The sequence below is a fragment of the Labrus bergylta genome, chromosome 5 (genome assembly GCF_963930695.1).
Source record: "Labrus bergylta chromosome 5, fLabBer1.1, whole genome shotgun sequence".
Classification (NCBI taxonomy): domain Eukaryota; kingdom Metazoa; phylum Chordata; class Actinopteri; order Labriformes; family Labridae; genus Labrus; species Labrus bergylta.
This window is the reverse complement of record NC_089199.1, coordinates 7,600,640-7,744,818: the sequence shown is the minus strand read 5'-3', so window position 1 is coordinate 7,744,818 and position 144,179 is coordinate 7,600,640. Positions and strand designations below refer to the sequence as shown.

General features: G+C 40.1%; 4 protein-coding genes across 6 annotated transcripts in view; 2 read left to right on the top strand and 2 right to left on the bottom strand.

Annotated features, from left to right (window-relative positions):
* Positions 1-5,559, top strand: part of tox2 (TOX high mobility group box family member 2) — a gene marked incomplete in the record, with an annotated part of 105,409 nt that extends 99,850 nt beyond the window's left edge. The window contains 3 exon segments of the mRNA XM_065954662.1: positions 1,692-2,102; positions 2,191-2,339; positions 3,376-5,559. Of these exon segments, the coding sequence (XP_065810734.1) occupies positions 1,692-2,102; positions 2,191-2,339; positions 3,376-3,418 (603 nt within the window).
* An 18,441-nt stretch (positions 5,560-24,000) lies between these two features.
* snta1 (syntrophin, alpha 1) lies at positions 24,001-57,671 on the bottom strand. Its single transcript, XM_020651643.3, has 8 exons — positions 57,254-57,671; positions 50,537-50,722; positions 31,080-31,275; positions 30,613-30,802; positions 29,452-29,582; positions 28,708-28,904; positions 26,505-26,692; positions 24,001-25,478 (listed from the first exon to the last, which is right to left on the bottom strand). The coding sequence occupies exons 1-8, from the start codon at positions 57,534-57,536 to the stop codon at positions 25,386-25,388; spliced, it is 1,464 nt and encodes a 487-aa protein (XP_020507299.1). The 5' UTR covers positions 57,537-57,671; the 3' UTR covers positions 24,001-25,385.
* An 8,913-nt stretch (positions 57,672-66,584) lies between these two features.
* Positions 66,585-107,154, top strand: cbfa2t2 (CBFA2/RUNX1 partner transcriptional co-repressor 2). Of its 2 annotated transcripts, XM_020651646.3 has the most exons (12): positions 66,585-66,620; positions 68,620-68,722; positions 96,387-96,545; positions 97,237-97,478; positions 97,587-97,676; positions 99,705-99,889; positions 99,984-100,237; positions 101,899-101,984; positions 102,267-102,459; positions 103,892-103,960; positions 104,238-104,428; positions 105,287-107,154. In XM_020651646.3, exons 1-12 carry the CDS (start codon positions 66,600-66,602, stop codon positions 105,638-105,640), a joined length of 1,947 nt encoding a protein of 648 aa, XP_020507302.3. In that variant the 5' UTR covers positions 66,585-66,599; the 3' UTR covers positions 105,641-107,154. The 2 variants fall into 2 exon arrangements, with proteins under 2 accessions (XP_020507302.3, XP_065810733.1); XM_065954661.1 differs by lacking the exons at positions 66,585-66,620; positions 68,620-68,722 and adding an exon at positions 84,735-85,169.
* Positions 107,155-118,892: 11,738 nt separating this feature from the next.
* Positions 118,893-144,179, bottom strand: part of necab3 (N-terminal EF-hand calcium binding protein 3) — a 44,488-nt gene continuing 19,201 nt past the window's right edge. Inside the window, exons 3-13 of one of the 2 annotated variants that reach the window (XM_020651650.3) lie at positions 142,973-143,081; positions 141,434-141,459; positions 139,486-139,583; positions 138,100-138,236; positions 135,258-135,379; positions 132,275-132,354; positions 129,068-129,121; positions 126,071-126,183; positions 125,514-125,591; positions 124,240-124,331; positions 118,893-120,006 (exon numbers count right to left, since the gene is read on the bottom strand). In XM_020651650.3, the coding sequence (XP_020507306.1) occupies positions 119,978-120,006; positions 124,240-124,331; positions 125,514-125,591; positions 126,071-126,183; positions 129,068-129,121; positions 132,275-132,354; positions 135,258-135,379; positions 138,100-138,236; positions 139,486-139,583; positions 141,434-141,459; positions 142,973-143,081 (938 nt within the window). In that variant the 3' untranslated portion in view covers positions 118,893-119,977. The remainder of the gene's footprint in view (positions 120,007-124,239; positions 124,332-125,513; positions 125,592-126,070; positions 126,184-129,067; positions 129,122-132,274; positions 132,355-135,257; positions 135,380-138,099; positions 138,237-139,485; positions 139,584-141,433; positions 141,460-142,972; positions 143,082-144,179) is intronic. The other variant, XM_020651651.2, reaches the window with a different exon arrangement.

Sequence of the window (144,179 nt, the reverse complement as noted above, 5' to 3'; positions counted from 1 at the left end):
TACCTGTCCCTCTCTTTTATCCATCCCTCTTTCCCATCCCATTGATTATTTCAGGGGTTCAGATGGATGGATGTGAGCTATTACTAAATAGCAGACCACCACACATCACTCCCACCGCTCTGACAGCTAATGAGAAGCACTGGGTGTATTTCATAAAAACACCATCCCATGAAAAGAGAGAGGGGGAAGAAATATCTGCAGAATAAATGTGTGTGTGTATGTGTGTTTGAGTGTGCATGTGTGTAATTGTGTTTGTGCGGGCTACATAAAGAAGAAAAAGAGTAACACAGGGGTGACCTTTATCAACATTAGCCACAATTGCTAAATGTTCTATTGGTACTTAAGGTAATGAATAGTATAGAATTGGTACTAGGCTAAAATTTCCAAGCACATTTTCCCTTCAGTCTGGTTCAGACTACTTTATTGATCCCATTAAGGGCAATTCATTTGCAGCTTATTCAGCTTACAATATCAAAGTTTCATGGCGGGGTGCTATGTCACTCCTCATTTATTTATTAAAGTTATTTATATAAGGATCTGCCTTGGAATTATTTGCAGATGACAGCTGCTCTTTTTCTTTTGCTTCATCTACGTTTTTTTTTGTTATACTTCCCCAGAGAGGGTTGTCTAGTTGTTGGTTTGAGGTGGTGCAAAGAATTATGGGGATGGTTTTGTATTTTAGATACCCTGAGCTCCATCAGCTGTTATCGGCATGATCTTATCCATTGAAAAACAATATTTGTGTCATTAAAGGTGCACCATGGAGTTTTGGTATAGAAATGTGAAAGTTGGAGAAATGTACAGGTTCTGTGGTTTGTGTTCATAACACTAAACACAAACTGTCCTCAGAGGAAAATTTGGTCCCTGGAACACCGTTTGAAGATAAAATGCTACGCGAGAAGTTATGGTGGTGGGCCCGCAACAGTGAAACTGTAACTCTCCTGGTAGCTTTTTAGCTCCAAACAGTGTTCCAGGGAGCCATTTTTCCTTTGAGTAAAGTTTGTGTATTTAGTTCAGAAAATATATCATAGAATTGTTTCACTTCTCCAACTTTCAAATGTCACTACCAAATCGACAGAGTGCACCTTTAAATTGAACAAATTATCAGTTTCATACATCATTAGTAGATTAAAAAAAATAATAATAACAGATGCTGACATAATATGCGTTATAAGCGATTAAGGTGGAGTCATAATATTGTTGAGATATTTTCTTGCTGCTATGAGAGAGCAGCGCAAAACTACAAGAGCTTAATTACCCCAATGCCCCTAAGAGAGGAGCAAGTCATTTGTACTTATTAGATAAATCACTGCTCTTCAAACAGAATTTGTAAACCAAGATACAGTACAGTATGATACGATATGATACAATACCATCTGATACAATACGATATGACACCATTCCATACCATAGGCTGATACAATATTGTCGGCTACACTTTGTTATATCCTTGGGAAAATTAGTCTTGGGCTCAAGTCCTCCACAGTCAAGACAGGAATAAATATGGTTGTAGACAAGCAAACAGGTCAGCCAGATAATCTAAAACGTTTTTATTTTGAGGTAAAACTGAAGCTGAGACACAGAAATCTTTCATTTCAAAAACAAAAGCCACAATGTTTTCACAAAGTTGAATCCTACTTTTAGGCTGTAGAGTTTGTTATACTGAGTGATTCTCCTCTCTCTCCTTTTAGACATATAATGACCCCGTGGAGACAAAAAATGTCCAGACAAGCCAGGCCTCTCCCCACATGATGTCAGCCAACCCGCCCCTGTACAGCGTGCCACCTCCCCCCCAGCCATCGTCGCCCTACCTGGGGCCCGGGGCCTTCCCACTCACTGACCTGCAGAGCTACGCGGGACACGCCCCTCGCCACACACTGTCACAGACGCTCAGCCAATCACAGATGCTGCCCAGCATTAGTGCCTCTCCCCCATCCTCCTTCCAGATTAGCCCCCCTCTGCACCCCCACCAGCAGCTCTCCCTGCATCAGAGCTCGCTCCTCAACCAGCCTATCCGCATGCAGCAAGTCCAGTCCCAGCCAATCATCTCTCACCAGATGGGGCTTCAGGCCTCTCTTCACTCCCCCCCTCATGGGCAGCAGGTAAAGCAACAAACTGAGACACATCTGTTGCTGTTGAATGGTTCGTACAATAAGGTATAAGCTTAATTTTCTTTCTTTTTTTCTACAGGGATTTTCCCACCTTCAGTCAGAGTATCAGAAGAGCATTGGGGGTTCCCAGTCTCCAGGAGCCTCTGGCCCGGGTCCAGGCCCCGGAGTGGCTCAAAGCCATGACTGGGATGGTGAATACTGCAATCGGGAGTGTGGCAACCACTGCAGGTCAGTAAGGACGGAGGGCACTGTTTTATTTGCTTCCCACAGTCTGTTGTCTGAAACGCCCTTTGTTACTGTAACTCATCAAATCAGATAGTCATTGTCGGAAAAAACAAGTTCAACCATTTCAGCAGCAAATTTTGAAGTGAACAAAAACTGCGTTTCCTTGAGTGTCCTGGCTAAGACAGGCAACAGCACAGATGATAAACAATGAGTAACCATACATAAATACATGATACAATAGACATGACTTTAATACATGAAAAAACACAAGAAGTAATAAATGAAACCAACAAATACTTGTCAGAATTGACTGCAATCATAAATATATCAGGCAGGACATCTTCAGTTAGAAATGCCTGCCTCCATATTATTTAAAATCATCCAATAAGACCATAGAATTGACTCAGAGTAAAATAAAAATATTTTGTTCGAAAGTTAAGAAAAAAAATACCAAGACTGTGTGACTCCATGTCGACCTTTAATTTAAGTGTTTGAGGTTGAAATTGTCTGATAAATACAGTCCAATCTTAAAGCAGAACTCCCTCCCAAATAAGCATATATAGTCGTGTCAGACGTGTCTCTGGCTGCTTTCACAATATAAGTGTTGAAAATTGTCAGCTCTGTTCTGGTGAGACAGGGGAGACAGCTGGAGAGGTAATGGTGAGATAATAGAGCTTGTCATGTGTTTGTCAGACAGCAGTAAAAAAAAAAAAAAACAGATGTTCCTAACACACAAGTTTTTTTACTGATGTTGTTGGAAGTCCTGCAGCACTGGAGGGGAGACTACGCGTACACTGTTTTGATGCCGAAGTGTTGTGAAGTATTATCTTTATATTTGGTGTTTGATTAGAGCAAAGGAGACATTAAGAAAATGGGTGTTTCAGCTCTAATTGCGGCCATCAGGAAATACAAAATATCTGCAATCAGAGGGAAATGTACAAATTTCTTTCCTGTATTTTTGTGTGTGCATGCTTCTTTTGTTTACCTTATCTTTGTCTAAAATCCAACCTGTGCTTCTGTTTCTGTTTCTCTTCTCCAGTGGCAGCATGATTGGCAGGGACAAGCCCCTCTACCTCACCTGAAAACTGAAGATCATGCTCTGTCGACAAATACGACACAGAGGAGTCTACTCTCACCCCCCCCCCCCAACCTGCCCCCGATTCCCCCTCACCCATTTCCCCCTCAACCTTCTTCTGATGCACACAATTACATACAGTTCACACCTAACACATACACTGACAAACACATGCAAACACACACACACACACACACACACAAACACACATATTCTGCATCCCAAACACCACCACCACCACCACCTTTCTTTGTCTGTGTACTTCTGGTTTCTCTCAGTTTCTAGAAGAACTTGTGAGCAGAGTTTTTTTTTTTTGACTAGATGACTGCTGTCTGTACCACTTAATGTATTAGCAGTCCTCTTGCTGTTTAAAAATTTGCCAAGCACTTATGAACCCTCGGCCCCTTCCCTCTCCCCCCCAGCCTCTCCTTCCTCCTCTCTTTAGTTGTGTTTTTCTGCCCTCTTTTAATACAGGCAGGACCGAAGAGCTGTCCTCTTTTGTGTCACCATCAAAGTCCCCTCAGGGGCCCCATCCAGCTTTAATTAGAATGAGAAGAAACAAAATGCTCTTCCTCTTCTTTAATCATTTCCATTTCCTTTTTTTGTTGTTGTTGTTGTTGTTGTATTTATTTCTGGCTTGCTAAATTGTTCCATTTCTTTTTTTTTTTTGGCCCTGTACTGTCGAAAAAAAATATGAACTACGAGTAGGTTCCGCGCAGGCTTAGATGTTATGGTAGCTTTGCTTAAGGGCCTGCAAATGAATACAAAAGGCTTGGGTTTGGGATGAGAAAAAAAGAAAAGAAAACAAAAAGAATCTTTTTTTTAAATATTTTAGACCTGTCGGGGTCTGCTGAGCTGTCACAGTGTGATTGTAAATATCACTTTTATGGGATCAAATTGGGAATTGGAAGTCCAGATAGATTTGTTTCTTGTTTAATATTACATGTAAGTCATTCTGGGTGTGTGTGTGTGTGTGTGTGTGTGTGTGTGTGTGTGTGTGTGTGTGTGTGTGTGTGTGTGTGTGTGTGTGAGAGTGCGTGTGTGGGTGTCTGGACGTTCGAATGTACCCCATTCATTGACGTGTGCAGCTGAGTGTGTATGTGTGTACGTGCACGGACACACACGGGCGTGCAGGAGTGTCTCAGCGTTCGAGTCTTTCTCGTGAATTTTAACAGCCCTGTGCAGCTGGATTTCAGAGGAGTATTTCACACTCTCGTTCTTGCATTAAATCTGTGCTCACTGGTGTGTTTTTTTTTCCAATAAAGTTCAATCTAAAACTGAATACACAATATGTGTCCTGCAGATCATTAAATGGAAAGAGCCAGGTGAAAGATGAGGGGGAAAAAAATATAGAACGAGAGAAAGAAACGTGGTGATATAAAATGAGAGATAATGCTGCAGGTTGAAAAAAAAGAAAAAGATATTGCCTCAAAATGCCCCACTCCCTCAACCTCTCCCCACCCTACCCCTCACCCACCTCATCCCCCTTTTTTTTCTTATTTTGTCTGACCATAACGTCAATTTCTGTCTCCTGGACATGCAGAAGTGAAGTAATTAAATATGTGAATGGAGCCATCACATCCACATTATAGTGATTTTTATAAGTTTCTAGTTGGTGTTTGGTTGTGTTGCTCTCATCTTTTTAACTTTTTTGTGTGATTAACAGAAATGCATTTTGCTGACAAAGACATCTGTATTTATCTCTTTACTGTAGCAGCATTTCAGTTTTAGTTGTTACAGAACTATAACATTTAAAGTTGTGTAAAAAAAAAAAAAAAAAAAACCTGCCAATTGTAGTTATTTTATTTGTAAAGCCAGTAATGGTAAATATTTTAAATGGTTATCAACATATTGTTTTTTTTTCTTTGCTAGTTGCCCATCAGCCATTTGACAGGTTTTCTTATTTATGAGAGAAATTGGATCACATTTTGCTTCTTACAATGGAGGTGTATTTTTATTTTTTGTTTTATTGTTTCTTTCCTCTCTGGTTTGATAAAAAATGATGATGACCACAACTTTTCTTTCCTTTGTTTTTTTTTTTTTTACATTTTGGATGCTGCTCCTTTTTCCCCTTGCCAGCAGCATCTGTTTGTGTCACAATGCTTCTTTTATTTCAAACCTGCATAATAAAAAAAAGTTTAAAAGTGAGCATGTGTTCATGTCCTTTTTTTTGGTAAAGACACGATCAGTTCTGCTGACACCCCCATCGTACTGAACCTAACAGTATTTTTACAATCAGAAGGGTCACATTTGTAGCCCATATTTATATTTAGCCCAGGGCTCCGTTGGAGTTAGCTAATTAGCCTTGGATACAGTGTAGAACATTGCCAGCAAACTATATTAACAAAGAGGAGAGCAGATGCGAGAAGACGTTTGCTTTTGCTTGTGAAAGTGGTGCATCGTAGGCGTCTAGTGTGAGATAAAGAGAACAGAGAAATGCAATGTGCACACAAACTCAGGCAACCGTCCAAGTACTGATTTTACCCCAATTGCACACAAGTCTTCTCCGAGACTTTCAGAGAGAGAGAGGGAGAGAGAGAGAGAAGGAGAGATTGAAATGGAACTGTCACGATCCCGCCATTCAATGTTTTATTCATTTTACGTCTGCCTGCCGTCTCTTCCTCAATACTATTGAATTGGCAAATAGATCATTATTGGACAATTGGAAAACCTGCCACTTTGTGATATGACACATTATATGAAAATCACAGTCATACATTCTTAATGCAATGTCAGATAAAAGAGGTTTTTGGGTGCAGCCGCACAGCTTTGTGCCTCTGTGCCTTTTGTGTACATACAGTCATAAAAATCGGCTTTTTTTGTCTGCTTTTTTTTGTGTTCGGGTGTCGCCTCTTCTCTCTTGTAATATTTCTGCAAACATGCCAACAATATGCTCTTTTATTCCTTCTTATTTTAGACTTTTTTTTTTATTCCTGACATCCACAAACATGCAGACAGTTATTGTGTGCAGTAATACTGTAGTAAATACTGCAAGAAGACAGTATCAATTTGACACTCCTGTCAGCATCCTTAATCCCGTCCCTTGTCTCAAAGTCAAAGTCATGAGGCCAACAGAGAATGAAAAGCTGCAATTTATGGTGGAGGGGGCCGATGAGGAGAGGTGAACACAGCGCTCCTGTTGGTTTCCATAGATGTGAAAAGAGCACTGCAGCAACAAAATGGATGACAACAGGAACAGCAGGCGGGTTGACAAAGACGAGGTCAGTGTGGGATCTATCTAGAAGAGTGGAAAATGAATGTGATGCAGCACCGCTATAAAATTACTCAATCCAAAAAGTAACCAATTTATTGATATGCATTTGGCACGAGATCCCAATCTATTTCATGTATGTTTTCACATTCATTCAGTTCAATTCATTTACCCAGCCTCCATACAAACCAATGTCTTATCTAAATGTTTCACATCTGCATTGTTTTGAGTTTCTTACTGGACAAACATGTTTGATGAGGTCTGAGGTTTACACATGATAAGTGAAAGAATGAGTTTTGTCCGTCCATAACAATCTATCATTGAGTTTCTGGGTCAGTAAACTACTTATTTTCTTTATTTAGGGTTCAGTAATGATGCAATAAATGTCAAGCATCCTTCAAAACCTGTTCATGCACAATGTTCAGCTGATTATCAAAACTAGAACCCTGCATGTTTGACGGTCTGAGCATGTTGAGTTGATGATGAATATGAGGTCAACCTCATCGTGTGCAACCTTTGCTAGTCACGAAGCCAACCGTGGAAACTTCCCACCATCAACCAGCTTGACAAAAAAAATCCAGCCTGTCAGAAAGAAATGAACAAGGAAAACTGCTCTTCATTTGCTTGTTTTTGTAATGCACAATCGCTGGTTTTTATAATGAGTGTGAACATTAATCTGACAACGTGAGGCTATCAGCTAGCTTAAAACACTTCTCTATCCTTTGAGTGGTGCAGGTAGAAAGGTCAACGCTTCCATAGGTAAACTAAAGGTCTGCACACACCAAGCTTTTCACAGACAAAGCGCATGTAGCAAACTGGCAAAATGTTTCAGTTGCAACTCTGGTGCTGCGGTGGAGCAACAAGCATCAGGAAATGTGGGTGGTTTTAACAAGAACTGGGTTTCGCTTTGTGTTCAGAATCAGTTAGGGTTTCTTTTTTTATGCTGACAGTTGTGCAAAAAAAGGAATCGGTAGAAAAAACAAATATAGCCCGACGATCATGTGAACAACAAGTCAATAAATTATTTGAATTGTACAGAATTGATGCTGCAAAAAGTCAGCTTTAGCAGATCTCTTAATTTAACATGTCGCATATTATTAACTTTTCATCACAACAACACTGTGTGTAGGGATTTTCTTACTTTGGGAACAAAATGTGTTTTAAAGAAATGATGGTTGCAGCCCATAACTACACACTTAACCTCTAAAGCAGACCAATTACAACACATTGGACTTCCCATGTGAGACACAAAGCACGCTGGTGGTTTCACATCTGTTGATTTTTTGACGTAATCCTGCATATATACTCTGTCAGCTTGAAAACCAGGTACCGCATGTGGTTGATAAATTTGGTCTATTTCCTGTTTGCTTTTCGTTGTATTCTTTTCTGCTACAAATATTAAATGTAAAGTGGCTGCAATTCTTATCAACCTCGAAAAATATTTTTTTCACATGTGAAATTCCCCTCAGACTCATCACGAAACATCAGGTGATGGAGAATTTCTCTGTATGACTCCATTAAACACAATGTGAATGTCTCAATACCAATTTAACTCTGTCTCACACATGGCCGGATCCTTAGAAAACGGTTTCATCTGTGATGCATTGCGCCCAAAATAGTATGAATACTTTTTTTGAGTTGTTAATGTGCAAAAAATAAACAAACAATGAAACAAAAGATTAGTTTGACTTTTGGTTGGAGTGCCGCTGCAGTTGAGGAGAACAACCTTTACCAATCAGCCAAGTAATACTAGATGCCATATCTTAAGCCATTATCCTTATGTAACAGTTCATCAAAGAGAGGATGCTGTGAGGGTTTTTTTGTTTTTTGTAATGTTGCGTGAGATGTATAGCATCAATTGGCTCTCTGTTTTGGTTTTCCAGTCCATATTTTTCTGAGTCACTCTCATAACTCTCATGTCGTTGTCTTCCCTGGTTTAGCTGTTCACAGCAAAAAGTATTTAAAACCTGCTATCACCAAACACACTGACACTGATTAAAAAAAAGTAAGTGACTAGTTTGTGAACATTAAGTAGAATTTAGCAGCTAAAGAGACAATATTTCCTATAGGAGTAGTGGAGACCAGGGTTGAAAGTAAGCCAGTACGGTCCTGTATTGGGTACCACTAACAGATTCAGTGGCCGTATGCAGTAAAGTGGGTAGAGCAGCTCCCCAACAGTACTCAGATTCAAAACCCGTCCTGGTCGCACTCTCAGCAAGATAACACATCTGTCTCCTTATTAATCGCTCCTAAGTCATTCTGAATTGCATCTGAACCCTCTGTGTTGTGTTTTGATCTGTGCTGGACTCCAGCTGCCTTTTATTACTGCTAGTTAACGTGAGCACGAGCTTCCGCCAGCACGCTGCACTGTTCAGGTGTTAAATTAGGCTGTTATAAATAAATAAATAAAACCAAACAAGTTGTGAAGATTTTGAACGTTTTGTCAATTTTCACATATGCCTGTTAAAGTTAACACCTTAACCATTCAAACAAATAGTTAGCGATACATAAAGGTGTTTCTAATCTGTTTCGACTCACTCCACACAGCTTTTAAGATTGAAAGTTTTTTTTTCAAGGATGCATGAAGGTGAACAATATGAAGCCATGAAGGTTGTGGTACAGTAGTAGTACCCACAATAATTTTTAAAATGACTTTCACCCCTGGTGGAGACCAAAACAAGAGTTCAAAGGAAAGTTAATATTTCACTCTCCTTCCATTTGTAAGATTCATAACTTCATATGATGAGAATGTGTCTCTGTGCCTGCTGGATGTTTAAATAAACAAGCTCACCATAACAGCTGATAAAATGTTATCATTCTGTTTAGTGCTTACAACTGTCCATAGCAACAAAATGTAGTAAAATTCAAAAGGATAAGGTTTTATGAATATGATAAATAATACAGTTTTCGAGCACAATAATAAACAAAGGCTACACTGTTTAATAGAATTCAAAGCAAAAGTAGTCATTGAATCATTTAAATACATTTTGCCAAAACAAAAATCCACCAACGAGGTGTTGCCTTACAAAAGTTGATAAAGCAGACTCTTTATTTACAGCTATTCCTTTTCATGTTTAAATTCCGTTCATCAATTATACATTTAAAAGCAACATATTTCCTTTTCATCTTCTTTTTAGAGGATTTGATGACAGGGATAAATTATGATACTCAAACTGTGGGTTTTCTGTTTCTGAGGCCTCTGAATGGGATAATCATCTGTGATAACATCTGGGATTTCATGTGCAGTTATGTCTACAGAAGATTCTTCAGCCATACAAGGAAGACAAAGTGCCATGTGAGCAGGCTGATAATGCACTTTTGATCTTTATAGACACATAAAAAGTTGTGGTTTGGAGAGAGCATTAAGCAAATGGTGGCCGGAAGACAGACTAGTTTGATAAAAAGTTAAGTAAAGGCTCTCTCTCTCTCTCTCTCTCTCTCTCTCTCTCTCTCTCTCTCTCTCTCTCTCTCTCTCTCTCTCTCTCCCTCTCTCTCCCTCTCTCATGGGCAGTACAGGGCATGGGCCCACATCCCTGAAGAGAAACCACAGCGTTCACTGACTAAGAGGCAAAATAATGGTGCCTCACATACATTTCTCCATTTCAGCACTTCTTAAGTCTTGACTTGAAGTGTGGATGAGTCAGATTGAGAACCACACACACATAACTATTTTCTCATCACCCCTGCAGTCGTCTGGTTTTCTTATTGCCCTCTATCACCTCAAACTGGAGCCACAAAAATGGGACGAGTCGTACGCACTCATTTCAGATGTTTGTTAAACGGCCCAGCTGCTCTATTTGAGCAATAACGCCCACACATGCTGCACCTTAGATCTTCCAATAACATGCATGTTGGAGAGAGTGTTAGGGAGAAATGGTTGTGTTAGTGTAACAAGGTTCTGGGCCAGATGTTTGGGATTAAAGTCTTGTTATGAAAATACAATAACATTAGTCAGGAAGTGAGGTATTGAGCCTTGTCATGCACATGGCATGTAACACTGCTTAAAAAGGCCTGAAGATGAGACTGGGAAAGGATTCAATGGAACATAGCGCAACATGTTGGCATGTTGTGTAAGAGACAGTCCGAGCATTTGGTTGGTGAAAGAGGTCCATGTTCTTAAAACCAGCGCCATAGCAACCAAGCTGCGCACATGCTTTGCCAGTATACAGTAAATATAACTTTGCAATACATTTGAGAAATTCTTTACTTAACACAGCCATTAACATTATTACAACTAATGATTTTCATGTCGGTTAACTAAGATTAAATTTTTGAGATGTTGAACGTTTACTCTGCAACTATCTGTTGGTTCGAAGAATAAATTACAAAGGAGGGAGGGGGGTTACACTGACTTCTGTATCTTTTGAACAAAGATCTAGTTTGTGTAAAGGTAATCTACAGACACTACATTAAAAAGTAAAATCTGTAATTGAGTGTTCTGGTTTCCATTAGTAGTCTGAATAGTACTGACCAAAAACGTATCAGCAAGCTTTGGTGTATGCAGTTTAACAGTCCATATGGAGGGCAAAAACAGGTGGAACACAATCCACTGCAAGGACACCCCGGCTTTATCTATCACTAATCAGCAGCAAACGATTTGCTTAGGTCTAAAACTTTAATTTGAGCAACAAATGTGTCCTTGTTCCATTGGCTCTGACCTTTGCTGTAGGAACTGTCATCCCCCACTCTCTCAGTGGGGGATGACAGTTCCTGTCTCTCTTCAGCTGTCCTGTAGAGGCAAAAAGGTAAAAGAAAATGTTAAAAGTTGTTTTGTTTTCCTCATGAGGATTGACCTGATAAGGTTTTGAATTTTACTATTTATCAATCCTGCATATAATGGCATTATTTTTGGAAAACTGTTTTGTAAATCACAAGAAGATCTGTTTCTTTTATGTGTTCATATCGCTTCAGTAAGTCAGTGTGAGGCCTCTGTGTATCTTACTATTTACAGTTAAACTGAGACTCACCGGAAACAGATGAACAGGCGCTCCTCCTGGGGATGTAATGAACCAAGAAATGATAGTGTACTGTGGTATCATTGGAATTACCAAGATGTTTTCCATTGTTCCTAGAGCCTTTCACTATCAGAGGATAGCAAAAAGATTCCAAGATTGGTTAAAACAAACTCTATAAGTTAGAGGGAGGAAAATATGCTGTCCTGTTTATCAGTCGTGAGCTCCATTTTGTTTGACACATAGTATTCTATGCTAAAGTATTCTTCCTCTTTTATCAATAACTGTGTTCAGGTATCTGCAGAATCCTGAATACTTTGTGCTTGTTTGTAATTTCACATTTCAAATCAAATGTATCTTTCCATCTTAAAACCGTATCACTCTCTATTTATGTCTGTGAGACAAAACGTTTCTTTCTTCCCAAGGGACATTTATTTTTGTCAGGTGCATCTGCATTCATTAGAATCAAAACAGCAGAATCTTTTCGATCGTTTTCTTGCTTTTTCTGCCTTTCTGTCTCTCCTCTGTGTAATGATACTTTCTGTCACTCCAAAGTGTTTTCAATCAATCTGCCTGGTTTAAAAGAAATTGACTTAAAAGGCTTGGAGCAGGTGAAAAAAAGAGAGAGTAGATTGAATTCTAACTTTGGATTCAATTCAAAGGATCAACTCGGGCTAAATCGTTCACACAGAGTTCCAGCTGCTGCCACACAAACCCTGATGAAGGCCACATGGTGTCAACGTGTGGTTTACAAGTAAATATTTGTTCTCTGTTAAAAGCATTTTACTCAATGTTACCCATCCTTTTGGGTTTCTTTAGTGGGTGAAGTTGCACCAGAATAACTCTTTCAATGATGAGCTGACTTGCCATGAAGTTGAAGCTGCAGCTCTACCTGAGTATGAGACAGGTCAGGAGTTCATGTGCAGTGTGGCTCAGGGAAGTTTTTCAGAGACTTCAGACTCTTTTGAAGAATGCAAGAGACACTGGAACTAAAATCAGACTGAAATGCAACAAGAATTTAATCATTTCTGTGGGAATGTCTCGATGCTAACCTTGCTACTTTAAGATACTTATTTGCAACTTTGAATGCAAAATGAGAGAAATTTATCATCAAGAAAAAAAAATATTTTTTAACAATATTCTTTATCCTGAAATGATGACAAGTAAACTGAATGATTACATTTTTTGATTTATTTTATATATCTGCTTTTGCACTGGCGGACTCAGGAAATTTGAGGGGCAGGGGCTAAAATAATAAAAAGGACACACTAAGACACATGCCCTCTAGAGGGCACTTTGCCATGATTTATCCACCAGTGTGCTCTTGAAATACACGTATGATAAGGCAGCTTTTAGTTTTAGGCCCTCTAAGTATTTAGTAACACTCATCGACTGTATAAAACATGGATGTCATCTCTGTGACAAAAATGCTGACCAACAGCTATAACCCGTCAATCAAAACAGTCATCCCCCTAATTATGCAAATATATCCATAAATTATAGCCTGAATATAAACAGAACTAATGTTGCTGTTTTTTAGAGAACCCCTATACAGTATTTTTGAATAAAGAAATTAGCTAGAGACCAAACTTGTTTATTTGAGACAGGCTGTAAACATGATTATTTCTGCTGTAAAAATTGGACTTTTTAATTTGAGAACTAATGGGGATAATGGTCTTTTGCAGCTAGCCTCAAGTGGACACTCAAGGAACTGCAGTTTATTTTTACTGATGGCAATTGTAAACACTGGCTTGCTGCTTGGTAAAGATTAGGGATACTGTTTTAATGTGATATGTTTGTAAGTAAACAGTCCAGAACCTTTAGTCTTTTATTTTCAATATATGTACGCCGCAGTTCAATCATTTATTCCTAACTTTAATTGTATTTGTCATCCGTGAGCCCGTAATGACTTAAATCCTGTTTTCTTCTCACACCCACATACATGCAGCTCGCGGCCTCTTCTTTCTCTGCTTGTCAGCCTCAGATAATGAACACAGGATGAACATTCTGGGGAAAAAAGGCTCTTTCCAATACATTTCTTTATGAAAAAAGATGATCAAATTAATGAAAACTGCTCAATAAGTGCTGCAGTGAGGAATGCTTCCCACCTAATTGAATTAGGGTTTTCATTTCTGTGATTTCTCTGTTTGTTTTTGGCAGCTGCCATCTGTTTGCCTGGGACCAGCTCTATTAATAAGCTATTCAGATTGAGATGGGGCTTTATTCCAGCAACTGTTTCTCACCTCCTCTCTCCCTCTCTCTCTCCCTCTCTCTCTCTCCCCTTTTCTTGCTCGCTCAAATGATTGTCATGGAAATCATTTGAGGTGCCAAACCACAAACAAAAGAAAAAGCTTGAACATACACCTGAGCCAAAAAGAACAGAACTGTAGTCTAATTACGATGGGAACAATTAAGACTGCGCATATTTATTGACAGGGGACTTCACACAAGAGCATATGCTCATGAATACCAAAAATTGAAGGCAGAATAAAGTGTGTGTGTGGAGGGTTGGAAGTGGTGAATCTAAGTGTCTGTTTAATGGTATTGCTATAAAAAAGGATTTCCCACCGTAAAAAAAACATGTTTGGGAATTAAAATATGCAGCTTCGTTTCACACATGACATATTTTATTGTGATTTCATTATTAGCTGTAGATTTGTGGACTCAATTTGTTAAAAGTTTTGATGTAATGCCTTTCTTGAAGAAACATTTCTATTCACCACTCTCCCGTGGCGGCCATTTTCCTCTGACCACTCGGGATGGTTATAATGTTGTACTGCTGTACTCTCTAGGTTTCAACATGAACGTGTGAAATACAAAGCATAGTAACATTTGTGTTATATTTAAAGGTAGATTAACACATTGAGTGTTACATAACCACAGCATTGTCACAACAACTAAACTAAGCACAATGTCTAGTTAGCTTTACTGCTAGCACAAAACTTACCAGAGATAGGGACTTGAGCGCCACTTAAAGGAGATCTATTATGCAGATGCATATTACACACATGTTGCAATGTTGTATGTCCATACTAAACCATGGAAAAGTTTTTTTAAAACACAAGATACACAGTTGTTGGTATAATTCCCTGACGTAGTTTGCTGCTGCTCTGAACGAGACTTTGCGAGACCCAGACCTCTATTAGACGTAAGCATTGATCAAATTTGTAGGACATGCCCACACCACCAGCTCTTTTAAGGACACGCCCACCCCGAAGCTCAATCAAATTTCCCTGTGACTTCCAACAGAGTTGGCCAATCGGAGGTAAAGTGGGCACATGGGGAGGGGGGCCTTAAAGAGACAGCAGCAGAAATGAACTGTAATTAGGGATTTTACTGTTGCTGTAAGATTGATAAGGAGGTTTATAAGCACCACTTCTTAACGCTACTCAATAGGTGTCCCAGACTGACGTCATTAATGGTGAAAGTGAATGTAGATCTCCTTTAAGTCATACACAAACATGATTTCGGACTTGACTTTAAAGTGCCCAAAAACACTTCAGACTCCACTCTGACTCGAGGTTTGAGACTCATGCTCATTTCTTTTATTATGTATTTTTGGTGCATTATGTTTACGAGGTGATTGTCTTTTCCGACCATCATGTACTCTAACCCTCTGCATTTGGTGAGCAAAATGCCACACTCCACAAATGACACCATGGCGCACACATCACCTGCAGTTAGGCCCGTTCTGTTGAGATGCGCTGCCTTGTGTAGAAATGCCACCATAGTGCAGATGGATAGCAGAGGCTGTCCGTATCCTCTATCAAATAATACTACCAGAAAAAAAAAAACTTCACATTAATTCACTTCTCACATCGTATGAATTGTCAGAGTATGGAAAGCAAGTGTTGGTACTCTATAAGTTTAGATTTCAGTATCTCGATAGACAATAGAAAGCACCTAGACCCAATAGATCCTATCAATTAATGCTCTCAAAAAAGATTTATTTTTGGGCTTTTTTGCCTTTAATGTAGAGATAGGACAGCGGCTAGAGCTGGAAATCAGGGAGAGAGAGTAGGGAATGACATGCAGGAAAGGATCCACAGGCTGGATTCACACCAGGGCCGCCCGCTTTGAGGACTATAGCCTCCATACATGGGGCGCACGCACTAACCACTGCGCCACCAGCGCCCCAAACACTGAATGTTTTGAAGAAGACTTGTATTTGATGTAAGAGACTTGTCTTAGACTTGTGTCTGCCCTCAAAGACTTGACACTAAATTGGACCGCCAATCGGTGACTTGTGCCCAACTCAAACCTTACCTTTATTGACAACTTCAGCTGGGAATGTATGCCTTTCCAGCATGGAATGCATATTAAGAAAGATGGAACAATGTCGGCTTGGAATGACGCCAACACATTCAGAGCTCCCCATGATGACTAGTTGACCGTGCCTTCTCCATGTTAGACCTGACTGGGTCAAAATATAAAGTTAGACTACATGGCAAATACATTTGTCTCAAACCCAAATTTTGTTGTGATAGTAAGTTATTTTCATGCTTTTTTATGTCCAAGTGTTCATTTTTCTGAGTTTAGTTTTCATTCGATATTTGATGCAAATAAGAGCGGATGTAACGTCATGATCGACAGCTCTGTTGATGTATGTGGCTCCTTGCAGCGTTCTCAACCAGATTAGCAGTGTAGAGGACAGAAAGCCAGAGAGAAGCTGTAACAAAAACTGAAAATACAGTCATTGAATTTGCCATTAAATTCAAGAGTGTCTGCCCTAAACTGACATGAGAACCTGTTATGGGGATCTTTGACGTTTTATCGGCTAACAGCTATGTTGCAACAGCTAACATAAGCATTAGAGCAGTTCCAGGCTAAAATGGCTGTTAGCATCAAATACTGTTAACCAGCTAACATTACCGTCAGCTAGAAATGTACACTTTCAAATATTAAATGTAATTCTACTAAACAGTGTTGTAAGTCAGGGAGCGAAGCATGCTAACATTAGGTGTCGTCTTACTGTAGCTAATGGGTTTCCTAATATGTTTTTCTTTATTGATTGTGGCGGGTTTTTTCCCCATTCAATGTCCCTTACTTGTAAACCTTGAACATAGCATTAGAACATTAGAACATAATTTACCCTCCTCCCTCAACATAAAAAATGACAAGAATAGCTTCTGTGTATGTATATGTTAAATTGCCTCAAATAAAAACTGAAAAATATGTGTGCTTGTTGTCACCAGCAGCCAATAATAACCCCTTTCTTTCTATTTTTTTTTTTTTTACCTCTCTGTTGACAGCAACAGTCTCCCTTTCAATGCTCCAAGAACAAGGAATTCCAATCTGGGCTCTGCTCAGTATTCTGATCACACACCTCTCTCCTCCAGTAATACAAGTCTACTTTAAAATTCATAACTACATTTGGAAAGAATAAAAGGCTGCCCTGATGGAATATTTCCAAGGAGCTTACTTGAGCGAAAATACAATTCGCTTTGGCATATTTAATAACCCTAACCTGCTCTTTAAGACATACAGTAGTAATAACAATATTAAAAAAATACTGGTGACTAGAGAAAAAAAAAGAAATCTAAGCTGTGCCTCAGCATGAAATGAGCACCTATAATTCCTGTCTCTAGGATGAGGATGAGAGAGAGAAGGGAAAGGAAGAAAGGGTAAAATGAAGGAGACAAAAGATGAAGAGAAGCCTTGTCAAAGTTAGAAACAGTCAGCTCAGCTCTACTCTCATTTTCTGCCTCCTTCCGTCTCTTCTTCTTCTTCTTCTTCTTCTTCTTCTGCCTTGGAGGCAGTTTGAATTGAATCAAACAACCCAGATTGATTAAGCTTGGATGAATGACTTTCCAATGACACAGGATTCAGCGTCAGCCTCACTCCCACCCCATCCCTCTGTACATATTTGACATGGTTATTGAGGAGTTGATTTGAAAGTGATTGCACAGTTGTTTCATTTGGATTCTGTACAAAGTTTGAACCTAGACTAAATGTTGTCATTGCCATTGCTCCGTTCCTTGAAAGTGCCTGTTTGATTCCTGTTGAATCCTGCTTTGATTCAAATGCCTCTCAGGAAGAAAAAGCACAATGACTGCACAAGTGTGAGAAAATAGATAACATGCTCTTCCAATTGGAATATGAATTGCTCTGCTCGAGCCTGAGTATTAATCTCTTGCCCTCTTTCCTCTCTCCACTCCTTTTGTGTTAAGAGAGAGGGGAAAAAAAGAGTGAGCGAGGAAGGGAGAGAGAGAAAACAAGAAATAGAGTATTGAATATTGTGGGATGTCCTGCTCTAAATTAGGTCAGGACCAATCAAAGCTTAAATGCTCTCTCTCTTTCTCTCTCTCTCTCTCTCTCTCTCTCTCTCTCTCTCTCTCTCTCTCTCTCTCTCTCTCTCTCTCTAACTAACTCCCCCCTCTCTCTTTCTCTCTCTCCCTCTCTCTCCCTCTCTCTCTCTCTCTGTCTCTTCTGTATGGAGACACAGAGACCCCTACTGTTTCTAACGCACATTAGAACCTGACAGACCTGAAATGTTCTGTCTTTCCTCAATACTCTACTGCCATCTGTCTGTTGTGATACATACTACAAGTTGGGCATTACTGTATTTTGATTCTTTCTTGAGATTGGTAATTTTTTTAGGACAGTTAATTATAGCCTTAACACAGAAATGTACTCATTACAATAAAATAAAAAACAAGTCTTAAGTTTGACAAAATAATATTCATCTTAACTGGAAAAATGTGGTCAAGGAATTCGTACAGATCTCAAATGCTATTTTTTGTTGATATCATCAATAAGTTGCTTTAAAGGCTGATATATATGCTAACATTTTCAGAGGACTGAAATGAAACAATATTCACTCTTAAGTGTTGGGGCAGAGCAAGTGTTCAATAGGGTTCATTTATTTGAGAGAACGTTTGACATTTATATATAACAGATCCATTGTGATCGCTTTCCATTAAGATAGAAAAAAAAACATTTCTTATTGTTTCATTATGTTAGAGTTGAGGAAATAATTTACAGGATTAAACCGTACAAGATGTCAAATAAAATTAACTCTGAAATGAAATCAACACACTACAAAACTAAAACTATAGCTCATAAATACAGATGTTACCAATGTTGTTCTTGGCACAAAGACATACACCAGAAATGATTCAATGGCAGACTCCAAGGGGCTGGGCACAAAAAGGCAGGTTTATTAAACAGTCTGGGTTTAGTTCACAAAAATCCAAAAAGCTCAAGCAAACAAGTCCAAGGGAAAACGCGAAGGCATATTAAAAAATCAGGCAAAGTCAAACACTGGAGGATCATCCAGAAAAAACGCTAAGACAATGCGACACAAGAAAATATACTAAGAGCAATAAAGACACACAAAGACTAAAAGGACAGAAAATCAGGGGATAACGAGGAGCAGGTGAGTACAATCAAGTCGAGGCTGACACACCGGGCGGGAAACATGAGGAGCAGGATCTGGAACAGAGACAAGGGTACCAAAATAAAGTACAATAGAGTTGACAATAATGAAATAATGAAATATTAAAAATAAAATAAATAGAAAATCACTTAACATCTGGATGGAGTGTCACTTCTGTTAAAGCAAAAAAAGGCCTTCTGTGTGTTTTTTTTACAACAATAGAACTGATTTTAACAGCAGAGATATGGTTTAATTTGTTGTTACTTCAGGTAGCGCTGCCCTGCTTGTGACCCGGAGTCGTGTGCTGCTGCTGCTGTTCCCTTGTTTGGTTATGTTTTTTTTGGAGATCTTGTGCAATGCAGGTAAAGTCCAACATATGTTTGTGGCATTCACTGGTATGTACTTTTCTTATTACATGTGCATTGTAGTTTTGAATATCATATACATCGTATCGTATCGTACAATAACAACATAAAGTTAGAATACTTAAAACAAGTGGACATCCTGTTACTCCATACTGATATGATACAACTGACAACAACGTTATCCATTTATCAGACTATAACTATTCTGAATAGCATAACTTGCACAATATTTAAATCCTTACACACAGTGCGCTGGTTTGGTATAGTTGCTGGATCAATGACATGAAGAATGAGATAGGCTCTATTATTGCTCATGTTCAACTGGCACCCAAAAGCCAACACACACTGACTGACAAACACACGGCACTCTTGTTGTAGTTTGTTATTATTTTGGTTATATTTTGTAATACCGTTTTGCACTGTTTAGTTTAACCATGTATTTCCTTACAAGCGAGGTCAGTACACCTAAAACACAAAGGCTAAAGCAGCACAAAATGCCAGCAGAGTAAAAAAAAGAGATTTGATGAGATGAGATGACATACATTGTATTGTCTGTCCCAACTGTGACTGAAATACTCCTTTGGCAAGGCTCAGACATGGAACACAACTTACATTAAACTTACATTAAAAACACAACACAAAGACATTAAAAGAGGACTGTTACAAACGCGTCTATTTGATTTTGTTCAGAGTGCTTATTGAAGAGGGAATGACGGAGCTTTTGTAGATGTTTTTCCAGGCCAGAAGAGGGACTTTGTAGCGTCTACCTGATGGCAGTAACTGGAAGGAGGGCTGGAGGGGGTGAGGGGGGGGGGGTCCTCTGTGATCCCAGAGCGGATATACAGTTCAGAGAGGGTAGGTTGGGATGAACTGATTATTTTAGAAGTATAGTGTGCTCCATCTTAAGTCTATCCTTTTTGTTTATTGAAAGTCTTCATTCACAATGGTCCTTGTGAGTGTGGAAATATAATCAAAGATAATAACGTCCTTTAGAAAAATGTAACAGAGCCTTTCTTATCTTACCTGGGGACAATATTCCCTCTCTTTGAATGCAATAATATTTTCTCTCCAGTCTTTGACTCAAAAGAAGGGCTTGTAGAGTGTCTATCTAATGCAACATTTTCACTTTTCCCCTTCACTTACTAACATCATATTTTCCGACAATCCCCCCCCCCCCCCCCCTCCACCCATCTCCCTCCCCCTCCTAAGTGCCCTTCCAGTTTTGTTAATCAAAATATATTCACACAATCTCCTCCTCCTCTCAAGCCGATCTGAGAGGCCGATTGGCAATTTCAGAGGAAGGGAGAGATGGACGCAGCCAATGTGAACGCTCCCTGCCGTTACCACGGTAACATTTCAACAAGGGGAGGGAGGGCTGAAAGGAGGAGGGAGAGGAGAGGAGAGAGGACACAGAAGATATGATCAAATGAGAACACTCTATTCTGTTTTGCTCATATATACAACTCACAGTTTGTTATTAGCAGACTCTACAGCTTCCATTTGTGTTCAGGCACACACACACACACATACATAATATACCTGTACATATGCACGTACACACACAGACTTACACTTCACACAGTAACAAGCAGCATCTGTGCCTCGCTGATAACACAGTCTCATGGCAGTAAAAGCATATAAGAGGGAGCTGTTGGCTTTTTTATTTATTTATTTTTTTACAATGCAGCTAGCAGCAGGCCTAACTGTCTCCATCACACACCCCGCTGACTTAAACAGCTCATCATCCACATCTCCTCTCTGCCCATTCTACAGATCTGTTTGGACTTAATAAAACTGTCAGACCACCAGCTGGGCCTGTTAAATAAGGACTGTGTAAGGGCGATGTCTGCTTTCTGAAGTTACTCAGTGCAGCCGATCGTTAAGAAAAAGAGAGAGATGATTAAAACTTACAGCTGAATATGGAAAGTACAGAAGACTCACCAATAATGCCTTTACATGAATGATTGTGATAGATAGATAGATAGATGTGCATAGATGAGAAGAATAGGGAGAAATAGATTGTTGTTCAATTCATTTAAATTATATAAAATTGAACTGAATTGAGTTTAGAGTGTTATGTTTCTCTATATTTCTCAGCAAACACACACAAACTCATCACTTCAACTGAACACTGAGAAGTCAGTCAGAGCAAACGTTCACGATACAAAAAGGAGAAGAAAACTCTGAAAAGTGCTTTACTTCAGTACAATTTTATTTTATTGTGCTAACTTAATATTACAGCTTTGCAGTTACTTTTGCTTTTATAACTTTTAAGTTTGCTTTTATAAGTAGGTAAGTCAGAAAGCTTTATTTTTAAAGCACTTTTCACAGACACAGTTCACAGAGTGCTTTACATCAACACAGAACATAAAGAAAGGAAAACTGAACAAAGGGTATAGCTCTCACATTGACATAATAACATCTTGCTATCACTATAATTGGCACAGTAAAGCAAAGATCAATCGCAGAAGGTAGACTGGGTGGACATGTTTACCCGTAGGCCTGTCTAAACATTTATCTGATTTTTGAATGGGCAGAGTTCCAAAAGCCATTAATAAAAATATGATGCTTTGCGTTTTAAGTAAACCAACTGGACACATCTTCAGATTTTGCTTCACCTGTATTATAACATCTAAAGTTCATTTTTCATCCTCAACAAATGTGTTTGAAAATCCAATCAACAGGTGTCCAATCATTCTGCTCTTCTCTCATGTATGACAACTTCAAGACTTTTTGTACATTCTGCTGATATTACCTGAGTCTCTGCTGTAACCATGGTTACACATAAACACTGTGTGTAAGATGTTACAGTGAGATCTCTCTGCAGTCTGGATAAAAACAAAGGTTCAAATAAATTGTAAGGAGCTCCAGTCTGTGACATTCAGGGAAAGCAGAGCCCCTTGTGGCTTATCAAGGGAATGCAGTTTGCAGGCATCAAAACAGACACCAGGGGGGCCTCCAAACCAACAAATACTCATGACGTCACTGTCATTTTAAGACATCACTGTATACATTGCTTTAAAGGTACTTGTGTTAATATCAGCATTAGATCTAGCTGTGTATGTTGTTTTATTCTTAACAAAACACAAATCTTTAACTAAATCTATTTGATCCATCCAAAATGGAAAATGAGGCAGAACTTTTCAAAGAAAAAGAAAGAGATTCAGTCTCCAGACAATCCAGCAGGGACAGCGATAAAACGTCTCTTGTGTGTTCTGAGATTCCCAACTGGCTCCTCTCTGACACCGTGGATCTGGCTGCTGCTAGGACTAGTGAGCTGATGCAGACCATCTCCAGGTGGGACTTGTCGGATGGGTGCTGGACTGGTTGGACACAAGAACACAAAATTCATGTAACAGGCAAGCAGACATATTTATCCTTTAACATAATTTCTTTTACCTCAACTTAAAATATTTAGATGCTTTGTTTGGCTCCAAAGATTAAGTAACCCAAATATTAGATCGGGTAATTTAGTTTTTCTTTCAAATAAAACCTCTTTTGAGTAGGATTGGGTAAATTTTAATCCTAAAAATCTGGATTATCCTCATAGGTGGAATTCAGGTTTGATTACAGGAAACATGGAATAGATATATAGGAGGTTAAACAAAGCAATATTTTTTAGTTGATACTCAAGACATTTTGTTGGTCATAAATGAGTAACACTCGTACCAAGATACCAAATACAATGTGATGATTTGTTGGTCACACTGTGCACCTGAATGTATGCTTCTCTACAGCGAGAGAGAAGATGAGGTAGACTTTAGGGTTGTGGAAAAATTAAAGATTTGTTGCCATAAAGATTTCACCAAATAGCTTCAATGTCAAACATAACATATTTTATCAAGGCAAATAGTGTCTTTGAGTTAGTATGGATTTTGTTGCACCCTATGGATGAACTATTGGATTTTTGTCACCACTAGATGGCAGCGTACAATGGAATGAAATTGCCAAACGGACCTTAAATGGTTGTTCTGGCCAACAGGTGAAGCAAACAGATACTGAATCATTGTTCACTCAAACAGAACATTAGTCATTTATTTTGAGTTCAGTTTCTGAGGCAATATCTGGGCCATGAATTTGCTCATTGCTCCATTATGTCCACCAAGTCACTGACTTTTGTCTGTTTAGTGTAAGAAAGGTACACACTGTTTATTTTTCTTTAAAAGAAATCAGCAGACTGTAGCTGCTGGGAAAAAAAAGAGGCATCAAAAAAGTTGGGGCACCAAAACAAAGATCTGAAGGATCCTAAAATGTTCTACAGAGCACTTGAAAGAACTGAGGTGTATTACAAATACATTACTTCCAAAAAAATGTGTTATTGATCTCCGAAACACCCACAATCTTCTAGGGGAAAACATAAGAAATGGGAATATGCATCACTATATTCTGAGTTATACCCGCCTGTCGTGTATTCAATGTTTTCTTTGGTTTGAAATGATTTCATATAAAACATTTTTTTTTTAAGCATGCTGTAGCTGCTGACAGTTAGACACAGTGCAGTTACTCGCCAACTAAAATATTGAAAACGATAAGTGATTTATTTTATTTAAAAAAAATGAATGGTAGAAGAATTTCCCAAGGTCTAAGATAGTGTAGATGTTTTCAGGTAAGTTTCAACAAGAACTTAAGTAATAAAGAGGGACGGTTACGTGTGATCAATCAAACACTTAAAAACGTCAAACGTAAAAGTTAACAAAGTTTATTACATGTTTATATACAAACAACCCTGCAAGGCACACCTTTGTTTAAATAAGAATATACAATAATGTGTTTTTTTTCTTGAAAACAAACATGGTTTAGTTTTGAAATATATATTAATACAAGTCTGTTTAGTGACGAACACAGAGAGAAGGCCCCAAGTAGTAGAAGTTCAGTCAAATGAGCAAAAAGAAAAAAGAAAAACACGTAATGATGTAAACAACTCTACATTGTTAACATGGTCAACTCAAATCTCAAAATGTTGGAACAATGGAGTACAAATAGACGACCTTTAGATGAAGCCTGTTTGTCCTCAGTGTTGATTGATCTGATAAATACACTGTAACATAAGAAACGTGTCTGGATGATTTTGTAGCTCATTCTGACTGGCACTCTTTAAGCAAACTGTGGAAGCATGATTAGAAACAGCCTTTGTCGATGTGATTTTAGAAACACAAGAGCTCTTATTTGGATTTTATTTTAATCAAGATGAAAAAAATATAGTGTTGATGTTTTAAAGAAAAATGAACACCATTCTATACTGAGTCGGTTCAACTAAAACATGTTTTTTTTTTTTTAAAAAGGGCTTTTATCACACGTCATCTTTGTTAGACATTATATCATGAGCACGCTTTAAAAAGGAAGAGACACGGAGACAACTGAAAAGAGTTTTCACTTATAATAAAATAGATATGATTTAGCATTTGGTAGCTGATAGCTTCTTCAAATTTACGTCAAAAGAATGTTGTGTAGTTATACACTACGACGTTCAGACTATTGATCGCTCCCCGTCATTCTGTCACTCCACTCAAGCTGCCTTCATCAAAAACATGTTTGTCCAACATCCATCAGGACATTTGTGACATCACTTTTGTTATGACTGCTTACAAAGATTGAAAGATGAAAGGATGCTCGGGACAAAGGCCTGCTGTGACTCATGGAACTAAACAAAACTGAACAATGGGGGAGAATAAAAAAAACGTGAAATGACAGGGTTTGACGCTTGGAAACATTAAGATGCAGCCGGTCATAGTCACACAGTTCGCCATCATCAAGTGTCATGACCTACTCTTACACATTTCACAGATTTACAGATCTCTTAAATGGCTGCAGGCTGAGGCCATCTGTAAAAACATCTTTCTAAACCTTTTTAACTACTAGTTAAGCTAAGTTCCAACAGCATTGTAGTTTTCTCTTCATTCCCCTCTAAACAGCAGGAGATGTTGGATCAAAGATGACAACTTAAGAGAAAAGAAGGGGTTAGTCAGAGTCTGTTTCTGGGGGCACACCCTCTGATGTGGCAGAGTCTTCTGTTCTGTGTGTTTTTATTGATTATTCCTATCGATGATACTCTTTATGGTCCGCTGTCATCATGCCAGGAGCCCAAGTCGTTTGACTTTAGCAGACAGGAAAGAGTGGATGATAAAGACGATGGTCTTCGGGCAACAGTGAAGGTCCAGTTGCTGAGAGAAGAAAGAGGAGTGGGAAGAAGAACACAAGTCAGAAAAAAATGTTAGAATTGTTTGAGCAAGAATTAAGTGTTAGTGGCTCAGTTGGTAGAGTCGGTCGTCTCTCAACCGGAAGGTCGAGGGTTCGCTCCCTAGCTCCTGCAGCCACATATCCGATGTGTCATTGGGCAAGACACTTAACCCCAAGTTGTTCCCACTGCTTTATTGGCAGTGTATAAATGTGTATGAATGGGATTAGTTAATCGTGATGGACACTTTACATTGCAGCCTCTGCCATCAGTGTGTGAATGTGTAGGTGTGACCTGCGGTATCAAAGCGCTTTGAGTAGTCAGAAGACTAGAAAAGAACTATACAAGCTCAAGTCCATTTACCATTTACATACTATTACATATTTTTTTAAACTCATATGTGATGTTTCACATAAAGGTTCAGTCTTGACCTTGGAAATATTCAACATTACCAGCTTGAAGCCACATGTAACGGCATTCATAAGCAAACAGAGTTCTCATGTATGATACAGCTCATTTCTTGAGTCAGATAAGAAATGTCAATCCAATGACAGGTAAGCAGGCTGCTACAGAGGAAGATCAAGAAATGTACTTTACCCTCTTTAAAGAAATGCTGGTAAATGGACTGAGTTGCAAAATATAAGTTTAAATAACTTAAATGGATTCTTTGTTTTTTTTTAAATTGTGTAAAAATGTAACCTGAAGTGTTTTTCTGGTGAAGCTTGTTTGTTTTCTTTCAAGAGGGATGTGCCGACAAAAACACTGTACTGTAAACGTTTTATTTCTATTTTAAGAGATACAATCGATCAATCAATTTGTGTGTTAATCTGTTTTAAAATTGAACAAAATATCAGATGCGTTATGATAGACATTTACCTTCAATTAAATTATCCATGAACATTTCCTTCAGATATATTTCCTTAAAAAGCTCTGAGTTATGACGGTTATAATTCTGCAACGTTATTAAAATACAACATCCTGGCAAAGTCCAACAGAAGAATAAGTTACTCACTATTTCAGCTTCGGGGCCTCCAAAGTCTAGGAACATCATGCGGACCCCATCGTCCGAGGACATTCGCAGGCGCTCGAAGGGCTGCTGGAGCAGAACACTTTTCCTGACCCCCATGTCCTCTGTGAACAGTGAGAAGCCTTCATCGATGTGCACTCCCAGGGTGCACTCCTTCCCATTCCAGCTACATGCTGATCGGACAGAAGGAAAGAAAAGGTTACATGGAGGCAGAGTAAAGATTGTAATGTAATCACTGGTCGTTATCAGTGTAAAAGTTATACTAATAAAAACCCAACTATATGTGCTCCTGTTTCAATTTTGTTTTGAGACAACTAATGGCTGAATTAATTCATTGTGCAATAAAAGTATAAAGCCAAATAATGCTCTTTGTTCTGAAAAGAGATTGGCCCAAGTCTCAGTTAAATAGGACACTCGTTCTAATTCTGATACTATAATTAGAGCTTTTCAGAGTTTGGACAGAAAGTTTGGCAACACCAAATACAACCAGCAGATGGCAATGTTACAACATCACATTGCTACACCGCACTGTAAGTGAACCAGTTTCTGTCTTGCCAAGGATGACTGAAGTTTTCAGGGGAAACTTGAGGACAAAAATGTTGAATCTAGATCATAGAAGTAGAAAAAAAGAAGACTTCCTGATCCTGAGAGCAGACACAGACTAATAGGACACCTCACATGTAGATCTACCTGAAACAAACCTCTCAAGATTTTCCTAAAAATCTATTAAAACAAGCTTCCCTTCCTTTAAACAAATCATTATAAAAGAAACAATCAATCATAAATCCTAATCCTGCTTTATCAGACAGGGTGATATTATGCTGTAAAATGTTTGTCTCAGCAGAAAGTAATCTGCATTTTGTTCCCAGCTGCTAATTGTTTCATGGTTAAATAGATTTCAGGATTATTGATAGAAAATATTACAGTCTATCCACTAATACAATATGTATTTTCCCCCACGATGTAAGCAGATTAGAATGAACAAGAATAGCCGTAAACGCTTATGATCAGGGATGAAGCAGGTTTTTTTTCCCCAATGTTAAACAGAATCAGAACTCCTGACTCTCCTCCTGGTCGTCACTTTATGCTCAAACTTTGTTGAGGTGTGTCAGTCTAGTCTCAGAACCATTTAAAGTAACTTATGACATTAAGTGCCGCTTCATTCCACATAACTACACGGGCAGCTATTTACATTCAAATTGAATGGCTTGTATGACTGGGGAAAAAAGGCTGCATTATCAATATTTTTGAAGATTTGAGAAAATGTTTTTAATGTTTCATGACATGATAGGGGGAAAAAATGGGTGAAAGAAAATCAGGACAAAAATAGAAACAATGTAAAAACAAATGAAGCAGGAGACCAGATACAGAAACATTCTAATTAAAATAAGAAGTGAGGTTGTTTTTCAAGTTACGTGCTCATGTAAAAACTTCTTTTGTTATGGCTCCACCTACAGGTGAATGTGGGATTTTTCAAAGTTGGAGGAATTTACAACCCACACCCAGTTGTTGGGGAGTTTTTCGTTTGAAAGTTCTCATTACACCAACACATTTAGCAGAGGAAAGTAAGAAAGAAGTACAAGACGAAGACTTGAAACTAAGTAGAATACATGTTGGATGACTCTTGCAACAACAACAAAAATCATTCAACTCCTCCAAATCACAACAATTAATTCCCCTGCCTTTTGTAAGTCACTATTAAATACATGTCAATCAATTTCAGAGTGACAGCAGTAATGTGTGTGGGGTTGTGGTACAGTAGAGGGACTTCAATTTAACTCAAATTTAAATGATCAATTGTACCCTAAAGAAAAGGACATTTAATTCCTTCTCTCTAGATTATGACGGGGTTGTAAAGGTATTCTTTTAGATGTATTATAATACATTTAAACTGAAGCACAGAGCTGATATGCCTCTCACATTTTACTTTGGGGGAATTTATGAAAGCAGCACTGAGAACAATGAGATGATTCATTTGGAAGAGAGTGACCTCAGTGGGAGGGAAACCTTGAGCCTTGGTTGTTTCATTCTCTTCTCACTCAGGCACGGGCGAGCAACTTGAAGACAAGTTTAAAATGATTTCAAATACATATTTTCTGGTGATTCCTTACAGTTCAGAAAAATAAAAAAAGGTTGAACTCATGGCTGACAATGAAGTAGAAACTTTAACAAATCAGTGTATCTGTACCTGTGGTGACCTCCTTGATGAGCTCAGCAGCATTATGGCAGCCCTCCACCAGCAGATGAGTCCAGGTGGACAGCTCCTTTGCAGAATCCACCCTAAACACATGTGTCTCCACGCCCTGCTTTGTGCCAGAACGCAGGCCAAACGAGAGGTCCGAGTCCAGGAGTGGAGAACTTTTTCCTGGGCCGGAGTGAACCAGTCTGAAAGAGAAATATGAGAACTGATAAGAGGGATGAGGATATGAAGGAGGGTAATTAAAACTACCTCAAAAGGATGTGAGAAGAGCAAAGAATGAGGGGGGGGGGCATGTTGGAGGTTTAGAGAGGAGAACAGTGAGACGTGGAGAGAAAGGAGGAGGAAAAAAAATATGACTCATAGGTTCTGGTTCCACTGATGTTTTCCAAATTATGTGCCAAAATGTCCAATTCTCCAGTTATGGAAAGAGTGAGCGTGTGTGCTTCGATAAGGCCAAAACACACACACATACACACACACACACACACACACACACACACATACACACACACACACACACACACACATATGAAAGTCTGTTCACTGAAAAGTGGGCTACTCAGGGTGGAGGAGAGAAGTTTCAGAAATGCCAAATGTATGTGTATGTGTCCCAGTATGGGTTTCATTATGAGAGTGAGGGGGGGAGACATAGGACTCCAAAGTGTTTCCATTCTTAGCTCTTGATTTGGTGTAGGTGAATGTGTATGTATGAAAGCATGTGTGCATGTTAACCTGGTAGCAATAAGCGGGTGACTCTTGGTGGGGCTGCTCAGGCTCTCTTTGCTTTCAGGCAGTGAAGGATACAGGAGCAGGTCTCTGTCAGTCAACACAGCCAGGACGGGTTTCTCTGGACCCTGGGTCACCTGTACACGTGCACATTGGTAACAGACTTTAGAAATCATTCTAACTCGTTAATATGATACTCCATGATCATCATGATAATCATACACAGCACATGTATAACGCCCATGGACATCAAATTATTATAGCTACAATCTGGGATCAGGTTGGCACATGACCTCATGTTAATGTGATGTTGTGCATTAGTAACAAGGTATATTACGTTAAAAGTAATTTTGTGTGGATGAAATAGACTTTTAAATGCAGCAGGTTTGCGTTTCTGATGGTATATCTTTAACTTTTAGGTTTGTTAAGTGTTAATACTTTAAAGCGAAATGTCTGACTGTAAATTGATTTTTGAGTGAAATTTGACCTACACAATTTGCTGCACTTACCTTAGCTGTACTTTGTCCCATCTCAGGTAGTTGTGTAGCTTACTATGCAAAGAGTGTATTATTCTGTCTTTGTTTGCTATCATGTAGCATTTAGTGACTTACTTAATGATGACACACAGGCATTGAAAGCATCAATGCAAGAAAGTCCTGTTATTTAAGCCCTTTTTATTTATATTATTTATATCTCCAGCAATGTTTTTTAAAATTTTCCATGATAAGGTGCTCGCATGTTAGCAAGAGAAACCCTGTGATTTGTAGGAACCGACCGATATGGTGCGGCACATATCAGAGTTAAAATTAGCCGATGCCGATAGCAACTTCATATGCTAATATCGGCCGATATTACTGGCTGGTCTATTAATCGGTCGGACTCTAGTGTTTTGTCTCTCCACACCTGTTGCAGTATTGATGTGGAGTGAATAGCTGAAAAGCTAGCCAACAAAGTGTGTCTACTTTCTACACAACACAGCACAGAGTTTGACCGACTACACACAAAAGAACTTCTTTGTGTGCATGTATTCCACTTTCTGTATTCCAGAGTTGCTGTGCACAATATAAAAACAACACAAACAAACATCAGTACATAACTACATGAGAAACATAACCCTGCAGAGAAGGTCTAACAGCATGGACCATGTCTGTCTGTGTCCTTTCATACCTGCTCTGTAATCCATCCCAGATGTTTGACCTCCACGCCTGGCTGCATGCTCTTCACCTCCTCTCTCACTCGTGGTAGAAGGTTGGCAGCACCCGCCTGGATGGCATTGTACCAGGACTGGGCCATGGCTGGGTCCTTTGCCCGCAGGAACACAGAGTTCTTTCTGCTGGATGAAATCACCTCAAAATACCTGGCAGGGGAGATGAGAGGAGAAGCGAGAAGAAAAGAAGGGCAGTCAGACAAATGAAAGATAAATGGCAAAGTGAGAAAAGCTTGAGGGTGGAGAGGAAGTTTCAGATGCTGACAAAGAGAATATGTGAGCAAGATGGTGTAAGAAGTCCCTTTTACATTATTCTCTGTAAGCCATTTTGTCATCTTCAGGTTTTTCAGAATCTTTATGATTCAGAAATGTATGAACTGCACATCAAATAAAACAGAAATGTAGACACTTTGAGGAAAAGAAGTACCTGTTTTCCGTGTCCGGGGGGCACTGTTTTCGTGACACCTGGCACATCTTCAGCGGGATGATGCGGGGCTCCTTCACGTCAGCGGACGAGAGCTCAGTGCCCCTCTGGGGTGTGGAGGGGGGAGACTCCCAGGGGAGGGTAGCGCCTGGGGACCCCGAGCTTTTAAAGAAGGCTGACATCTCCTTGATGTATTTCACTGAAGCAGAACGAGAAAGTGTGGGAGAGAAAGAGAAAATTAGATTGGGGGGGGGGGGCAGACAGAAGAAGTAGAGGAGGAGGAGGAGTAAAGGACTTTTGAATATAAGGATGGAGCCTTTAGGTTCACAGAGGAGTTGAAAACTGTAGCAGCACTTAAGAACAGCTTTAAAGAGAATCTGCAAAATGTTCTCTGTCACCGAAGATTTCTCAGCAATCATACAGAGCTCATCATGCAAGAAGAAAAAGGAGCTCAGTAACAGAGGCAGCAAAGGAAAATCCTTTGAATAAAGTAAACCCAGATAGAACAACTGACTAAAATACAAATAAGAAAAAGTTCTTTAATTTATTTTTATGATTAAGAAACAGAAGATTATGTGAATTCCAGCCTCTGTAATCTGAGATTACTTGGAAACTCAAATTCTTAATTTGTAAAACTGTTTGTCATTTATAATTTAAATCAAAGGTCAAAGTTCACACTACCTATTCCAACTCTTATCCTTTACTTTCGCTCCATCTATCAGTTCTCCTCTGAGGATATATTAAGTGATAAATTGATTGTATTTGGTTCATTGTTGCAATAATCATTGGTCAATAGCGGTGCTTGTGTTGTCATGACAATACGAGTCAATTCAGTGAATGGGATCATCAGTGTTGAAAGTTCTGTACTCTCTCTGTACGATTGACAATAAAAAAAATTAGCGGCATCTGCAATTATCAAGAACAGAGGGTTAAGAGCCAAGTGGGTATTCCAAAACACAACCTTGTAGAAATCTAACTATAAGTCAAGTTTGACCTCTTCTGCTTTCTTTTAGCGTTCACATTCTAAATGAGTTTAAACACGTGTTATACAGATCCATTTTTTTGTTATGAAGTTTTCACAATGATAAGATAAACTGTTGTCAACAAGTTCTTGACATTCTTCCTGGGATGTTACCTAAAATTATTTACAAAATCTTCATTGACACAAAATTGTTCCCTCTTAAATTGAAACATCATTTTTAGTTCCATCATGTTGAGTATTACTAATTCACCCAATAATGACTCATTCTGAGGGATCTAATCCCTACCATGCTAATTTGTGTTAACACTTTGCCACATCCTTTTTCAAATGCACTGTTTTCAACTCACATACACCTACATACACATCTGCACACGCACACGCACACGCACACGCACACGCACACGCACACGCACACGCACACGCACACACACACACACACACAGCTCCAGTCCAGCATGCTGTGGCTTGACATTGGCAGAGGTAGCCACTGCTGGAGTATAAATAGCCCAGAGGACATGGCAAGGCATGAGGCCGAAGGCTGAAGGCAGAGCTCTGGTTTCACTGGGGATGTGTGAAGTGCTCTTCTTGCACAGTACACGAGGCGTGTAGCCAGAGGGCGAGTTTAAGAGTCACAGACGACACGACAACAGGAGTGAGAGAGGGGGCTTCCACCAGACCCAAATTAGAGCTCCTTGCTAGCCAGTCCGGCAGGCAGGCAGCCATACACTCATTTTGTTAAAACATCAAGTACGTCACATGGCTGTGGAGTGGCTCCTTCCCTTTTATGGGTTTATTTCACCATAAACAGCTTACTAAATCTGAATTTTATGCATTCCTCTTTGCTATCAGGAGGTGGCAGAGTGACTCAGAGACTTAAGACTCTAAAGAGAGGGTGAAAAGAAGGGTACGTTTGAAAATGTCTTTGAGGAAGAACCCTGGAAACCCCTAGAACAGGCTTTTTCAAAGTGGGGGTACAGGGCTGTCTTTTAAGATGTTTGGCATGGCATGGTTTTTTTGGAACCCCTACCCTAGAGCACTTACTCATTCACTATAAAGCTCTTTTCAGACATTTAATCTGTAACTTTGCTTGTTCACTGTGAATTTCTGCTTTCTCATTTTCCTCTGCTCTTTAAAAAGGGTCACATTGATATTCTTCTAAATAATCTGGCCACTAACCAGATATGATATGCGCATGATAACCAAGGTAAGAGACTTTTCACTTGTTAGCCTGCCCTTGGAGAAGGGAATCAAAGTTATCAGGGTAAAACAAGCCGGCTCCAGCCGTCTATGCACCTATAAAATCAATGCATTTATTATGGCTTCAAAATGTGAATATAATAACCATAATTATCAACAAATATTTTGTTGAGATGCCATATTCAATAACGTTCAAAAACTGTCTTTTTGCTTGTTGAATAGCGAAGTTTCTGCATTTATTCAAAATGTTGCAGAAATGTTACCAGGTCTTGAGTAAGAAGATGTTGAAAACAGCAGTTCAACAGTTTATGAAAATAAATGACCGTGCTTCTCTTTGGAACATGACGCAAACGTTTTAAAACCAGCAGAGCATTTAGGGATTACAGAGCATGTCTGAAGGCGACTTAAGTTCCTGCAGAAAAGGGCATGACCTAATTGCAGTGAAGTATACACATACAGTAGTTCCTCTGAGTCAGCAGAACGTTCACTGTCTGCATCACCTCTTCCTTTTGAAGGCTCCTCTTCTACCTCACCAGTATTCTCCTGAGACGTCTGTTTCAGAACTCTTCCCCTGGTCAATTCTTCTCAGGTTGGTAATTAAGGTGGATTGTTTCAACCTCTGACCTTTTTAGGTTTTACTTTAAAATCTATGAAGAATCGTTTAGAAGAATGACTAACCCCCTTTAGATTAAGAGCACTGAATGTCAGCCTCTCCCACGTCTTCCATCTTCCACCTTGCTGGCTTAACAGCATCCTTTTGCATGTATGCGCTACCAGAATGGTTTCCTTGGACAAACATTTACGACACAAAAACACACAGTCTACATTTAATTGAAACAATTACCGGTACTCACAAAGTGCCATGGGTAAGCACGCCACATGCAAACACAAATGAAAAATTTATGTAAGCGTATTGGGCCTCAGCATGCTTTGGTAACAGGGCTCAGCAGTTTGTTTTTTAGTTATTTAGTTGATATATTTTCACCCTTTTCGCTTGTTTGTGACTGTATTGTTTTTCATTAACCCAAGTTTCACATGGCTTCGTTTGTTCTAATAATCACTTGATAGTGGAAAAGAGTCTGTTCTCATCCCAGGTCCTGGAATACAGTCATCCTTTTACCACTTCCCATACGGAAGCTCAATGTAGCGTCTGTATCAAACATACGGTTTACGTTAAGTATTCTGATCACTTAAGATAAGAAAAGACATTTGTGGTAATTAGGAAAATTATCATCACGTGAATCACAAAGATTCAAACCCCATTCTCCCATTTGAAAGTTTATTGTTGTTTGACCCATCCACTCCCCTTGACTGCTGCCCCAAACAGACCTTATTGGTCTTTTAGATCAGCTGCTCTTGTGTCTTACTGTACCATGGATGGTTTTACATCCAGTTTGTTGAAAGCCTGTTGTATCTGCATGAGCCAATGAGGGCTGTGTCAAAGCATAGGTATTAAACAAATTTAAAATGAAAACAGGCTGAATGAACAGGTAAATGGGGCCATTCCTTCAGAAGTCTCCTCCCCATCCTTTGTTCGGGAAATCTCAAACTTACTGGTTTGTACTGTTAAGCCTGATGGCTGAACTTCATTTAAATTTCTCATCAGAGAAGTGAGTACTTGGTGCTGATCATGGTTTTGGCTATAGTAAAATGTTTCCTGTTGCCATTAACATATTCAAGTATTCATTTAATCAACATTGTTGTCGTGCATGGCCTTTGTCTCCATATGTCCTGTTTTAACCTGGCTGACAGACAGAATGACCCTTGGGGACCTGGAGTTGAAGATGAACAGCAATACAGTGTTTGAGTATTCTGAAATGTTGGTTTGATGTAAAAATAAATAAAAACAGATTTTCTCCTCAAAGTAAAAAGAAGAAACATTTTCAGGGTGTTGTATTGAAGGTATCATATCCTTCCCTACACCTAGTATCCCAGTTGAGTTTTAGGACTTAAGTATAAAATCATTATTTTCAGTTAGCAGTGTTTTTCAGTTTATTGTACTTCATACTTCACCTCCTCACATGACCCTAATGCTCTATAAAATCAGACTTTTCCTCTGGAGAATTTCATTATTTTACTTGTCACATTTATACTCATGCGGACTAACCTACATGGACCAAGAAAAAAAAAGAGCATTTTTTTAACAAAATAAACATTCAGTGGAAGTGTAAATTGGGAGCGTATGAAGCATTGAGCCACTGATCTGTACCAACTCCAGCTTTGAAGTATCTGTCAACTTGCATACGCAATGTTTCATGGAAATGAGCTTCTGTCCATTTGTTCCTGTGCCAAAGCATTGATGTTTCTACCACTGGGTAGCCAAGTGATTCCTTGTTGCTGGACCGAAGCCATTCAAAATTGATGTGGTCAATCTCAATATGGCAGGCCAGGTCACAAGACTGGGACTGGAAATGAGAATGCTTACATTATTGTTTCAAGTGGAAGTCATAATCGAATATCTTGTGAACCCAACAAGCATATGGAACAGGGAAAAGTTGTAGTATCTCTCAGAGTTCACTTATTAGTGACTGCAAAAATAAACGTTCCTTTAAAACTTTGTCAGAGAAAGTCAGCAAAGAAAAGGTGAGCTCAGCTGTGAGTAAGAATATCTTGAGTTCTATTCTTAGTACTCATTACTCTTTGTTATGTAAGGCTGAGTTTAAGTCTGTGTTTTCATGCAGCTCAAACTGCAGAGCTGAATAAGCTGGAGGAAAACACCAATCATAGCAGGTATAAGGAGATATTTACTTTTCTAAAAGAGGCTTTGCTATTCTCCAAAAACCGATGTGGAAATGATCGCATTGGTGTTTCCCAGATTAGAAATGTCAGGCATTAGCTGTGACCCCACATAACAAATCGGATGAGATTGCTTTCAAAAAGAGTGGTGAATGAAAAGGAGGAAAGAGGGATATGGGAATCGAAGGGGAGGAGGAAAGGAATGAACATGGAGAAGAGAGAGACAGGAGAAACAAACTGAGAGAAAGAAAAGAGAATAGGGAAGAGTGAGACAGATACAGAGAGAGTGAACACACTGCTAAGCTCAGCCAGAAATGTTGCCATGAATACCAGTGGCGGCACATTCAATACAGAGCTAAAATTAGCTGAGATGGCACTGTTATTACTTTAGCTTATCTGGAAGCCAGTGAAACTACTTTTGTACTCTGTGTGTATGAGGAGTTTCATTGCTTCTTCTGCAGAATCTGCCACTAAGCTTTTCCCACTAAAGTCTTTACATTGAACCTCACAAATCCTGACCAGACAATTTCAGCCAATTCATTTCTGACACAAATCACTTAACTGCTGTTTGAAAAGCTATTTCTTTGCCAGTTCCTTAGACAGTCCAAATTGCCAAAACATAAACTTTAAATTTTCTGTGTTCAGCCAATACTTCATGTTGTGTTGACTCGAGAATATGCACTGCCTAATATAATCAAAACAACATCAATTATAATGATATCGGGCGTATTCTTGGTAAAAAAAAAAAAAAAAAGAAGAAAAAATTCCATTAACACATCTAAAGCTAAATACCAGCCCCTCATCCCCCTGCCACTGGTTACCGTGGGAGCAGCTGGAATGTCAATGGCCAGTCAGCGACTTCAGAAACATGCTGTTGGCTCTGTAAACCATGTCTGGAGAAGAATGTCCCAATGTTACACCAGCAACAAGGAAAGATGTCCTGGGCCAAAACAACATCATAAATAACTAAGCAGCATTACAGACACTTGCTGTTTTTCTTCATTACATGGAGGTTAATCGGGGTAAAAGGGGAAAAAGCCATCACTTCGGCTACTTAATTTATCTTCCAATTAGAAATGGCATAGTTGGGAAAATTGGAGTTTTAATGCTTTGAGACAAATAAGATGTGGATTGTAAGAGAGAAGGCAACTAAATATTAGAGATATGTTTTACATTTCACAGTTTCAGTAAGAAACGTGTGCATGCTAACAGGAAACCATTAGGTTGAGTTTAACAGGAAGGATTCATGTTTGTTTTGTTCTCTAACTTACCAAACCCTTAAATGGTGTTTGGGTCTGTTTTGAGGCATGTGTGTACATGTGCAAATAAAATAGTGAACGTTCACACCTCCTTTCAACGGTCTCTATGAGCTCATGTGCTGGTTTATGTGTCTTCTGCGTCTCGCTGATTAATGCGTGTCTCCTTCTGGCAGTGTCAGTCAGCTGAGGAAGATTTCCCGTGCTCTGAATGAATTAGATAAGTTCATCGTTGCTATAGCTCATCTCATTAAAATCATGGGTAAATGCCAACCTCAGCGGGTGCAAGGTATGGTGTAAGAGAGAGAGTGAATAGCACACCCAATCAGAATTTTAAACTAATTCACATACTGCCAACGTGCAGATTTGATTACTTTGCATAGTGTGTCAGGAGAGTTAATTATCCTAATTCAACAAAGTGTAAGTGAAGGGAACTTGAACAGGATCTGGCAGAGGACAAGAGAGGAGTGAGGGGAGGTTTAGCTGCAGACATTTCCACTTTCTTTTCCAACTAGTTTTTCTTACTTTGTGTCTGGATAGATTTTTGTTGCAGTCTGAAACACAATTTTTCATTTATAGGTTGATGTTCATTTGCGTAGTATGAGTCAGATTGGCCACTTGCTGTGCGTAATTTCCAATTTTTCTCCCCCCATTCTAAATGACGAATTGAAATTGCTTGTAAACATCTGCTTCTCAATTTTATACAGCGATGGGCTTGAAAAAAAAAAGAATTACCTGGTTGTTTTTCAATTGTACTGTTACATTGTGTGTTCTAGACAGTGGTGTCCCAACCTAGGGTCTGGGCATCCCTTGGGGTGGGCACCTAAGATCTTAGGGGGGACACGAGGCTCTGTCTGCTCGGAAGTTGTCAAAATATGATTTGCACATAATAAAATAATGTTAAATCATTACTGAGAAATGTAACCACAGGTCTTTTGGTTAGAAAAAGTGTGTACACATATTCGGATAGGATTTTATCAATGTAAAACTAGTCAAATTCATGTTATTTTTTAAAGCATATTTTTTTGCATTAGTTTATTTTTTCTCTATAATCGCTCCATAAACTGTCTCCTATCCCTGTTATCCTCCCACCCCCTTCCTCCGTCTCCAACATGCACATCCAGCACAATACCGTGAGAGGGTTCAGTGGAGTCTGAGCCTGTAATGAACTGGGAGAGCGGCACAGAGATCAGCCCACCAATTTATCAGGGGCCCCAGATCAGGGCAGAGGGGGGTCTGTTAAGCAAACTTGACGCCACAGAGGAAGAGAGGGTCTGACGGAGGGTTGTGATTTAATAAAGCCATGTTATTTTGAGGGTTAATCCATTGCCTCACTGACTCGAAGCACGATGCCCTCGCGGGTCAGCGGCTACGGACGAAGAGGAGCCGAGCTTCGAGTCCACATGGTTAGAGGTGTCACAGCTGGGGCACGCGTAGAGGTTTGGGACAGACACACTTACAGTACACCCAATGTAGACAAAGAGGAGCTTGTGGACAGTATGTTTTCTAATTACATCCAGTGACATTTTGATTTAAATACACACTTTATAAATTGACGTGGTATTTCTCTGCTGTTTTTATCTAAAGATTTTAAGAAACTCATGCTGAATGGCAGCAAATGTCCATCACTGCATGGAAATTATTGATTCACTTGCTTTTTGTTAAAAGATAAAGCAAATTATTTATCATTTATATGACTGCAATAACCTTCATTCTCACTTACCATACAAAACCCACATTAACCTTTCCTGGTATCATGGTATGATAATTCAAATAACTTGCAACAAGGAAATAACAAAGTCAGACTTTTCTCAGTGATCACTTCATTTAGGATTGTTTACTTTAAAGAATTAGAGCAAAATGTGGGCTGGACTTTTTCTGTAATTGCCAAAGACATTGTCAACAACAGCACACACTAGCTAATAAATAAATGACTGTCCTGATTACAAACAAAGTTTGTTGTGTGGAAAGTCTAAACTGAAAGTACAAGGCACTCTGATGCAGTATAAAAATCCTTTATCAACAGGGAAGTGTCTACGCGTTTTGACTCAACTGAGTCTCAGCCAGGACAAAAACAGGCGCTGAAATACTATTACGATGTCATGTGACAGAAGTGATAGTCACATGACACACTGCAAATGTATCAAAACCTGATTAAGCAACAAACAATGCAAGACATATCTTATACAGATTTCATGAGATACCTCATCACATGTTTGTGTAGGGTATCCCATAAGAAAGACAAGTTAGTGCAAACACCTACATACAACAACACATCACTACTACACTACGACTACACTACTTGAGTCCTGAAGGCAATTAACACCAACTGGCCCGGATCTGTGACGAGTCCCAACTAGAGTTAAGAACAGTGCACACAAAGCGAATAAACAAGAAACAGACTAAAGAAAACAATTTTCTGTCAGCTACTGCACTGGAAAATGTGCAGGCATTATTATACAGCAAGAAGTGTTTATGGCTAAATGAGACAGACCCAGGGTTAGTGAAGGCTGACTGCGAAACTTCAATCAGAAAGAAAAAAAAAAAATCATCCTGTTAATTAAATCAGACTTAATGAAGCTGTGCTTTACACTGAACTGCCCTACAAAACAACCCTTTATGGAGATTATAATAAAATAAAGTGGAGAGTCTTTATCTCTTTACTATTAAAGAAGTCACTTGGGAATATTTATTTTTCATCAAGACTATATCAGGCACAAGGAGAAGAAGCTTTGTAAGATAATGGAGGATGGCGGCTGAGAGATTCATTCAGCCTGAAGGGGAAGGTTTTGTTTTTCAAAGTGATAATTATACTGTCACAAGAGCACAAGGCAAAAAGTTTTAATTAGGTGATACAGTACTACATGCATGTCACTGGAACTTCTGTAGATTTGTGTAGGCAGATATGACATGACTCAGTTTGCTTCAAGCCGAGCTAAAACAACACCACACCTTTGAGAGGTTCCATGAGCAGCCAGAAAACCTCTTGATGAGAATCTGATAACAAACTTGAGTGGGCCATGTGTGTATTTATTGTGCACAGGCACATCAGTCAAATATCTGTGTTTGATTGCGTGTGGGCCACATTAAAATATGCTTGCATGCAACTGCATCAATTACTTTGACAAGGCTGATCAAATTAAGATAAAAGAGAAAAATACAAAACTGTGTCCAATCCAGTACTGCAAATTGTTCTTCCAGTTTTAATAGAAGTCATTCTATCTGCAACTAGATAACACTGTGACACTGTCTAATGGTCACTGTCGAGCTAGGACAGACAAGCCATTTGGACTGCAAAACCAAGGGCAATTTTTCTGCTATTTTTTTTTTTTTTTTTCAAACATATTTCATTAGGTTGCAGTGAAAGTCAGCAAAGCAAGGAATGTGACAAAGACAGCACACTGAGCCCCCCATGGCAAAGGACACACAAGTGACTGTACCAATCCAGCATGACAAGCTATCCAAGCGATGTTTGGGGACAGAATGAAATGTACTAATCCTGCAGGTCCGACTCAGAAGAGAGAAAAAAAAACAGGATTCTAGTGCTGCAGACAACAGCTTTTGACACAATTGTTCTTTGTGGTTTCGCAAGTTAATTGAATGCCACACTCTGCATGAGTGGTCCCGTAAAATCTTTGTTGGAAGCTGTTTCAAACTATTATAAACCATTTTCAGGTAGTACAGGTTCTATAGTGATTGCACTGTGAATAATGTTGCAACAACATGAAATAAAGAAGAATATGTTGAAAAATCAACATGCGATGGCCAGCAGAGGGGCTACACCACTGGTTGCAAAGAGAAGTCAGACAGTATGGGAATTGATTTTTTAAATGACCCTACTTCCCTTTTGATTTATTACCTTATTAAACATTTTCCATATTCGTTATCTAATTTGTCTAAGTACGGTTTTATGTTTACTTTGTTAAGTATCGCACTATTTAGCATAAGAGTGACTATTAAGATGGGTGAGCTTACGCTGTGGTTTCCTTGTCACTACTTTGCTGCGAGGTAAAATATTTAATTTTGGCACTGGAAATTAGTACCTTTATTTCTCAACAAAATGAATTGACTTGCTTGTAAACTCTGGCAGAGGACTATGAATTCCTGGAGGATCAAGGAGACACAAAATGTAGAATAAAAAAAGACTACTGGAAGTGGAAACACTCCAAACCATAGAGCCTCGCAGCTGCCACCAACCAGAAGAACAGATTAGCTAATGGGCAGTAACACCAACTCTCATCTCTCTGAGGGGGCTGAGACAGCTTGGCCCAAAGACACCAGCTGAGAATTTATAGTTGGAAACTGTGAATTAAGAAAATCTCACTTGTCTCCCCTGGCTACCTGAATGGCAATGTCCAAAAGAGACATGGGTCACCCTCCAGGAGGACAGGTAGACACAGTATGTGTGTCTGTGAAACTTCATGTGCAATAGAAGGCTATTTAGAGATTTCATTATATGCGAACTGTGAACAGCCACATTCTGCTGCAGTAACTGAACCTGAACAAAAAGAATGAACAGTGCTGTCAGTTTAACCAGCAGCTTGCTGTGTCCCAATGAGGCCCTTTAAAACTTCCTCCCCAAAGTCATTATATTCCATAAATCACTCACTTAACCAGACTTGAATCAGTGCAGGAAGATAGGGCTGGAGAGTGTATATCTCTCTGCTGGCCTTGCTTAAAAAGACTTAATGGTATGTATCGTCTTGTGAGGGGCTATATCCACACGTCCTTGAAGAGCTGGATTGTAGATAAGAAATATGGTTTTTAGCCATCAAAGCAAAATGTAACCCAAACTGCTTATCTGCAGTCTTTTGCCTTCTAAAGGAGCTGCCTGTTTCCATCCTTTGAATTATTACATGGATAATGAGTGTAATAGTGTGAACATGATCTTAAGTAACTATGTACACATGTACTGTTTAACAGAAGCACTGTGCTGCAGCTGCAGATTAACACACAAGTTACATGTTTGCATGTAAGTGTGCAATAATAATGCAGTCAGTAAGAGTAGAGGATTTTATGCAGGGAGGAGCACAGTTGTGTGTGAGAGAGAAATAGAAAGAGAGAGAAGGAAAGTGAGAGACAGAGAGGGAGAGAGATTAGGTTTGGGGTTAGCTCTTGTTGAGAATGCTGACAAAGCATCCTTCAGTGAACACTCATCACCGACCCAAATGAACCCCTTCAAACCTAATCTCACCTCAGGCACTCCTGAAACACATTCCTGCTTGTGCATATTGAATTTTCACATTGTGACAGTTTTAGAAGCAGTATTAATGCTCTCACTTCCACAGGAACGATGCAGTCACATTTACACTAAATACAGTCAAGAGTGCAATCATGGTGTCCACTGAGACTGATCAATATGTCAAAAGAGATCATCAAGCTTAGATTCGACACATAGCATGCATGAGCGGCATGATCTCAACACAAGTTTTGAGATTTTTCACACGGACTTTACCCGGAGTTTATCCGGCCAGACTCCTAGTATTTTATCCTCAGAAAATCCAAATGAGCTGATGTCTGAACGCGGCAGCATATACTCCAGAGATTTCAATTTGAGCCAATGGGAAGAGAATGACGTTTATATACAGTGACTACCTAAAGTGTCTGCACACGACCACTACGATCTCCGTGTACGTAATTAAACGGCTGCATTATGTTTTCTGTTGGTCAGTTTGTTGTTCTCCTCTCTTTTGTGGATGTTGTCATTCCATTGGATTACACATAGCATTGATATAAAGGCAAATATTCTCATTATAGCGTCGTGTAGCGGACTCTACTACTACCGCTACTTCCACGTTGTTTATTTACGTCACGTCTTACCTCAGGAAATCCCCCTCCCCTCTGACAGGGAGAGTCTCCAGCTGTGAGGAACATATGTGAACGACTAGGTCGGGAGAATCTCCAGAGAAGTCCTCCTCTAAATATCTAGATATTATCCTGAGTGCATATGTGAAAACCGCTAAAGATATACACAAATAATTATTTTCACTGTTTATTAATTTCTCAATTCTTTACTGACATTCCTTTAATATTTTGTGGGTTTCTTCCCAATTATTACACACTTTGTCCAAACACATTGTACAAACAGTTGGTCAAAAGTTCAAGCTCAAACATTAACCAACAGTTCAATGTGGAGAACAGAAATCAGGAGACTTGGCCTACAAACAAGTCCCATTACACATCCTAACCTCCTCAAAAGTTCTGGAAAGGGAAAAGACTGTAGAGTTTCCACAACTAAGCCTACTTAATCCGTGTGTGTGTGTGTGTGTGTGTTTGTGTGTGTGTGTGTGTGTGTGTGTGCACTCAGCCTGCACAATGCCTTAATGAAAAGGACAGAAAGAAGCAGCAGTGTCCAGAAATGTCTTGGCAGAGGAAACTAGCTCGCTCGCTCGCTCTCTCTCTCTCTCTCTCTCTCTCTCTCTCTGTCTGTCCCCTCACACTCTCGTGCACGCTCATACACAAAGACAGGCAAAGGAAATTATGTCCCCCTGGATTTTAAGTAAATTCCCCGTAAAAATGTAGTCTGACATTAAGCTAATACCCTTAGAAAGTATCAAATGAACCTAACCATATGTAACAAGACAGTCAAACTTTCTCTACAGATTTTACTTCTTAATGCTACAGTCGTTCTAGGTGCCATGTGAGAGGGACTCATGAAAACGAACACCAAGCCATGACACTTGTTTTTATTTTAATTAAAGATAAGAAATGTGTTTGTGTCTTTACTTATGTATACAAGAAAGATCCCTGTATTATTATTATTCTGCTCTTAATGTGTGAGACAATTTTTTTTACAGTGCTTATGCAACTGAACATACCACTACCTGTTAAATAGTTGTTTTGGTTTAAGTTACTAGTAAAGCTTAAACACCAAAACCTGTCTGTTTTAAATTAGGTCATTTTGGATTTATGAAGTCAGAATGTTAGGGAGGTGTTCATTTTTTTTTTTTTATGTTTGGAAACCAACACTCAAGCAAGCCAACTACATCACACAGCTGAAAGGGCGGAGGTGAGAAATTCTTGCTGCTCAACTATGCTCCTCTTTCATCACTTTTGTGTTTATTGCATCTTCATTCTTCTCTTTGTTTGATGGCAGGATTTGCTTTGCCCAGTTTTTGAGAGTGTCCACAAGGAGCTGTCAAACATTTTTGGATTTGGGTGTTGTTTGATGACATTTCCCTTTTTTTTAAATCAGGATCTATCTTTCAAACATGTAGCACACAGTGGGGGACTGTGTATGTCAGACCTAGGGCTGAGTAAAAACATAGATTCATCAATGCATTGCAATATATTTTTTCACAATTCAATATCAAAAAATCCTGGTATCGATTGTTTCCGTTGTATTGAATCCCCATTCCTGTGAGGGCACTGTGGGTGTCACCGTACTGTGAATTTTGCGATTTAAACAATATCAGAATGTATTGTAATGAATTATCTGGGTATTTCTGTCATCTTTGGGTATTTCTAAAACAATATCAACGCATATTAATCGCCCAATGAATTGAAATTAAACTGAGTAGTGAGATTATTGACAATACCCAGCCCTAGTTGGACACGTTATCAACGTCTACTCTGTTTGGGAGAGGGGCCCCCTTTTTTTAATTGATATCAAAACAATATGCATTTGGACATGCCCTCAATATCAACGGAAGAGCGCAAGAACATATATAGGCAAGCAAAAAGAGCTTGAAGCAAGGTCATCACACTCTCACCAGCTCATTGTCAATGTTCTGGACAAGTAGATCTATAGTACAAAGTCCAATGCAGTCTATTTGCAAATGGAATCAGTTACAGAATCAGAAAATTGAAAAACATATTTCTGAAGTATCACTGGTTCTATTCACTGATAGGCTTTGTTGAACTACACCCTACTACAGACTTGGGACTATTTGGGTAAACTCAATGTTCACCCAATTCAAACATTTAGATTCCAGCTAAAGATTACATAAAGCTTCTGCAGGCAGTTTCTGTGTAGCCAGAAACAGAGAAAAAAGTCAACACTGAGCAGCTCCCAGGTGTGAGTGTGAATGTGTAAACCATCCCGCCCCTGCTCTCCTCAAACCTCTTACCACAAATAAGAAAAGAGGAAGCAAGAGAGCCTCCTCACAATATGTTCCCAATAGGATGCCCTCTGGTCCTCTACCTCTGTGTTCCTATTGCACCTCAAATCAAAACAGTGATGGAATAATCAATGTGTGTGTGACAGAGGAACAGTAAACACCTGAGAGGGTCGGATAAATATAACAGACCAGATGAAAACATAAAACCACAGCTGCCTCCATTTCCTCCCATCGACATTTACAGCCTGACGGTGTGTGTTTGGGTACGGCGTGCGAGTGTGTGTGTGCTGTGTCCATACCTGCATTTGTGTGTGTTCGTTTTAATAGAGAACAATCTGCTGCATCTTCCAGGTGAGAGTGTCTCAGACGATGTGTAAATGTGAAGAGAGAGGTCGAGAAGATGGAGTACGTAGAGTATAGGTCACCATGACATTTTCCCAGTCAGGATAACCTTATTATCACACCTGAACGTGCTGTGAGAGTCCAGCTATAAATCTGTTTCATATTGGGTTTCCTGTTACAGTTCGGTGTGTAAAACAAGGGAGGTGGACCCAAGTGCAGAATAAACTAATAATTTAAACAAAAAGGCAAAAACTAAAACTATCTATCAAAATGTCCAAACTGAGAAAATCCAAAAATTGACAAGCGCTGAGAAACACTAGGAAACACTGACTCCCCAACCTACGACACACACAACACTGGCAACTTACAACAATGAACGAGGATAATAAATGACAAAATAAAACAGAACACACTGAAGACAAAACTAGGAAACACACAAGGTAAAAACCAGCAACACTAGGGAACACACAAGGGAAACAAGCAACACTGGGATAAAACAGGGAAACTCAAATACAAAACCAAATCATGACATTTCCTTTAAAATAAAAGATTCATACATCTATTATGTCAAACTGTAAGAGTGAGAACATCTTGAAACTATAAGACATCACTTCTAGTCACAAAAATGACTAAATGTGAAATGAAAACAAGAAAATGGCTGCTCAAAAAGGACTGGGTAAGAACCAGTACGCAGAACTGGTCTCTGAACTTCACTGTGTTATTCTCTATTTTAATATGGATTCATTGAAAGAACATCCATCATGCCAGCTAGCCAAGATGAGGTGCATTCCACTACTGTGTGTGTGTAGCAACCATTAAGGAAAGTGTGTATGTGTGTGTGTGTGGGGCGATAGCTCAATGGTAAGGCTGTTCCCCGGGCAACCAAGGTCTGACAGAACAGCACACATACAGAGAGTAACATAGTACACACACATACATGTATATGAGGTGTAAAGCAGACAGGAAGGATAAATGGAGGGAGGGAGGGAGAGAGAGAGTGTTAAATACTGTCCATGTGTCTTTGGAGTCAAAGTGCTGGTACACTGTGGTTCAAAGCGTAAAGATGGAATCTAACGCTGAAACTATTGATCTGGTGATCTGGTTCTGCTCCTGGTTTCTGCAGGGTTTCCTTGCCAGGGCTATACTTTGCTAAGTGCTGTGCTCCAGGTGGATTAATGTTGTATCTTTGTAAATAATATATTAAAGAGTACGGTCTAGACTTGCTCTTTTTGTATAGTGTCTAGAGATAAGATTTAATATGAATCTTTTTTTAATAAAAATAGAGATTGAGATTGATCGACTGTATTCAAAGCTTTACTGTTGAGACAATTTAAGGACCAAGGAAGTGTTCTTAAGGAAAATACAAGGGGAAAATATTCTAAATAAAGCCTTAACTTAAAGCTAGGGTAGGTTATTGCATCGTAGATGTATTTTCCTCTTCATGTATTTAATCTTTATATATCCAAACAGCCATGGAAAGAGCTTTGCACCTTCTAAATTCGGGTTTAGTTTTTAGTGTCAGGTCACCTGTTACCTGTTACAGATATGGTTTCCTATCAACATTATTATTTTTATAAAGAGTCATTGATTAGATAAATTAAATATGCTCATATTTAAGTACTTAAGAACATTGTACATAGTAAAAAGTGATCTTTAACTAAATAATACTCTATCATCAGGTACCATTTTCTCAGTGCATACAATCAAATTAATGCTGCATAAAAGTATCAAACCTCTTGAAATGTTCTGTGACCCTGAAATCATGGCAGGCGGGGACGAAACATAACTTCAGACCCTGCCAATAGCAATCAATGAATGAAATGCAAAAATTAAAAAAAAATTCTGTGGCTGTGGAAGGCTATATTCAGTCTGTCCAATTATCTCATTTCTTTTGCAAGTCTGGATACCTTCCTGCCTTGCAGTGAGCTCAATGTGCATAAGTTGAGTCTTACAAAAACTACTAGTAAGAATGTTGCAAAACAATTACATACATATAGTTGGATACTATTAATGGTGACATTGAGCTCATGGACTCTTTCCATGTGGAAGTTCATGTTGGTTTTCCGTGCAGTGCTTTAGAATGTTTTTTACGATTACAAACTTTTGAGGTCAAGCTAACCTCTGCAGGTTTCTCCAAAAGTTCAAGCCACAGATTTAGAGTGATGTATATTTTTTCAGCTGGGGTGGAGTTTTGCTTTTGTGCCATTCACAGGGAATGATTCCAAAGCTTTTGCTAATATGGTCTGACTCGGATCTCCAAACTTGACTATGGATGTGAACCTTATATAACTTCACCGTAATGAAACCAGGACTAACCCTTTAATCTACTATTTCAAAGAAATCATGTAGCCAGTACACACTCACTGAGAGAACTCGTACAGCATCCTTGAAAATGTTCCTCCACTCGATTAAACTGCTGAAGGTACGAGGCAGATCTCAGAACATATGCTGCAGCAAACATCAAAACTGTTTAGATCTAAGTGAAAAAAAACCTGTTTAATACAGGCTATGAAAAATACCTCTTCATATGACTTCCAAAAGAGTCTAAAAGGAAGAAGAAAAAAAACCTTGCCACAAGCGCAGCATGCCAATCAGGCTTGTAATATAACTCCTTTTGTGAAAGCACTTAACTGACAAATTCAAGTATTACTGCTCACATATTCCAGATATTTTAATGTTATGGAGGCAGTTTTCTCCTTGATCTCAGTCAAGGCCGTCTCTGAGTTTCACGGAGCGATGCAAACTGCCTTGAGCACAGCCGTGGTGGCTTGTTTGTTGCTGCTGTGCACATGTAAGAAATACTGGTACTCCGACCTTTAACACTGTAGTTCTGCCAACAAGGAGGTTGTTTCTGACTGTGTTTCCAGAATCTTGAGAGAATGCCAAAAACCGAAAGAAATATTGTGCTTGAACTTCATGTCATATGTATTCACAAGTATTTTTATGATGCAAAAAAACAGCCTTGGAATAACATCTTGGTTTAAAAAGAGCTGCAGGGAAGCTGGTGGCTCTAAAGTTTTGACCAATTCTTATTCCTCTTCTCCTAAAAATACTCCAAAGGTTTCCACTCCAGATATACATCCTCAATCTCTGGGTCAGACTATCTCCTGGTCAGACAGGCAGACATACACAAACAGCATCAAAGAAAATCTCAGGACATCAAAAAAAGTACACACAAACACATAAACGCACACACTCAACCCTCTCCCTTCAGCGAGCCTCCAGGCCTCTATCGTCTCTTCCCTCCTCTCTCGGGTCCTCGGGGGAGAAGGGAAACCCATGAAATGATTCCTGACACGACGGATCACAGAGCAGTGCCGGTTGAGCCGTCTGATATCAACACTTTTCTGCCTGACTGTGGACAAGTAAGGCAGGGGGGATTTGCAATGATTTCCCCTGGCTGAAGCTTGGAGCTGTATCTGCTTGGCTGGCTGGAGTTACGGACGCTGACCCACTGTGCAAGTTAACCCACAGAAATGCTGTCAAATGGAAAACTGGTAACTCTTGTTTAAGTGTTTCTTTTCTGAAATGGAAAGTTTCTGTCATGTTTCACTTGGTTCAGTGTATATTATCGTTTTATATTTTTCTGATTCAACATGCTAAGTGCTGATTTTTGTTTGTTTTTGCAGTCCCTGAAGTCTCTATTTGGACTCACCATGTTTTTTACTGGACAGTACAGTCGGAGGCTTCTACTCGTCTCACATCATTGACTATAACTGTCAGTCTCTGCTCAGCCTGTGTGTGTGTGTGTGTGTGTGTGTGTGTGTGTGATCCCTCACAAAAAAAGTGACACATGGGGTACACAGTATATGAATCAAAGGGACAATAAAAGCAAAAGAAAAAAAAGTGTCAAGTTCTAGGCTTCCTGATGAAAACATGTTCTTTCATAACGATAACATCAATCAACCTTTGCCTTTAGCAGAAAAGTGAATTCAGAATTTAATCCAGGCACTTGACGTCAGCTTTGTGGGGGACGCAGATTTGTATGATGCAATCCGTTGGCAAGGGGAAAGATTGTTTATTACCCTTTCTCTTGTCCTCAAAGCTAAAGATCACATCTCATATTAAACAGGTTGTTCGTATTTGATGTTGCACTGATGCTTTTAGGCAAATGTGCACACCCAAACACTTACATGAAGGCACAAACACACTGAGTAAATGATGAAAGAAATGGACGGAAAAGATACTGAAAATAAGCTCTGACGGGTCATGTGAGGGAAAAAAGACCTGCAAACACCTGCCAACTCCACTGCAGATCCTCCTATACACAGACGATGCTAAAGTAAAGTTTCAGCTTCAAAACGAACCTCTAGTGTATTCATTTAGTGTCAAAAGTGTTTGATGTTCGACAAACTCCTCATTAGCATGCCACGTTACGCAGAGGTGTGAGCTACAACAATATTCTTCTTTAATATTGAGTCTTTGGTTTCTTTCTTACTGTTTCAATTCTACTCATTATTTGGATGTTTCCAATGAAGTCTGATCAAAGTTTCCATTTAACTGATCCTTTCTCTCGGCTCATCACGTGACCCTTAAGCAGGAATCAGTCAGAGTTGTGGAAAAGTGTAACACATACATGGATCTATTTAGAGCTGTGGAGTGCAGACAGAGTAGGTGGAAATGCTCCTTTTTTTTTCATGAAAGATAGGAGTCTGGGTCTCTCCTACTCTTAAGAGTATGTTGTGTAAGAAATATGGCATACATCTTTATCATGCAACAGAGAAGGTTGTGACATTTTGCAGTTATAGTTAAGTCCTAGTTTCCCGACTTTGCAGATCAAATTGTCAGCAAGGCAGAGAATACAATAGAAGGAAGAGCGTGAGAGGCTGTATCAGACAAAGAAGTCACAGATTCAGTTCGGATTTCTTTTTTCTGAATATATCTCACCTTCAAGGATGACTTCTTTGCCAGTTTTCTTCAGCGCCTGCACAGCCTCATCGTGCGTGGCCTCCCGTAAGTCATAGCCGTTGACAGACAATATGGCGTCACCAACATAAAGCGCCTCCGTCTGGTCGGCAGCGAGGCCCTTAAAAATCTTGGAGATGAGGATTGGCATTTTGTTCTCCTTCCCACCTGTATAAAAAAGGTGAAAAATGTTAATTGGTCTTTTTTGGGGGGAATCTGCTGCTTTACATAAAGCATTATCAGAAACCACTGGCTATCATGTAGCGACAGTTAAGCTGCTGGGGTGCAGCCGATATTTGATATATGATTCAACTCCGGGCCTCCGCTCTTTGACGAATGTCTGCCCCACAATCCCCTCTCCATATTTCCTGTCTCTCTACAGCTATCCTATAAATAAAGACAAAAGGCCCCCAAAAGGGATCTAGAATAGTTTTAACAAAAAGGGTAAAGTTTGATGTCACAGGAAAGTAAATGCAAGTAGAAAATATGATTAAGGGGTGAGCTTAACTCAATGTGTCAAAACAGTGCATTATAAGTAAATTGATGTTCTGCAATGATTGCGTTCGTCAACTTATGCTTAGATATCATGCTTCAAACTAACTGTGCTGAAACATAACACAACTCAGCTGTACAGTAACACAGATAAGTAGCTGTTACTTGAAATTCAACATCATCCATGATGCCACGGCCATGACCTCAGTCCTAAGCTTCTGAGAGCAAATGAGGACAGACAACAATTATCTGCCCGTATGAACCTCTGCAGTTCTTATCTCTCTCTCTTCCCCTTTCTCTCTTGTTACAGAAGGTCAGCTAGTAAGCTGATGGATCTGCCACTTGCTGTTGGCTCGACTCTTCATGAGAAATATCGTCATTAATGTCAGCAGGCAGTTGGACTCCTACCTTCAGGCGAGTGAGAAATGATCTAAAAGAGGATGACATGTAATTCAATTCAGATACATCTTTCACAGGTTGCCTCCTCAGGCTGATTCCTTTGGATTTAACTCGTAGATCTTGCATTGGATGCCACTATTGGTGCACTTAAAAAAATCAAAAATAAGGGGGTTGAGCTGACAATCAGATTACATGTCAATGCTCTTCGAGTCTAGATAGAGGGATTTAGCCGTTACTTGACCGCTCCCTGGCATTAGACATTACTTTACTGCCTGACTGAGTGTTAGATGTGAGGTGGTGACCTGTACTTACTGAATCATGATGCATTAATAGAAAATCTTAAAGGGGAGCTGAGGTGAAGGGGAAACTTAAGCAATGTTAGTAGTTTTATCATTAATATATGTCACCAGAATTGGAATCAGAGTATATTTACTCAAGCATACAGTGAGCATGCAGCTGTAGGTTGATGGGGATCTCTGACTGTCACCCAAGAACTTAATAATTGTAAAGAGCTATTTTTATCAAGAGTGTTGATCATATACAGCTGGAGAGAAAGCCATAGAGAGGTTTAGCATCAAACAGCTAGCCTACAGAGAGACAAGGAGCCTTACCAATGGTCTCTGTCTGAGTGGCTTGAACTTGGTTGCTTTCTTGAAAAGCAATTGAAGGATAACCAATGATTCTTCTTACTCTGGAGTACGAGACTGAATGCCATGCTGTGGGTCTATTGGATTGGTTGTTCAAATTCTTAAATGCTAAGCTAAAATAAAGAAAACAGCAACACTTTTGTCAAATCTGCAAAATATTTAATTTCTTATTTTTTATCACAAATCTGTGGAAACGTATAGGTACTTTGTAATACCCTATATGTGAAATATGTAAAGATAAATATTGTTAAATTAGGATCAAGATTTGATTAAACATTTACAGTATGTAAAAAAAAACAAAAAAAGGCAGATTGTTCTGTTGGTTATAGAGAGACAAACTATTTGGCCCTGTACATGGGATTAGTAGACTATATTCATATAACTACTCTCCTACTAACATCTGTGCACTTGTACCACTGATGAACTGTGAATAATTATCTAACAAAAAAATATATAAGTATATTATTCAAAATATTACAATTTGCTGTGCTAATGCAATCCCGAGATTTTGATTTAAAAAAAAGGAAACCTTGGCAGCAGGTGATCCTGTCAAAAAGGAAAAGTCAAATTTATTTTTTTTCACCTCAAAGTAATGAAAGACACATTTTATAAGAAAGAGACTCGTGACAGGAACAAGATGTACTTTAAGGCAGCAATGTATAAACTATGTTTGCTACGAGATGAAACGATTACTGTGCAGTGTTGCTCTCGTTTTGTCCAAAGGTTTTGTCATGTGCGGAAAATGTCTTTTGATATATTTTGGCCAGAGGAGTGCCTCACCACTAACTCAAAAACATAGTTAATTTGTTAAAATTATATTGTTTTTTTTATATATTTCTATCTACACATCTATTACTATCTATTGCTTGTTTTTCAAGGTGTTCAGAATGTTAAAGTGTTCAGAGTGTTTGATTTCAATAATTGCAGATGTTTTAATATCAATGAGTCATCGTGTTTAATAATCATCATGTCTATATCATAAAATAATCGTGATTATGAGTTTTACCATAATCAAGCAGCCCTATGAGTAACTAAAGATGAATCTGTTTTAAAGTTATGACACTGCTTGATAGACTTTACTAGATGGAAAAAATAAACCTGTGCTTCTGATTGACAATTTAAATAGTGTGCTACTGAGAGGCCAGTGTCCTGCTCATTGCTCCATCCAAACTCTCCCAGCTGGTCTGAGGATTACATTTGAATACCATCAAGTCACAAGTAGCTTTTCTAACCTTCAGGTTACCTTTGCTGCAAAACAAATTAACTGTACAGAATTGCATTGGTTTATAGCCTCCTAACAGTGCATAAGGACCCCATAGTACTTAAAGCAATACACAAGCTGAAAATTATTATTGTTATTTTAGTGTGTATGAAGAATTTAAAGCTTAAACTCTGGGCATCTAGTAGTCAGTGGCCACTGGGTCAACCAGGCAGAATGGCCAAATTAATCTTAGGGTTTATTGGATCAAAAGTTTAAAGGAAGCATTTGTACTCTGATGTACATGAAATTGAAGAGTGATATAACCGTGCCTGCAAAATGTTTGAAAGAATAATGAGCTAGAACTAAAGAAAAGACAACAGCAAAAAAATACAACGTTGCTGGAGCTGATCCTTCGACCACACAATTGATTGAATTAAAAAACTCTGATGAAGGGTGGATGTACTGTCTTGCAGACGTCAACACTGAATGCCATTGCAGAATATGAGCAGTGACCTTTCAGCTTCATTAAAACTGACATGTGAATGTCTCATGTACCATCCCATAGATTGGCAACCACAAAACTACCCCCTTAACCAACTGCAATGCAATTTAATTCAACTTGATTAATCATTAAAAAAAAATGTATGTAGGTTACACCTCGCTGACAGCTGGCATCCACTGCACAGTTGCAAATGAATGGGGACATTTTCAATGGAGACCAAAAACTACTGAGCCTGCGCCAAGATGTTTAGGGCCAACTTTGAGATACAAAACAACCCATTGCCACCTTAAGAGGTCCTTTATCATCCTTCTTTCTCTGTTGTAAAGGTATGTACAATCTGAAATAACTGTTTCTGACATGAATCTTGAACAAACATATACTTGACATTATGAAGGAAAATACTGTCAATTATGTCTGCTACTCCTACACATTCCTTAACCCTCCTTATTCACTTCCCACCCCTATGTTTTCTGTCCTCCAACTTGTCATGTCAAACACAGGTCGGCACCCTCCAGCTGGCATCCTGTCACTTAGCTGACAGGAGGCTGTTGGTGGTGGAGGTAGGGTGGAGCCCCTGGGGCTACCCATGACAGATAAATGAATGGTACTGGTTTATGCAACACTGACACGTACCTAATTAGGTAATTTTGTGCTAACAAGGTGTTTGTTGTGCTAATGCTCCTTTCAAAGAATTTAGTTGTATCAGCAAATGTATGGAGTGCAACATTACAATGACACAAAAAAAAGAAACGTACACAAAACTTAGAAAACAACTTTTTGCAGAATGCAGGAGACTATAGATTTTTTCTTATCCAAGACTAGTTACATAACAATGCTCCAGAACTGAAATAAATATTTTGAATTTTCATATTTATAGGAGTTGTCAAGAGAGCTTTAAGTCCTCAAATCACAGTTTAATATTTTTCCTGTGAACCATGAAGCATTGATTTTACTGGCAAAAGAAAGTCCTAACTCAGTAGGATAAACACAACGCCACAATTAAAACAAATATCTGGGGAGTTGTTTAATCCAAATACTGTTTTATGATACAGCTCTCCAATTAATTGGTCTTAACTTTAGTTACAGCGACTTTAATTGTGGTAAGAAGCACCACTTCACACCTTAGTGGCTGAGAAAAAAGGGCTTCTTCTTCTTCTTCTTCTTCTTGTATTCTGACAAGTGGGCCTGTCTGGAGAACTGGAGCCTTACTTCCTAGCCTGTCTTCTTAAATTTAGCCATGTGAGAGTAAAGGTTGACTGCTTCAATGCTTTCCTGCTAGCTGGGGTGGGCTCCCTAAAATTAACACTCAGAGTCCTCCACTGCTAGCCACATAGCTTTCATCTCTGACCAATGACAACTGCCCGCTGTGGGCTGCTCCTCTCAGCTGTTCACAATGTGGTGTCAGCCAGCCCCACAACAAAATTTGCCATGTTATTTAGTTTGCTTCATCCTGTTTCTTTTTTGACACTTTACTTTTTTTTATACTGTCCGTGTCTGTCTTTGTTTCTTTATTTGTTCCCTGTGTACTTGTTTGACCTCCTCAACATGCCCTGTTTCATCTTTGGCTTGCTCTTCGTGCCTTTGCTTTTCTCTTTTTGTCCCTCTGCTACACCCATCTTCCTCCCTCTCTTCATCATCAATGCCTTTGAACAACCAGCATCACAACAATGACATGCCAGCAGGGTGCCAGCTATGATTTTGTTTTAATAACATGCTGTCTGATTTTCAAAGCCACCCATTTTCACAGCGATAGACTTTGCATTTATGTCATTAGAGGCTGGCTTTATGTTGTTGTTGTTGTTGTTGGCAGCTGATGGGGGAACAGAAATTAGCATTTAACCAGCAATGACAATGACAAACCATCTTTGCCATATGCCAATAGTGGTGCTGTCTACCAAATCAGCCCTGTGAATTAGCCAAGGGCCAACTGATTTCCTTAGTGCATACAGATTGGGAACATGTGAGGAGATGAAGGTTGCTTTGACTCACATACATATAGGTTTTAAAAACACATATCGGAGTTCATGTCTGAATTAAATTTGTAGCCTATGTAAGTGGCACAAACAGTTGAAGTTCGAGCAAGGAAAATAGAACTCTTGTAAGTAAGATAAGAATAACCATTAAAATTGATACAAGATTTGCAATAGGGAAACAGATGCAAAAGACATCTTGTGGCAAACAATGTGGACAAAAAACAAATAAATAATTTGGGCTTGAATGTCTCTTGCTGGAAAAAGTCTGTCAAATTTCAGCTATTAAAAAAGATTAAGTTGGTCACCTCTTGGAAATCATTTTTCCTCAGAGTGTGAATCAGTATTTCCATAGCCTAAAGCCTCCTAGAAAAAACTCCTGGGATCGCTAGTGAGATAATAGCCTGTTGCTGCAGGTTGAGTAAACAGTACAAGGAAAAGGCTTTTATCAACCGCTGTACACTACACAGCACAGGTATGTAAGACTGGCTTGTAAAATTTGGAGATGTTGCAAGATACCATTTTCCTTTAAGGCGTTTTAGGAACAGTGCTGGAGTAAAGTCATGATGAAGCCACAACTTTGAATGCACTGAGGCTGCTTAATCAGCAAAAATACATACTAGCCCACCATAGTAGTTAATTCTCTCTAAACAGTGATGGATTCACTCATGTTTCTGTGACTCCTCGTTTCTCTACAATGTTTGAGCACTGTTCTCCTTTGATGGATGGCTAAAAGTAAAAAAAAAAGAAAAAAGAAGGTAGGTCTTACCAATGTTTTATGCCACAAAACGGATGTTGCTTACAGATTATATATGATTTTGATTGTTCTGCTATTATGGTGGGACTTTGCACTATGTTGGTTTTCCTCATTTTAACATTATCCTCTGACTTTGTGGGTTTATGTTACCCATTCATTATCTAGATTACTCACCTCACTACAAACAAACAAACAAAAAAAGTTGGACGCTTCAGTTGTCGACATGCTTGTCCTACTGATTTGTAACTTATCAAAATACATGTAGAAGCCTCGTTTTGACAGAAACCGAACTCGAGTAAGTTTTATGTTTCACCTTTTGTTCAATCCTCACACGCTACTACGCTAAATCAGCTTAAAGAAACACGACAGTCACAATTTGCCTTCTTCGTTCACTGTTGGGACACCGAAATGGTTCCCCTCGTCGAGGGTAAGGCGCAGTTTGAGACAATCACAGCTGTCACTTTTCCCATTTCTTAACGACGAGAAACTAAAAGTATTTACGGAGTGTGTACATGATTTTAATGAGTTTGGTTGCCAGGCGACATTAAGGCCTATAGCTCATTTATAGTACTTAACGGACTTTGAAGTTAACTTCACTGACAAGTCGACGGTGGTGTTTCCTCCGTGGTTTGACAGAAACTGCAACTCAAAGTAAGTCTAAACTTGTGTCGACTGACTGTGACTCGCCTTTTATTACGCGTGACTTTCCCCTCCTAAAAAAATGTACGTACCTTTGATACTGATTCCAAGTCCTCCAATATCTTGCTTGGTAACTCGCACGGTGCGCTTCACGTTGGTGATGGTTTCCGGGACCGGGGAAGAGCTAAGGTTCGGGGGGTCTCCGTTGATAGCACCGGCGGGAGTCGGGTTGGGCTTCGCGGGCTCTTCGGTACCTTCCCCGGGGTTTACCGTCAGCGTGTCCTCGGTAAGTGTGGCCAACACCCGAATCCAGCGGTCCACGGTCACTCGAAGTTCCAGCAGTCCCGTTTTCTGCGCCTTCATCGCGGCAGCCATGTTCAACGCATTCCTGGAATAACTCTAGACGGGCTGGCAGTCCTGTAAAGAGATAGGGGGTGGAGGGATGGGGTAGGGGGGCACACACATACACACACAGTCACACTTACACACGCACACACTATTCCTTCTCTCCCCGACTTTGTCCGCCTCCAAAGAGGTCCACCCAGCAGTAAGAAGTAAAGTTAATTGAGGGTGATACGATTAGCAACGGCGTTGACACACACACTCAAAGTTCAAAGAGCTTCTTGTCGAGTTCCTCCATTAATGAACTGTGTGCGCTTGAGTCACACATAATTACGTTTTGATTCATTCATTTATTTATTTATTTGAAGTGCATTGAGCCACCCGGGCTCAGATCACAGATCTCATTTGCAATGTGCCCAACAGAACACAAAATCACTGCACTGATATACAGACGTTCTGTCATGAAGAAAACAAAATCAATAGTGCTCCCAAAGCCAGAGTTGGTCCAATGCTTTGCCTTTCCAGTAGATAGAGCTGAATCTATCAGGCGTGAAATCCACAAATCAGTCTTCAGTTTGAACTCTTGTAACAGAAAGTATGCTTACAGTGATGTTTAAAGTTAAGAAAAGTATTTTACAACTTTTATTTATGACTCATATGTACTTAAACCCAATAAAAATGGCGAGGGTTAAGGTCTAAGTAGGCAAACCAGTAAATAAAAACAAAGTAGGTTATAGAAAAAATGTAGACGCAACAACTGATTCTTAGTTAAACTGTCGAATACAAACCCTTCTATCATTACCAAGCAAAATCACAAGGTAAACACCAGATGAGCATGATGTTCTCTAAAGAGTGGTTGGCCCCATGCTTTCCTCCAGTAGGCACTAAAAGAGTTGGTAGCACAGTATGAGCAGCACTGACAAAAAAGAACCAATAGCCTACTGGCCAGCGACCAAAACCAGATGGCTAAATGTGTTGGACTGGGAATTCCTTCAGATTGAAAAGAAAGACTTCAAACAATGAAACATATAAGAATGGTCTCTTAGACGTTTGGATAGGTTGCCTTTGAAAATGTAATGTAGAGCTTAATGTCAGTGTGTAGGTCAGTATTTCAATCTCACAACTGTACCGCTATTTCTAAAAATGGATGAATGGTATGGAGTTGTCTTGGAAAATGTGTGTGACACATTTTTATTAACCAATGATGCAGTTGATTCAAATTATTTGTTTTTATTGATTCAGTCCAGTCACTTTTGAATTGGCTAACTTCTCTCTCTCTTGTTCTTTAAAAACAATTCTGGTGTTGTTTTCTGGAACTATCTTCTCCCTTCCTTAAGTTTATGAGTGGATTTTACCTCATGTAAGAGCATTGTGCAAATGTCTTGTACTTTTTCTTGAAGACTTTGTATTTGAAATGATATGGAAAACCCTGCCAAAGCTGCACAATGTTCTTTTGAAACTTTATTTGTCATAGTATTCCTCTTGGCCTTGACTCCAACTCAACGCGGATACGAATTACACTGCCCATGTTGAGTCAGCAGAGGTGCACTTAATTGCGCCGAGTAGACATTAAGAACATGCATGAGTCACTGAAACAAGCTGATGAAGCAGTCCACATTGTTATGCCCTATTGCATCTGCAAGTAATCTGCTAGCCCTTCAGCTGTGTGTGTGGCTGACTGCATGGGCTGCATCTGTTTCACAACAGGTGAAATAGCACAGGAGTTCCTGCACCCAATTTTAGAAAACAGCTCTTTCTGGGTGGGCAGTTGCTCCCTTAATCAAAACATGTTTGGGGTAATTGACTGAAAATTGCTCTCAGCCCATACAGATGGTCTAAAGATGCTTATTTTAACACAAAAGCTGCATAGAAGATGAACTGTATTATTAACTTGACTGCTGCATTACAAGATTAATTAATATTTGCTTTGTTATACAGTCATAGATTCACTATCTATAACTTTAATTCTTGCAGCCATTGAATTTCACACACATACAAACTAAATACGCAGCTCAACACCAGCTCCTTAGGTTGGTTTCTCAATCTGTTGTCTCCCTCTAGTGATCAAATGTCTACACTACTTCAAAACTGGGAGCCTTTACCAATCAAATGCATCCTTTTGAATATTATGCAGACATGCCATGGCTGGAGATTTTCATGTTGTTGGTTAAGAATATTTTTAAAAAAGTTTTTGGATTATTACATGAAGCCAATTTAATTTTGAATAAATAAAAAAAAGCAGCTTTAGGAAAACAGTTCAGAACTTTTTTAAATTTGACCTTGTTAGCCACATATTTAAAAGATGAACATCAAAATATGTCATGTATTCATCTCTTGAGCGATTAACAATACAATTTGTTTGTTGTCAAAGAACTTTCAATCACCACAATCTGTCCCAGGATTAAATTTCACTCAGTTGTTAGATTTATGTTTCCAACCATATGTCAAGTAAATATTTCAGAATTTTTTGAATAAACAACCCTAAAAAGAACTTGTGTAGATAGCTTATGCAGAAGTCATGCAAAAAATACTTATTTTAAGGAGGAGATAAAGATCAAAGATTTTCTTACCGGATAAAACCCTTGTCATCATTGTAATTTATTAAAAATCTACTTAGAGAAAACATTTTGAGCTGCACAGGCTAAAAAAAATATTGTATTGGTATGGACAGTGTGTGCATGTGTGTAATATATTTCAAAGGGAGTGTAATCGAAAATTAAAAATAGTGAACAAAAAGATGGTTTCATATTTAAATGGAAACAATGAAGGAAAATTAGATGATATTCATAATTGTTACTGATTTAAATGTTAATTAATTCAGAGCATTTTGTTTGTATTTAAGATATTAAGAAATCAGATATAACCCCTTAAATCCTGCATACTGTTGTACAAGAGATAAATGGTTTTTGAAAACCTTGACCAGTGTAATGTTATATATTAACAAAGAATCAAATGCTAATGTATAACTCTGTAGCTCAGCTGTGAGTTTTAGCCCCTTTTAGCTCCTTATTTTGGTTATACTGAATTGTTCAATCTCTGCATTTTCCATTTCAGTAAGCTGTTTAAAAATTTAAATAAATACTCAATGTATGCATCTTGATTAAAACCAAGCGCACAGTCAAACAATGTCAGAAAATACCCAGAGGACAAGTGGACAAATGTTAGTGACTTTTGTGACTGACTTTTTGGAAAATTCAGCTTTGGCTGAGATTGGATGTAGAACACGTGACGCAGTTTGTTCAGTTTGAGGAAAAAAACTATATATATTGTAAACAACGTGTCCCTCTGTTACCCCATACAGGTCTTTGTCCAGCTGAAAATACAGTGACTTACTATTTAGCACATGTATAGATCAACGCATATAACAGTGACATGAATAGGGGGCTCTAACAACAGTGCTTGACTTAAGTATAGTGCTTCTACCTAATGATGTTTTGCATTATGACAGAGTGTTTGACCATCTGACCCCCTGTCTATACATCTGCCAGTCTGTTTCTTTGTGATGTGAATGGCAGGTGGCCAGCCTATTTTTCACAGTGCCAGGCCTTAATATTTATTTCAAAGCTTCAATGAATGGACCAACAGGATTTGTAAGGATCTCTCACACACAAAGGAAAATATGTCATCTCAGAGAACACATTTGTAGATGGAGTTGATGTAGTAATATATTATGGTACGAAAAGTTGCTGGTCATACAGAAGCCTGTAGTCCCCTCCTGTATAGAGACAATGAAACGGTTTCTTTTGTTTTGGCTCAACTACTACAGGCCTTGAAGTAGGCCTATAACTGAGGTTCAAGTGTTGAGTTTAGCTTAAAAATGTTTGTAGGAAATGAAATCCCATGTTAGATGAACACTGTTTGTCCACTTGTGTTTTACACTGTTGAGCCAACATGGTTATGGACATCTTCAAGTTACATAAATATCAGGACTTTTAACTGCTAAAACCGTGTTTCACATCAGATCCAATCACGCTATGAGGTTGTCAAAAAAAGTGTTATTGTCAAAGTGTTTATGATTGCCATTACTTTATTTGTCATCTGGAACAATAGTAACAAATCATGGTTTGGGTGGGAAAAAAATGTTGGTACAAAAAACACAGAAGTGAGAGGGACGTTTAGTAAAGTAGTGTATTTTTGTTTAGTTGAGAGGAACTGTTGTTTGATTTCAGTAGCCTATATTTAATGATCTGCTTTGCATTACATTGTAAAAGCCAATATGTACTTTATACTTTCATTATTTTTACAGCTGTAGTCATTTACTTTATAGACTAAGATTCTAGTGGCAAAATCATTTTTGATTAATGCATAAAATGAGGCATTGTAATAGATCTCACTTCTATAAAAGCTTTATGTGTAAAGTTTTGTCCGAGTCTACCAGCAGTCCAGCAGCAGCCGCATTATTATTCTCCCTACACGTGAAGGCATCTATTTTAATAATACAATAATATATAATAAAAACTTACATAAGTACATTTTGGAGGTTACTACTTATGTTTGCAGAGAGCATTTCTCTCAAGTAGACATCATTTTACATTTTGAATATTGATTCCTTTTTCTATTTTTTTTATTTACAAGATGTTAAAAAAGACACATTGAGGTTAATGACCTAAAAATATTATAATATAATTAAAAAGATCAAAGATTTAAATATTAATCCATATAGAAATCAACAGGACATTAAAAAATGTATGCACTTAAACATTCTTGTATAAAAGATTATTTCTGTCAAGTAAGAATTAAATATTGTGAATATATATCACAATCGGTAAAGTAGACTTACACAGCTGAGCACACCACATCCCCCCACCTAGCACCCCCACCCCCACATTCAATCAGCCACATAAATGCATGTCTCAACTCCCCAAAGACAGTGGACAGTTGGGATGGCCTGCTGATTAATTTCAACATCCCCCCGCTTCCCCCTGCCTCCTCCTGCTTCTGCATCCTCCAACCATCTCTGCATCCCTCCATCCATCCCTCCCCTGCTCAGCAAAGGCCAACAGCTCCAGAGGTCTGCCATATGGGCCAGTGTCTGAGCGCCTGACTGCCTACCTCCCTGCAGCTTGCTTGGATGTGTGTGTGTGTGTGTGTGTGTGTATGTGTGTGTGTGTGTGTGTGTGTGTGTGTGTGTGTGTGTGTGTGTGTGCTGACTGTTAGCCTGCCCCACCTGTTCATCTGCAACAACAGACCAGACCTCTCCTCTACAAGCCGTCCAGGGCGGGCTGGTGGACAGATAGATAGATGGACTGATCACAGACTCAATGATGGATAGATTGAGCAGGAGATGATAGATATGCAGATGTGACTGTCCGGGTTTTTGAAAATAGGTTTCAATCAAACATGACAGAAAGATGAATGATGAGCAGCTGCAAATCATATTATTGATAAGCATCTGCCAAGCTAATACAGAAGAAACCAGAAGTATGAGCCGATAGCGGAGGAAAACAATAGCAAGGAAATAGGGCAGCGGGAGAAACACAGATGGACAGAGAACAGATGAGCAGATAACAGATTAAAAATATAGAATAAATTATTCTCAAAATATGAATGCAGAGGGAACAGACTGCCATAGACAGACACCACGCAGCTCCCCAAACACCCGAGGACATTGGATTATATTGAATGAGAACTTGGGGGTGATAATGAGAGGTCAAACAGAAGAATAAGTCTAAGGCTTGTACACCTGTGGCCCACCTTCTGCTGTCTAAACCGCCCAGCGACCTTTTGTTTTTTAACCCCCACCATCGTTCAGTCACTCTCATTATAACCTTCTGAATAATGTAAAGGTATATATGCATGAAGGATGTAAGCGGAGGAGAGGAGACAAGGCTGAGGGATGGAAGGATCTACATAATAGGGCTATCTCTCTCTCCATCTGGTCATGTGTTTATAACCTTCCCCCACCTCCTTCTTAATGCTGGTCTATCTATTTGTCTGACAGACCTACTGCCCCCTCGTCCTCATCGAAGCCGCTAACAATTTAGCTCTATATTTACAACATTATTTTGCGCAACAATTTCCACAAATGCATGTGTGTTTGTCTCATCTCTGCATTCGTTTGTAAGAGCTGATGTATGCACTTTGCAACCCCGGGAGAATTAACCAGGCGTCTGCCACCTGACCCCGTTGACTCCAACCATCCTGGGCTCAGCTGATACGCGTGCCGTGTGGCCCTGACACAAGGAGGACAAAAAAGGCAGGAGGAGTGGGAGGAGGCTGAGGACAGAAGGACCAGCAGGCAATGAATGATTATGATGACTAGGGCCATCTTGCCGGCCTCCCCACCTCCTCCTCCCCCTCACAACAGAAGCAGAAACCCTGGCCTTGGCCCTGGCTCTGTGGCTCCCACATGGACGAGTGATCTGGCTTGGGTCGGCGTGGGTGAAGTGTCACCACGGGGCAAGGTCTGGTCTGTCAGCTGTTGGAGATGACAGGAGGAGAGGGGACAGAGGATGAGGGAGATGTACAACAGTTGAGAAGATACAAATCATTGAAGGAGATCAGGAGATTGAGAGTCAAATCATGAACAGAAAGATTAGTAAGACACTTGTGTAATGCAAGATAATTTTGGACAGAACAGACCGAAACAATGGATAAAAGCGAACAGGTTTTGTGGAGGTGTCTTATCTGCCAAGCCTTATGCAACCAGAGCTCTCACAGATGGCGCGGCTGCTGAGAAAGTAGGGTAAACAGTCCCAGCTAATGACTTGCCCCCTCTTGACTCAGTACAGTGAAGTGTAAGAGCAAATAATTGGAGAAAACATGCCCTCATGGGGATTAAGAATCTGTCAGGTCAACCTCTGTACAGTGAAGTGGGTGAGTGTGTGGGCTCCTATATTCATGGCATCTTTTCACAGAGCCGTTGGCACTCTAAGGTGGTGATATCTTCACTCAGCTGAGTGAGCGGAGAGAAGGTGCGGGTTGTTCCTCTTGAGGCTAAGGAGTTCATTTGTGGGGGGTCTGATGATGCAGTTTTTTCCCCTAGTTCGTCCTTAAATACAGAGTGATCATATAAAGTGAGGGAAACAAATAAAGGGTCTACACTGATAGCCATATTCACAATAAAGCATATTCCTTTTTTCAATAATTATTGTTTAGATGGGACACATCATTAAATATAGCAAAACAAAATCCATACATGCGTTATCTTAAAAAAGGGTCGAGCTTGAAGCCTACAGCTACAAAAGCTTACCAACTTCAATAACTGATATCTTTGAAGGTTGAGAACATAAAATCAAGGTGTCAACGCTGTCTTAGTTGGTGAAGCAAACTTGCTACATATTCAGCATATACATATGGGGCGACACAAAGTGACAACCTCTGGTGTTGAAAAATGAAGCAGTTCGTCGACTGTCTGCTTGAGGCTGCCTGCAGAAGCATCGGCAGTCCCATACATAACCCATTCAAAAAGCCTGCTTTTACAGCCGAAATGAACATCTTACAGCCTGGTACAAAAAAACTAAATTGGTTTGATTGGCTCATGTCTATATTGGCACACAATGTGGGGGGTGGGGGGGTTGATAACTCTTCCGTTATGATTTTATGAAGGATAAGCTTTATTCACAATAAGGCGCATAGCTGACATGATTGACAGGCAGGCGCGATGTAACAGTTTGCCAAGAGGCTTAAGACCCGTCTCCGCTCCAGCTCTCGTTAGGTTGACTGAAAGTTAGGGTGAGACAGCATTTTCCAGCATGGCAACAGGCAGCGATGGGACCCCAAAGCAGAAACAGATGAATGACTTCAATCAGGCTTCGTCCATTCATATTTACAGTCTAGGGGCAACATTAGCATTAATTTAACTTTTTAACTGTGATTTTTGTCTCTATTTATGTATTTAGCTGCTAAATTATCCAACATTGTAATCAGCAAAGAGGTTGACAACTAAGCTATCTCTTTGGTTGCTAAATGCTCAGAAATGCTAATGGTTGCTTACTATTCCTTTTGCTGTGTAGCTAAAGCATACAATGTTTTTCGGAGCGTTAGCTTAAATCATCTCAGTGTTTCTCTTCTAAGAGACTGAAAGAATATATAAAATAATGCCTCTGTATGTTTTCTTAATAAAGAAGAGTAGCATACCCACCGTTGCTTTGTCTTTCTTTACTCAGAACGTCTTTCTATTCCTTGGCGGGACTTCAATAAAGCATGGCAAAACACATTCTCATTAATTTACATGGTGACGGTTATTTGGGATAATGGGAGAGGGTTACATCTTGTTAAACTCTGCTCAGACTCAGCAGACGTTCAAAGAGTCAAGTCAGTCATTCAGCCAGCCAGCCAGCAGGACAGGTCAGCTGATTTGCTGTGTAACAGTCCTTCTGGTGTGATTAAAGGGACTGTGACAAAGACGCTGAAAGGCGATCAAGGTGGGGGGAGCAACAGCCAGCTGTCACACAGAGACACCATAATGGCCACTGCAAATCCACCGTCTGATCCTGTTTCTTCTTTGACTTCAGCCTCCTGCTAACTGACTAGTCATCTCTTTGTTAACCTGTCACTGAGCTGGTTGACAACATGAGCTAGAGAGGACGTTGTCGTCACGATCAAAGGTTTAGTCTGGATTGATTTATTTTATGAGCAATGTACTGAATACGTACATGTAGAAATAAATAACACTGGTCAATGGATTTATATGTGGAAATAATGGACCATGATGTGATGCAGAAAATTGGCTGTTTAACTTGAAATATGTTTGCAACAACTTGCATACAACACTGTTCACTCTGCAGCGATCCATACCTTTAATCCCTCCACCAGCTTCCCATTCAATGTAAACTATAAACATTTCCCACTTGTATGTCCAGACCTCTGGGGGACATTTGAGGACAGACTTTTACCATGTTTTGTACATGCTAATAATAAAGTATACGTAATTGATGAGTAAGTGGTTAAACCTTACTCAAAAGAAGTAGCCCTAAATGGAGAAGCTATTCCATAATGTTACTTACCAACAATAAGATGTGCTCATAGTGTAATTAGAGTTTCACAATAACGTGGTCTTCTTCTCTTTGTGTCTTTTTCCATTTACTGTGTGCACCTGCTGGAGACTATGGGTGGCCTACAGAGTAGCCTCTTTTCATTAACACAGCTAGCCAAATGTCACAGGCAACAAGGCAAGTAAGTAAACTCTTCTCACTCTACATATTTGTTTGCGACTTCTTCAAGTGTTGTGTCTTGTAAACCTTGACTGTTTAAACCCAACTGTGAATAGCACCTTCAATCAATACCAAAGTTTTCTGATGTTGTTTCTCGTGCTTTTTGTTCTAAATAAATACTTCCACTGCACTTGACAAGCCTGTGGGAACATTTATTGTAGGATTTTAATGCAAAAGAAAAGCTACTGAAAGCAAGTATTCAGAAAGAGCTTGTTTACTTCGAATTCATACAACTGAAAGTGAAATTGCCTCAAAATGTTGGTTACAAGAGAACATAGGAACAAAATATGCGTGTAGCATTAAAAAAAAAAAAAGCTTCAAATAAAGCCAAACACAATATCTTGTTAATCCAAAGAAAAGCTTAATGATTGTGGATCAGAGCTTGAAAAGCTGCACAGGAACAGTAACCCTGTTGTTGTTGTTGTTGTTGGTTATGTCTTGTTATTTCTCCATCTTCCATTGATAATAAAATCAGCTCAGTCAGCAGCACGTGGCGTGCCCCTGCCAATGACACAGCAAGCGGTGACTCTTGGCTTCTGTGTCCCAAAACTGTGGCACCCCCTGATGCTCTGCTTAACATCAGAACAATTAGTGGCCCTCTGCCCCGCTCTTTACACAAGAAAGGGGAGAAACCTGTGTTCTTCCCCATACACACAAAGAGAGAGGCCAGTGCGTAGCTGACGGCTCCTTTGCTCCCCAGTAGCAGGAGCAGTAGGTAATGACTCCTGCCTGCCTGCTACGGTGGACCTTAATTTGTTATTGTAGCGGAGCAGCTGTGCAGCATGCTGCAGAGAGCAGGTGGCAGCCTGGCAGGAGTGGAGGATGGGGGGTGGGAGGTGGAGGGGGAGGAGAGGAGCGTGTGGCATATGTGGGTGGCTGTAGGGGGAAGGAAAGATGATGTGTGTGTATGTATTTGTGTGCGTGTTGGGGGGCTGGTGCAGTCCACATCCTCTTAAGCCAGCATCCAAATATTATGCTAGTAAATAAGAATAGCACGTGAGATTTTTGGATGGAGTCCAGATAAAACTGTGCGGGTTGTTTCTTTTTAGAATTCTTGATGTTATGAAGCTCAACAGATGACACAGAATAAACTATAAATATCTTATACGTGTCAAAATTCTGTATTATTGCTCTTATTATTTATTCACATTTCTAACCTGTCGTAAACTTCTATGCATCTGGTACATTTATCAGACATACAGTATTTACATATATGAATCTATGTATCCTCACTAGTATTACAAATGAACATACCCCAAAATCATGCCGTACAACTAGTCTGTGCAACTCTTTTTTTCAACCTGCAATATTTTATATAGTGACCATATAGCAATGCAGAATATCCAGTGTGTGTTGCCAAGTTTCTGGGCAGTAGAATAATACAAAGCCCCTTTTATCTTTAACTATTATTATAAATGGTTATTTTTCAATCCCTTGATTACTCTCGTCCTTAATATGACCTTGACTTGTTGGAGTATTTTTAATATCTGATTATAAAACACTATATCCTCCTTTTATGGCTCCTTTTTATAGAGTACAGTCCCTCATGTTAAGTTCCGTCATCTCCATATCCTTACTTGTTTCAATGACAATTTATTCTGGCATCCCAGGCAATAGATCCAGGCTATGAAAAACAAAATCAATACACCAACAATTCAAGGTCATAAACGACTTTGCTCAAGGCGATGGAAGTGTGTCTGCTTGCTGGGAGGATTATGGGAGCTGGTGTTCTCTTGTTGCCACTCTGACTTAATCATTACTGAGACACCGTTCGCCTGCTGTAACGGAGCGTTATTGGCTTTCTGCTTAAATGCTTACAATTAGTACCGCCCACGCAAAATAGTCTCTGTTGCTCCAGAAGAGAATTGAAACCTGATGCCTGCCGGTGAACAGGATCGATCGTCTACCCCTGCAGTGTGTGTTTTATTTGAAAGTGGTGAAAAAGTGTGTCTTTCCTTCAGAGAAGAAGACAAACTGGAGGACTTTTAAAAGACATAATTCCACAAAGAAGAAAAGACAGCAACACAAGGACGAGGATGGTGGGAATGCCCAGTGCTTTAAATTGTAAGTACACTTTAGATTATAATTTGCAGAATACAAATAGAGCGTGACTGTAACTTTTAGATGTCAACATTTATCCATAGATATATTATTTGCGCATGCAAATGCTGAGTCAACTAATACCCAACATGCCCGTCATGTCATTGTTTGTTTTACATATTGAAAGAGCAGACTCTCTGCTGAATGGGCTTTCCTGACCTCCTCATGAAAATATAGCACAATTTGTCTTTATCCATGCTTAATAATGCGGAAAGCTTCCCCAGTCTTGTTTTCTGATTCTTTTGTCTGAGCGGGCTAATTCTTTAGAGGAGACCTTTTGAATGTGTTACTTCAGATCCCATCAAATCATTCTAATGACCAAACAAAAACTCTGTCATCCCTTTGAGTGCTGAGATCTTACGCTCATTAGAATCCATTAAATGAGTGAGAATAAACTATGCATAACACATACTCTATTGGATGCATTATCCCTTATATAGCCCCCCACAAGACAGCTATTATGCTCCCGTTTGATTGAATAGCAGCTCTGGGTCTATGTGTCTTTTCAGTGGAGGATTTGAAGCCCTTAATCCACCAGGCAAAGTTTTTTTTTTTCTTTCCACCATCTGGAGTTTGCAGCGCTTTAAGACAAAAACACCAGGCGGTGTGAAACCAGGCTGTGGCTGCTGCTTGATGCCAGGAGGGAGTTTTTTTTCTGCATGGGGTTTCTGTCTGCTTTACATCAGGGGTCAATAGTACAGTCCTGCCATGCAAGTGGGGTCAGCAGGGCCTGGGGGCATGATTGCAGGGACAGGGACTCCCATGAGGACCCCCAATTGGTCCCCTTTTTCACCAAAGAGGGACAAATAATCGTATACGACAAAGACGTGACTGTATTACAGAAGGCAATGATGATGATTATGGTGCTACAGTGTCCACCAGGGCGCAGCAGTGTGTACACTTGAAAAAAATAGAAACATGTTGGACTATGGATTTAAAGGCAGCTCTTGTTTTGGAAAATTTGGTCCCACAGAAACCTTAGAATGATCAAACATTCTTCTGTTCATCTGTAACTGTTGTTTAGTTGAAGTAATCTGAAGTTACACAGAAAGCTAAACTGCCCTCTGGGAAGCAGGGATTGCTGTGTGTAGACTGGGAGAAAACGTGTTAAAGAGCATGTCGGCTCAACATCGCTCACACCAGTCAATCATTTACATTCTCTCTTGATTCAATTAGCCCTACTCCAAAACATGTGGATCATTTGGAACCCCCTCGATAATTTTCCCTTTTGCCTTTCCCCTTCTTTTTCTGTGGGGTGGCTTACAGAGTTGGATTCCAATCCTCTGACATTAAAAGGGGAAATAAACGACAAAGGGGCCCTGCAGGTTTGCATTAAAGACCTAATTGGTTTTGGCTTGAGTGGGCTGTTAGCGTTGCCAGACGTGGGCCCTTTGTGTTTTGCCATGTGGGAGAATTTGAGCTGCGCTGGAGGTAGAGAGAGGTGCCTGCAGATCTTCTCTGAGTCACCCCTGCAACAGTTTGTGTCTCAGTGGGCTGTTTGTGTGTGTGTGTGTGTTAGTGAAAGTGTTTAAATGCATGCAAACTTTTGTTCAAGGTATGCATATCAAAATTTGGTGCAAATGCATTGGATTATGTGTTTAGCCCATTTTTCGGTGAGCGTTTGTAGCAGCATGTTGCTATATGTCATGCATGTGGTTGCCTGTGTTTTTGTAATTTGCCTGCGCTTGGGTTTTGTGTGTGTCAGGCTGCAAGCCCAGTATCCTTCTCACTCCCTCTGCTCTCTGCGTGGGTCTTTTCCACCAGTGCTGCCACCTGTTAGTGTTTTACTCGGGGGCCCCAGGGCTACAATGACTGCAGAACCATCCAGATTTGCTCATCAAGCCCATCAGATCGGCTCCCATACTTCAAAATCTGGCTCCCATTTCCTATCACAGGACCAATCTGAGCTGGATTCCCCCCGCTGTAGTTTAGCTGAGTCAAGATGGTGTGCAGCTGTACAATATTTGAGCCAAGCTGAGTTTGATTAATGACTCACGAGCAGCAACGTTTTGTTCAGTGTGCTGCACTGCTGGATCATGCTTAAGTGTTTGCAAAGTGTGGTTTTAGTGTGAAAAGAGATGTTTAAAGGCTGAATTTATAGGGGTCACTTTGTTGCCCGGTGCTCCACATGTGGGAACCACAAAGAAGAATCTGGCGTCCTCTGTTTGAGAAATAATACGTACCAAGTGAGGATTTAAACACATTAATTGCATGTGTCATATAGCTACGGTCAGGAATCCCATGCTGTGAAAATTGCAGATTTAACTGAACCCTAAATGTAATGAAACTTTTACTACCCAATGACAGGAAACAAAAATATATCATCCCTGCATCTTATTATGAAGTTCTCCTTGTGTTAAATCCAAACTCAAACCGCTGCAGACAGCATCATCAGTCTCTTCAAACAGATAGGATTTGTCATGTTCTCTGTTTCGTGAGACCTCTGAGCTCTCTGTCCTATTGTCTGTTTCCAATTCAGCCCCCTGCCTATTACTGCAGACATTGTGGCAACCTGAAGAAAAGAAAGAAAAAAGAGAAAGACAGGAGTGACCAAACCGTTAAAGGGAAGGGGGAAAAAAACAAGTGAAAAAAGGAGAGTAGAAAGGGATTAACTGTCAGGGAGAATGTGAGGCTAATTGAAGCCAGTTTTGCACAGCTGTTTCTTGTTGCTGCACGGCGCTGCACAGAGCGTCTGCGAGGATAGGATCCAGATGTGATCCTGTGCTGAGGATCGGCCGCCAATAACAATCCTCAGAAATACCAGCCGTACAGGAGACGAGGGCTATTAGAGTGTCCGCCGCTCGCCCACCCCCTTGACAAAACATTGCCTCCTTGCCTCTGAAAGACAACCCAAATCCGTGCTTCTTTTTTACTCTTGATTGCAGCTCTCCTCTCCGCCCCTGAGCGCTGTTAACACTGTCATTTTGTTACACTGCCAGCCACGGCCATGCCCCCTTTATTCAGGTGTCACTAGGTAGCGTAAACATCGCTTTGACACATTTGCCTATTCGCAAAAAGGCGGCTTGCAGAGTTTCAGACTGGTTTTGAATACATGTCATATATGTCTTTTAAAACGTTCACCCAAAAGGGATTAAAGTTTCTTTTGTGTGTCTCTTCTGTTTGGTTTAAATGATCATGGAAAAAAATAAAAGATCATGTATTCTTTATCGGGATTGTGTGCAGGCATTTATTCAGTCCTCTGCTTTAAGCGGAGGGAACAAAAGCTCCCAGTCACTTTGGAGTGAATTGGAGTGGTCAGTGAAAAGAACTTATCATCACATTATACTTTTTTAATACCCCCCCCCCCCACCCCTCTCTCTCTGTTCCCACTCCTCATGCCTTTAACCCGCCTTCCATCATTTCCCACTCGGCGCACACAAAGAGGAGTTAGCATTGGTTCCCCCTTTTCTCCACGCCTTCCAGAGTTACTCCAGGGCTTCTTTTCTCACCTCCATGTTTCTGTCGGACGTTTGGCTTCCTTTCCATCCTTCCCTCTTTACTTCTTCTTCTTCCATTTCTCCATTCCATATTTCTTCTGGTCCCCATCACTTTTTTTGTCTCTTCATTTTCGTCTTTATCCAGTTTTGCTGTCTTTTTCACATTGGAGTTAGCCCAACAGCAGCTGGTCTGTCATCGCTGAGAGGAAAGGTGACATCCAACTGTGTGTAAGCTTTTATTGAAAGCTCTCCTGAAGAGGTCTCAGGTCATGGCTTGACAAGATACACTCAAATATATCACTTTTTTTCCCATTTCTTTTTTTTACAATATAGATTTCTTCTATGGAAGCACTAGGTGGACATGCATCCATACTTTCTATCAACTCCACTTCCCTGTAATAACGAGTAATGTCTGGTTGCTTTTTTTAAAGATCTCAATTTATTTATCTCTTCTCTTGTCCCCAGAGTTTGAAGTACACAAAATAAACACAGAATTAGGCTTCACTTACCTCATTAGTTGGGCAAAAGCAGCACAGCATGACGTGGTCTGGCCTGCCCCAGTGAACAGCCTATTTGTTTTTGTTTTTTAAATTGCCAGATAATTATCGCTGTTTTCAGGAGAAAACAAGCTTCATCATCACAAGATTATTAGATAAACCGATCCGTTATGATGGGGAACGCTGCTTTGTTATCCTGGGGGGAAAGAAAAATAAGTTCTGAAGAAAACAACTGAAATAGACTTCTCATCACAAGAAAACAGGGTAAATAAAATGTTTAGATGCATCAAGTCTTCTGTAAGCTTTACAAGAAGTTATTTACTGGAACACATGAAAAGTGTATGAGGGCGGCTGTGGCTCAGTTGGTAGAGTCGTCGTCAACCAGAAGGTCGAGGGTTCGATCCTCAGCTGAGCAACATGTCCGATGTGTCCTTGGGCGAGACACTTAACCCCGCATTTCTCCCGTTGCTTCGGTGGCGGTGTATGAATGGATTAGTGTTGTACTTACTCTCTGATGTACGTCGCTTTGGATAAAAGCTTTTGCTAAGTGAATTGTAACATTGTAACATTGTGTATGCACTGCATATGCAACAAGCACATCCATCAGAATTTGACCCTGATAATGACTGCTACAGATCCTGTCAGAAAGTGATGAAGAATCTGTTGCAGAATCTCTTTATCTCTCACACACACACACACACACACACACACACACACACACACACACACACACACACACACACCCAAACGTTGTGACAGATTGCCTGAGCCAACATCAATCCCCAGCTCTTGTCCCCTCTTGTGTCAGTTGTGAGTTTTATGACTCTAGTCAAGTTCACCTCATCTGTCGCTGATCTGATTCCTCTCCTGCTGGGCCTGCTGCTGTCAGACAACAGGACCCGCTCTCTCTCTCTTGTCGCACACACAAACTTGCACTGCACTGTGTCTGCTCTTGCTCCCGGGCTGGAATGTGTTCTGGCTGCTGTTGTTTATGTGTCTTGTCCTCAGCTGGTTTCTCTGCTTGTTGTCTTTGCTTGTTTGTCCTCACAGAGCACTGTAGCGAGATGTCATATCCGCGGTGGGTCTGCAAAGCAACAAGGCAGGTGCAGCTACAGAACCCTGTTGTTCTGCATGTTTTGGTCCTTAAAACTTATCAGGAAAAACTGTGAAGTAGGGCAATATGGGAAAATAACGGCTAGTACTTGTTATTTGAAGCCAAATGTCAACTAGCCGACCCATGTTTATAATTACTAAAGTCTTGAGGATGCAGAAGGAATTAATATTGATACCTCTCCCTACCCCCAACCCCAACCCTAACCCATGTTCTGGAGGGAAAGTGTAAATTTGGCTTAAATTCCAGGGCTGAAACATTTGATTAAAAAGAACATTGTTAACAGTAACACTGTGCTACATTACAAAGAAATGCAAAAATGTACATTTAAAGCTTTTAAATTATTAGTTTTAGAGTTAAATCAAAAAGCGAACAGACCCCAGAACAGCTAACATTAATGATTCTGAATGTGTCCGGAAAGAAAAAGTAAAATGAACGAGCATTTATGTTAACAAAGTATAACAAAAATGTCGTCCCTCCCCATCTTTGGTTCACTAAACTGTGCTGGGAGAATTTAGATTTCATTAGTCAGCTTTAGTTTAGCTTGTAGTTGCTAAGTAGATTACTCGGTTGACACTGGCACAAAAACTCCTGAAAACTTCCTGAAGTCACTTCCATGTCGTTCTCTTTACGTCTTTTTTCGTTACTATGGGATATTCTCCTGCTGTGAGGTGCATGTGTAAACAACCAACTGAAGGAGATTTCAGTGAAATCTATTACACACACACACACACACACACACACACACACACACACACACACACACACACACACACTAATATAAAGGGATCTATTGCAACATTGACAAGACCAAACATCACTCAGGCTTAACCTTGGGAAATGCCAACACATGCCTCTTTGTGTGTGTGTGTGTGTGTGTGTGTGTGTGTGTGTGTGTGTGTGTGTGTGTGTGTGTGTGTGTGTGTGTGTGCGCGCGCACGCAAGAGTTTGAGCAGAGCCAGCCGTTATCTTCCCTCAACTTTAATTGAGCCCTTCAGAAATCCCCCAAAACTATTACACTCACACACACCAAACGCATGCACACACACACACAGACGCACAAATGCATGCAAACACACTCACACACACTCACACACACACACACACACACACACACACACACACACACACACACACACACAAAGTGCGAGTTAAGCCTGCAGGCTGTATCTGTGCCTGGCCAGGTGTTCCCGGCTCCGTTGCCAGATGAACCACCTGCAGATCACAGGTGTGGCCTTCGTCAGGGACGAGAACAACACAGCTGCTATGACGGCCTGGGGAGGAGAGATGAAGTTGTATATAGAATCAACTGCTGTTAGCAGGAAGCTTCACATACATACAACAGGTAAAACAGTAAAACTTATCATATGTGAGTTTAAGAAAAAACAAAATATTCTTAGCTATATATAGCTCGCCATCATTGCCCGCTAGTCCAGCAAGATTAGCAGAGAAAGCTTGATTTGGTTAGCATTAATAACACGTGCTGCAGTCCTCTGTCCTAACACTTTCATGTTCATGTTCATGTTTTTCGCGTTGAATCATCATCTTAAAGCTACATCAAACAACAATCTTCAGGACAGAGTCCAAAAATGACACAAAAGGGGTGCTCCACATTATATTTTTAAGCATCTTGCTACTGACCAAGCTTCTTTTTTGATGACTTAAGAGGGCAAACGGGCTTGTTTGGGAGGACTGGTTGTTTGTAACTTCAAAATTACCTTCCCTAGCTTTAATATCTAAACACTTTATCTAAACAAGTTTACAATCTCTATAAGGACTTCTGCTATGATGTAATTGATGAATGTAAGTTTTGGACAATCAGTCATTTCCTATAAAAAAGTGTCAAAGTAACAAATCTTTTACTGGCCAGCTGTGAACAATATACTTTATTGTGACTAAAATTAAGCCTGTTTTACTGAGAAGAAAGACAAGTCCGTAGACACTCCTTGTATCTGTTAGTACTGTGTGTGTGGGCTCTTCCAAGCACACACTTCTCCCAAACATGGACTTGTTTATGAGAACCATTCATGTTTATGTGTCGACAATTGGGTGAGGCTTGCATCACAGAGCATGTTCTGATCTGATGTATCATTTTCTAATTAACCAAATTGCAGCATTTAAAGATCTAACTGTGGGTGCCATAGATAGATAGATGGATTTCCCCGGCAGCGTATCTGGTACATAAGTTAAACAGGAGCGGCTGGAGTGGCTTTGAATAGTGCGTGGTTGTTGAATATCGTTTAAGGGGAGTTATTGGTGAGAAGGGTTTGGCGTCTGGAGACGCACTTGGCCTCCCTGTGTGGAAACTTTGGGAAGATGCAGCCAAGTAGGCGTGAGACCCACGGCTCATAAATTTGAAGCACACATGCAGCCACTCTCTCATTCTGTCTGTCTCATACAGACATTCAATCTCTCTCTGCGTCCCTTTCCCTCGTGCCTGTAAACACAGTCACATGCATGCATTTCTCTCTCACATAATTGTACTTCTTATATTTACTCATCTCTACTCATGTCTGCCTGCACATGCACACACTCGTTGCACCCGGAGTGCAGCCGTGTGTCTCCCCTCTGTGTATGAATGTAATAGGAGATCTGAGGGTTTTCCGTGGGTGAGTGGGCGGGTCAGACCTTACTTAAACTAATGGCTCCCAGCAGTGTTGAATAGCCAGACACACTGGAGCCGAGGCCTGAGGTTTTGGAATGCCACTGCCGGCTCAATGCCTGCCTTTCATCGGCACCGAGAGAAGGAGAGAAAGAGAGAGGAAAAATAAGAGAAGGGAGGGGGAGGAGGAGGAGGGGAGAGAGAGAGAGAGAGAGAGAGAGAGGGAAAATATGGGACCCATTTGTTTTGGGTGATACGGGATGCCTGAAAAGGAGGGCACAATGGTCATGGAGTGGAAGGACTGAGGAGGGGGGCATGGTCGGGTTGATGGACTGTGGGGAGAGAGGTGGGGGGAGGGGGAGGAGTGGGGCGTGTTTGGGCTAGTGGGGATGTCAGGAGGGGGTAAAGTACCAGGCAGTGGTTGTTTTGTGTCAGAGAACCGTGGGACCCCCTTGACAATCAACCCAATTCTTTTGAATTACTTAAGGATGAGCTGAATGAGTCTCAAGGGAATAAATCTAGTTTTGAAGATCATTTTAATGGTTTTTTTAGTTTTATGAACCCGTTTAAAAGAAATAAGCATCATTGACAAACAGAAACATAAATCTTTTTCAGACTGTATTTTTATTTTCCAATTTGAAATTATGCAAGATGTTTTAACAACATACATAAACTCACAAACACATGATCCAATGCCCAAACAAACTGTACAGAATGGAAAAATAACTCTTACCAAATGTTGTAACACAACTACAAAACCAACAACAAAATTAATATGGATAATTAAATCCTGTTTATTTTTTTTATAATGTAGTTGTTCCCAGTGGCTGTAGGTTCAGTCTGTAGAGACTTGGGTTGGGATCCTGGGGGTCACCGATTCATGTCCCGGTGCAGACCCAGTCTAGAAATGTATCTGGTAGCTGGAGAGGTGCCAGATCACTTTCTGAGCACTGCAGAGGTGCCCTTGAGCAAGGCAATGAGAAATCTCATAAGTGTGTTTGGTCATGAAACAGAGACAATCTGATAAAGTCTTTCTTTTAATGCTCCTGAGGATGACTCATAAACAGTATCTTTAGAAGTTTTCAGGAAATTAGATCCCATCACAGACCCATGTATGCATGGATTCTTTTCGTAGCTGTTTGGATAGTTTTTCCAAGACCAGAACATTCAGTTCATGGTACATTTAAAGGTGAATACATGAGAAAATACTCAAAAGAAAGTAAGCTGTTGTATGTTAGGCTTGATACAAACATGGCTGGTGAACTTCTTCCCTCACAAAAGTTGTTTTTGACTTGGAAAACTACGGCAACTAAGCTGTATTCCTGAGATCGCAATGACACAAAAAAAAAACGTCTTTCCAGGTTTCAATTGAATGTATACAGTCGTGTAGCCAGTGTACTTGTATGAGCACCTGTTGGCATGCCTTATGTGTGATAATAGTGAGGAGTGAATGTTGGTATGCAAAGCAAACATGGCAGATCCCTTTGAGACTAGTATTTCTCCTATATCATTTTAATCAAAATTGGGAATATGTCATTCATTTTAAGAATCGCAAACACTAATGTTTTTCCCCCTTCTGTTTTTGTTGACATTTGTTTGAGATAGACAGTTCTTGCAATGACTTGAGAAATTTTGCTTTGCAGAACAATTTGCATCGACGGCTTCTCAGATGATTCTGTGCAACAAACCATCTGGTGCATCAGGTGACCAGGGAAAAAAGAAGAGAACACAGAAGAGAAGTGTGAGCCATGTTTAGATAATTCAGGTTTAAAGACATTTTTAAAACACCCAGGAAGCAAATACAACATACAACTGGAACATAAGATGAATTAAAGTCTTTTTGATCAATTCACAGTCAAACCTTGTTGTCTTGGGAACCAAAATCCAGAACCAGATATTCAATGACAAATCATTTTAAATAAGCTCAGAATCTAAACATGTTTGCCCACAATTTTTTTGGGGAAGTAAAGAAGTGTAAACATAACTTTTGATTGTTTAGGAAAATCCACAGGGCCCCTTTTATTTAAAGTAGTGGAACAGGAATGGATTAAAACACTTCTATTGAAACTTGTCTAGTGTTTCAGACTTTTGAAGTAAAAGCGTGTGCGCACGTGTGTGTGTGTGTGCGCGTGTGCGTGTGTGTGTGTGCGTGGGAAGGCAATGTTCTGGGAACCTCATCCTTCCCCCCGCCATCCTTCAATACCACTCTTTAGATTTCCCTGTCTAGGACGGAGACATACAGTAAAGTCTGTTGTTTTTATGGCATATCATTTATCAGATCCCTGCAGACAGAATTACCAGCAAGACACATTTTATTTTATCTCTAATGTGTGTTTTTCTTCTTTTTCCATGTTTTTTTTTTGTTTTTTTTACAGTAAATCTTCCCTTAAACAGACATGGACCTGGTAAATGACGTGTCCATAATAGATAAATGCACTGAAGATGTAATGGAAAGTGTGGCCATGAGAGATCAGACAGGGAAATCTATGGCTGCATCAGATTAGTCAACAGTGATGAGGAGGAGGGAACGAGGGAGTAAGAGGAGGGAGGAGTGCCATGCTGGTAAGATGGTTAGAGAACGTGGGAGGGGAACAATAACAAGGCTTGGTGGGAAACATTGAAACAACATAAATAATTGACAAACATTGACATTTGTATCTGATATACAGGATGAGACACTGGAGTACCAGTGTATAAGGGACAATGACACTATACACTGTTAAGCATTTGAGCCCATTATGACATATAGTTGTTTTTTAAAGCATTTGATTCGACCAGATTTATTTTGTTTCCACAATATGTTTTTAACCTTTGTATTTCATTGTTTCTATTCTACAGGCACGCCTAGCCAATAACAACTTTTAATTGCATCACAGTTTTAAACAGGATGCGATGCGATCATAGTTTGCATGTAGTTGGTTGTCTTTTGTTTTTCCGATTGGCTTTTTTTTTTCTATCACTCGCAGGCTCAGATCGTACATGTGTCGTCCATCTGGCCTTCATTTGTCTTTGTTGAGTCTTTTTTTAATACTAAATTATATCTTTATTTGCACTAGTTATTTGAGATGCTTGGTTCCCATAGAGGTTCCCTATCTGGGGAAATCCATTTTGTGGGAATCAGACCAGAATCAGCTGTTCTGGCTTCACTAGCCACACTACATGAAGACAGACAAGCTTCACAACTTATAGGGCCAAATTCACAACACACACACACACACACACACACACACACACACACACACACACACATGCACCACATGCACACACATCCTCACACAGTTTGAGTTTGTACTCTGCGAAGATGGAAGCTTATCAATAAAGGAAGTTGTGGTCGGGAAAAGAATACAAAGCATAGTTTATTTTATTTCCTCTATAAAATTCTCTGTCATCATTTCACACTGCATTGGCAGAAGCTCTCACAGTGAAATCAAATCTTTTGTATAACTCTTAGAACTCCTCGGTGGGAACGAAATACTCTCACCATGTGTGAGCTGTATTCACTTCTGAAAGTGATTCCTGTTGCACAGTTCAGGTTGCAGGCAGAGTTTCATTTTCCCTCAACGTCGATCTAGTTGCTCATGGGGCCTGTTACCCCGCAGATCTTCTTCAGAGTTCTTCTTCTTAGCTGCAATACAACTCTGCTGATGAAACGTGTGACACGATTCTTTGTGACCGTTATGGAGAATCAGAATGGTGGTGATGCAAACCTGTCTGAAAACCTGAAAGTCTGTTGAGCAGTCATATATTTGCATGCACATATAGGGCTATACTGTAGGCTATATAGAGTTAACCTTTCATCATTTAGGTAAATTGATTCTATCATCTGCTGTGTTGTTTGATTTTCTTGAACTTACCTGCCCTGTTAAACCTTAACTGTATGATCTTTACCTGTTGCAACATGCCCACATCAGCATAGAGCCCCTTGGTCTTGTTGTTGTTGTTTTGCTGTATTGTATGAAAGCCTTACCCTGGGTTGATTAGCTTTTCAGTACCTCTTCTGAATGGCCGAGACGACTGCATCAGCATCAATTGTCTTGATAATGGCGCTAAGAAAACACTTTTTTTAATTTGCATCCAGTGATTCAGGAGTGAGAAAGGACTGTGTCAAAGGTGATTGGATGGAGTTTATGGTCAGCCGCAAATCATATCACATGGCTGAGACCGCTATAAATTCAGCTTATATTTAATAAAACATTCAACATTATTTATGAAAATGTCTTTAAGCTATATCTTAATTAACTTACAAAATAAAAATCAATGTATTTGAATCAGAGCACATATAAGTAATGCACTGGACAGTTATTGCTTTTTTTTTAAAGGCCCTTGTAGTTTACATATTTTTTAAATGAATGTTTTTCCGTCAGTGATACATGTCTTGCTTACTCTATCATCATGTCTAAGAATGTCTTTTTTTCCTCCTCTCTTTTTTCTGTCCTCACTTATAAAAAGTACTGTTTACTTTTTCTAAAAAGGGAAGTTTGGCGAGGGACCGTGTGAACAGAAACAGATGCCGCAGACTCTCTCTCTCTCTCTCTCTCTCCCTCTCTCTCCCTCTCTCTCCCGCTCTCTCCCTCTCTCTCTGTTGTGCTGTATCTCTCACATACACATGCACACACACAAAATGGCAAACAGCTGCATATGGGTAACTGTAAAAGGAAGCCATACAGCAGCAGGCCAACTTTCCATTACAAGGACAATAGGTATAACATAGGAAATGATAAAGTCAAGCATAGTACCGCCTAGACACTTTGAAACATGTAGATGGTGATCACACATGCAATAGTTGAAACTTTAAGTGTACGTGCCATCGCACAACAACGACTCCTCCTTGTATCCCCAATCGCAGAGACAACCGGCTTCTCATATTTCCTCCATGTGAAAGCAGAGATTCAGATTGAACACTGCACTTCTGTAAAACAGCCCAGGGCAGGGGGGCCGCAGTGGTTGGGTCGTGTTGCTTGAGGTTATAGAGACACATTGTTAACGATTCAGGAAGTCCAGAAGTAACAGATTAAAGCGTTTAAAGGCTTAGCAGACACCAAAACACACCAAAAGACTTAGTTAGGTCTGGTTTAGACCAACTTCTGGTCTCTCGTTTGTTTAAAGGAGCCAGTGCGTCTAGAGGACTTTATAACTGCGGTTGAAGTGGCAGCAGCACTTTTACTTTTTTCAATCCTGATGTAAAAATTGACATTTCAGTGACGTCACATTGTTGCAGAAGTTTACTAATTTGGACGCAAACCTCCTCATTTCCGATTTCCCTCAGTGAAATAACTGCATCAACTGAATTAGGGAACATAGTGCTGAAGTGGGTCTGTTTAAGGCCTCACAGCTCCTGAAGCTTGTTTGAAAGAAGCATTGTGTTAGCATTAATATTGTGTGTGTGTCCATTGTCCACTATACTGTGCAATAAATTTTAGTTCCATCACAGAAAAAGTTGCTATGTGACGTTGGCAATTTGAAGGCGTCATTTGGCCATTGGATAAATTTATGACAGTTGTTAGTCCCAACAATAAAATGTGAAAAGTTGATTAAGTAATTTGTCATTGCCAACAAATATGCTCGTAAGTACACAGTAAGTGTATCACAGAATAATTAAGTAAAGAGCGTATGGAAGAACTTAGTTGACGTACTGTTTTCTCATCTGATTAATCTCGTATCCTCAGAGTTGCAATGCACAAAACAATCATAGAAATAACCTTAGGGCTCTCTGTACTGTACTGTACCAAGCACGTTTGACCACCAAAGCCCAAGCATGTTTGACTAGTGTGAGTGAACTACCGTACACTTTCTTCACCCTGCCACAGGAGGAAGAGATGAGCTTAGGCATGCTATGGTTGCTCATGCAGGATCACAAGCAAGGGTACCAACATGGACATGACAAATAGCCTAAACAATGTGACTTTTCCTCTCAACAATTATTTTAAATAATTGGCTGCAAAGGGTGAACGTTGGTTGGATGCATAGGTCGAGTGTTTACTCCAAATTTGGGCAGACGTAACTATTCAGACTTAGCTGGACTCATAGTATCACTATCTACTATCACAACTTGATAATGTCTGTGCAAGAGGTTAACGTGGTCAGGCTAGGCCGGTCCTGGAGCGATGTGAGTTCCGGCCAGCAGGGGGACTTAGGAGGGGTGACAACAGTGCTTCGGCACGATACGGGGCAGCTGTGCCTAGTGTGAGCGAGCCTTTAACTTACCTCATTAGCATGGATAATGGCCTGCATGGCATGATGTGGTCTGGTCTATCACAGTGACCAGTCTATTGGTTTGTTTTCTAGAAGATTTATCCCGTTATCTACGACAAAACAAGCCTTGTTTTACTGATATAACGAGATAAATGAATCTGTGATAATGGCTACATCAGCGCTGTTGTGATGAGATAACGCGATAAATGAGGCGAGATCATGTGAAAACAATTGACATTGTTATCACATTGAGTAAATAAAATTCATGAATGCATGTCCACTTTGGGCTCAGTTAATGAAATACAATAAGGGGGTTAATGTTGTTGATTATGGGGCTGTTTTTACGTTTCATGTTGAAACAACAAGGTTTCCTGGAATGCTGTCCAGCAGGTGATGTGAAAAATCACTGTTGCTGAGTGGCAGTGTAAATGGTTGAAGATATGAAAGTAGCCTATCTGATCTTTTTCAATAAGTTTTGTTTCTTAATTCAGGAAAACATTCTTTGCAAATGCTTGCTCTTTTGTCCGTCTTGCATGAGTCCTAGAATTTTATCTCTAGCTGCAAAATATGAACACAGACCATTCCTCTTAATCCTGACCCACCCCTGTACTCCCATTAAGATTCCATACATTTTTTCCATCACAGTAAAGTCTTTACATTATTCAGCTTAGATGTTGGCTAATGTTAAAGTTTGACTGGAGTGAAATGATTTTAACAGCCCACGATTGAGTAGACGCCTCTGAGCGTGCTCACTCCTCCGCTACACCTGCGTCATCACACCTGGCGCTAAATCTGAGTCTGCTTGTAGCCTTTGTCCATTTAGTGGTGTCGTTTTCAGCTCACCACCTCCAAAGTGCTATAATAGCATGCTGGTTACAGTAGCTTCAGATGCGAGGACTTCCTCCATCTCTCCATTTTTTTCCTCCCCCCCTCCCTCTGCTCCTCTCTCACAACCACCTGGCCCTGCCTGGGAGCCTGCTGGCTGACCAGATGCACCCTGAATAAAGGAGGGAGGAGGGGAGATCGAGGTTATTATGGGTGATTATTTGCCTAAATGTTATTATTTACAACCCATAAAATGCACAATACCACATTTGCCCTTTCTGGGATTACTTTGGAACAATTAGACAGCCCATTAGAGCTGAATTTACCAGTAAAAGCACCAATTATGAGAGGATTACACCTTAAAATATTCAGTGCTGTTTACAATTGTGCATCGTTGCAAAGGGAAGGGGCACCACCTTCTCTTAATGAACTGTTTGTGTTTACCCGACAGCATTTATTTGCTTGTTTGTTGACTCAGCCAAGTGCGTGGAATCTCTCACATTGATCTATTGTCAGTCCTCTAATTAAAAGCAGATTAATGTCTTACTTACTCCAGACTCAGAATGAACTTATAGCAACATGATCTGCACTTTTCCTCAGAGTAAACTGATGGAGGGACTCTAAGACAGGGGTAAATAAAGGTTGCAGACCGCCCATTCTCAGCCACACAGGATCCATTATCTGAACCTGCATTGTCTCTGCAGCAGCACTTGTGCATGAGGCATAAATCAGACAGTGATTTAAGTTTAACTCAGTGAAGATGGAGCTCTGACGAGAAGAGTGCGAGAAGAATAACTCATTCAAGCTCTTCAAGTGTTGTTCGCGAGGCGGCCGCATTAAGGAGCTGAGACAAAAGAGGGCATCAATGAAAGAGCCATGTGGAGGGAGAGAAGGGGGGGAAGTTAGTATAAAAACATTTTAAATGGAGATCCCAACTTTTCTAAAAGGACCCCCTCCCTCACACACATATGCAGATGAACACACACACACACACACACACACACTTTTTCCCCCTTTGGCACGGCTTCTTGTTTAGCCTTAAGGTGCCAAAGCAATTAGTTATGTTAATTGCAAGGGCCATTGCCGGTGAATACAGGTTGAATAGAGCCAGTCAGCAGTGGATGATTGGCCGGGATCCATGAGGGGAATGGGTGAGGAGAAGGGGGGGGGGGGTGGTGGTGGAGTTGTGACGTAGGCAGAGCACCCGGCCCGTGAATACAGAGGAGAGGAGACTGTGTGGGAAAACAGGGGAGGAGCTACAGAGAAAGAGAGAGAGAGAGAGAGAGAGAGAGAGAGAGAGAGATCAGGAGGAGGGTGGGAGGTTCAGAGCGAGAGAGCAAGCACCGGAGAGGACGCAATTTCACCGAGAGAGTTAAAGAGAATAAGTATAGAATCGGAGGCAGATTGAGGGAACCACAAAGTGAGAGAGGTAGAGAGAGGTTCACACGAGAGAAAGAGGGAGAGTGAGGACACAGACAGAGAGTAAAGAGAGAGATAGTGTGTGCAGTGCAGCGTTGTAGTGCTGGTCCGCTCGAGTATCTGTCTCCATCTGGGTGCCATCTGTGTCTCTGGCTCTGGCCTTCGCCACACTGGAGCTCACATATGTGGGAATGCAAACACATGCCTGACATATGAAGACGTGGAGTCACCGAAAGAGACAAAAAGGAAAGGATAAGAAAGCAGAACCGCACCGCTGCAGCTGACTTTTTTCTCAAAGGACTGAAGAGTGGACTCTACTAGAGTGGAGGTAGGAAAAGAGATCTGAACCAGGAATTTTGTTTTTTTTTCTGGATAAATTGTGGTCATTTGTCTCCATTTGTGAGTGTGTCTGCTTTAGCAAACTGTACGGTTCTTCTAGTGTGTGTGTGTGTGTCTGTGATTCATCCTAATTCCCAGAGCAGCTCTGTACTGTACAGATGGTGCCTCATCCTCTCCTCTTTATCTCTTCATCCTTGTCCTCTGAGGTAGGAGGGATGAGTTTGTCTGTCTACTTCCATATGCCATATGGACTAAAAAGTACTTATTGCTTGGGAAACTCTTGCTTGAGTCTATTTTTTTTCATAATAAGTATAATTTTGTTGATATGCATTCATAGAAATGCTGCGTAAATGTTGATAAAATTGTCCTTTTTCTTGTTTATTTGGCTCCATGTCTGCCCTTTTCCAATTCAAAAATGCTCTGGCAACTTAAAGCATTTGGCTACAAAAGAGGCAGATTTTCTTTCTTTTAAAAAAAAAAAAAAAAAAAGAATGCTGTGTCAATTTGACATCTTAGGTTTTAGTAATGTTTTAAAAAAATGTTCCTCACATCTTTAGTCGGCACAAAAGTAGCTACATTCCTCACTCAAGCAGCCAAAAGAAATGAAGCCTTCTGTTGTTTCTTTCTTTTTCAACTCTCCCTGATCCCTTCCCATCTGTTTCCACTTGTGGCAAAAGAAAAGAAAACTCGACTCTACCTGTGACGATTATGATTCCTCCTTTTTTCTTCCTAAGTAATACTCGTGTGTATATATCACAAACTGCTACTTAAACCCGGCTGTGTTATTGGCTCAATGTGTGAAAGGGGCTTGTCTCTCTCAGCTGTCATTTTATAATCAGGGTTTTTTTTTTTCACATGGCTAGCAGAGCAGAAGAAAGTAGGTAAAGGAGACGTGTGCATCTGTTGGACAGTTTTCCCAGACATATGGGGAAGAGGAGGGGGGAACTGCTGGGTCGATCTTTCATGCTGTGCCTACATGTTACACAACTCAGATATCAGTGGGAATGTGGATCCCAGCAGAGGGCAAATGTCACATTATTGCACCACCTATATTTTGTAAAAGTGACTAAAGACACACTGTTCCAGGAGACATTTGGATGAGTAACCTTCTCTTTTTCCAAAGCTTTCAGAAAATGTTTTTTTGTGTGTGGGAGAAGAAGGAGGTGTGTGAGGGAGAAAAAAAAAATAGAGACCTGGCTAGTGTCAAGCCAGGCCAGGCCAATCCAGTCCATCAGGGAGATAGGAGAGACAAACAGTCGGCTGCACAATCTCACAGCAGAGACCCCTCAATGGTCTGCTGGACACTGTCACTCTCCTGACAGAAGGCTCTGTTCTGCATCTCTGTGTGTGTGTGTGTGTGTGTGTGTGTGTTTGTTCAGTGATCAAGGATGTTACATTTCAGTCTATTTTATTCAAGTCACTCTAAATCCATTCATATTTAATGATCAGTTGCTGTTTTAGTCTTGTGGTTTCGTCATCTTTGATGACACGCTTGATAAGTGCAGGTTGAGTCTAAGGCAGTGAGTGTGTTTGCATATGTGTACCAGGTGTCCTGTAGACATTATGTCTCCTGAAGTACAAGGTTGCTTGTCTTATAGCTCTCTGTAGCTTTTTTTTTATCTCTCTGAACACACTCCCAGCTGTGAGTACTAATAAATACAGAAACAGACCACCGTGACCCTTGCTCCAGTGTGCTATAATCTAAAGAATTCATTCACAGAATAGCCTCCTTTTTTTTCCTCCAACACTCACATTCACACAGAACAGAGCAGCTGCTTCAATGCAGGAAGTGCTCTATTAGTTCCAGTGGCGAGGACTGTGATATCTGGCCCCTGGGGTTCAATGAGAGGTTGTGTGTCTCACTTATGTTTGTGTGTGTGTGGACATGAAAGAGTTAGGCCATTTACTTAACAGAAAAATGCTCAGTCACTAAAAGTAGCACTCTGAAAGATTATTTCAGCATGGGGAATGTTTCCAGACGGTGCAAATGGCTCTGTTTGTGTGTGTGTGTGTGTGTGTGTGTTAGTTGGTGTGCAGACATATATCTGTGTCAATGAGCATTGAACCACCTGCGCTCTCCCTCACAAACCCATTGACGTTGCATGGGAGCTCCTTGTGCTAAGTGCATGAGTCAGGGGTCTCTTCTTGGGGTCTGGTGACCCTTTGCTGGCCTGAGACACCCGCTCAGTGAACCAAGAGAAGTCCCTTTATTTTCTATGATGGTGTGGTCTGAGGAGGAAGAATAGCAGCACATGCTTAAGAGACTGTGAAGGGATCTCAATTGAATCAATGAACTGAGCACAAATGTGGAAGTTTTGAATTTAGATTAGGCACAAACATAAATAAAAGGTTTTACTATTATAAAGTTCAACAGGCTTTCACCTAGAACATACAATAAGAACATTCATGCTAATATGTTAGCAAAAAGTTTTCTACTTACTCATACCACAGATAAAACACATGAGCATAATTTCACTGTCTGTTAGCATTTTAGCAACTGATTGGCCGAACAATACTAGAAAAATAAGCCTTTGTCTTTAGCCAGCGGGCTAGTTTAACTTTCTTCATGGGACATTTGTCAAATTGTTCCTTTCTTGGAGCTTAAAGGCCCTCTTTCAGCCTGAGTTTGTTGGCCCAAATACTTTACTTTTGACGTGGAGCACAGACTGTTGATTCTGCGTGTATTTGTCAGCACTAGGGAAACTTTGGGATTACCCATTTTGAATGTTAAAATCACAAACGCATTGTAAGGGAATCTTTAACTTAGTTTTCCGATGCATCAGCAATAAGGCGACAGAGACAGAGAGAAATTACGAATAATGAGAGTTGGGATATAATGCATTCACTTCTGGAAAGCTATTTTTCCAAAAGCAAAAAAAAAACCCAGAAGGCAAGCAAAGAAACGCTCAGTCAGCAGAATACAGACACAGCATATAGTTGTGTTGTTGGGTTCATGGGTGGACAAGAAATGGGTGGTGCTGCTTCTCTGCGTTAAATTGTCATCATTTTCTCTTTTACTATCTTTTCCTGTTTTCTCTTTCTGAGACGTCTATTTTCACTTGCACAAGAAAATAAAACCTTTCCGGCCTATTATCACCGGGTTTGCTGGGACTTAAAACTTAAACAGATACGCTGACACTTTCGAAAATAACTGTGTATAATACCTAAAAGAGACACTGTGTTCTTAAGCATATGTTCACTCAAACCAATACACCATGCAAACACAATAACACTCATCAAAACACGCTTCTACCCACGCAATCCCCCACACACGCTCATCCTCCACAGCTATCTCTTTCTCGTTCCCCTCATTGTTTTGAGCACAGCTGGCCTCTTTGTTTTACTTATCTGTCTCTCTCAGCGGCTGTGGAGCTGTGCTCTCGTATACAGCTGGGGCTGAGCTCTGTTTATGGACTCTATGGACCATACTTTACCTACAGCTCAGCGTTGATTCACTGCACCCGTGAAAAAAAAAACCTGAGGGTGGGAGAATAGTCATCTGTGTAGACCGTGTTTTGTGAAAAGATAGTGTCTTTGTTGTCCTACAATACAGTAAGTAGGATTGTTTGTGTTTTTTTTTTTTTTGTTAGTGCTTGGTGTTGTGACTCACATTCAGTATACTTCGAATCATGATCGGAGAAATGAGAATAATACATTATCCAGGAAAAAAAAATGTGTTTTCCTCTTTGTTTTCAAAGCTAAGCTCTCTAAAAAAAACACTTGTGTACATCCATCAACTGTAATGTTAACTGTCAAGCAACTCTATCTATATGTCAGTGAAATGTAAAAGTTGAGCTCTTGAGGTGAAACAATACATCAACACTCTAAAGTGTGGGTCAAAAGAGGCTGTGTAAACATCTGCAGCCTGGCTTGTGTTGATAGCAACATCTGGTTGGAGCTGATCCCGGGCCGTTTGGCTGTTCAGCCCTCTGACACCTGGTCTGTAACAGGCCGATCTTAATGTGCGCTTTGTTTTCTCATGTCCCGAGCACGTATTTTCTTTTATGGACTACTTTAACTTACAAGTTCACAGTGTGCCTGCATATTTATGTCCAGAACAGAGCTGAGGGAAAACAATATTCTCCCTGGATGCAGGTTAAGACAGTTGTCTGAGTTGGTAATGTAAAGGAGCCACCCAGTTTTAATCCTCCAGGAACACATGATGATATCTATGTAGTTTTTTTTAAAGGAGGATTTATACGTCTGTTAGGGCAGTCTGTGACTTGAAATGAACTCAGAGGTAGAGACAATAAAATAATGGCAACAGCACTTTATTTTAATGCTGCCCTGTTTCAATTAGTGCTACATCTGAGTGTGTTTCACTCCGCGGTCTTGGTTTTAAAAGCCTCACAAGGCTCATGATGATTGACGGGCAGGCTAACCAATTTGTTCCGGAGAGGTGAGAAGGGTTGTAACCAGATAGGCAGATAATCTACTGGCCTGGAGAATGGGAAGCTTTTGTGAGAGAGTCTGTGAGTGATATCTGAGTGAGTGTGTGTGTGTGTTGTGGGTCAGGGTCATGATTGACAGGTTTGAACTGTCCGTGTTATGTCACAGTTGATTTCTGTGTGGGTGTGTGTTGGTGTTTATGTGCCTTGGGGGGCCATTTCACAGGTGTGTGTGTGTGTGTGAGTTACTTCTGGGATAAGTGTGCTCTCTCCACACTGCCGATGACAAACTCAACACCTGGTAAAGGGGGCTATCACACACACACACACACACACACACACATGATGACACACACCCACTTCCAGCTCTTTTAGCACAGCAGTGTGCGACTCAGGCATGTATGTCTGTGTTTGATAAAGTTCACAGTCACTCGACCAGTGACAACAAAACTTGCCACAGTGGCATGTTTATGTAATAAATAACATTTTACTCCTAAAATTCATCTTACTTTCTAATCATATTTGACAGTTATAGAATCACAAGTGAAAGTGAAAACGTTCTGAACTCCCAAAAGCTTTGAAACATGCAATGATGAAGGATTTCTGACAGTTTTTAATGTCACTGACTTCAGTTTATTCCCCTCACACTGACCTCATGTACACGTGGACACTGTCCGATCTCCCCGTCCAATCTCTGCCAATCCTCCCCTCCCTCCATCCCTCCCCTCTCGTCCCTCCCTCCTCCTCGTCCCGCATCCCTTTGCTTCATTTTTATTGCTCATTCTTACTTTTTATGGACGACGTCTGTCTGCCTGCTTTGCCGTCCTCTTTTTTCGCCTTCTCTCTCGCTCTGCCACTAAGTACATTTCCATCCCTGGGTCTTGTTTTTTTTTTTTTTTCAACTTGTGGCATGCTGGATTACAGCAGTGTTATTGTAATCATCTGACTGTGTGAGGGGGTAATACGAGGGCATCTCTCACCATCCCTCAGTCTCAGGGAAATGTGTCTACCTCTTAGTTTTAAAGTCTTGTTTCTATACTTCCATCTACATTTTCTTCTCCCCATAGGTGTCCCTCCTCCTTCTTCTGACCTCTTCTGATGTACATACACATCTTTCTTCCCCCTTACTGCCAAACCTTGCCACCTCTCCATTTCTCCTCTAGCCCTAGCAGCACGAGGAGCAGAGTGTTGACATTGGGTTTTGTCCAAATATGTAGTCTACAGGGCTGGAAGGTGGTAATGAGAGCCAAGAAAAACAGCCTGGCTCTGAGTCTGACAACTTGACTTGTCTTTCAAATGAAAACAGTATTTTCTATCCTTGTTATTCCCTCCCTCCCTCCACCTTTCCCTCCTTGGAGGCATTACTCCTTCTCCACCTCTGGCGCCTCTTATTTGTCGACAAATTTCTTATTCCTGTCAATGCTTGTTTAACACGTTTGCACGCTCTAAATTCAGATTTTGGTCTATTACAGAACCTTATTTTAAAGCAATTTTTTTTTTGTTATTGTCCATATAAATATAATTTAACAATTTTCAAGGCGCTGTACAATGTGAAGGGGTATACTGTAAAAAGTGGTGTTTAAAATGTCTTATTTGTCTCCTTCCACAGGAGTGTGGCAACTGTAAGGAGGTGTGTGTCCCTAGAGAGCAATAATTTAAACAAAGTTGATTAAAATACGCAGGGGGGGGGGTTCTGTGATTTTCAGAAACATGACACCATACAAACACAGGAAAAAAAAGGCTCTAATATAGTCCTTGAACCTGTTGTTTAACTTCGAGGTTATAACAACTCGTCGACATGGAGAGAGACCATGCACTGTCGAATTATCAGCTTTATAAGTGGATGTAGTGTTGTAAGTGTTGGTGCTTGTCCTTGTCCTTGCAGTGTGTGTGTGTGTGTGTGTGTGTGTTTGTTGTCTGTGTGTATGTGGGTGGAGGTCAGAAGGGAGCACAGGATAGAGGAACAGATGTGTGCTGTATTGTGTGTGGACGGACGGGGACCAGGTGCAGCCTTTGTCTCCTCGGCATTTAAGTCCACTCGCTTGCATTCAGCCGCCTCGTGCCTCCCCCCCCACCCCCCCTCCTTTCCTCAGAGGCAAAGACGTGTTTGTGTTTGTGTGTGTGTGTGTGTGTGTGTGTGTGTGTGTCGAGGTGGAGGAGGGGACTGCCTTGGTTTAGCAGAGTAGGCTCCAGCAGTCCGTTCTGCACCCCTCCTCCTCCTCCTCCTCCTCCTCCCTCACAGGTGACTGTTGGAGGTCCCAGCTGGCCAGCTCTTGGCCGATTAGATCCATATGGTACAGGAGGAGGAGGAGGAGGAGAAAGAAGTGCCCATCAGTTGCATTGGTGCTAAGGGAGCTGTTAGCTTATGCCTTTTTTTTTACCGCCCTGAGCTGAACGACAACTCCTCAATGTTTTGATCTGTTTCAATTCATTATTATTGAACACCCTTAAGGCCTGTGTCTCACCAGTTCATGGTTTAGGGCTAATATTATTTTTTACTACTATTCCTCTATAGATGATCATCATATCTATGGCTGTTTGATTTCTGTTCAAAATGAGCCTGTAGCCCTTTATTTTAAACTGTTTGCGAGTGGTAATAAACAGAATAAAGCTCCACTTGACACTGCTGTTTTATTTTAGTGTAAATAAGTCAATAATACATTTAGATTCACCTTTAAAGTTTAATCTCATTTTTGTGAGGGAATGATTAGGCTTAAGTACAGGTTGAGCCAGCAGCTAATAGTCTGATAAACCCAACCACTTAAAAAGAAGTAAAGATATGCTCACATCAGTTCCCTTTATTGTGCCATGTGTTAGCTAGCTGTTCAGCTAACTCCCAAACGTCTAGGTTTCCATTGAGGCTAAAGGTTGGAAAACAGAGGACATTTTCTTCTGAGGTTCTAAGTTTTTATCAGAAAGCTACAAAGTGTAAGCTAACCTACTGAACCCTGAATTTAGCTATTCTTTTCAATGTATTTAAAATAAATATCCCAGCTATCTGAGTTGGCTAGCTTAGTTCCAGTGTTTTCAATAAGCTGGGCTAACTCTATTCTTACCTTAGTCATTAGACCTACTTATTTAAAAAACATTGTCTTCTGTCATCTTTTTCAGTGTTCCCTTTATTAACTGTTGTTTCAGTGAGCCGTACTGCATATTGAAGTGTCTACTAGTGTTCACTGTGTGTGTGTGTGTGTGTGTGTGTGTGTCTGCTCTGAAACCACATCGTAGCAGCACATAGCACGTAGCATTGCACGTACTCTCATTTTCTCATTTGTCTTTTGGCTTGCTGATAAATTAGCACGGTCTGCGTTACATCTTCTCTCACCTCATCTGCAGCGACAGGACAGAGATAGCTGTGCACAATCATGTCCACTCGCACTTGCACACACATGCCTCACAGGCAGCTGCCAGAGAGTTTAAACCTCTGAGTTAAAACATGAGCCGAGTAAGCCTTAACACCAAACACATTTATTTACATATCAAGTCAAGTGTGATTAATTTGTACGGACTCAAAGTAGGTTATCCATCCTCGCTTTACGCAAGGAGTCGTTTCTAATTTCATCAGTACATAGATTGCATTAAGTACTCGCTAAATGGGAATAGCCTGAAATCTCTTCTTTTCTTTTTTTCTGTCCCTCATCCTGAATCATCGCCTGCAGAGTCGGAGAGGCAATTAAAGCTGATTGAATGTTTAAATGCAGACGAGTGTCACCTGAAGCTGAACAAACAAGGAACACCTGGCTAGCAACAACAGATCACCACAGATGCACATTACTTTCCCATCCCTGCAACGACAACAGTTGTAGAAAGCAAATAAATGAGCTCGAGTAAATAACAGGACTATAACATGTATTATCTACATCATCTGTCTGAGAAGAAATGAGAGACAGAGAAAGGACAGAGAATGGTATGGACACAATCACATTACGTTTTTGTAATCAAGTATTTTTTAAGCAGATGAACCCCTTTGCTCTCTAGGTTATTTAGTACTCATTGGTCTGCTCACATGCCAATTCACTTTAAAGTGTTGTCTATGCATCGTGGCATTTTCCTGTAATCCTGTTGACATGTGCGGTGGAGCTTTGTGTACCTTTGTTCCATTAGAGCATTAAGGACAGGTGGCATTTAGACCAGACAAACAGCCCACATCCTCCTTTAAGCCAATATTCACCTGAGTTAACATCGGACCACTTTGTACACTCTGTGCATGTGTGTGTGTGTGTGTGTGTGTGTGTGTGTGAGTGTGTGTGTGTGTGTGTGTGTGTTTTGCTGTCGCAGTGACAGCTGCCTCCCCTGTGACTATATATGGTGGACTCAGGTGCTTGCAAACCAGATGAAGTCATCCAGCTATGGTCGCTGTCTAATTGACAAGCAGAGGCAATTCTCTGTGGGCTGTCAGCACTACATGCACACACACCTGATGTCTCCTGTTTTGGATGTTACCTCTGGCACGTCTAACATACACTGCCACATCTTAAGATTGCATGAGCACAGCTGTGACTTAATGTCTCTTTGCTATATGTAGAGGATGCTCAAAACAAGACATATGTATAGCATGTTTTTGCCTCATGTAGACCTGTCTGTCAAACACAATAGACATACAAGAAGCTTTACAAGCATGACAGTCAATTTGGACGCCTAATAACAATTCACTGCCAAAGGAGAACTGTTGATAATGTGTTAACAAGTTCTTGTGAATACATTTCCATGCAGCACTACTGTATAACACTCTGAATGCCCAAATCCTTGCTCTTGGCTGTATGAACTTGTTTACATGGCAACAGTGTTGACATTAAGGCCATATGCCATGCTGATTCTGTTATTGAGATGTCAGTCTAATTTCCTGGCCATACGGTTGGAGTGTGTGAAGCTTTGGAACTGGTGTGTGTGTGTGTGTGCGCGCGCGTGTGTGTGTGTTTTTGTCCGTGCGTGTGTGTGTGTTTTTGTCCGTGTGCTGAAGGCTGCTTCCTGCGGTGCTCTGGCAGCCTGCTTGTGTGGAGGGTATGACAGTCCAAATGTCTGCTTCGATCCCTCCTTCCTGCCCCCTGTGTGGGTGAACAGGTGGAGAGATGGCAGGGCAGGCCACACAGCTGAGGAGGAATGAGAGGGAAAAAGAGAGAGGGATGAAGTTGAAGGAAAAAACAGGAGGGAGAACAGTCAAAGCTGTATAATGAGTTGCAGACATGACAGATGAGTTTCACAGGGCGGATTGACAAAGCGTGTGGATAGAATCACTTTATGGACGGCAAACGGGGCTAAAAAAATATCTTTGTCTACATTTTTAAGCATTCAACCACTTAAGATAACATCACAGTTGGATGGAGAAGCATAGCATTCAAACTCTTGTGAGCTAATATTAGTATCCTGTTTTACAGTGTTGCATGATACGTCAGCATTCAACCACTTACAAGCGAGCATTTCCCTTTGGTTGTGTGATATAACAAAAGAGGAAAGTCCCAAAAGTGTGTTACTTTTTAAACGATATGTGTGACCAATAGGGGTTTGTTTATCAGGATGGATATAGCCTATACTTTTCTCTCAAAGTTTACACTTGGAAGAGTAAATGTGAAAAAGTAGTTGAATGCTAAAGTTAGCTTTTGTTGCTAAGTCGTCTATTCTGCTGATCGTTTAGGAGCCAGTTATTGGCTCTTTGTCATTGTACTGCTGAGATTTGGAGGCTGAAACACTGCAGTACCACACCAATATGTGAAGTTCCAACCCAGAGGTTAACATCAGTCGTCAATGGCTGCCATGTGAATATGGGGAATTCCTCCATCTGAGTTCCCTTGAAATACGTACTGACAGCTTAAACCTTCAGACTTAAACGCCTTTATAAACTGGAACCCTGTGGCTCAAGGCCATGCAGAGTTCATAGCTGTGAAAACGATATAAAGGGTGCCATTGAAGCCAAAGCCCTAAAACCATGAATCCACATTTAAAAAGCTGCTCTCTGCTGACCCATGACCTGTGGGACCATGCTTGTCTATTAATCGTCCATTCTTAAAGCAGTTAGAAAGGTCTGATCCACTCTAAATGGAGACGGGTCCCGGCCTTCATGGATCTACAGGAGACAAAGACGGTGTCTGATCCCACATCTCCCCACCGCCACACCCCTCATTTCACTCTTTCCATACCCCTTATCTGGTGGTCTCATTCAGCGGCTATAGCATATTGAGAAGTTGCGTTTAACATTCAAAAGATTGCCGATCTTGTTAGTAAAGCGTGAAATAACCTCGTCCCTTTCTCTCTCTGTCTCGTCTTCCACCGCCCACCCCCCCAACCCGTTTGAGGGGGGAGCTCAACGAGGGGGCATTCTTCTCCCACACAATGGACTTCTTCAGCATTTCTTCTGTTATTGATCTGAATAGTTTGGGAGAAAGGGGCTAAACTTTAGACATCTGGCTCTTTTAAAGGGGGGGTTGGCAGGGTGGGTGATGCCCTGGCAGTATGTGTTGTGTTGTGAAGTGGGCTGGGGGGGGGGGGTGGGCATTTAGTTTTCTTTTGTGGCTATAGACCTAAAGCCTTTGCATTCATTTAAACCACTTAGCTGATGGGGAAAGTAAGACTGGTCTTTGCTTGTTTATTTGCGATTGCGGATGCTTAAATGAGTTAAATTGCAATATTTATTGTAGTTATTTTATACATTTGAGTCTGAGTTAATTAAAGAAAAAGAGCTGAAAAGCAAGACTAAATCAAAGCAAAACTTGCTCATATTTAATAACAACTGAGACCTGGTTTAAATCATCAGATTTAGAACATCTTAAAACACCGTTCTTGACCCCCCAGCTGACCTCTCTCGCCTTCTTTTTTCTCTGCAGACGGTAGAGAGAAGAAGACCCCTGCCATGCCCGGTTCTCCTGTGGATGCTAAGACTCATTCCAGATCAGCCCCCAGCAGCAGCTCCAGCTCCACGATGCCTCCCCTGCCCTCCGTCAACCCCAGCGGCCCTCGTCCGGCCTCCTTCTCCACCACAGCATGTAAGAATTATTCTAAAGCTCCTTGTAATGATTTTTTTTTTTTTTTGTCAATTTTATTTCATCCAAAAAAAACAATAAAGTTAAGAAAAACAAACAAACATAAAATCTCAAATTTTGAATGAAAAGGAGCAGAAAGAAGATTAATCTTATAATATCTGCCCCTCTTTTACAAGACATTAATTAAAACAAAACAGAACACTTAATTCAAAAACAATTAAAATTAAAATAAATTGGCTGCAGGCAGACACTAGCAACTGGCAGCCCCCCTGTAAGTCCTCCTTACCAATTCATTATACACTGTACAAATGATATCACAATACATTTTTGTTACAGCATCACGAAACAAAACAGTATCTCACTGACATATTTCCACATATTTATTCAACAAACTGGCTTTAATTTTTCTTTTAAATATCATGTTTGATTTTGATTATTTAGTTTCTCTATTAAGATTCACTTTATCCCGAGCAATACTCTGATATTACTTCTATTTTTGTCATTAAACCTGAATTTGTAGCTTGAGTTTGGATTCATTTAGACTATTTAATATTTAAACCGGTGTTTAGTGCATGTCATGTGGATATCTTAATTGCACTGAACAATAAAACACCAGTAATCAATGATCCTGAATCCACTATAAGGGAAGCATTCTCTTTATTTCTTTCTTATTAATCTCCCCTCTCTTCTCCAGTGACAAACGGGAATCACCATTCCCCACCTACCCTGAACGCAGTGCCATCTCCACCACAGCGCTACAGCAACGGACCTTCTTCTTCCTCATCCTCGTCGCTGGCAAACCAGCAGCTGCCGGCCACCTGTGGGGCTCGCCAGCTGAGCAAGCTGAAACGCTTCCTGACCACGCTGCAGCAGTTTGGGAACGACATCTCTCCTGAGATCGGAGACAGCGTCCGAAGCCTGGTTCTGGCCCTCGTAGTAAGCTCTTTTGCTAACTCTTTGTCTTATTTCTTTCGAGACGTAGCAACATCTGACACTGTAGCTTTTATCATTGCTCTTCTGATCGTCTCTTTCTGTGTCTCCTAGAATTCAACAGTCACCATTGAGGAGTTTCATTCCCGTCTTCAGGAGGCCACAAACTTCCCCTTACGGCCCTTTGTTATTCCTTTCCTCAAGGTAAACACAACAACGTCCTCTCTTTCTCTGATTTTGTATATTTCCTCAGCATTATTGTGTTGGATTTTTTTAAACTTTGTAGCAGTATTTTTTCCCCATCTCATTTGAGTTTTAGACATTACACCCAATGCTACGCCTGTTTCTGTTAGAATCATTTAACCTTGCTCACTTCTCCTCTCCCGGCTGAGGTTTTCCACCATGCTACATTATTAATCACATAATAACAGGCGATAAAGAGAAGGTTCTTGACTTTAACATAACCCTGAATAATCTACAGGCAATCATATTACAGCTCATGAGTCATGCTGGAAAAGTAATAGATTGATTACACTTTATTACCGTGTTTCCAGGACACACCGCTAAATAGGGATCTGTGTAGGTTTTCTAATCGAATAAACAACCTCTCTAATGTTCAAAGGAACTATCAAGATTTGCATGTTGACTTGACAAGCAACAGATGAGTGTGTGTGTGTGTGTGTGTGTGTTAAACAGCATCCTGAGCCCTTTGTAGCCAGGGGAGTCGGCAAAGAGTATTCTTTTTAGGAGCTCCTCTCAGTAAAGCATCCAATAAATCTTCAGTGGGTTGTGGCGTTGTAACTTTAAGCAAGTTAAAATCCTCAACTCTTTTTCCACACTTACCTCTTACTCACCTTTGGAGCCCCTCCATGTGTCTGTCTCGAGAGTGCTGAGACAAGAAACCTCTGTTCCCCTCCTTCTAGAAATTTATTACAAGTGGGGTGGGGTCCCGAAAAAACTTTATTCAAACTTCTGTAAAAGTAGTCTTCAGAAAGAGAAAGACAGATGGGACAAAGTCGGAGGGTGAGGAAGTGGAAAAGAGAGAGAGAGAGAGCTGGGTGAGGAGGAGAGAGGGAGAAGTGGGAACTCGGAAGTGTGAAACATGCCTATAAAGCGCTCCCTTCCCTTTTTATGGGCTCCAGTGTGCGCCATATGGAGCCGCTGTCCCGTTTAAAAAGAGCATTCAGCTGCCAAGGCGCCGCCAATCTAGCATCCGCCCCGCTGAACCCCAGAGAGCTCGACTGAAACACAGCACATGTGTTCACTAGCCTGGGGCCCCAGGGAAAGAGGGGACTCAGAGGAGCATGGGAGATATATAGAGAGATGTTATACAGAGTTGACAAAAAAAAAGCGATGGTGTTAGAATATCTGTGAAGACGGCAAACCAATATGGCAAAACACCATTGACGCTGTAATTATGAGCTAGTTATGACGGGGAAGAATCGGTCAGATTCAAGGAGAAAGGAACTTTTAGATTGCCAAACACGCTAAGGAGGAGGAGGAGGTCACAAAATGTGAACGGTATGGTTGTTTATTTGGTCCCACTGGTTGAGGGAGTAAGGAAGTGCTGTAATTGCAAACACACCACAGTCTGTTCCTCATCAGGGAAATGCAGGGAACAAAAGCGAGATGGAAAGATAGAACGGAGAGAGTCGTAGATAAATATTAAAAAAGAGAAGCAGACCGCAGCGTAATGTGAAGTAGAGTCTACGTATCGTTTGTTTCAAAATGTTTTTTAGTTTTATAAGCCTTCATAACATAGGCTGGGATTGACGTATTGTGCTCGTGGTGTGTGCAAGTGGTTAGTGACCGACCTCAGCAGCAGTGTAGAAAACTCAGCCGTTTTTATTTGAGCTCGGGATGCCACAGCCAACATTGGAGGCAGCCACAGACCGACTTCAAGAGCTAAATGGAGCCTTACAGCCAGACCTGATGGAGTCAATGCCCCCCCCTTAAACATGCCATTTCTCCCAGGAAAGTGTCCACCCACAGAGGCAGATAGTCACTGTTTCTTCGCCCTAAATAGCCCCGTTATAGGGTTCAACAGGTTCTCACTTTTTTGCTTAGAGGGCTGTATGGTGCCCTTTTTTTTCTCTATATATGCCTCTTGTGTTTATCCTGTTGTAAAAATCTTCTGTCAGGGAAAATGAATATTTCTTGATTTTCTTGTTCCCAATTTTAAGACTTTTCTGTTAAAAAAAAAGCCTCACAAGTCTGTTTCTTTCCATCCAGGCAAACCTTCCCCTTCTGCAGAGGGAACTCCTTCACTGTGCACGGGCAGCCAAGCAGACCCCAGCCCAGTACCTGTCCCAGCATGAGCACCTCCTGCTCAGCACCACCTTGGCCTCTTCCCCAGACTCCTCTGAGCTGCTGATGGAGCCCCCTGAGCCTGCTACCAAGAGACACAGCCCCAACAGGTTGGAATTCCAACCAACACATATAAGCGACACATATCAAGCTCTCATGTTCCTGCTCAGTTTGTAACCATGCTTCATCTCCTTCCTTCTTCAGAGGTAAAGAGAATGGTTTTCATGAACGTCCCCCGGCAGCCTTGGAGCCTGCGGCCAAACGAATCTGCACCATCAGCCCTGCTCCCCGACACAGCCCCGCCCACCCTCTGCCCCTTAGCACCCAGCTTCACCCGACCCCTCCACCGCTGCAGCACTACGCTCTGGATGACATCGCAGCACCGCACATCCTGCACCGCGAGCACAGCCAACGCGTGTTGGAGATCCGGGAACTCAAAGACAGACCAAGGCTCCCTGGTAAGTGAAGCATAAAATGAACCACACAAATCACTTATACAGCCGATCGAAGTGTTTTCAAACCGAACCACTACAGTTAGAAAGTGAGAAAGTACTCCTCAGAGGAGCAGGGACTTTTTTTGTTGGTTGAGAAGTGTCCATATAACTTAATTAATTCCCTGGTCCCTGATGTGATAAAACACTGACTTTCTCCAAATGTTCCTAATTTCTGAGAAAACTCCCCACAGTGGAAACGACTCTCAAGTTACTGATTCATACAGAATTGAGCCCACGTGGAAGAAAACAGACACACTCACATACATTCTGATAACGGGTGGTCTGTGTGTTTGTGTGACCGTACCCGTATATCTCTGGAGTCTGTGTGTGTGTGTATAAACAGAGCCATACTGTCCAGGCAGGCAGGGCTGGATCTGCTCTGGTGTATATCTACCCTCCATCTGGGGGCTTGTCAGCACACAGTGGAAACAGCAGTAGCTCACAGACACACAAACACACACGAACAGAAACACACCTTGATATGTTCATGGTAGAGGTGCTGTGTTTACGAGGCTTTAGTCCCTTGTCTGACAGCCTCCCGCCCGCCTGCCGCCACTTAACTCATAGTCGCACACACACACACACACACACACACACACACAGATAAACACATCAGTCCACACACACACTCACGGCTTTGAACTGATGAACACTGATGAGAACCAGGAGTAGGGAAGAGGTCGAGGGGAAGGCTAGTGTGAGTGTGCATGTGTGTGTGTTTGCATGAGGGAGTCATTATTCTCTTCAGCAGGCTTGGTGTGCATGTGTGCTCTTGTTGGCTGTTTGTTTCTCAATTTTAAGAGACTGTGGTTTTGCTGACTCTTTTTAGTCAGTGTGTTGTTGTTTATGTGTGTGAGTGACATGTATCAGGACATATTTGGGCTCTGCATGAGCCCACAATCTTCTGTGTGCAAACTATTAAGACCGTTAAATATTCAATTAGATATTGCTTAAGTCATAGTGTTGAGTAATAACTGAATTGGAGTCAGAAAGCTCAGTTAATTATTGTGTGTGTTTGTGTGTGTGCATGTTTTTGATTGTAATGGCCCACAGTTAGTGTCAGAGCGGCTGGTTGTGTTTAGAAGTGGAGCCACTCCACTCAGCCTGAGTGTCTCCCTACTGGAATGCTGTGAGCTCCAGGAGGGGAGGTGCAAAGGGAGAAGTTTTGGTTAGTGTGTGTGTGTGTAGTTGACAGCTGACTTCCAGATGTGTGTAGGCTGTGGTGCTGGAAATCTGGTTTGCATTACAGGCTTCTACTTCTCGCTTTCACCCCACCTTTCTCAGTCACAATCCCTAAATCCATCTAGATTTTTCTTGTTTCTTATCCACCATTTACTTCTCTTAATTTCTGTCACTTTAAATTCAATATGTGAGAAGGTGTGGTTTAGATTTTTCAAGGCATGTCTTCCCTACTATGTGAGCAAAATATTGATGGTAATCCCAGGATATCTTGTGGTGAAATAATGAACCTTCAGTATCTCAAAGTTTAAAGAGAGAGATAAGCGACAGATTAGACATCCACACACACCTTTCACTCACTTACTGTCACTTGCAGCTTGTCCTACATTAAGAAGAATGTTAATCACGTTGGCCTGTGGTCTGTCTTGTGTGTGTGTTTTAATCAGGCACTAACGGGGGCTACCGCGAGGAGCCGGTGGACCACAGACTGACAGACCGAGAGTGGGCTGATGAATGGAGGCATCTGGACCATGTAAGGCTGCAGACAGACACCCTCACTGCTAATGGCTTGTGATATAGAAAGAATGTCAAGTGTCATTTTTCTTACTGGGGTCCTCTTCTGAAGATTTTTTTCACATCTCATCGCTGGAAATCAAAAACGTATATACAGCACATCTGTAGAGAATACTTAAGTTGTTTTCATATTGTGTTTCTTTTGAGGACTATTTTTAGACACTTGCTAAGAGTAAAAGTTCATATATATCAGTGAAACATACAGATAAAAAACTCATTATGTGGCTGTCTTCCTTTATAGGTGTTGAACTGCATTGTGGACATGGTGGAGAAGACGCGGCGGTCAGTGAGCGTGCTCAGGCGATGCCAGGAGTCAGACCGGGAGGAGCTCAACTACTGGAGGCGGCGTTCCAGCGAGCAGGAGGACCCACGCAAAGGAGGCTCGGCCTCAACTCCCTTCTCCAAGACCCACAGCCCCCACTCTGGCGAGCCGGGTTGGTACCGCTTTTTCTAATTCAGTTATGTTGGTGCACCGCAGAAACCGAACACTCCAGTTGCCATTTCTGTGATTGGTGGGTGTTGTTTTCCACAAGAGAAGATTGCTTCATGAACACGGGGAGGAAGCCAAAACCTAACGTTTGAAGGGACAATTCACATAATTACTAAAAGCCTTTTGTCCACAGTAGAAGTATCTTGCAGGGTGATTAGTTTTCAGACATTCATTTCTAAACCTGTGCCTCAATGAACAGCACTTCATTTGTCGGCCTTATGATTTGAGCTTTGGAGGCTAGACCCTACTTTGAATACAACTAATGAATGTCCATTTACCACGGGTGTAATGGTTGTAATGGGTGTAATTATTCTTTATTATAAACATGAATAAACATCACAAAGGGCCTAGCCGAAGTATTTACACCCTTGATCACATCCTATCCGTATTTAAAAAAAAAGAAAAAAGGCCTGAACAGGGATGCAGCGTGTTTGATTGAAAATCATGAAGTGCAGTTAAATAAAGCTTGAAGGTCTGAACAGCATCAATGACAGCGTCTCTGTTTCACTCTCTATACACCACCTAGTGGCCACCAATAGAAGTGCAGACAAGTCTCATGTGAGTTAGTGCGTCCACAGTGAGTCCCCCCCAGTCTGCTGTGTACTGGCACGGTCCTCTCTGAGCGCCAGCCTTGCCGTCCTCCTGCTGGTCCATAGCCACAGACAGGTGCCAGGACCGGCCTCGGCCATATCGGCCACAGAAGGGCTGTCCTGCCGTCCTGCAGGCTCAGAGACTCAGAGCTGGCTGACTCGCCAGAGCACCATCTGGGCCCCCAGCCGGGAAGCCTGCCTGCTTGCTCGGGCTGAGGAAAGAGTGTAGTGGGGGTTGGAAAAGGAGACAGGGAGGGTGTGTGAAGCGCTTGGTTGAAGAGAGAGGATGTAAATGAAGGGGGGACAAAAAAGAGAGAAGTAGGAAGTGAGATGGAGAATATAAGATGGGGATAGAGGAGATGAGCCAGGTGGCAGTGTTACAGAGAAAGAGAAATGAATTGAGATGCAGAGAGAGAGAGAGATTTGAGGGAACAGACAGAATGTTGACACAGCTTGTTGGTCTGCAATTCCCTCCAAGCCAAACACATTCCTTTCTAAAGCTGTCAGATCTCAGATCAGTCCAAGACTCCGATAAACAACAATTACGACGGTGGTGTGGCCTAGATATGCGGACTCGTGTGCATCCCAGGCAAAACAAAAGAGTACATGACAAAGATATTATTGCGGCCTCCCTCTGTGGCCTTTGTTTCTTTCTTTCTGAGCACCTGTTATGTTGATGTAACTGTCAGTCACCACAAAGTCAACCGTTATTTTAACAATTAATCGTCTTAATATCTTAATAAGCCCTGGCAGGTGCTAATCCCTTCTGTCTCTGCTTCCCTGCAGACTCTCAGCGAGACTTTGCTCCACGGCCAGGCTCAGCATACGTTACAGACGAGATCTGGAAGAAAGCTGGTAAGAAAAATAACATCATAACCTTTATTCATAGAGTTACAAAGAACACCATCAGAGTTATATTTTACATTCTGATGTTTTGAAAACGCCTATATAGCTATATATCAGTAATGTTCAAGGTTATAGAGGGAAAAAACAATAACATGATTGTGGATAATTTTCATTTTAATGACATGCAGCTTTATGCTGGTTCATAGACTGTTAGACTGCCAATGTGCAGAGATGAAACAGGCTGAGTTCAACTTAAAACTGAACTCCCCCCCCCCTTGATGTTTAGAAGAGGCGGTGAACGAGGTGAAGCGTCAGGCCATGGATGAAGTGCAGAAAGCTGTAGCAGAAGCTGAACAGAAGGCTTTTGAGATGATTGCCGCCGAGAGGGCTAAGATGGAGAAGACTGTGGCTGATGCAAAGAGGAAGGCTCAAGAGGACGCAATCCTGGTCATCAACGAACAGGAGGACTCCAGTGAGGTGAGCACAGATCCAGATTGTGATAACCGTGCACGATACTTTAAAAAATCAAATGTGGCAAAACTAGTTTTAAACACATCAGACTATATTTTCTCTTCCAACTACATGCACACGTTCATAATAAGCTGCTAATATGAAATGTTTCCTTTGATGGCGTTTTTAAAAGCTACCAGGACTAGCATTTTTATGCTTCAAGTGGCTCTGAAATCAGCTCAAATCAGTGTGTTTTACATTGAAATTGAATTTAAAGAGCAGCAACACATAGTATTTGTATCTTTCGGCTGGATCCTTTAGGTTAAACAATTTTTTATATTTCTAAAATAGATCTTAAATGTGCTATGACCAGTAATAAAGAATCAAAAGTGGAAACAATTATTACATCTCACTGACAGGGGTCACTCACTGTGATAAACACACACATAACTATCACCCGATTCTGTTGTTCTCCTCAGCTCCTTTAAGCTTTATGTCATCTTTAGCTCACTGTTTTGTTTTACTGGCATGCAACTTGCAGAAATTGTCCTTTTGGTTCACTCTCACCAGTCTCACAGACATCTGTTAGCTATTCATCCAGCACCAAACACAAGATGAACAAAGACATAGTGGAGCAGTTAGCTGTTTAAAAGATTGATATTTCCCTCAGGCATGGAGGATGATGGGAGAATTAATATTGGACTTAAAATTTTCATGCAAGGGACACGACAGGAACCAAAGACAATGATGCTACATTTATGTTAGAGGTCTAAAGCACTGTTTGTCAACCAAAACTATTACGTTCACAGCTTGTTTCAGCTTTGGTTTTAAAGACGCCTACTCCCAAAAAAAAAGAAAACTTACAAATATCTCCTTTATTTTCAGTGTTGCTGGAATTGTGGTCGCAAAGCTAGCGAGACGTGCAGCGGTTGCAACGCGGCGCGCTACTGCGGCTCCTTCTGCCAGCACAAAGACTGGGAGAGGCATCACCTCATCTGCAGCCCAGGACTTCAGGCTCAGCCCAAACCAGTTTCTGCCATCACTGCAAGCAGGACGGCTGCTGTGGCGGCAGCAGCAGCAGCAGCAGCAGCTGGGGTGTCTCCTATCGGTCTTACCGGGGTCAAGGTCCCCGACAGGGTGCCCTCAGTCTCCAGTCCTGGTGGAGAGAAGGCTTCTGTTGCCTCCCGCTCCTCCACTCCCTCCACCCCGGCATCGGCCCCTGAGACAAACGGACACTAGCAAGGTGAAGGACTTCAGTGGTGGACGCGTCAACTATCCTCGTACTTCATAGGGAAGAACTGAATCAGCAGGAAGAGGGAACTATGAGTGGGTTAACTTAGGATAACAGATTTTTCATCATACTCTTTGGCAGAGAAAAAAAGGACAGATTATGGATGACTGTCTGAGTGATATGTCAACTGGGACTTTGGCTTTGGCACAGAACAGAAGGACTCCAATGCATCCATTGGATGAACAGATCTCCCTAACAGATGGAAACGTGTTTGTCTTCGTCCAAAAAAACCCTCAATCTTGGATCCATGGAGGGCGGGGGAAAAAAAAAACTGACGATTGATCTGAGTTTATCTCTGTCTGCGGGGTGGGAGTTCTGAAAGGAAGGCATGTGAGAAAGGGAGCTTAAAGAAGTGTGATTTAAAGATGCCTCCCCCTCAGAACAATATTCTCACTTTGTTGTGTAAAAAGTTCAGAAAGAAGCGATGGGAAATGTGTTCACAATAACAGTACCAGCCACAAAGCATCTGTCTTTTTTCAAAATCTGACACTCGACTACGCACGAGTCATCTCTGCAGCTTCTCTGTACACACAAATATTTGCTCGCCAACTTCTTGTCAGGTTTTTTCATATGTGTGATTGTCAAACGGTTGTGACGTCAGTGAATATTGTACAGCATATTTTGTCAAAGCAATATCAAAGTGAAGTGTTCAGGTACTTTAAGACGTTTCTGCATCACCAAAGTTTTCAGTGGCAAAAAAAAGAGAGAGAGAGAAATGTTGTCTGTAACTGTCATCACCATGAAGAGATGAATATACACTTACTCCACATCATATCTACTTTAATAAGAGCTTACATCTATTCACTTCTGTTTTTGATTGTAAGACATTTTCAAAGAGCAGAAAGAGGCGCTGTGGTGATTGGATCAAGTAAGCGCAGGAAGATGCAGTTAAGATTTTATAAAGGTTGCAGTTTCATATTTGGCACTTGTTGACGTCACCAGGTGTGTATGGCAGGGTCAGAAGTTGCTCCAAATCTTCAGACATGGCAATGTTTGCATCAGTGCTTTTTAAAAACAGGTGTTAAAAGTGCTGTTTTAAATCAAAGGAGTTCAAAGGGTCTTCACATTTTTATTTGAATTTACCAAAAAAAAGGAGGCCATTTTGGTGCTTATGATGTCAAAGTATGGATTTGGAACAGCGAGTCAGTCCCATGGAGTATCTCAGGAGCTAAACTGTATTTGTTTGTACAGATTTTTCTTTCCTTTTATTTCCCTCTGTCACAGTTAGGTTAAAGTCAAATGTAGTGAGGAACTTTGATTTATTGTACTCTGCTGTTTCATCTGAGACATTGTTCTTTGTTTGTTGTAAGATTACTTTGTAAAGAATATTATGAGAGAATGCCTTTATTTTGTGAGCCACACGTTTCTTTGTTCTTTAAACACGTTCTTTTGTTATGGGGCATAACTTCATATGACAAAAAGGATATCTTGACATGAAGTATGAAATAAAGAAATAAAATTACTTCAAAACTGTCATCTCTTCTATATGATTGGCTTTACATCAAGGTTATGTGAAATAAAAAACAAGCTTAAAACATGGTATTTAAGCTGTGAAATAATACCTCTGTTCATTTATGTAAAAGGACAAATCCCTATCTCTAAAATAAATGATTAGCCATATAAACTGCGTCTGTTTCAAGATCTAAGATTTAAATGCTTGGATGAAATTATAGTATGTTGTTCTGTAAATATTCTCTTGAGACTCAGTAATATATTTATTGAAAAATGTCTGAATAAAAAAATTCCAATAATGAAGAAAAATCAAATTTGTATTTTAGAAACGTATTTTCTTTAGCCTAGCGTTTCAAAAATGACGTCACGGTGACGTTAGCGGCTTTAACCTTTGAACTACAGTATTTTTTAAACCTGATGGCAATTAACTTAATATTTCGTCTTTCGTGTAGTTTTTCATGCTATAGTTCCTACCTGCCCTGATACGTTTTTGTTTTTTTGAATATATATATATTTTTGAATATATATATATATATATATATTTTTTTTTTTTTTGGGGGGGGGGACTTCCGGTAAGACGATACAAAATAAACTAACACTCCGGTAGGCTACATGTTTACATTTTTCTTATTTCTCTGAATTAAATAACTAAAACATGTTGACATTGTTAATGTCCAAAAAAGTCTAGAAGATACGGCAACATCAGATTTGTACAGTAAGTAATTGTATTTGAATGTGTGAAAACTAATGATTTCGGACTGTCTATATAAACAAAGTGATGTGTTGGTGGCTACTATTCACACACAGTTTATCCGTCGTGGTCTGATGTAATAATAATAATAATAAGCTTTAACTGGCATGCAGCCACTAGCTTGAAGTAGTTTATTTTGTCCTTACTAAAATGAGACTAATATGCTTTAAAGTATTTTTCTTTTCCCAGTTCTACAATCACTTTTGCTCACAGTATTTTGTGACTCCACAGATGCTTTCTGTGGTGTCTAACCTATGTGTCTAACAGGAGGACTGTGATTGTTAGTGGCTGTTGTATTATAATTGCAGCTGCATTGAATCTTCATTCTTCAGTTAAACACTTACTGTGTAGATAAACATTTTGTTTTTAAATATTTGTTGAGTAAACAATCATCAGCACCTGTTACCTGAACGCAATATATATAATCAAATATTAATAGTCCTAGGTACATATGTAAATATAAAGGCCTATATATATATATATATATATATATAATGTATTTGTAAGTTTTTTAACTAAATTATGGCATTTTCCCTAATTCAAGTCCTGATTGAATTTGTAAGAAAAGTTTATCTTCAGGAGAACTTAAACTTTGTGGTGCTGACAGTTGGCTAAAGCATTTGGATACAAAAGAAAAATATGTAATTTATGGTCACATGTATTCAAAATTTCCCCATTTCAAATCAAAGTTTGGAAAATTGATTTGTTAATTTAGTTCTGTGGTACACGTTTGGGGAGGCTGTCCCTCTCTGCTTCACAAGTCTCTTATTTTGCCTCCTCTTCTACGCATAATGTTGTGAATCATTCAGTGACTCCTGATCAATTATGCAGGAGGCGTTTTTGAATTCAGGTATGAAGTAATGAGGAAGCTCTCCAGGAGATTGAATTATTCTGATGTTGGTTTAAATTGTGTCATGTAAAATGTATCATGTTTTCCTCTGCTGAAAGGATTTAATATATGAGTCTGTTGATGATGAAGGCCTGTAGTTAAAGTAACAGCAGCTGTGGGAACTGATGGATTTTTTGTCCTCATGTGTCTTAATCTGAGAAGCCAAATCTGAATACAATCGTCAACAGAAGGGTGTAATACTAAATGTAACCACAAGGTGGCAGTATGAGCTATGTTCTCAAAAGTGAAGGTTCATTTCCCTGCATGTGGCTGACTTGTTTGATCCAGTTATCTCATATGAAATAATCTACAGAAACATATTAAACTATGGGGGGGGGGGGGGGGAGCAGGAACTCAGTAATATATTATAAAAAATATTATCCTGGGTTGTTAAATTTACAAAAACTCATCAGATTTAATTTGTCAACAGCATGTTTAAATCTGCAAAATGATTAATAACTGCAGCTAAATTTAGTGGATTAAAAATGGCCAGGCAGTGGTTACTGCACACGTCCCATGTACAGAGGTTATAGTCCTCCAAGCGGGCGGCCCAGGTTCGAATCCGACCTGTGGCTCCTTTCCAGCATGTCAATCCCCACTCTCTCACCCTGATTTGCAGACGGACGCCGACACAAACACTTGAAGGAATCTTGGTGTTCATTTGTTACTTTTAATGACAGCTGTCCTGTTCTATCGGAAAGGTTTCCTTGAATGACTTCTTTCCCTGATTTCTGACTCTATCCACCGCCCCATCTCTCTAATAGAGGCACAAAAGCCCCAAAAAAAATCAAAAAAAATATTTTTGGGCTAGTATAATGGTAGGGGAAACACTGAGCAGTATTGCTTCAGCTATGTCTTAATTTCATTTTGACTGTGTGATCACAGAGTGCATTTACTGCCTCTTAGTTGATCTAAAAATGAGACATGACTCATCTGTTGTCTACAGATAATTGCGTGTGTCAGCATGAGTGCCAGGGCCAGTGTTGTTGTTGTTTATTTTGGTGCCAGTGTCGACCGAGGATCGTGCCGTTTGCTTTGCACTGCAGATAAGATATTGAGTGGTGTCCCACTGTGGCTCAGATGTAACACACAGACACAGTACAGTGTGATCAGAATGCTGCCTGTAGGCTTTCTCTGCAATTCTGCAACTCTGTATAGCTTACATACACACAACGACGCACTATAGGCAGATGCTTTTGAGCATTGGGAACTTGTTTTCTTTTGGATTTCTTCTCTTTTGTCAGAATTGTTTTTTTTCCGCTCTGGATCTATTACGTTGATTTTCTTTACATTTTCGTAGCAGCCATAACTTTTGCTCTACAAGTCACAAAAGTATAGCGTCAGCATAAACACACACAGCTATTGTGTTAGTGTGTCTGACTTCGTCTGTGTTTGTGTTCTTTTTAGCGAAACTGCTGCTGCTGCTGCTGCTGCTGCACACCGTTGTGCCGATTGTTTAGAGAATGGTTTAATTATATTCCTGGTTTCTGTCCCAGCTTCCTGCTGCAGGCAGAATAATGGAGGTCACTTTATTCTGCCCTTGTTTTTCAAAGCTCATCTCCCCAGCCTCTAAAAAAACAAGCTTCTTTATGCAAGGAAGTGATACTGATAGACATTTTCTCCCTTTCACTCCTCATTCCCCTCTTTTCACACTTTTTTCTCTAGTTAAAAAAAAAATCCCTTTAATGACAACTGACAAAGAGTGAATCATCTCTTGTGCCACCTTTATATCCCTGAGAGGTTATTTAATTTCATTGAAAGCTTATTTTTAAATGAATCATCAGTCCAGCACCAATTTCAAGGACAACACGGAATACCTGCAATGATCTTGAGCAGCTATGTCTAAACAGCAAAGTTCTCTTGTTTGTCTTTGCACATTTGATGAATCAGTGAATATATTTGATGCACACATGTTCTTCATCTTGCAACATGAATTAAAGTTCTTCAGTTGGAGCATTTCACAAAAGCTTGACAGCAGAGTATGAACACAAGCAAACTTGAAAGGTATCTCAACATCCTTAGAAAACAACTTTTATTCACATGGATCCTTAATGAGATACAGATATATAGATATATAGAACTAATAGTTATCTGAATAATGAGCTGAGCTAGATGGAATCCTTACTGAGTAGTACTCTGTGGATTCTCTTTAACAATACATTCAGTATAGGTCTTTACTGTATATCAGTTTTCCTATGAAGCTGAGTGTTCAAAGGGTTTCAAAGAAAGGCGTAAAATCAAGATAAGCTCTGTGCATCTATCAGAGAAGAGATGGGAAGCTTCCATGAAAGACACAGACCCTGCAGTTCACTTTTAAACAATCAACACAGATACTGGTGAGAGAAAAAAAAACGACTCTCGTAGAGGTAGAAGTTCTGATTGCTACACTGAAGTAAAAGTTCAAAAAGAAAGTCCAGGAACTCCAAACTAAAGTCCACAGAAGGACATTTGGAACATGTTATAACAAGTCATAATTGGGAGATTCTCACTACAAATTAAAAACAATGATTACTATGAACATTAAAGCTCTTTTGTGTGTTGAAAAATCGCATTATATGTTGCAGAAAGAATTCTAGTTATTTCCAATACCATTCAGCCAAAATGCACAGACTGGAGATGGCAAAATGAAGCAGAGTGAGCTTTCTCATCTGAAACATATGCTGACTTATTTAAATGACTGGCTCTGCAAAACTAAAAGACATTTGTCTCATATTTCTTGTCACAGCCGGGCACCAAACTGCTGCAAGGCTGCTCTGCTCACCGCCACTAAACCATCACTTGGCAAACTCTCCGGTAAACTCGTCCTTGTTGCTGTAAGTTCATTAGTCTCACATGGACACAGTGCTCTCTTCCTGATCATGATATCTTTTATTCATCCATACATTTAGACATTAAAACATTTACAAGAATTTTATACTTTGCTTCTTACCTCCTCTAGTCTACATAAAGATAAAACCAGGTCTGGAGGTAAATGCTAATGTTATAAATATGACATGCTGAGGTTATAAGCAGATTTAATGTGCATCACGTTCAACCGTCTTTAAGTGTGTTAGCATGCTACATTTTGGGCAGAAATTATAATCCCTAAAAACAAATACAATCTAAAGCTGAATGGTTTTTTGTTATTCTTTTTCAGATTTTTGGTAGTAAACTAAGGGCGCACTTACACCAGGCAATCCGTACCATGCCCAAGCAAACTTCACCCCTAAAGTCCAGTTCGTTTGACTTGTGTGAGTGCTCAGATCCGTGCTCAAGCATGGTACACTTTCTTAGAGATGTGCTTAAGCAGTGTGAGTGCACCCTAAATCACTGGCCATATCTGCACCAAGTATCAAGTATACAAGATTAACTAAGACATCTCACTTAAAGGGCCACAAAACTTACAATAGTTCATACACTGGCGAAAATAAAAGATTGAGCATGAAAAGCAGCCGATAAAAGGATAAAAAATACAACATTTTAAGCATAATATAACTGCAGAGCCCCAGTTATGCAATAAAGTCCAAATACTTCAACTCAAATCCAAGTGAATCATGCAACAAAGAAAAATGCAGCGAGGCACGTGGAGCTAACGTTGTCTCTGTCACCTCTGCTCAGCACGGTGCTTAAATTATATGATTGTGTTGAAGCGACTGTCACTGTACATCATCACGGAGAGAGAAAGAGGACAATGGAGCTGTGTGTAACACTCATGCTGGATGTCAGAAGACACTGAAAACCCATTTTGACGATAACACTCAGACATTTCTCTGTGCGCTCTTTCTCTCTCACCCTGCACGCCCCTCTTATGTGTCTGTAAATGGCTTTTGACAGGACGCTGTTATAAACACTTAATGTTCCTCAAGGTCAGGAGGGATTTAGGGTAACTCAGTTGACTCATATCTTCTCTGAAATGCATACGAACAATGTTAATGCAGTAAAACAAACAACTGAAAAAACTGTATGGAAATAGCTTGACAACGCTTCTGCACACAGTGAGAAAGTGTGCAGTTTAGTATAACAGCAGAACCCACCAGTCCAGTGTGTCCAGGAGTTTTGTAAGACAACAAGGAGTTCTTCAGAACCAAGACGCACTCGAAACATGCTACTTTCAGGTTTTGAGGGTGAGAGAAATGGAGATACTGAAGCATAAATGAGGTTTCACTTAAACACTGGGGACTCAACAATAAAAAAGGACATAACTGATGTGTTTTTTATTTATTTATATTTATTCTACTATGTCTGAATCATCTCACAAAAACATTCACAACTTCAGAAACAGGTTGAGGTTTTATTGAAGGGCTTGGTACTGGTGGAGGGCGGAATGGCTGGCTGATCGAGGCCGAGCGGACGAGACTTTTGGTGCTTTATCTGGTACTGTAGGTGTTAAATTGTTTGTTAGTGGAGCAGATCTGAGGAGAAGATACTGTCTAAACTCTGGACAACAAGTGAGAAAAAACATGTTAGGAAAGGCAGAGAAAACACCAAACAAGATCTTTAACGTTAAGAGTGGCGGATGATAACTACCACTTTCAGTAGGCTGAATAATCTGGTGAGGAGTAGCGCTAAAGCCAGGGTTTTGTACTGAGGCCGACGAGATGATGAGTTTCAGGTGTGTGACGCCACCAGGTTTTTGATGGAAGAGGCCACGCCCTCCAGTGACACACAAACAGACAAAGGGGGAGTAGACACAATGCAATTTAATTCAAGGCAACACTGATTTCACAGACTGTCTATAAATACAGTAATCTGCACAACAAGCAAGGATAATTATCTAATCCTGCGTTAAAAAAAGAAATCAGCAAAAAACATCAACACTATATCATAAATCACAATTGCCAGGCAGTTACAGATTTTATTTTTGCTGTTAATGTTATTTTATTATAGGGCCTAGTAGGAATTAACTCGCTTTTGGAGCCAGCCTCTTGTGGCCACGCGTGGAACTGCCATTTCTCCCCTTGCTCTGATCTCTTATGTAAGCTTACAAACGATGCCAATGAGGTGATTTTCTTTTTGTCAGTTTATATTTTAAAACATCTTTACCTTTGTGAAAATGACATTATTAAAGGTTCCCCGATGGCCTCTTCTCTCACAACTTTAATCATCTGACACCAACACAGCGAGGTGTCACACGCTTTGACTTTGGGTGCTGTATCTGCAGTGCCTCCTGAACAATAAAATAACCAAGGCCAAAGGAACAGCAACAGACAGGAGTGATATGGGACAGCAGATGTCGTTTTGTCACCTCAGCCCTGACCCTTGGCTCTCTGACGTGATGAGATGTGTTTGCAGTTAACAGAGCCAAGGGCACTTGCCAGGAAGAGAACACAAAAGGCTGCTACTTACTAAAGCAGTGGTGACAGTGTTTTTAAGATTTCTTTATGGTTTGAAATACTTGAACAAGGTTTTGACCTTGAATTTGACTTTTCATAGATGTCCAACTTCCCTTTCAGCACACAGGAAAGTGTTTTTCAGAATCAGTAAAATGAATAAATACAGAAACGGCACAGAAATACTCCATTCAGACTTTTCATACAAACCAAAGCATCTACACATGGACCTTGATGCTGTCCCTGGATCATGTCTGAACATGTCACTGCAAGAAGTAATCTCCGGAGAGTCCTGCGTGGTGTTTGACAGAACAATGCAATCCACAGTGGTTTCAGGACACTCACTTTTCAGCTGTTGCAGCAGTAAAGAAGCTCTACATTGTCTGCAGTACAGGAACAGACACTGAGCTGTATCTCCCAGATGTGCAATAAATCACACTGAACAGTGTGGCCTCTCTCGTTGATGGGAGAACATCACCTACATCAGGAGGAGAATATCTGTCTTGTATCTACAGCAGGAGGTCTTCTTAGAGCCTTTGAGTTCACATTTAGAAGGATCTCTTCATTAAAACAAACCCAAATTATATTTTTATTAAAAGGAGAATTTATATACAACCATTATGTTACACTGATCTAGCTTTCTTTATAGATGTATACATATTATATTAAACAATCCTATTTACTGTTAAACTGAGTTTCTTTTGATTCTATTACCTTTACAAAAAATGTTTTCAAGCAAAATAAAAAAACAGGTTCCAAAACTTGATGTCATATATTACTGTCAAAATGCTCCTCTATTACTTCTATTTGTTTTCCTATATGTTAAGTTGTATATTAATCTGTTATATATATCGGCCGATATCTTTCTTAGAGCTATGTTTGATCTGTAGATAAATAAATAAACACATTTATTGTGTTGATCCCTCAAATGCTGTTATCAAAAAACTTGTGGAAAAGATTTATAAATTAGACAAGATCACTCAACTGGAAAGTAACTGTGCATATATCACTGCTTGACACTCTGAAGGGTGATGATGCTTGTTGTAGTCCATATAGCACACTAACGGCTAGTGTATACAATGATACTCAAATGAAATGCGGCCTGTATTAGTGATAAAATTTGCTGATACTGATAGTCACTTAATGCGCTAAAATCAGCCGATATTATCGACTGGCCGATTAATCGATCGGGTTCTGCTTGTTTTATCTTATTTTTTCCTGTTTTAGTGATACACACATAATTAAGTTAGCAACAACCATAACTTGTATTTATTTATATAATTAATTATGTGTATGGTTTTCTTCTTAGAGACAGGGTCCATACTCCCACAATGGATTAAAATGACCTTAATTGACCCCCCAACTCACCCAAATAAAGCAAACTTTCTTTCAGATTTTATACAAAGGTATTTTTTTCAAATGTGCAACTCTTCTTTTAACATCAGAAGAAGAGATTTATTTTAACTTAACTTTGTATAGCACTGATTCAAATCATTGTGTTCAGATGTATTCATGTCAAGGCTACAGTTCATTTTATGCAAGCAGTTGAAGAGATGAAGAAACATGTTCTATAAAATGTACAATACTGCAACATATTCATTTTCTTCACTTACCTGTCATTGACATCTGCTTGAAATAGTTTTCTCTTGACAGATACATCAAGGTTGAACTTTTCGTTAACTACAATTTGCTTAAACATAGACCTCTTTCTCAAATATAGCGATGCCCGTTACTGTTTTGAAGAGCAGATGAGAAACAGGGGGTGTGGGTACACACAGGTGTGGGGGTTCAGCTTTCATTTTGCCAGCTTCAATCATGCAATCAAATATTACAGCCCCAGCAATCAGTGCAATGATTTGTCAGCCGTTCAAATATGTGTTTGAATTTACAAATTTGTCTCTGTAGTGTTTTATTCACAGTCACAACAAGGTACTGGCTGCACATTTCATTTCTATTCCGAGCAAGTAACGCATAAACCTCAGACTGATCTCAATGCACAAGGATAAAGAAAACATACACACTTACTTGTGTTGAGACTTTTGGGAGTCTTCGGTTCACACACATATGGACATCTGACACAGGCAGAATTCCAAGTCCCAATTTGTATGCTGCAGTGCTAGTGGCTACATTTGTGTTACAACCCCTCTGTTGCACCTTTGGATGTATAAAGGCTTGCATGATGTATGATGCAATGCAGCATCTCTAAACCTGAAATTCAAACCCTCCACAAGACAAATTCAATATTGCAACAGTACTACTGGTCAAGGAAAGAAGAAGCACAATTCATTGACAATTTTAGTTTTGAAGTAATTTTCTTTAAATTAACCATTAAATTCAACTGCCCACAACTCACTGCCCACAATGCACGCTGTGACTGATCCACATGTACACACGGTTAGGAACCACTGGTGCAATGAAGTCTGTAACTAGGTCTCACTATTCCCTGGCATCCTGCCTACACAGCTGGATAACCGTGTTTGATCCACAGAAACCTTAAAGTGCTGTGCGTATTTCAAAGCTCCGTAATTGAGAGCTGACAGAAAACGCAGGAATACAATTACAGGCGGAAATGGAGGGACACGTTTCTTTGATCTTTAATTGTGATCCTGCCTCCAGGCATTTCTTTTCTTAGATTGCTTATTGGATTATTTGGATTTCTACATCTTACTCCAATTGAGTTCAGAGGTATCTGGTATATGCAATTACCCTTGATAAAATGCTTAATCACAGAAACAATCAAATTTTTTGGTTGTTGTTTTTTTTGCACAGGATCAAATGACCATGAGGAATTTGAAAGCTTTTTTAAAATTTATTTAAACACTACAGAGCTTTAAAGCTGAAGAGTATTCCGATTTCATATAAACTTGTTACATCTTGTTTAGGGTGGTTCATGTATAGGTCCTAGTGATAATTTAAAAAAGAGACAAAACAACGTACGCTTTTGTACGCTGCTCTAAAGGACATTTAGTGTGCTGACTTTTCTGTCTCTTTTTTAGTCTTGTTGCGGCCGTGCACCTGAAATATTATTTACTGTCGAGTGTGCTCCTTTTTGCAGTTTTTTTTCCTCGTGATACATTCCCTGTTAATTAAACCAAAATTAAATGTCAGACAGGCTGAAAGTAATAAAACAGTCACAAAAATGACATGAAAATTAAGCACATTTAGTTTAACATTGCTTTAACGCACAGCATGTAAAATCTGCTACAAGGGGGCTCTCAATCAAAACAATAACGAAAGATGACGTCAAGGCTGGCGGAGAATTGGAGAGTAATTCTCTCAGCTACTTTCTTTTTGTGTATCCTCCGACTACAGCCTCCTACTATCGAACGCTGTTTGTAGTATTAACTGCATACTGCGTTCATCAATAGTAGTATGAAGTATGACTGCAAGTCGTCGTTATTTTGCAGTATGCCAGACCACGGCTAAACTAGTTTCTTGAAATACGGAAGTTAACAACAGCCAAGCTGACGGCAAACACCACTACAGTGTAGCATCCACTAACAGTCAGAAGATAGCTGAGAAGTCATTCATTTAGATTTTAATTATTTTCGCTGTACACCATTTCAATCTCTGACCTTACGCTTTGCATTTTGGGAAACAGTATGCGAGGGAGACCGGTCCGATCCAATCAGTACACATCCGATCTTGCATTTATTTGCATACGGCATAAACTGCATTGGGGCCAAATCAGTACATACTACTAGTAGGCTGTTTTGAAAAGCACAATAGTGTTTCCTTCTTTATTTTCTATTCCAGCCCCTTGATTCATGTCTAGTTGTACTTCCTGCCCTTGTGTGTTTCCCCTCCTCTTTGATTGCCCTTATCAGTTTCACCTGTGACTCGTTGTGTTTGATTACCCCCAGTGTGTGTTTACTCTCTGTGCTCCTTCCCTTCTGTGTCAGTTCATTACATCATACCTTCCCTGTGTTTCATTGTGGAGTCGTGTTAACTTTCAGTGTTCTCTTTGTGAATTTTGAACTTTTCACCTCCCAGTGTTTCCTCTTTGACTTCTTGACACCGTCTGCTGTGTTTAATTTTGGACTCCTTCATAAGTTAGCATTTGTTTGAGCCTTTTGCCTATTTTTTTGTTTGTTTAAATCAATACTTTTGGTTTATCTTCACTTGGGACCAGCACTTTTTGAGTATACAGTGTCTTGACGTGTGCAGGTAAACAATAACAAATTGGATGGCCCGAGTGCTGCTAATGTTAGCAGTGCTAGCTAGCACCACCAGGCTTTAGTAGCAGGTTAACATGTACGGGCCTGTGCTGGTTACATTGCTACAATTGGAGTGAGTGGCTATGTCAGCGTAACCTGACGCTGCCTATACACAACTTTACCTCAATTCTTTTTCAAATTTAATATAATGCCTAACTGCGCTACTCTAAAGCGAGGCCATCTGTCCACATGTGATGGTTATCCGATCAAAATAGCAGGGAGAGAGCACGTTAACCAGAGCTACAGCCCCAGCTAGTGGTGTCTGGCTGAATAACAGTCTAGACACAACATGTAACCGACATTGTGGACATTCATTTATAAAAACACTAATAATTAGTTCAGAAACATAAAAAAAATATTATCAGTTCCACCTATTAGTAAATCTGTTCATGGTGTTTTATCGCTTAGTTGACTAATGGCGCACATCCCTTATCATGATTGAGTGTGAGCTTCTTTCATTTATAAGCTAAGAAAATTATAACCCCGCACAAAAAAAAGCAAAGATCTCATTAGCATCTCACTGGCCTGTCAAAGATGAAGTTCTAGTGTCTTTTTTTTTTTTTTTAATTGTCAAAACAAACATTTATAAGCTTTTAACGATTTTTATTAAAGTTGCTTCTCAGTTTGTTTACAGTTGGTGGCATACAATACTGAACCAAAACACAGCGGAAATATGAATACATCCTCCTTATTTACACACGAAGCACACTCTGATCCAAATAAATACATGATACAATAAATATATTTAAAGTTTATAACTTAGTGTTACAATAAACCCCCCCCCACAAACTGTCATTTCCCCTTGAATACACATTATTTAAGAGATACTTTACATTTGAAACAGAGAATGTGCTTCTCAGACTAAAGACTGAGGAGATAAAACTCATACCAATAACTGACCACTTAAATATCGAGCACTAAATTAAAGTCAGGGCAGATGGCGTGTTTCTGTTGACACCTTTTGTTGGCACTGTATGCACAGGACAGTAGGAAAGCGACAGGAAATAAAAACAGTGCTACAGTATCTATAATACAGCGTATACAGCCAGGAGAGAAAGGTAGTGTTTCACAGTCAACAGCATGCATGTTTCAGCTGCAGTAACCCTTTATCTCCTCTTCCTCTCGGCTTGTCTGAAACCGTATTCCACAGTAAACAACTCATCAAAAGCACAAAACACTACTGCCATGGTTGTTTTCATTCCAATTGGATATGCAGTAGTGGCCTATTCTAGCGTGGTTTTGGTGGTTTCTCCACTGGCATAATTATCAGAAAAACACTGCATGAGAGAGGAGGCGATTGCACAAGTGAAAGACGGAGTTATTAAAAAAAAGAAAACTGCTTTTGCGTTGCGCTGAATCCGTCACTTTCAAGTGTATAGATCGGCTATAGGGGTGCGACTATCCCTTTTGATACAAGCGGCACAATAATGAGCATTCGCAGTCAGAGGAACATTAAAGGATGCTGCTGGAGGAAGCTGGATGACGCCATTGTCTCAGTCTCCTGTTGCTTTCAAACACATGGATGGATGCCTTTTGAATTCCCATGTGCATGTGTATGTGTGTGCGTCTGTGTGTGTGTTCTGTGCATGCGTGTGGGTGGGAAGGTTGAAGCGCCAGTGTGTCTTTGTCCGTGTGACAGTGTAGGCAGTGGATGTGACATCCAGGGGTTAGTTGTTAGTCATAATCCACCAGGACGCTGAGGAAACACAGAAAGAGAGAGAGAAAGTTAGGTCTAAAAAAAACCAAAGTAATCCACTGCAGAAATCCGTCTCCTGAGGGAAGTGTCAGAGCACATTAAGAAATCATTAATCCAATTGACTTTTTATTAAGCTACAATTTTCCAAATTATCAGCTAAACATTTCCATCAGTGAAAATTATTTATTTCCTTCAGGGACGAGGCACTTAAAGCATTTAACTGAAGGAGAATCAGCTTTATATACACATGACGCAAGGTCATAAGCTTGTGTGCTGTTTTCAAACCCTCTGCATGATCTTAAATTATATTTAACCCTCCACCTTTTTTTGGTCTTAGCGTAGCATTCGCTTAAGCTATGAGAAGATTCTTGGCGATCAAATAAAGATGATTATAAAATAACCACATACTTTAAACGCTTGGCTGCTGCTGTGCTAAGATCTTCCAGGGGGGGGGGGGGAGAATCATTCTGAAACTGTCAGAGGCACAGATACTAATAGCTGCAGCTTGGAAAAAATATGGATGTTTTATTTATTTTTTTCTATTATTGATTCCAGAGTCATCCTCTTCCTCTTGATGTGCACCTCATGAACTCCTCTCCCTCCCAATCAGTGCATTGTGGCCTCCTCAGCAGCCAAACTCATCTTTGACTCAGAGCAGAATAACATACTAATGATGTCTCTGTCGGAGGAAAAACAGGGGATGCCTCAGTGCAGCCATGAAAGCAGCTTAACAGCTATTACACTGCGAATAACACCCTGAGAACGAAGGAACAATGCTACAAGCTTCACAACATCGTTCATGTCTCCTACTAGTAATCTCTATTGTTACATTTTCATCATGAATATTTAGATTCATATGATGAAAAAATAAATAGACTGTGGCATTCTGAAAATGACTTTACTGTCACCTTATTTCGTGTGTGAACCGTGTGTTTCGCCTGTAGCTTCCTGAGGTTCGCTCAGCTGGTCGCTCAGGGTCATTTTCAGTGTGACACAGTTTATTTTATTTTTTCATTGTACGTTCCTGCAACCGACCAGCACCTGAGAACGAGTTACATTTTCTGCTCATGATTTCATTTAATCTTTGTTTCTTGTCAGTTGAGTTAAATATGAACAAGTTCATACAATTTTGAAAATTGTAATTATCATGGGGCAAAATATCAATATGGCATCATGGCATCAGGGGTTCCCAAATGTTTCTGCCAGCAATGCACAAAATAACAGTGCAAGAGATGGGGATCCCAACTGTCTATGGAAGTGGTTGGGCACATTCACATGCATAAATAAGCCTATCCAAACACTGGCTTTAGAACAACATTAAAGAATATACAGCAGTCTTAAAATAAATATATTATTTCAGTTTGTCTGTGTCCGTTTGTATTTTTAAAGAGCAATCTTTCATTTCAGCACAAATCTCCCTTAATGATTGTTTTTTTTGGTACATTATTTCACAATAATGGGTAAAATATTGAATCTTAAATCTTGTTGTAAAAAATTGTATTTGTTTTTGGAAAGCATCTCGCGACCCTGGTCTCAGTGTCTCACGACCCCCCGTGGTGCCAGATCCCCACTTTGGGAACCACTGGCATATCTCATGTGATACAATAATCAGTTGCTGTTGCCAAATACTGATATTACATTACTTCATTACTCCTCATAGTGGTGCATATCAGGTTCAGGTTCAAGTTCAGGTTCAGGTTACTGAGGGTAACCTAACTGGAAGCCAAATGGCCAATGGCCAAGTTGACAGTGGGATAAAAGAAGAAGACGTCAGCAGTGTAATGACAGACAGCAGTGAAAGAAGTGATACGAGGTCAAATAAACACTTAATTTCAGCAAATGAATACTTGAATCCTGCACTTCACTTTTTCTAGAGGCATTTTATATTCTTCAGTTAATCAGATATGTTGATGCATCATTATATTCTCGTAATTTATTAATAACTGCTAAATTGCTTCATTGTAAAGATATCCTGGGACACATACGTAACATATTGTATTTAACTGTAATGTGTTAACCTGCAATTCCCACTCTGGCTATGTTTAGGTATTTTTCTTTGACGTCCTACTCTGACGTAAGTTTTTTTTTACTGCCTTGTTAACACCTCATGTAGCTACTATATCTCATTCATGTATTAACACCAGAGCTGTGAAGTCAGAAACAGTCGGCATGCGTACACTTCACGTCGGTCACATATACAGTATCAAAGTCAAACACCATGTACAGTAACCTTGCATCAAACGTTCAGCCCACACAGCTGAATCACCATCTGCAAACCTCCCATGAACTCATATAGGCAGAATTAATAATAATGAACGCACTTAATGAAATGATGCTCGGGCTTTCTGAAGCAGATGAAGAGGGCAAACTCAAATGTCAAGATGAGCCAGAGAGGAGTCGTGTTGTAGCCTGCTCTGCAGTGATTCACGCCCATCAGCCATGTGTTGTTCAGTCCTACTGAAGAGTCCATGACATAAAGATGAGATACGCGCGTCATGTAGAAGTCACACTGCCAAATAGAAGGATTACTTCTTGCTCATTTCAGGTGAGAAAATGATTAAGATTCTGCGGGGTTTTTTTGCCCTCAATTTACCTTTTTAACACACACATATGTGACGCAAGCAGAACAGAACCAGCAGCCTGCACATGACTCATAATATTCAGAGAGGATAATATGCACATGTATCTTTTTTTAGAAATGTTCAATTTTTGCACCGTGGATGTCTGATTTAAATGCTTTTTCAACCTTTATGCTTACAAAAACAACAACATTCAGTGCGCTCTTAATATCCACAGATAAGCTTTGAGGACATCTAAACATAACTAATATTTGTCAAATGCATGGAAAATGTGGAAAAAAAAAGACTTAAAGAGGTAAAAGGAGAGCCAACGGGTTAAAAGCTCAACATAATGATGTAAAGTGAGGTTCTAAGAGAATCGTTTACTATGCAGAGTGTTCACACATGAAGGGTGACAACAGCTCCCTCAAAAACATTAAAAGTATGACAATTTAAATATTGTTAAATGCAAAGTGAAGGGGCGAAATCATAGAGTGTAAATATTAATGAATGAATCCTGAGTGACGTCAACCATCTGTTACAGCAGGGGGCTCCGGAGGCTCAACAGCAGCAGCCGGCATGCTGGAAATGCTGTCTCAGCCTAACTTTAAGTCAACCTAACGACAGGGTGAGAGCCGGATCTGAGGCAGGTTTTAAGCCTGACGAATCGTTACATCGCACCCTCCTGTCAATCATGTCAGCTACTTGCCTAATTATGGAATATCGTTCATAAAATCAAAACCGAGCCATTTAAAACAAAAAAATGAATCCCTCATACAGTGTGTGCCCATGATGACAATAACTAATCAGACCTATTTTGTTTTTTGTACCAGGCTGTAAACGTTAAGTTATGCTGTAAGCGGACACTCGACGAACTGCAGGATTTTGCACTTCCGCATTGGCTTCATTTTTCAAGACCGGAGGTTGCCGCTTGGGCAACACACAGCTGCAAATGTACATGTTTTAACATTATATTTTAACACAGTGTAGATACTGGTTTAAGAGCTCTGCAGAGATTTTGAGGAACACAGGGAAAACGGCAGCACAGTTTTTTTTGTTTTTTCTTGAAAGCCCCATTTCCTGTTAGTACATCAGTGTTAATTTCATTAAATTATTGATCGTCCAGGCTGCACTGGAGGATTGGCGAGTTACTGATAGAGGTGTCAAGGCAAGGAGTCAATATTTAATTTCAAAGTCCTGAAACCTGTAATGAATGTAAGAAGATCCCTATATGATACTTTAAACTGTATTTTCAGGCCAGGCTACTTTTCTGAAGACTGCAAATTGCTTTTGACAGGCGGGGGTTAGCAAAGCTGTGTTTGAATGACCTGGCACAGTGTGATCACAAATGACTCTGACACAGCAGAGAAATGACTGATCACAGAGGCAATGAGCCACCAGGGAGACGGGGGAAGTCAGATATTTTAGCATCATCTCAGCAGCCAAGTAATGTTTCTCTAATGTGCCAAAAACAGTTTGTGGTCCAATCTCGCTGCGAGCAGCAGACAATTATCAGGAGGTGTTTCAAGACAATCATTTACATGTTTGAATAAAAGAAAGAAGAAATGAGAAACGAGTGAATTTCTACTGTTCATGTTTTTAAATGTTGCATTGTATTGTCCACTGACACTCTCTGAACTCATGTAAGTGCACTCACAGACACACATACACCAACCTGGGAGCAACATAGTAGAAACTATTTCAGCGTCTTCCAGCATGTCAATGACGCAGCGCTGAAAGTCTTTACTGCTGTTGGACTGCAGGTAGCTATAGAAACAAAGAAGAAGAGAATTATTATTTTTAAAAAATAGAGAGAGCTTTGAGAAAATCAGTGTTGATGATCACATCTAACTGAATGAATATACAATATGATACTCTTTATTGTCCCCTGGGGGAAATCTGTCTTGCACTTGGAAGTGCTGCCAAACATTCAGCTGCTTCCACTTAATAATATGTTTTAATAATGTTGAAACACAGAGTTTGTCACCACAGTGATATTCTGCATTTTAATAAGTTGTCAGTTTTTCAGTTTGCGGAGAGTACTTTTGTTCCCACCTGAATGCTCAGTTATGACATGGCACCAATTTGATAAAAGTTTTACAATAAAAATCAAAGTGATAAATAAGTTAAAAGCTCGGTTTTGATCAATGGTTATTTTTTTAAATTTAAGTTCATGGGGTCAGAAACAAAAGTGGGTGATGGGAAACACATTAAAAGACAGCAAAGAGGCCAAACTACACAGTCACAGTAAAGTGATATATTACTAAGAATATGGAAACCTGCTTATAATAAATGAATTTACAGCAGAAAACAGTGTTTGACACAAATGTGGTAGCAACCTGTCAGTAAGGATGTGTTATTGTTTTCCCAATATTCTAGGCTACCATCAGAATAGCATGAAAACTCCTCATGGGGAATTATCTTATCTAAATAAATTATACTAATTTATTTAAACAATAAAAGTTTTAAAACAAGCTAGCTCTGACAGCTGAAAACAAAATAACATATTTTTATTTACTATTTTTACTCATTTTTAATTAATATCATGCTACTACTGAGCTATACTGAAGAGTGTAACTTATATTTTCTACTACAGAAATGGTTTTCTAAGGAAATAGGAAAGATTATACTTATAGATGTCAATGTTAATACATTTTCAAAGTGTGTGTGAGTGTGCGTGTGTGCATGTGTGTGTGTGTGTGTGCGTGTGTGTGTGTGTGTGTGTGTGTGTGTGTGTGTGTGTGTAAAAAATGAGAGGTGGGCCATCTGCTCATCGTCACTGGTGGGGAACATTTTTATCAAAAAGTTATCAATGCCAAACAGTCTGCCAATATCTCACACACACACACACACACACACACACACACACACACACACACGCATACACACACGCACACACGCACACACACACAAACACACACACACACTCACAAAAGACACCATACTGACCTCATCCAGGAGATTCGGTCCTGCCAGAACTCATACATTATGTAACACGACTTCCCCGGGAGCTTCTGAACCGACACGCTGACAGCAGGATGGAGATGAAAAGTAGAGTGGGGTAAGAAGAGGATACAAAGTGAAGGCCAGTTTACACTCTGTGTGAGGATAAATCACACGAAAAGTTTTCATCTTCTGAGAAATGTCAGAACCAGGCGGGGTGAAAAACTTCTCAAAAAGAAGCATTTAAAGAAAATAAACCCAGACCCCGAGTCCTTGTTGTTATGATAATTATTGAAATGTTATTTTGAATGCGGAGTCCCACAGTTTGGGGCCACAATAAAAGCTGCTCTACTGTGCGAGGATCAAACATGATGAAACATTAATGAAATCTGAAATCAGCAGTGGCTTTCCATCCTTTCCCCCCTCAGTTTACCCATCAGGTTTCTCACAGATGTCAAGCTAAATCCTTGATTCAGGATTGCCTTGATAATTCAAAAGTTACCTCAGCCTGACGCAATGTTTAAACACATATTTTCTCTGTTTTAATACAAGCAAACACTCACTGCAGGTTGTCAGAGTGGGCCGAGGTGGCATCGATGTAGCTCTTCAGAACTTTCCGGAAGTTGTCCAGATCTTGGTCGGTCACTGACATCTGCCTCTGAACCAGCAGGATGTTCTGTTGGCAGAGAGAGACGGGAGGCAGACAGGGGAAAAGAGATCAGGTGACCCATTAAGCATCTGGCTGTTCAGGAGAAAAACAAGTGTCTGAGTCCACATGTAGGCGGGTTTTATTTGAAAATGTAGCCTTTTCTGTGCGTTTTGGCCTTCCGTACACATGCAAACTGTGTTCTGTGAAGATTTTCAGAAACTCTGATTACAGTGTTTATATGTGTTGACGGGAAAAACTGAGTCGGGCTTGTAACATCACACTGTCCTAGTTTTTTCTCGTCTGCTTGACGTCATTTCCATTGGACTAGTGCAATAGCAGACATAACCAAATTGCTGGTGCTAGCTGGACTTCTTAAATGCTTACACATACATATAGTTGCTCTCCCACACATGTTGGCGAGCAGAGACGACTGAATACAGAGGTCACTGCTTTCTACAACACTCCTTCAACATAAACCCTGTCGCCAATGTCAGTGGTTCTGACGAGACCCGGTTGAACCCCCCCCCCCCCCCCCCCCCCCGTAACATCTTCATTTTGGTATTTCCTTCCTGTCTACATTACAAACTGTGAGATTACTGATGAGAGCAGCTGAGAAAGCCTTTGACTTCCTAAGAGTTCAGCAGTTATGTTGAGACATCACACTTTCGACAACCTATCAATTATATAAACAACGATTATCATTTATAAGAGTTGTGTCTCTTAACCACCTACTTTCTTTACCAGGCACTAGACCTATTGACAGAGTTTAGACACTTAAGAACGCTCTCTTTTTTCCTTGTACAATCAGTATGCCCGAATGTTTCACTGTCCTCCTCAGGGAAATCTCAGTTTGAACTAAGGTCCTTTGCCTGGCATGGTCCCCCAACACACCCATCAATCTGCTGCCCTCTTTACTTTCCTAACAATTCAATGCAAGGCTGTGTCAGCACTGCAAACACAACAAAGTGAAACTTTTCTCAATGCCTCCTTTGAAATCATTCTTTTTACGCAGAACCAACAGCACTAAAGAAGTTTGTCTTTGAGATATTAATCTGTTTTGCCACCTTTATTAAATATGGATGGATAGCATTTTATCTTTGATGCTGGTAACATTTAAAATTGAAATCCCAGCCCCGCTTTGAGGACCCTTCACACCAAAAAAAAAAAAAATGACAGCAATTTTTCTGTGTTTGTTGATACTGTTAGGTTCGAAAGTGTCTGGGTAAGCATGAATTCCTCTTTTTGAGTTTAGCTGGCTTCTAGTGGGTGTGGCTTATCAATTAACATAGTGGCCCGTGTGTGCAGAAACAGCGTCCAGAGGAAGGGTTTTAGGGTTATCCATTGTGTGACCCGACATTGTAACAGAATGAAGTCGGACATCCACTACCTCCTCTTGTTCTTCGCTTTTGTTTGACCACACCTGAGAAAGTGATTGTGTGCTTGGGCTGGCTGCTCGTGTGAGAGCTGAGGGTCGGATCTCACCACCAACTGCAGACCAGAGGTAAGCCCACACCCTACACCACCAGCCAGCATTTGTTTTGGATATGCATTTAGGTCTTAGAGAATGAGCATCCCCTAGACACCATTCATTCTCGTAACAATACCAAAATTATCTTAATTTAGCTTAATATATTGCAGAGGTTTTACAGATGGAAATATAAAACTCTTCAAAAGGTGAGTGATAATAATGCTTTGAAAGCTGAGTAAAAGACATTTTCATCTTGACGTTTTATATAAGATGCAGAAAAGGGACAAGGACACAACACATTGTAGTTCTTTGTCATTAGGACTGTCTCGATATTTTTATTTAAAAAGTGATTGTAGGCTGACTGGGTTTGTTTTTTTGGGGGGGCGGGGCTCATTCTTACATCCTTATAAAATCAAGCAGTATGAAAACAACAGGCATTATTATGATTGTTTAAACTGCTTTGAAAAAAACTGTTCCCATAGTTACCCTCTCACCTGTCTGTGGGTGTTTTCACATCTCTCAAGTGGATCACGACTCAGTAATTCCTTTTTTCCATATTGGACTAAATGTCTGAATTCAAATGATTCACACCGACTCTTTTTTATGTCTCACAAGGTAAACAGAAACATGCTTTTGTACGTTTTTCACCTTGAGGCTTGCCGTACATAGACTTCTGGAAGCTGTTAGGGTGTACACAGTATGCCTAATAAAAATATATTAGAGCTGCTTGTACAGGTGGTTGTGTTATTACATCTCTCGTGAAGAACAGATACAGTAGGTGCTGCTTGACATTTAAAAATGAGGACAGGGAACAAACTGGGCGAGTAAGACGCAGTTCAAGAGAGAAGGATTGCCGTGTGAAGCTGAGAAAAGAGGTTAAATAATGACTTGTCAGCTTTTCAGAACATATTGTAACTACTGAAGGTGTCTAATAGAATTGAGAAGAGGAGGAGATTGAGTAGAATCACAAGATAGATAGTACTGGAACATTTTTTTTTAAATATTTTAATACTGTGATAATAAACAGCCTTAGACTACATGGAGCCGTTTGTAGGTTGGTTTTGTACCTTGGTTCAATCCAATTATTCTTTAATCTGCCAAAATCAGTGTACGTCTATTTATGTTCAGCTGTAGCATCAGAGAGGTGTTTCTCTTTTTTTTTTAAAGATTTATTTTTGGGCTTTTGTGCCTTTAATGCAGAGATAGGACAGTGGATAGAGTCGGAAACCATGGAGAGAGAGTGGGGAATGACATGTGGAAGGAGGCCACGGGTGGAGGTGAACCCGGGCCTCCCGCTCGAGACGACAGCCTCAATACATGGGGCGCGTGCCCTAACCATTGCGCCACCAGCGCGCCCCAAGGAGATTCTCTTTTTGCTCTAAAATGCTGACGTCTCACCATGTACTTTGAAAAGGGTAATTTCAAGTGTCCGTGCTGACTTACAGACTTGTACGTGCTGGCCAGAGTGTCCTCTTTCAGGGGCTCCAACTTGGGACTCTGAAAAAGAAGTGGAAAGGACAGGACAATGCAGGACAGTTGCATGTGCTCATTTTTATGCATACATATTCTTGTACATATCATTTTTCATTGTATATAAATATGTACATTGGGGTTTTAGATTTTAAACCATTCGCAGAATTTTGCACACTGGACACTTTTGCAAACTCAACATGTTGATCACAATTCTTAGATTTGTTTTGTTCTGACCACCAATCTCATCCTGTTGTCTTTTAAATGTCAAATGTGCAACTTCCGATTGGAAAATGTAAGTAAGCCCTGTTTTGCAGTGCCTTGTCTGGCACTCATCCAGTAGCGTTGTAACAGGCATTAAAATCTATTCAAGAATATTCATTCTTACTCCTGATGAACTAAGCAAAAGCAAAAGCTAAACGTTTCTTTTATATTTCATAAAATGTACTTAGATTTGATTGCATAATAATTTTCCAGCAATGCTAAAAAAATAGCTTACATTTTTACATAAAGTAACAAACACCTATTTGCATGCCGTAGGCAGAAACCGAGCCTCTAAAAGTTACTGTCATGTTATTTTTATATTGTAAAATATTTTTGTTTTGATGTTTCTGATTCATCACTTTTCAAGATATTGCTCCAAGACCAATTATATGAGGGACTTTAAAGGTTACATCCATTTACTCAATAAAACTCTTGTGTTTCCTAGAGCTCAAAATGACATTGAGGTATCAGTCTGTTGGGATCAAGTCTGTCATAGTCAGGCTTTGGCATGTCGATGAAAATTGCACAGCACAAGTGGACAGATGTTATTCACTGCGCAATATTTATTTATTGCAACCCATGTCTGCAGGGTGTATCGACTTGTTGTCAGTGTTGTTCATAATGATGTTATGAGTAAAGAAATGAGTAAAGGTAATCTTTCCGTCTTCAAGGTTATGGTTGTGTACGTGTGTGTGTGTGTGTGTGTGTGCGTGCGTGCGTGCGTGCGTGATGTAGTGATGTGGAGGTGTGGAGGATAATATTGTACTCAGAGCATCGTGCTGGTTATGAATTGCCTGGATATTGCAGTCTGAGCCCCTCTGGGTTGACAAAAGTGAGGGCTAGAGAGGGAAAACTACTTCAAGAGAGGCTGAAAAGGGGAATGAACATCAAAAGATGGGAATAACAGGAGTTAATAAAGCAAAGAACAGAGAGAGCGAGATGGAGCAGAAGATGGGGCAGGAGAGCGTGAAAGAGTTTTTGAATCGCGGTATTGAGAATGGGTCACAGAGTTCAGACTAAGAGATGAGAGAGGTGACTGTGCTTTTTTTGTCTGACAGACACATAGATCTGCACAGCTCCTTTTACAAAAACATTGATTTTTTTTGTGCTGTGAGTGCCTCTTGTTGTTTTTGAGAGAAACAAACACACAAACACATGCTCTGAATTTCATTTTGAGTGCAAACTTGAATAAAACTGCAAAAAATGAATAGATGGTTCATAGAACTAAAAAGACTAAAAATAGATATTTCATAACAGGTGGTGTTTTTCTTTCCTGCATTACAGCTGAAACTATAAAAGATCCAAGCAGGCACTTTGCCCCAGACATAAAGGTAAAAACACAAAGGTTATCTAACTGATATTGCGCATGTAGAGCTTGCACAGGTTAACAGATATTTGCACAAGTAGACACATTCTGCAGTAAAGATGCATCGATACGATCCTGGTAACGGATATCAGTCACACTCTGATTCAAATAACTTGATCGGTTATCGGTAACAATGAGCCGATCCATTAAGCTCTTCTTTACAAATCAGCTCTATGCCATTCTGTGTTTACAGTTAGCATGTACGTACTACATCACTGTCTTCAGTGGCCAGTAGGTCTGTGCATTTTCTTAGGTGATGCCAACATAGCATGGAGGGAGCTAGCAGGCTGATCAGTTTTGGAGGTATATCATGTTGTTATGCTCACAACTTCCACAGCTACTCGACATAACTGCAAAGCTAATGTTTCTGGTAACTAGGGTACATGTTTGAGCACTCTGCCTGAATACTACAAGAACATTTATGAACATTTAGTCAGAGTTATAAACTTCACCATAGTCACCTGGAGCTATGACATCACCACACAGGCTTGAAAGCTCAAAACGTCCACAGAACACACACCAGCGGCTCGATTTCAACTGCCATCAATGAAGTTCTTGGCTTAGGCCCTCTTTGCACATACTGTATTCATACATTTCATGGATACAATGCAGCTCCCTGTTGACGAGTGTTCACCGTGACAGCAGAGAGGGTGAGTGATGCTACGGCAAGTGTCGTACAGATTGGGTGGCAGATTGTGATAACATTCGAGTTATGTGTTTATTTGTTTAATTTAGTTTTACACAGTTGGGAAAACCTGATGCTGCCTCACACATAAATTATTCCTTGTCTCATCCTCACAGTGAGGAATGAAAGGTTATTGATTTTATACTGCTATCACATCGGTATCGTTATCAGCATATACCCAGATCCCAGGTATCAGATTGGTATCAGAATTTATAAAATTAGATTGGAGCTACCCCAGTCTGCAGTGCTTTTTTAATACAGTGCCATAGTTTTGTTAATTTCATTTCTCTCAGCAGCTAATATTCTGTGCTCCAAAATCAAATCACTTTTGAAAAGCTAATGCATCACACATTTCCATTTTTCATATTGTCTGCATAATTTGTCACCAGTTACATAATAATGTTTTTTTTAATTATGTGGCAGGCTTGTTATAATTCAACACATTTTCCACAGTTTAGTTTTTTTTTTAATCTCTTATTTAGCTGATTCCTGTAACAGTAAATACAAGTGATGAATAGCCTGTATGAGAGATGTTGATACTGTGACAGTGATGTCCCCCAACGATTTGTGGAAAACTTGATATCTTCCAGATGTTTGGTGTTTAAAAGCTGTTTTCAAAAAAATTTTCTATCTTTTTTTTTATAGCTAGAAGGGACCATATTTGAATGAAAGGTTGGACCTATAGATAATCAAGGGGTTTGCAAAGGCTGAATAATTTAGGCCCAGCTCACTTGGCTTTCGAGGTTCAGCAAAATGTCATGTAAACAGTCATCTTAATTCTGATTCAAACCTTTCAGATTCCACATCTTCTCATAAATACATTGGAGTCCATTAAAAAAAAAACACTGAATGAATAATTTCTCACCTGACACTCCAGTTTATCCAGCAGTTGTTGCAGACGGCTGATTTGAGAGCACCAGTTCTCTCCATCTACCACGTTCACACCTGGAGACAACACAATCATGTTACACGACCATCAGTATGACCACAAATGTGTTTATTAATATAGAAAAAGTTTAATGTAAAAAAACTTTAGAATAAAAATAAATGTCTGCCTTCAAGGGGACTGATTCAACTGAGTGAATATACTTCTTTAAAATGCATCAAGAAAGAGCAACAGTCAATTATTTATCTGATGTACAATCAATGTGATGAGGAAAACAAATGAGGCTCAACAAAGAGTGATTGTCTCTATTGTCTTTATTGAAAAAAGTCCCTGTGATCTTTGTTAATGAAAAAGCCCAAAGAGAAATCCCATTGGCTGCTGTGACAGTGAAGGGAATCATCTATTCACACCACTGAACACAATTCCTCCCCATTGGCTGACAATTTGTCATTACTGACTTGTTTTGATGAGAGCTGTCAAACTAATTGCTGTAAGGTTTGAAATGTTGATTTACAGTAGGTTGTAATTTAGCCAAGAAGAAAGACTTTGACACAATGCTGCAGGGATTCACAAGCTCAGGAGATATTATTGAACAAAAAATATAGTGGTTAAAGTTTTCCTGCCATAATAACTAATTTAAGGGATTTGGTGATCTCAATCAGTCATTTTTAATATGGACTGGTCAATGGACTTGCGCTTGTATAGCGCTTTTCTAGTCTTCTGACTACTCAAAGCGCTTTGACACCCCAGGTCACACCTACACATTCACACACTGATGGTGGAGGTTGCTATGTAAATTGGCCATCAGAAGTAACTAATCCCATTCACACACATTCAATTATGGGTTAAGTGTCTTGCCCAAGGACACATCGGACATGTTGCTGCAGGAGCAGGGGATCGAGCGATCAACCTTCCGGTTGAGAGATGACAGACTCTACCAACTGAGCCACAGCCGCCCCAGTACCAAAAAAAAAGATATCTCAGGAGGCTGAACAAAAAGATCAGGCCGAGACAGGACATGCAATATTTGTCTCAATGTCCAACCTAGTCTTGTGAATCTGCAAGAAATAACACAACATAAAACTTTCAAAATCTGTTCAGTGCACATAGCGAAGTGACATTTTGTTTGTATGTGATACCAATCATTCCTATCATAGCGTCTGTAGAGAGCAGATATGTCAAAACACGACACATCGCCTTGAACCTCACAAAAAAAATGCCACTTGACTTCATTGGATTTTTGGACATGCATGAAAGGACAAAGTTAGATCAACTTTGTCAGAGCGACCTTTCTTGAACTTTTGCATACAGTATGTACTGCACACTCATTTGAAAGTTGGAAGACAGGCTGAGATGAAAAACTGTACAAAAAGCATAAATGGAATAATCCTGTTTTGTCTCTTTTGAATACATCTGATTCATTTGTGCAGCTCTGTTGTTGCTGAAAGTATTGAAATCCAACTTAAATGTCATTGAGTCATCCTTTTTTGTTAACATTTTTTTTAACACATTTTTTTCCATGTATTGTGGATGTAATATTTTTATTTTCAAAAGCTGAGCACCTGAAGTGGCATGTTGGTGTGTGGGTTTGATTGGCAGCACTTTGCAGGCAGACAGAGTGCTGGGGTTACACAACAGTGATCCTCAGACAAAGACAACATATGTGGTGTATTCTGTAGCACTATTTCACTGGGTGAATTGTTTCTGCATTACAATAAAAATGTGCACTGTGCTGTAATACGTCAATCACACATAAGACAATCCTGCTGCCAAAAATCCTCGCTGGAAAATAGTATGCAGCAAAAGTAAAACATTTTTCTTCTGTATGAAAAATGTTTGCTAAAAAAACAAATCCCAGCTGTGACAGTGAATCACATCACCAACTTTAACATTTTGAGCTGTTATTAAATATTTCTACCTCAGTAAGAGACAATGGGCTTAGGGTTACGAGTCACAAATAAAGGAGCAGAACAAGAGTATAAAAAGATTCAATCATGTATTGTTTGTTTCTGTTCCTTAAATTTGTTGTATACACCTCTACACCTCCTCCCATTGTACAAAAGTTAAAGCCAAATCCCACCATGTTGACGTCATTTAGATCCGGAGTTGCGCAGACTGTGCCACTAGCCCTTACAAGATAGCTTCTTTTTTTTTCGCAAAAGTTGCCGTAACTAAGCTCAGCCGTCATCACATTTGTACATTCATATTGAATCTGTGACAGCGTAATATTGGTGTCCCAGTCTGTGAATCCACCTTGCATTTCGGCAGCGCGGAAGCACGGCACAGTGGGAGCTCCGCATATAATAGACGGCCAGAAATGCATGCACACGCAGCGCCGTGCTTCCCAGCTGGATCCCCTAAAACTGCCTCACTCCTGTGTCTCCTCTGTGACTACCTCTGAAGGGGGTAAATGATTCTTGACTTAATGTTCTTCACATTTTCGCTCTCCATTTTGTCTCTACTCTGCTACTCTGGCGCACACAGTACACTTGTCAACAGAGCTGTCAACCATGGAATCACCCCCTCATCCCACCACCAGCATCTTTTTTAAGTACCATCAAGTCAAGTCAAGTAAAATTGATTGTCAAAGCACATTTAAAAAATACTCAATAACAAATAAAATACAAACTTGTACGAAAAATAAAAACATCGACATAAATCATGATTTTATAGTTTGACCTGTGTCCCATCTGTTGGCATGGAGGAGGCGGAGCTTATGATCTGTGACTGTAGCCAGTCAGTGCAGGGAGCTCCAAATGTTTTGGCTTCACTTTTTGGGAAGCTGTCATGTTGTCAATCTTCTATACAGTTTATGATTGATGAAGACAACGATTATCACCAACCTGGTACTTTATGCTCTCGTATTTAATGCTGCACTGCCGGCACTCTTAATTAAAAGTTTATAATGTAAGGCGTTAAGTTCAGTTGTTGTTAACATTTTCTAATATGATATCCCTCTTACCTGTGGTCAGGATGCCAGAGCAGGGATCTGATGGTGACATGCACAGGTTATTATGGAGCCTGCGACCACACCGCCTTCCGTTCCTCTCTGCTACTGTCAGCTCGGGTGCCTTTACCTCTCTGCTGCCATGACAGTGGAGGAGACCCGGGGAAATAAACATCAGAGAGAGAGAGACAGCTACTGTCAGAGGATTGTATCGGGGGAAAGAAGTAAAACAGAAATTGAATATATAGGAGACAGAGGTAGCCACACAGGGGGATATGAAGAGGAGGGAATTGGAAACAACAAAGGAGAAGAAGAGAGATAGAGAGAAGGAGTGATGGGGAGAGGAGAGGGAGGGAGGTAAATAAGGATGCATTAATAATTGATTTAAATCTGAGCTGAGACAGGTTACAGTAATGTCTGTGTGTGTGTGTGTGTGAGAGAGAGAGAGAGAGAGAGAGAGAGAGAGAGAGAGAGAGAGAGCTTTCCGTTCTGCGGAGATGCGAGAACAAGAGATAAACAAAAGTGTCTTAAATAGAGTTGAAAACACTTAGTAAAGGGCCGGATGCACACCAGTGCTTATTAACCCACAGGCTGGGTGTAAAAGAGGATTGAAATTGCTTACTCAGATATTCACACATACACACAAAGAAGACACACATACACACACACATACACACACCCTGACATAAAAGAAAAAGTGTCTGCTGCCTGTAAAAGCAGACTACTAAAGGGCAAGTCTCTGTGTGTTCATGAGAGGGTGACACTTGAAACACAAACCCACAACAGGTGTGTGTGTGTGTGTGTGTGTGTGTGTGTGTGTGTGTGTGTGTGTGTGTGTGTGTGTGTGTGTGCTTCTTTTCAATTGTGTGTGTGTCGGTCTCTATCTCTGTGTGTCTAAATGTGTTCTTGAAAGTGACTGTACTCCCCCCCTCTCTCTCTCTCTTTCCCATTCTGTTATGCATAAGTATTATATATTAAGTGTGTATGTGTGGCTTGTGTGTGTGTGCAGTGTCATGCTGACAGCGCCGAGGGAGTGCATTGCTAGGAGCTTCTCCTGCTGAGAAAAGCCCCGAGCCCAAAGGCCAATGCAACAGCCACAAACCCACTGCAGGAGAGCAGAGGGAGAGGAATAAGCGGTTTTCTGCAAACTCAATACACCTCTCATTCTGCCCCTCCCACCTCTCTCACACACTCCTCCTTTCTCCTTCCAAAATCTATACCTATTTAAACCATCTTAAGAGAGTTATTTGTGGCCAAAAGGCTCCCAATCATGTCCTTTTGTACGCCTCCTCTCTCCTTTTTTCCCATTCATCTCAGACTTTCTGCACCAATCATTTACTTTTTTCATAATCATCTTTCTTCATTTTCTCTTTCTCCATGACTCACTCGTTCTGTATTTCAATGCCGCTGCTTATCATCTTTTCTCCTTCTGCTCCCCCTCTTCCCTCCCCTAGTCCCCTCTCAATAATTCACCTTGGTCCTCACAGCTCCATTATTTCCAATAATACCAGTGTGGCACTGCCCCCCCCCCCCCCCAGTGTGTGTGTGTGTGTGTGTGTGTGTGTGTGTGGGGGGGGGGGGGGGGGGCAGGAGAAATTTCCTGAGCCCTGACACACGCAGTGCAACACTTGCAAAGCTGTATTACGGAACTTGGTGGCCACAGAAAGTGTTATTTTTGGATGTGAACAGGTACATGTTTGAAAGTCATATCGACTTGTGGCCAGATAGATTTTTCCTTGATGAATTGTTTCTCTGAGCATCCACTGTATTGATCCAGATGTCTGATAAAATGAAAGGTATAGAAAACTGTATAAAGTTCTGTTTTTTCTTGCAAAGGAGACAGATTGAATTATACAATTCTTATGAGCCAACTCATGCACAGTGATTCACCAAATCCACAAATGGTGAAAACATGGATGTGTTTTTTCTTACATGTATAATTAAAGCATTCGGCTCAATGACAGTAACACTGAATTTTAAGCAGCCTACCTATTAATGAGGCAACTGCATGACTGTGAGAATGCAGCAGATTCAAAGCTCTCTGCTGTTAGGCATACCTTACCTTTGAGGTAGAACTGCTGATCTTCACTGACAACATTTTTATTTCAATAACATGAAGCGATTCCTGGTTATACAACATAGGATTCTTTTCCGGTAGCAGTTTCTCTTCTATAGTGTCGTTGAATGACGTACAGTCTAGTGTTTTCTTTAGCTGTGCTGAATTTGTGTTTTCTAAGCTCTGAATAGATTTGCTTTAAAGCCACATAAAAAAGTGACCCTTAAAACTATTGTGCCGTTCTCTACATCAGTCCTCAAACATAAGCAAGAACACTGTAAAAAAAACACACACAACTATCTGTTGTTAATTGCCTCCAAATTATCAGCTGGCAGAAGAAAACATCTTTCTCAAGCCGTGGTAATCGAGGTCTATCATATAACATAGCACCGTAGTACAGATTGGTGCAAGCTCCTCAAACTTCTATCTCATCAAATCTGCAAAGCTTATTAACAATACTGGCCCCTCTCCTCTTGCATAATGTTTAACATGCCATTGAAGTCCCCTGAATAAGGATTCAGAAGAAAGTTCAAGGTGGTTGGATAGGTTAACTAATTTAGAACCAAAAACAATGCTCAACTAAAAGAAATTCAAAGTTTAATGTTTTTTTCTGCAAGATGTAATTAGATATATAAGTTATAACTAACTTGACCTCAAAGGGAAAAAAATGACAGTAGAGGGGTAGTCTTATCCATAAGGCCAATGACCAAGCAGCCAAGTTGAATGGTTTGGCAGTGAGAACTTGCAAAATATCTTAAATATGCACAAACAGTTCATTTAGTTTCATATTGCAGAACTCACGGTGCCGGGCTGCTCTGCTCCTCCACAGCCTCCATGGCACACTGCAGTGACCTCTGCAGGGACAGCAGCTGACTTGACGTCTCCCTTAGCATGAACCTGGTGACAAACTGGCCCAGCACACTGGACCCCTGGTACTCCTGAGAGACAGAGAGATGACACATGGAGAGCGAGGTTAAAGCACAGAGTCGAGACAGACAACGCAGATGCTAAGAGATACGATTTGATATCGCCTCAAAAACAACTACAAGAACCTGGGAAATGTATGACAGCAGCAATTAAATAGGCTAATTAATTCTGGGAACACATGCATTATTCAGCACCGCATATCCAAATTCCAAGGTGGAGGACACTTAATACGAGACATAATTGGTGTTCAAGTCCCCAAACACAATTGTGATTATGAATTCTCAGAGGAGTCTGATTTGCGCAGGGTGCTAATGAAGTAACAGCACAGCAGTTCTTTGTCAAAACTTAAAATGACAACTAGCCTCTCCTGGAGATGCATCCTGGGATTAGCAGTCCAGAACACTCTGTGACAGGCAACAGCTGCTAACTAGCGATTGCACAGGTCTCTATGGATTTCCCCCACCTTCGACAGCTTTAAAGAATGCGCCAGGACAGAGGAGCACGGTGATCTAATTAAGTCAGAATTATTCAGCACACATCTCCTCTTCTCTTCTCATTTAACAAGAACTGGTGTACTTTCTTTTCCATTTCAATTCAAATCCCTAATTCCTGGCTGTTAACTCAAAAAGTCTTGAGGCACTTTAAAAATATATCCTCGGCTGAATTTAAATTATTTAATGACTGCGTATCAAAATGTTAGGTTATGCAAATTGGTCAAACATCAATCTTAGGGATTTTGGAACATTTTAAATATCACAGGGTTTTTTTGCAGTGGCACGATGATTCAAATGAACAGATAATCAAAATACTGAGCCAACAAGTCTGTACAACATTAATGCTTAACTACCAAAATATATAACACACAACCAGCCAAGTCTCCTCAGGACCAAGCGGCAAGTAACAGTAAATTACCACTTTGAGTAAAATAAAAGCATGTATAGAAGCTTGTGCTTTTAAATACGCTTTAAATAGGAACTGTGAACAATTGGTTAATAAATAGTTTTAAGGGGCATCAAAGGTTTGACTGGGGTCTGAAAGGACATGAGCACATTTGAATTCTCAAAAAACAAAAACAGAAAACAACAAGAATCAAAAAATTAAATTAAATGTACTCGGTCAAAAGCATTAACGTTATAACTAGCAAAATACAACTGTGTCCTACTACAAGGACTCTTGGTAACTTCTTTATTGAATGTGAATAAATGATCTGTAGCCTACAGTTATCATAAGGTTATCAAATTCACATCAATCTAAACTTACCTCTTTAGTTTTATCCATAGCCTTTAAAATGGCGGAATTCAGGCTCTCCAGGGCTGAAAGTACATTGAGGTACTCGCCCAGGTGCTGAGAAAAATAATCTAATAGGAAAAGATGAAACAAGTTAAGAGTGTCAAAGTGATGAAAAATGTATTAGGATCATTTGAAGTATGGGAAAACTATTAATTTCTTTGACAGATGACAATTAAAAGAAGACCATGACAAGTGAGAGGAAAATATGCTAGAAATGGCAATATATATATATGTTTTCTATACCTGCCTATATGCCAATACCTTCATTACCTGACATGTCATGAAATTGATACTGTGCTGTTTTAATCACTGTTTTAATGACTATAACAGCGGCTCATTAACACCTGAGAAGAGTTGGTGACAGGAGCAGCAAAGGTTAATTTGATTCTAGATTTAGCCAAATGATAAAGAAACTCCTCCACACGCTTATTACTGTGTCGCAAATGATGGAGTTCACAAGAGTGAGAAAAAGATTAATTTAAATTAACCAGTCCATTTATGTTCTGGAAAGTTGTTTTCATACCAAATCAGAGAAACACCTCAATCTTAATTAGTTCAACGTTTTTAATCAAAAACCTAATTTTAAATAAAACCAAAGAAGGCAAAGGGTGATTGAATGTTTATGAATCTACAGCTCCTTTTATTTTCTACATTCATATGTTCAATGAAGTTCTCCACCTGAATGTTCAGCCAGTCAGAAATGCTTTGGGCAAAAAGTAAAGCATTGACTAGCCTTAATCTGAGACATATGGACCGTTCTGTCATGGAAAACTATTTGTTGATGTCACATGGAAAAGCTGCCATATTCTTGTTCAATAAATAATGCAGGAGTTTTATTCTTGGTACAACTGGTATTTACAGACCTCTGCCCCATTTCCTTTTTATTCAGGTCATTTGAAACATGCATTCACTTTAATGATGTGAAAAAAACAGGGCAATAGAATGGTGCCAGGTCTCATTTTTGCAGGAGCATGGCAATAGTGACGTTGGTTGCAGTGTACTGTTTGAATATATAACCTAAAATAGATCTTAAGAAAAGAGTTTTCGATTTTCTCAACAATCTTGTGAGGTCAGACAACGTGTTTGGGAAGCTATCACAAGCAGCTGGTTAGATTAGCTATGTTGCCACATAAAGTCTGAAAATAGAGACACTAGTTTGTCGCTCTGTCCAACCAAAACAAGATCTGTCTACATGCAGCCCAAAAGGCACAACTCTGGCAGAACATCTCCTCGGTTAGTTATATACCTCTCCATCTTAGTAGTGGGGGTTGGGGGTCCGACAGTTTCTGTAACTTTCTGAAACTCCATATTGTCCAGAAGAAACTTCTCTGTCTTTGATAGTTAGCTTTCACCCTGCCTTCAACTGTAGCATTCAAGATATGAAAACTGTTTCTTTCTGATCTTGTCGTACTATGGTTATCAAAATACTGATATTTTTTATACCTATCAAAACCACATGTTTTAAAATGATACAATCTCCATTGTTTTAATGCTCTATAGTATTGAAGATTTAAATAAAAGAAACACAACAGAACTTCAGTCATATTTTTGACCGAAAGCTGCTGAGAGCAAAAGAGAGAGAGAGAGAGCTGTCTAAATTTTACACATGTGAAAAGTTGCTAACGTATTTGTGAAATTTAGACAGTGTGCAGGAGTTTGCTTGCAATTGTCAGTAATTAAGAACATGAAATGACCAAATATTGGATGCCTAGGACGTCTTTTTCCTTTCTTCTGTGGTATCGAAATAGATGTATCGTTAGATTTTTACTTCAATTGTATCCAACTTAAAATTCTAGTATTACGACAACAGCAGGTCTTGCTCCTGGTTTTATGATTTTTTTTCCAAACATAACTCAAAGCTAAGCATTTGTCATTCTCTGCTGTGAGACTTTAAATCAAAGTATTCTCTTCAACAAACCTGATAGCTTGTCAGTGTCCAGATTGCTGCAGGGCAAAAACAGGGAGAGAGAATAATCAGTGAAGTTTTATGAAAGTTAATAACAGCAATAAATGGCACTCTGCTCTCAGCTGTGTGAATCTTATCGTAGACACTCATAAGACACCATAAGTGATAACCATATCAGCAACACTTCGTTTAGCAGAGTGTATTTCCTCATGCTTAAACAGAAGCGGACACATTTGTTCTGTGCGGCCTACAAAATGATTGTTTTGCATGTTATCACAGTTTGATAAAGGCAGTGCCAGTACTTTATGAACAGTTCCCCCTGATGAATCCCCTTAGTGGCCTGCTTTAGGTCATTTTCACTGCCAGGTGCAAAACATAAGTGAGGCTGCTTCAAGCCTTTTGTCATTAAAAACTCATACAGTGTTTGCAGGCCAAACAAAGCAATTCTTGTTCCTGTTCCTTGTTCCTTTTTTTCATTTTGATCGTGACAACACTCTATGTTGCTGGCGACAATTGATACAACCAAAGAGGTTATTTTCTATTGTCAGGGTGAGAGGACACGCTATCTGCTCATTTTGAACATAACGATTTTCACCAAAGCTCCTGCAGGTGTTTGTAATGCTTTCTGTTATGTCTTTTCTTTTTCATACAAAACAAAAAAAACTCTTTAACTCGAGATCAGAGCTCTGTTTGAGCCAACCGCCTGAAAGCTTGGACCATAGTCAAAGCAGTCTGAGAGCTGGTTTGCCACATCAGAGACATTCTCATACTAACATAATGTCCAGAAAAACTAATTTATCACACAGAAGAAGAAAAAGAAGAAGAACTGGCTGCATTACAGAAAATAAATACAGTCGCTGTAGCCAAACACTCTAATTGCTTAGGTGGAAAAAAAACATCTTACTCAGTCTATTTAACAACTTCAGTTCATCTAATTGTGCTTTGTTTGCGTGCGTGGGTTTGTTTATGTTGGTGAAAGCACCTTGTGAGACTAACAGAAGTCCAGCAATCACAGTGAATTCATTATGCTTCAACTCCTAGAATGTAAAGATATAAGCAGGCAATTAAGTTGAAAAATGTCTTCTGAAGATCTCTAATGTACCCAAAAAGTAAAGTAAGACACCTGGCTCTGTGAAAAAGGACGAAAACAGCAGGGACTTTTCCTCAAAGAGTTGAATATCCTCTGCCGACCAGCGATTTCAGCAGCTACCTTCAGGCGGATTTCTTTGATTGTGATTTCAGGGGAGTGGATTTTGAAGTGACTGGTGTAGACCTCAGTTTCTTATGTCCAAAAGAAACGGTAGCCTTATTGCAGATTGCCTCCGTTTGGTTGAAACCCTCCTTCCATCTGTGAGTCATAGGGCCCTTAACTGATTACTTAAAAGGAACACATTTACGGTGCCTTAAACGACAAATCACTTGCTGTTCCGTCCGCTCCAAAAGGCTCAATCTGAACACTGTTGTGAAGCAATTTAACAAAGCACTTAAATCATTTACTCTTCCACCATGAGGGATTAAAGTCAAAGCACATTTCTGTTGAACTATACTTACTTGTTCTGTCGGCCATCTATGGAGTAGAAGAGCTCCTGTAGCTCCTCAGTGGTCAGGATCCCGTCCGCAAAGTAAACATTGAACTCATCAAAAGACAGCTTGCCATCATCTGAAACACAGAGGATGTGCAGTCCCACGTTATCACAGAAATAACACTTGTATAATCTTTAACAGGGATTCTAACAAAGGTGTGTTCAGATGTAAGGGAAGTCCTTATTATCAGCACAAGATAAGATGGTCTACATTCTCTTAGCTAAATGAATAAATACGTTACAAATAGTTTTTGGTATCATATCAAGATGAACTTTCAACCCTGTTAAGCACATGCCCTACTCTCGTGTTCTTCCTCACTTTCATAGAATAAATCTTTGTGAAGCCTCAAGCTTGAGTTAGTCGCTCTTCAATCAGAAAACCATGGGTTACAGCTGTAGCGTTAGTTAATATTTTACAAATATATATTTGTCAGGATCCCCATATGCTGTAAATTATATACAAAAAATATTAAAAGCATATCATAAATAAGTTAAAAACGTTATTCTGATGTGCATATAAAGGTAGCGTGTGTGGTTATGTCTATGCAAAAGCTTTCTCTGTTGGCGTACTGTGTTACCTGCAAGAACTACAAATCAAACATGCATAACGTCCTACAATAATAATGATATTCTATAGTTTTTCCTCAATTGCTTTTCAAATGTTGAGTTCCTCGTTTACTAGTCAATAGAAGTTACATAATATCACTGCTTAGTGTACCTTTTAGATTGTACGACAGTCCATGTTGAAAGTGCAAGCAACCCCTCCATTTAACTTTTAACCATTTGAGACAATGCATGACATTATTGTCAGTGTAGTATGAACCCTGCAGAGCAATGTGAACCACCTTGGTATGTTTTTTTATTTCTATTTGAGCATAAAACATGTTTGTGGTCAACACAAATATACCTTAAAAATATAACAGGACTTTTTAATGTAAATAGGAAATTAATCTACAAGTTAAGCATCAATAAGCTACAGACCTACGTAACTCTCTTCACCTCATGATTTTCTCTTTACAGTGTGTTATAGCACACTGACATAAAAACATGATCAGAGCCACCTCAGCGAAAATGAGTTCTAGTGTTTGATTTATTTCTTTTTTTAGTCCTTCCAATAAACTTTTGCTCCATAAAGCATTTTCAATGCTCATTTCTATGACTGGTTCTTTTCCTGC

What these genes read in the sequence shown, in the direction of transcription:
- cbfa2t2 (XM_020651646.3), top strand. Translation starts at nt 66,600, where the DNA reads ATGTCACAGGCAACAAGGCAA. An exon ending in TTGTTATTCCTTTCCTCAAG is followed by an intron (nt 97,677 to 99,704) that starts GTAAACACAACA and finishes CTTTCCATCCAG; the next exon opens with GCAAACCTTCCCCTTCTGCA. An exon ending in AATGGAGGCATCTGGACCAT is followed by an intron (nt 101,985 to 102,266) that starts GTAAGGCTGCAG and finishes CTTCCTTTATAG; the next exon opens with GTGTTGAACTGCATTGTGGA.
- snta1 (XM_020651643.3), bottom strand. Translation starts at nt 57,536, where the DNA reads ATGGCTGCCGCGATGAAGGCGCAGAAAACGGGACTGCTGGAACTTCGA. An exon ending in CAAAGAAGTCATCCTTGAAG is followed by an intron (nt 31,276 to 50,536) that starts GTGAGATATATT and finishes GTTCTGCTTCAG; the next exon opens with TGAAATACATCAAGGAGATG. An exon ending in GAGGCCCCGAAGCTGAAATA is followed by an intron (nt 25,479 to 26,504) that starts GTGAGTAACTTA and finishes TTCTTCTCTCAG; the next exon opens with CAACTGGACCTTCACTGTTG.